General features: G+C 42.9%; 3 protein-coding genes across 3 annotated transcripts; all 3 read left to right on the top strand.

The window, feature by feature from the left end:
• Nucleotides 1-18,257: 18,257 nt before the first annotated feature.
• LIN7C (lin-7 homolog C, crumbs cell polarity complex component) lies at nucleotides 18,258-30,162 on the top strand. Its single transcript, XM_054171803.1, has 5 exons — nucleotides 18,258-18,307; nucleotides 24,608-24,726; nucleotides 25,865-25,936; nucleotides 26,280-26,489; nucleotides 29,398-30,162. The coding sequence occupies exons 1-5, from the start codon at nucleotides 18,271-18,273 to the stop codon at nucleotides 29,551-29,553; spliced, it is 594 nt and encodes a 197-aa protein (XP_054027778.1). The 5' UTR covers nucleotides 18,258-18,270; the 3' UTR covers nucleotides 29,554-30,162.
• Nucleotides 30,163-39,137: 8,975 nt separating this feature from the next.
• LGR4 (leucine rich repeat containing G protein-coupled receptor 4) lies at nucleotides 39,138-121,109 on the top strand. The gene is made up of 19 exons (XM_054171654.1): nucleotides 39,138-39,696; nucleotides 74,843-74,914; nucleotides 90,734-90,805; nucleotides 92,419-92,490; nucleotides 103,755-103,970; nucleotides 104,933-105,004; nucleotides 106,717-106,785; nucleotides 107,364-107,435; nucleotides 107,522-107,593; nucleotides 108,189-108,257; nucleotides 108,692-108,763; nucleotides 109,527-109,592; nucleotides 110,644-110,715; nucleotides 111,580-111,651; nucleotides 111,936-112,061; nucleotides 114,109-114,230; nucleotides 115,074-115,148; nucleotides 118,068-119,679; nucleotides 120,071-121,109. Exons 1-18 carry the CDS (start codon nucleotides 39,512-39,514, stop codon nucleotides 119,342-119,344), a joined length of 2,853 nt encoding a protein of 950 aa, XP_054027629.1. The 5' UTR covers nucleotides 39,138-39,511; the 3' UTR covers nucleotides 119,345-119,679; nucleotides 120,071-121,109.
• A 3,499-nt stretch (nucleotides 121,110-124,608) lies between these two features.
• Nucleotides 124,609-138,193, top strand: CCDC34 (coiled-coil domain containing 34). The gene is made up of 6 exons (XM_054171655.1): nucleotides 124,609-124,850; nucleotides 129,131-129,263; nucleotides 130,434-130,541; nucleotides 135,209-135,367; nucleotides 136,899-137,022; nucleotides 137,904-138,193. The coding sequence occupies exons 1-6, from the start codon at nucleotides 124,660-124,662 to the stop codon at nucleotides 138,101-138,103; spliced, it is 915 nt and encodes a 304-aa protein (XP_054027630.1). The 5' UTR covers nucleotides 124,609-124,659; the 3' UTR covers nucleotides 138,104-138,193.
• The last annotated feature ends 4,811 nt before the right edge of the window (nucleotides 138,194-143,004 follow it).

Here is a 143,004-nt window from a genome sequence, read left to right as displayed (position 1 = left end):
GAGGCTTTTGATGTGTCTGTCCCTAAGTGTCATCAGCTCCCAGCAAGGAGGCACTACAGGGCTTACGTTTAGGATCCTGCAGTGCTTGGTGATACGTCAGTGTTGGAGCAGTATCATTTCAGAGCTGGTGCGCTGCTTGCTTTGCAGCAGGGGAAGTTGTTGGTTTTTCAGCAACTGGGCTGTGAGTGCAGGTAAAAGCCCATTTGGAGCTGCCTTGACCTGGCAGCACCCCACTGGAAAGGCTTACAGTCGTGCTATGGTTGCACCACTGCCACCCAAGCAGTGTCCTACTGTCCCCTCCCAACCCACAGACTGGGAAGCCCCAAAACTTACTGAAAAGCAGCATGTTTGGGGGCTGAAGAAGATCCAAAGCTCAGCTCCTAGGGGAGGAGGTCGATTGGCCACCCAGACCCACTGCAGTAGGCATGAGCTCCCATCCCAGCTGGTTGCACCAGGCAGGTGCTGCATGGTGCCAACCCACACAGGAGCTCTTTCCCCCTCAGAGTCCACACTATCCAATGGCTACTGTAGATCTGCCTTCAGGCAGAGACACTTTTAATACTGTCTCTTTTTAATCCTCCATGATCAAACCCAGACAAGGTGTCCTGAGCCCAGAGAGCGTGCACAGGATGCCTCTGTGAGCTGTGTGGTTGGACAGCTCCACCATCATCCCACACCTGGATGATGGGGTGGTACCTGTATGTGTAAATCTGGTATGGGTGTCCTGTGGACCTTGCCAAGCCTCATCCCAGCCTACCCCAGATGCCATGATCCACGTAGATCCCACCCTACCTGTGAGCCAAATGGTTGTGGGAAAGTTTTGGCATCTGATCCAAAATGCCAGGCACTGACTGCAGGTCAAAGAAAGGATCAGGACTGAAAAAAGTGTGTCCCAGAGGCACTGAGAGCAGCTAGTGGGAGGTTGTATTTCCCATCAAGTGCTGCATAAACTGGTAAATCTCCTGGTCATCAAGGAAGTTTTAACTGTCTGTCCCTCTGAGGGGAAAAAATCAGAATGATCTTTTGGGGAACTTTTTCCTTTCTAGTGGCTACCAAATGTTTCAAAGCCCTTTTGTGGCTTGTTTTCTCCACAGGGAGAGACTCCTACAGATACAGGTCAGTGGTGCTACTCATGTTGATGGAAATGGACTCTGTTGAACAGGTGTATTTAAAAAAAACCCACCAGCCAGCAGAAAAATCTTTCTGCCAAAGCTGTGGTTGCTGTGAGTAGTAACTAAGGAGTTGCAAGAACTTCTATTCAAAATACAACTTTTGAGCTGCAGAGATAAAACTCTGCCTCCTCTCCTCACATGGCAAACACATTGAGCCACCTTTGAGGGCCATCTTGGTCTCCAGGGCAGCAACCCTACTGTCATTCCTTAACGGATTTGTTCTAGTCATAAGGAGTGTACTTGGGAGAAGAATTCGAGCCAGCAACACCATTTGGGTTGGGAAATACAACAGGATTTAACTAAATTAAGTGATTAGGAGAAGTGTTTCTTTCAGCTACTACCACCCTGCTTCTGACCTATAGTTTTCCTTCTTTTGAGATGAGCAATGCAGGATGCCAAGGGCTCTCGTAATTTTGGTAAACGCATTTATGAAGCCTTCCGCACGTCACTGGACGCAAAACTCTGTCCTTTCCCTAAATACCTATTGTGAAATGTCTGCCCATTGATGTGAAGAGATAAATATTTTGGAACATAAATAAAACTCCACATTAAATAGCTAAACAACACCCGTGGCAGGCTGCGTGAGTCACCGGTGCAGATATGTGCTGTATTGATTGCCGATGCAAAGGTCCACTTTGTAGGCTGATTTTATTTATCAGAATACATTCACTGCTCCAAAACTGGAAATACTCCTACCCACAGAGTATTTAAAGGATGTTCAAAATAAAATCCCCCTCTGCAAGTATAAAACTCTGTCAAAGACTTCAGACTCCTCAAGTACACTTCAGGCTTGAAATGATGGGAAATATGGGCTCCAGACTTCTTTTCTTTTTTTTTTTAGTTTCTTGAGCTGGCAAACAAATGCTGTGATATCTCCTGCTGAGGTCCCTGGATCCAGGCCTCACCGGCACAGAGCTGGGCACACACTGCAAAACACATCCTGCACTTAGTGTTTGCATGGCTCCAGCTCAGCTGCGATCCAGCTCTTTCTGCCTTCATTACCTGCAGGTACTCAACCCTAATCCAAAGCTGGGTGTTCTGACTCCAGCCCTTCATGCACATCTGACTCCTGTAAGCCTAGGTAATCAGGGACTGGGAAACATACTAGGATCTGGTATTACTGATCTTAATATCCCTTTAGATAATTACCTAGCACTACTTTGTGATCACACCACCGCCGTGTGATGATCACACCATCATCACCTTGCTTCTGTGTCCATCCTCTTGATTCTCTAACTCTTCACTTGCAGGGGAGCCCAGGGTGAGGACACACTTGTTCCATGGCCAGGGCCACTGTGCAAACCTGGTCTCAGCTATCTCAGGGCAAATGCATTCTCCCTCCATGAGAGACCTGTGGAGAGTCTATCCCCATGGTTGAGGCAGCTGTGAGACAGCTTGCAGGACATTTGTGGGGGTGGTGATTGTGTAGGTCTGTGCTTCACCAAGGGGGTAGGACTTGTTAACAGCTTCCCAGGGAGGAAAAAATGAGACAAAACCATTTCTGGCAGAGGGGACAGGAACAGCCCCAGGAAAGACCAGCTTGGGAATTGGGTGGGAAATCACCTTCCTGGCTTTCCATGGCCTTGGGAAGGCAACTAGACAGAGCAACTGGGAAGAAAAATCAGAGAAACTAAACCCGAGGGAAAAGGCTGGTAGCCGTGTGAGCATGTTTGCAGGAGGGAGAAAAAGAAATGGAAGTGGAGCAGCTGTCTGGGGTGGGGAACCCTCGAAATACTGCATTGAGCTGTGGGCCAGGGGATGCAGCTGAGCACAGCAGGTCGGTGAGAAGCTGGAGGGGCCGCACCGGCCAGACGTAGAGGCCATGAGCTCGAGGTGGGGATTTAGAGGTGAGCAGCCACCGCTCAGGGCTTGTCCATGCTTGCGTGCTCTCGCTGTGTGAAATGGAGCAGCTTTGCTAATGAGCAGATGTTTGCTCCCTGTGGCTGTTACGACATCCTCTAGGGTTCCTGCTGGAGATGTGTAACCAGTCCCTCCCCACCCACGCTCCGGCTTTGAATGAAAGCTGTAGTACACAGTTGTGCAACAGCATTTGCTTCATGCTGCTCCTGACAGTCCAAGGTATGTACAGAACCCGGAGCTTCAAAAACAATCCTGCTACTGCTATAAACGACTTGACATTTCTGATCTTCAGATATTTGTCTATCTGCCTCACCAAGAAACCCAAATTTGGGGTTTGCAATGTGCCAGCCACCAGCCCTGACAGCTTTGCAGTTTGTACCTGGCTCTGGAGCTGCCTAATAAGGTCACCCCAATTTGTACTCAGTTTGAGAACAGGACACATGTGGTACCAGAGCTGTGGTGTCATCCATCTCCTGCAAACGGGTCAGCTGTTCAGCAACACACAAGAGCCAGCTGAGCTGTGGGGATGCTAAGGGTGTAAAAAACCCATCAGGGTAGTGTAGAGTAACAACTGAAACGTTACTCACATATGCCAGGAGCGCTTGTTGCTTTTATGAATGCTATAATGGGAGATAAGAAACTTTTCAGCAGAAACCCCCAGCCATATGCCTGCACCTAATCAATGCAGCAATCAATTAAAACATCGGCAGAGACATTCTACAGAGGATGTTGTTTATGCCCCATACAGGCGTAAAGCAAAGAAATCCCAACCCTGTGGGATTCAGATAGTGCAGACTGTAATTGATGGCTTAATTATAGTCTACCTGAGGCATAAATCTGAACTCTTCCATAATTTTTATGGAAAAACCTTGTTTGGTTCCTCTCCACCTGAGACCTAACATCTCTCCGAGACACCGCAGAAGGTGGAGGAAGAAATAACCCTGCAGTGCTAAAAACATTGTCATGAAAATGGAAAAAAAAACCCCAGTGTTTGTTTGTTTCTCCTAATGGATTCACTGATCTTTGAAAATACATTCCTTCTCTTTCCTAAGCCCATCTTATTTAAATGTGCAGCTCTGTGCTTCTCATCGTTTACTCCATGTTTGGGTGGCGTTTCTGAACCTCCCTAATTGCTGCCGTTATTTTTGTCTGAGCAGGAAGCGGTGAGGAGTAAAACTCTGCTTTGATTTAAGCAAATGTGTTTGCATATCACCTAGGTTACCGTCTGCACGGAAGGGAAAAAGATCACAACCATGGCATTCTCCCTCTATCCTGGCTGAAACATGGCCTGTGGAAAACACTAAGTGCTGAAGAAATGATCAATAAATCACAATGGTCTCCTCTGTTTGAGAAGTTTCTCCTGGAGAATCATAAATTGCAGCTATTCTCCGAACGCCGCTGCGAGGTCTGCGGGTGTTTTACGGTCGGTAAATTCAGCACAGAGTGTTTAAGGGATTCACTTACGACCTCCCAGCAAAGTAATGGCAGAATCACCACGTCCCCTTTCTTTTCCAAATTGGCCCATCATCTTTCATTTGAAAGAAAATGAGGAAAGCCTCGTGTCTCCCTCCCCCGCACTGCAATGAGGAAACACAGCCTTTGCAAGGTAAGCGCCCGGTTTCGGAGGCAGAGGTGCTTGACATCGTGCTCAGGAATAGCTGAAGGCAGTGCAGGCAGCCTGGCCAGGGCAGGCTGGGGGCGAGCCTTCTAGGACCCCTGCTGCGGGGAGTAGGGCATGGGTGGCACTGCCCAAGGAGCTGCCAGCGGCCATCCACCCTCTTTTCTTCTAGTTCAACACTGCCAAGGGCACGTGGAAACTGGGCCTTGTGTTGCACTCTTGTGTCTGGACCCCTCCACCTCTGCCCACAGCTCAGATGGAGCGCAGTGGCCTCAATTTTCTGATGCTCATGGTATGCTGGCAGGATCCACTCCCCCTGTGCTTGCCCCATTTGAAGTCCCCGTGGCCATGGGCAGGTAAGGAGGGAGCCTCGGGGTGCAAGGGGCACCGAGAAGGACCAGCAGGTAACAGCAGAGCCAATGCTGGGGCAGCTCTGCTCTACGGTGCAAATTCTGCACTGTGCAGGACCGTGTGTTGTGGATGACGCAATGCCCAAAGTGCCTATGTTCTGCTGCCTGGAATACTTTTGTAGTCATCTTCCTCCTGATGCTGAATTAAGGTTCAACAAAGATTAGTTTTTATGCAAAGCCCCGGCACCCTGTTTGCAGAACTTGCCTCTGCTGTGATTGCTGTTGACATTCTCTGACAAGCAGCTAAAGTTCAAATGACAAACTGTCTTGGGAATAGGGTGGGGGAGGACCAGGGCTCATTGAGACAGTGATAAACGCTGGTGATGAGGGTGAGGAAGGAAGCCAGCATCTTTTAGCAAGGCTACAGCCTTGCCTGAGAGGCTGAGGTTAAAAACCTACTGGATGCACGAAGACGACTGGCAGTTAAATTAATCCAAACTCATCAGAGCTGGATCTCTTCAGCAGACTCCACCAGCGCTGCTGAATGTCACTAAAGCCTGGATGTGTAATAACACCTGGGGATGGGCATCCCCAGCTTGGGGCAGGGAGCCCTGCTCGAGTAAAGGGGGGGCTGACTGAACTATTTTCCCCATTCTGTGTATAGTTGCATGCTTTCCCACACTGCTGTGCTGTCTGTGATGTGTGTCATTATCGATGCCCAAAGTGGAGAGCTGAAGCTCTGTTATGATGGGGTTTCACCAGCAGATTCTCAGGTACCTCTCTTTTGCTTTAGGAGCTTTGCAACTGACATTCTCTCGGTGGCCATCAGGGCTGAAAACCTTTATTCCCCTGATAAAAGCTGGGTTTTTCATATAATAACATGATTTTGGTAACCAGAGCTTTAAGAAAAAGGTCAGATAATGTGACACTTGCAATAAAAGCTCAAGACTTGACAAAGCCATATTTAGTGCAGCTCCCAGCTGAATGGGGAATTGCCATTATGCATTTGGTTTAAAGTACACTTACATTTATTCCAGGAAAGCTCTAATGCAACCTTCTCCTATTAGCTAAATAAAAGATTAAGTTAATGCTGCCACTGATTCTAAAATTTACTGAAACTATCAGAGGAGGGGGGGAAAAAAAAGGCAAAGACTTGTGTAGATGTGTCGCTATAGAAACATGCAATGTTGGTAAACCTTTCCTCAGTGTCACTCATTAATATTCACAGTAGGTTTCACTAATTAGAGGCTGAAGCAGTATTTCTACATCTTATGTTTTTTTACCTTTTGGATTATTTCACAGAGTTTTTTTGTTTGTTCGTTTGTGTTGTTTTATTAATCAGCACGCAGTGGTCTCTCTCCTTGTAAGAAGAGGCAGGAGAAAGAGTTTCAGGGCACACACTGCCCAGAGGCAGTGAAGAAGATGAAAGTTTGGATGTTGGCAAGTAGGTGCTCTTGGTCTTAATCCTGCCAGAGGGGTGACATCAGGACAGGAGTCTCATGGAAATTAAACAGCATGCAGGGAACTTCTGTGTTAGACTGGTTGAGAAATAATATGGATTTATTTATTTAAGCTAAACTGTGTCTTTTGCCCCAAAAGAATTTGCAAGGGTGCCTTTGACTCTTCCTTTAATGAAAAGGATTCGACCACATGTTCCTCCTTTCCCCCTTTCTCTTTCCCCTTCCCTTTCCTCTTTTCCTTTTCTTCTTTTTTTCTTTCTTTTATTATCTTTTATCTTTGTTGGGTTTTTTCTTGGTTTTGATTTAGAGAAAAGCAGAGATATGTGCCAACATTAGTCCAAAATACACTGTGTAAGTAACATTCAGTATTGTAAATGGGACCACGAAACAGTTTGTGGTCATATTTCTATGTTTATATTCACAAAGATTCTTTCAGAAATAATGCTTAATTCCATTTCCCCTTATTTCACTAACTGAGCAACAAGATTTTATTGATTCTCATATACCCAAGCTTGCTTTTTACCAGTATTGGTGATGTATAATGTGATTTTGCACACTCATATACCAAAATGTCTTTAAATGATTGAATCTGGTCCTGCGTCAGCCTTTCGCCATGGGCTTCACTGGCTAGGTGTAGCACAGGATCTGGTTTGTAGCCCTGCTCCTTGCATTTCAATTGTTAATTAATTACTTTCATGCAACTTTTGATGGCTAATGAGTGTTTTCCTGTATTCTGAAAATACACAAAGAAACATTGCTGTAAGGAGTTGGTGTTTCGGGGAAGGAGTGATTACTGGCTCCAGCAAGCATCTAGAGTAGAGTAGCATCTACTGGAAATTAAATGAAATGACAGCTCAGAAATGAAATGTACAGTAAAACCTTGGCAGTGCAGAGGAGGTGGCTGCTTCCACTCCTCAGGCACAAACCTTCTTCAGCCCACAGGACAATGCAGTTAGGAGACCTGAATAAATCCACATAATCAGGCTCTTTGGCATATTCCTCAGTTAGGTTTCATCAAGGCTCTTAAATAGAGAAGAAGCCATCCCAGAGGACAAGTCAGCATCTGGTCCCAGCTGCATACCTGTTCTGTTCTATTCTGTCCTGTCTTGTCCTGTCCTTGTCCTGTCCTGTCCTCTCCACAGGTTCACAGGGACCAGTGTCCCAAAAGTATCCATGGAAGGAGAAGGGATGCTGGGCACAGCTCCTCTACTTCTGCCAGAAGATCCTTAGGTTGTACTACATCTGGGAGCTGTTCCCACAGCCACCAGCATCCTCCTCTCCTGGAGCAAGGCTTTGACCAAAGATCATCTGTGGGAAAAGAGGAGCGGATCTGCCAGTGCTGAAAGTGAAATTGCTCAAGATTTTGGCCTGGGATTGCTTGTGCGGGGCTTACACCCTGGAGGTAAACGTACAGCCAGCCTCTCTGTTAGCATCACTTTGCACAGGTAGTTCAAAACATGCATCTAGAATGAAAGAGGGAAGGTACTTTCACTAAGTGGGCTGGCATTGATTTTCATATGTTCATAGGTATTAGAGAGGAAAAAGACCTATTAAATCATCTAGTCAGTATAGTCAGTGCAGAACTATTCCCTGCTGGACATTTACTGGTGGTTTGTCAACTCTAGTTCAGGAAATTGAGTTGTAGTGTTCAATATAATGGATTCTAAATTTCCATTTAATATCAGTTTTCTTTGGTTTGTGCTTTTACATTAATGCATTGATGTGCTTTATATTGATTGACTTTTCTTAGTGTAATGAGAACAAAATGCCACTTATCATTCAAGTCATTTAACTCAAACTAGCAAGCTATCAAGCTAGCTCCTCCCAGGGGAAAACCATAATGGTTATATCAGAGCCATGTCAATACAGAAGTGTTGGTAAGATAGATAATTCTACAAATGTTTTAATTTATTTCAAAACAATGCTGGAGTATTAGACAACTGAATGCAATGAATTAAAGCCTCAGCACTAATCTTGTCAGTCCTGCTTGTCCCCCAGCTCCCAGGCAGTTTCATACATCTTACATGCTCAGATGTCTTTGCAAAAATTGAGGACATTCTCCAAAATCAGGTGAAATAAAGCAAACAGAGCATTAACCTTTGAGCCAAACCCCAGTGTGGTTATGACCACTATGCTGTGGAGATCTGCTTGAGCAGAACAGAAAGATGGAAGAGGAGACCCATTTCTTTCCCTCCCCTCAATGAATAAAACCTGGTGCTGCTAGCAGTGGATTATTCATAGATTTCAAAGCAGCAGCAGACCTAGCGTGAGAATAGGTGACAGAAGTAGGTTTTGATCCTTATAAATAGGCTGCTGAAAAGACTCTGTGATTACTGTCACATATATCATTACTTAATACAAAAAATATCACAGTCCTCTAGTACCAGGTTCTTATAAACATCTTCTGAGTTTTAATACCCCAACTGTTTTGCAAATGCTGCCAAACTGTTAGCTGTTGGAAGAGAGCTCCAGGTTTAAACATCTGTGGGGCACAGATGCAATGCAGGGTGAAGTGTAATCTAAAACTGCTGTGAAGCAATTAAAATCTTACCATTCTTAAAATCTTACCATTCTTAGCAACACATCGCTGGAATTATTTATAGCCTTAGTTTTGGATATTGAGTAACAGCCTACCCTGCATGTTGGGTAAGAAAAGACCAGGCTGAAGATGTACTTCTGTGATATGTTCCTTGCACCAGATTTTCATGAGCTTTTAATAAGTTTGAGGTAAAGAAATAAGGCAGATGATACAACATTCTCTCTGCAGAACGATGCAGTTGTTTTTAATTACAAATTCATGGGAAGGTTTGAGGAGGAAACAACATCCAGATCCTTTCTTCTCTTTCTTGTGTTGTCTGCTGTCATATTTACTGTATTACAGTGGGCAGGATCTTGCCTAGAGCATGTAATGACTCTCAGGAGTTCAGTTTTTTTACCCAGTACTTCTCTGAGGTGTTCCAACCCAGTCTGAAAAATATAAAAGCCTTATGACCACTTCCAACTGTCAACAGATATGTTCTCATTCCCTGCCAAAAAAACTAATTACAAATAAACTATTTCAAGAGAATCTGAAGTGCGCTTAGACTAAGCAGACTGCTGTCAGCAATTCTCTGCAGAAGGTTAAGAATCAAAAATTTTCCCATGACTTCAGGCTGTTTGCCTGGAAAGGTGTCAAAGACTGAGCGGAGGAGAAGGTGGTTGGGAGCAGGGGTAAGTCACACTCCTCATCTCCAGGACTAATTATACTATTTACATGTGGCTGCTCTCCAAGGAAAACAAATCTGTCCATACTTTCCCCATTCATTTTACTTCACTCCAGAAGCTGCTTTTGATTCATCCTGCATAATCTTATAAACAGAGAAAAGGAACACCAGCCCAACAGACCATCTCTAGCAGTGGCATGATCAGGCTATGGAGAAATAAAAACAAACCAATAAATACCATCATTCCTCCAATGCTTTCCTTGAAAATGTCTTCTTGCAGATGAGAGAACTTCTTGAGCTGATACTGTCTGAGGCTGCTCTTGGCCACAATCTAATCCTAATCCTTAACCCAAAAGACTCTAACCCTGACCCTCAACCTAAAACATTTCCACTAACCCTAATTCCTAATCCCCAATCCTAACATAACTCTAATCTTAAACCTAACCCCAGTCCTAACATAACCCTAGCACTCATCCAAATTCTAGCCCCTAACTGACATCCTCACCCCTAACTCCTAACTGTAACCCTAACCCAAACCCTAACCCTTAACCCTAATCCAAACGCTAACCCTTAACTTGAACAATAACCCTAATGTCACTAACCCTAAACCTAGGTCCTATCCCTAACCCTTACCCTAACCCAACTCTTCCAGCCTGTCTTTGTAGAAGCGGAGAGGTGCTCTAGCCCTCTTATCATCAAAATGATTATGGATAAATGCATCTCAGCGGGGTCTGGTTACTCAAATGGGGAAGGCAGGAGGAAAATACTGGGAAAGCTTAGTTTAGAAGAGAACCACAAATGCAGCTGTTTGTTTCAACAAATCCTGGGGGTTAAGTTTTTTTTATTTCATGTATTTTTGTTAGCCAAAGAGATATGTCTTTTATTCTGTAAAAATTAACATCACTCTGATTTCCCTCAACGTTCAAACTTGAGAATGGGTTTGTTACTGCTGAATTTCAGGTCAGGTATTTAAACACAATCTTTAGTACACTTTCAGCTACATATTCTATTTTTTTTTAATATTCCCTTGACAATACTCAGATATTCAGGCATGAACAGAGGATGGCCTCAGATGTCCTCATCAGGAAACATTAAAAATTAACTTGTGCTTACAGAACTTCCTGTGAAGCTGTTGCACGAATCCAAAATTACAGCAGACAGAATCACTTCAGAGTTTATTTCATTACATAAATATGCATCACCAGATCCTGACTTTTCACTCCTGTGGAGAGAAATAGAGTTTTTGCTGATATTTCTTACCTGTGTTTTTAGAATATCATAATTTTATAGATGGTAGAAAGAAAAGAGAGTCCTTTGCTGATGTAGAAGACAGGTAGCAAAGAGCCTTGGGTGGAGGGGAAGCCCACATAGTCTCAGAACTCTGAGCAAGTGTCAGCCTTGCTAACTGTCAGGCTTATGTGTAAAAAAGCACCAAGAAGGCTTCTGAAAATAAGTTAGAGACTATTTTAGTACAGATTTCTTCACCTCACACAGCCAGGCTCTGGGCTAAGTAAGAAATTGCACCTGGCTGAGCTTGGTGTGAAATGGCATGTGGAGAGAAAACAGCCATGAAATGTCCCTGTGCACACAGCAAGGTTTACTGAGGCATATGAGGGACTTTTGACAGTTGCTTGACATTTAAATGCAGCTGGGTTATGAAAACCTGCTCTGAAAACAAAACACAGCCTCCTGATATTAGCAGCATTTCCAGGTCCTTAAAATGTTCTGAATCGAGATAAGGACCCCTCACTTTGCAGCTCTGGGGTTTTGAGGAACACCCATGTGTGAGTTCACATCACACCTCTCCTGAACTCATGAGCAGCTCCACTCTAGGTGTACCACTCCCAGCTTTTGAAGACTTGGGAAAGCATGCCCTTAAAGAAACTTTGGAAACCAAAACAAGCACCTGGTCACCACCTCCCCTGATTAAGTGGCTAATGGGTGGCAGAAGGGAAGAGGGTTCTTCTTGCTGAGCCTTCTCAGCAAGCTCAGCATACTACTCCTTCCTAACCTGTTCAGAAGTCACTTTGTCCAGCCCATGGCAATAAAAACCTGACACATTCTCAGAATGGCTTTGTTGTTTGGCACAATTTAACCCATCAGCTTTTTGCCAGTAGCCCATACATAACTGAACTCCTTCCTCTGCTCCTGCCTATGTGGTTTGGGTTTGTACCTTGGCATGCAGCTGGTCTATTTTAATTCACTGACTTACCAATTTACTTGTTTTCTGAACTGTTTTTCTTTTAAAAATATTTTGGTAGATGTGCATCTTTGGTCTAGCCAGAAATGGTAGATCAACATTTGTCTGTAAAGAATAAAAGAGTTAAGTGCATTGCTGACCAAATCTGGAGTAGACTCCTTAGAAATATGTTAGCCATGAAGTCTCTAGGCTCAAGAATGAAATTCTAGTCAAAACAAGAGGTATGGGAAAGAGGGGAAATGGTGGAGCAGTTCCAGAACAGGCTGTACTACTTTATTCAGCTGTAAAGGGGTAGATTCAAATCCTAATTTGGAACTAGAACTAGGAGGGTACTACAAAAATTGGTTTGACTTCTGTAACTAATGATATGCTTACTTTCTTTGAATGGAGCTATTTAATTTTGCATACATATGTCAATATACATTGAGCCAAAGACTGCAAATTACTCAGTTATTATCACTCAAAACAAAGTGAAGAAAGAAATTTGTGAATCTTGTAGTTGGTTTCAATCTGCACTGCAATCAAAGCAATCATTTAAAGGGGTAGGGGCTGAAAGAGACTAAATCTTGTCTCTCTTGATGTGAATCAACAAAGATAAAATCGCCTTTGCTCCTTGCCCAGACAACAGCTGATGTGTGTTGGGCAGATGCCACTGGATAATGACTCTCTGGAATGTGCATAGACAAGATCATCTCTAACCATGACAGTGGTTTCACCACCTGGACACACACCTAAAAAAACTGTATAAAGACCTGAGCAATACTGGCTCAGAAGAAGGGAAAGACCTGGGCAATGCCACTCTGAAGAAAAACAAAGAAAATACCAGGAGAGAAAAGGTCAGAGACATCACCATGTAGCCTGGAAGAAGCAGATCAGGAGAAACCCTCTCTCCGTGTCCTAAGTTCTACCTGCTGCAACTCATGGAGCTGAAGAGGCTGCTCAGAGAAGCATTTGGACTTGGACTTGGACTTTGGGATCTGTCCCTCCCCTTCTCCAGTGGAGAACAGCACAGCCAACAGACCCAAACTGTCTTGGGGGTGTGGGGGGTAGTAATATAATTCCTTTCCTCTTCTCCCTCCCTCTTCTCCCTCTTCTCCCTCTTCTCCCTCTTCTCCCTCCCTCTTCTCCCTCTCCTCCCTATTCTCCCTCCCTCTGTTTTTTTCTCTCTCTCTCCTTCTGATCCATCCACTTTATTCTGTTAATCAATAGCCTTGCTATTGATATTTTGGCCTCGTTTGTGCCGCTAATTTCATAACACAGGAACATTCAAAAGAACTGAGTCTCTTACCCTCTCTGGACTCAGACAGGGGCAAATTACAAAAAGGCAAAAAGCCTTAGGGAATACACTAGCCCTGTGACTAGTGAGCTGATCTCAGATGTGGCACATGCTGGTCTGACTACCTGCTTTGTACCTTATCTCCTTGGGAGCTTCCTAACCACAAACTTCCTAGATATTCTGGAGTCTCTTTCATCACAAATTTTAAGCATTTAAGCTTATCATTAAATTTTTCAAGCATTTCAGCTTCATCTCGATGCAAATTAATTAAGAGGCAAGCCTTTCTGTTTGTTTGCTTGCTTGCTTGCTCTTATTTAAATTAAGTATAATTTTTTTCATAACCAAGCCTGCTCCTTTGCATTCACTTCTAAAGGCAGCAGACTCTTGCTGTAGTGCCAGAGACAGGGCTTGGTTTTTCTGGTTTTTCCTCTTCTAGAAAGTCCTTCACACAAATCTTTTAATCCTTCTCTTGATGTTTGAACTGCCTTATGTAACCTTTAACAAAAGTATGGCTATAGAAATCTGCATAACTGCCCAGACTTGTGGGTGGCAGCTTGGACTGGGACTTGTGGCACATTTTGTAAGTGAGGTGGAGTAGCTCAGACTCTGGGCTCTGAGCAGGAAGGATTTGCCCCAGATGTTTTGGAAACAAGAGGACACAAAAGGAGCTAAAGTCCATCACTAGGTATTTCAGAGCTGAGGACAGTCTCAAGCTGCACCAGGGGAGGTTCAGACTGGATATTAGGAAGAAATTCTTCAGAGAGAGAGTGATTGGCCATTGGAGTGGGCTGCCTGGGGACGTGGTGGAGTCACCATCATTGGAGGTGTTTAGGAAGAGACTGGATGGGGTGCTTGGTGCCATGCTTGGTTGCATGGTTTAGTTGATTAGGAGGTGTTGGATGATAGGTTGGATGTGATGATCTTGAAGGTCTCTTCCAACCTGGTCTATTCTATTCTATGCTATGCTATGCTATTCCATTTCAAAATGCTGGACTCTTCCTTTGTGTTAATCAACCAGTGTGTGAGAGATGAATGAAAATGAATCTTCTGTAACACATAACAAAGCAAAAAAAAAAAATCTCTTCTGTCATACAAAGACAGAAAAAAAATTGCTAGTGTGTACATGACCAAGTTCTTGAATAGGTATAAAAGCCTGAAGAGGGACACCCACAATCAATCAGTGTGTGTGGCAGACCACAAAACCCTCTCTAGACTAAGCCAATGAATCAAAGTATTGCTGAAATTGCAAATACTAATGCAACTGTCAGAGATCTTAAAGTGATTACATTCAGTGGTATTAAAGCAATAAACCTTCACCAACATGCCAGTCCTGAGGCAAAGGGATGTCTTAATAACCTAAAAAATTGAATTTGTACTCTCTTCTCTGCCTGAAATCATCAATAAAAGTCTTATCACGTTTAATTTGAACTTTTGGGTTTTCCAGGCAGACATTGTTCTTTGTGGACAGCACAGATTCCTCTGCAATTTTTATAAGCATGTTTTGTGTCCTGATACCCATTACTAGCTAATTTAGTTGTCTCCACACTGGTGTCCTGTGTTACAGGATTGCCATTTCCCCCTTAAAGGTACCTGGACACATTGATACCTCCTACAGCAACTAGCTGGGTAAGTATTTAAGTGTAATTCCTTTAAGTTTGGAATTAACATTTGCCTAATAATGTTAAAAGCACACATGGTCATTCTTGAGCACCTGCATGTGAAAACCCATGCAAAATAAAACACCATGAGGATGGAAGTTGCACTATTTGGGCATTAAAATAATGCAGTAATTAGCACATTTGCACTTCCAGAGATGTTTTGGGGGATGATGAAAATTAGAAAACCAACACAAGGAGGAGAGAGACAGCCTGGTGTGGTGGCTCTGGAAGTAGAACAGTTTCTGGTGACAGAAGAGCCTGGGTCTGTCTCCTGTTGCCTTCCTTGGATTTTCCTCTTGGACTTTGCTCTTGGATGGCATTATCAAAGAGGTAAGATTCCAATTTTTTAGAGGGAGACCAAATTTATTCCTTACTTTTTATTATTTAGGTACTCATTAATTTATCATGACTTATGCAAATGATGTGCTAATGATACATTTCATATTTACTGTGTTCATAGTGAGGTGGAGGTCATTGCTGTCTACAACTCCCTGAAAGGAGGTTGGAATGAGGTGGGAGTTGGTCTCTTCTCCCCAGTATCAGGTGACAGAACAAGAGGAATAGCCTGAAATTATGCCAGGGGGGGTTTAGTTTGGCTATTAGGAAAATATTCTTTCCTGCAAGAGTGGTCAGGCATTGGAACAGGCTGCCCAGGGAGGTGGTGGAATCACCATCCCTGGAAGCATTCAAGAACTATGTGGCCATGGCACTTTGGCACATGGTTTAACATCCATGGTGGTGTTGGCTTGAGGGTTGGACTCAATGATCTCAGAGGTCTTTTCCAACCAAAACAATTCTATGATTCTACTAAATCACATTTCAATGGTTTCTACAGCATATAAAGACCTTGTGACTCCTTGTAATCCCTCTTTTTAACTAAATTCATGTCAGCTGGATGTGAAGGAAAATACTACCTAGCTCCAAGACCCCTATGGACTGGTCCAGCTAACACAAGAACACCTCTACAAATACATAGGTCCATGCGTACGGAGAAGTAGCTTTCCAATCAAACTGAGACAGAAATCCACACACTGATAGAACTGGATGGAGGCAAAGCTACCAACAATCCATGTGAATTTTCTTATTCTTCTGTGGTTTTTTGTTTTGCTTTGGTTGGGTTTGGGTTTATTTTTTTTTTTTTTTGCATTTAGTACATCCAGTAACAAAGTATTTAAGCTAAACAAAATGAAGCTATTCTTGTAAAACAAAAAAAACATCCCATGTGAGACAGGTTTGTGAGAAAGACTTCTTGCACAGGTGTAAACAGTGTCTCTCATGAGAAGCTTGAGCCTGCACATTGCACCACTGAGCAGAAGCCTGAAGGAAAATGAGCAACCTTTCCTGAACCACATTTCTTCCTGCATTTTGCCTAGCTAATCGTGGAGTATATCCTGTCACATTTGCATTCCCTCCACCTGTGGCTAATGCTGAGAATTAAAGGGCTCCATGTGTGGCTGCCTGGTGAGACACTATGATAAAAATATTAAGACCTTGCTAATTAATTTATAAAGGAAGCTCATCCTCTTACTCAGTTATGGATTAACTTCTTACACACTAAGCCCTCTCACCTAAACCAAACCATGCTCTCCTTTTAAGTCAGCTTACACTAGAGATTGATTTCCATTTTCTCTTGGACCAGTGATGCAATTATCTCCCAATGAAGACATAGGCTATATCACTTGATTATTGATAATCCTTCAACAGTAACTCTGGAGTGTCACTGCTGACAAAAAACCTGCAGGCTGTGCCTGCTCCCTGAAGTCCTGCTGACATATACTGCAGCACACAGTGCCAATATATCACATGGCATTAAAGAGCAGCTGGCTAATTCATCAATGAAGATGTAAGTAAAGTAACTCTGGTAAAAATGTCACGAGCTTGACTGATGCAGACAGATGGGTCTAAATTAATGATTTCATTAGAGTTAGCAAAATACATCGATTGAAGTTTCATGCTTAGATCTTTTATGCTTCTCAGCCACTACTGTGCAAATCACTTGCCTAATCATTCAGGAGGAGCACCTCCCACTAATTGGGAACTGCTTCTGGGACCTGTTTTTCCTCCAAATGCTTCCCAGGATAAGAATTTCCTGACTAGGATGCCACAAGCAATTTGTTGTGTTGACAGTGAATCTGTCAGTATCCACCTATGGTTTGAACTTTTCTTGGGTGTGTTGTTTTTCCTTCTGCAGGTATAAATCAGCACTATGGACACTGACTTTTATGGGCAGTGCTCTGAAGTAGCCAGTGGGAGAACTACATAAAATTAGTTGTCAGATTTTTCTTATTCACATAACGTCATTGTCCAGATCGGTAGCATACAGGAAAGCTAAAGCAGCTGCTTTAACTCCTGAGTCTTTAGTCTTTACTGAAGTCAAAATAATGCTGCTTTGAAGGTAGGTTTACCATGTCTTTTGCAAATATCTTAAGATGTATGAAATATTGCTGAACACTCATTTTCCTCCCTAGGCTCATCTGTCCACAGTCAGAGCAGGACAGTTAAAATTTCAACCACTTGTGTAAGAGAAGGGTGGTTCCTGCACCACTGTGATAGAAACATCTGGATTTCATTCCAGCTGCTAGAACACTTTTTTTTTTTCTCGCTAGAAATCAGTCTGTGAGGATTTAATTTTGTTCACCTGCAAAATTCCATTCCTATGACCTTTTCGTTTCAACGCACATGAACCATCCTTCAAACTGAGAGGAACTGGCATGAAGATGAATCACAGAAAGGAGAGAGTACATCACTGTCACATTAGCTGACACTTTTGAGACCTGTTGAAACTATTATCTTTCAAAGCATGAAGTACAAATCAAAGCTGAACTTGGGAGAGGTAGAATAAATTAAGAATACAGAATAAATTAATAATATAGGAATAACATGTTCTGCAGTAGTTTATTTTCCGGGAAAAAAAAAAAAAAACAAACAAACAGAAAAGCCTGAGAGCATGGTTCTGATTTCATACAGAAGGTGAATGCAATACATCAGCCTCACGCATAGACTGATGCCAAGCATGAAACGCAAAGCACATTCTTCGCATTTCACGAGGGCAGCCTTTACTGATGTGTTTCGTCTGCAGGGGCAGTCAGGGCACGGAGAAGGCTACTCACACCCCGGGTTTAGCGTGTAATGAGTCCTCAGTAGTGTTATGGGGTGGGGGAAGAAGAAAAATAATCGAGAGAACGTGCTCTGGTGAACGTGCCGTGATATTGGCGGGCGCCTGGAAGCTCAGGAGGGGGTCTGAGCGGTGGGCGGGCAGCCCCCAGCCTCGGTATGGCCCCGCTGCTGCCCTGCGCAGCTCACACTCCTCTGCACACCCGAGGTGAGCACTGCAACAGCAGCAGCCCCTCAACACGGCACCTGGACGGCGATCCGCGCCGCCATGCCGCCCTCTGCCGGTGCCAGCCCCGCCCTCCCTCGCGGCCCTTCCGCCAGCGCTGCGTCACTTCCTGTGCGGGCGCAGCGAGGAGAAGATGGCGGCGCTGGGCGAGCCGGTACGGCTGGAGCGAGGTGAGTGTGACTGCGGCCGAGGCACGGGCGCTCCCACTTAGCTGTCTGCCGCGGGCGAGCTGCGGCAGCGGAGCCGCTACGTCAGACCGGCCCTGGGGGACGTTGCTGGGGGCCTGGCTGGAGCCCCTGTGGCAGCCTGCCCAGTTTCTCTGCCCCGGCCTGAGGCGTCAGGGAGCGGCCCCCCGCCGTGCTGCGGCCTCGGGGCAGGCCGGAGCTGGCAGCGATGGCGGCGCTGCTTTCGCCGGCCCACCGAACGGCTCTTCTTCCCGAGAGACGTTGAAGAGCAGCCGTTCGGTAGCTGCTTTGGAAACGTTCGCTTCTGGCTCTTTTAGTGTGTTGGTGGCACTTGGCTCTTGGGATTTTCTCCATGCAGCCCCTGAGGATTTTTCTCGAGTTTCAGTCTGTGGCTGGGTTTCCATAGATGCACTGGCCCCAGTCCTCTGAAAGTGTGTCCTTAGCCTTGACTAGTGTCAACGCTTCTGCTAGCTCTTGACTCAGCCTCTTAACTCCTTGTTTCTCTCGTAGGAAAACTTCCTTTTGAACACAGCTGAATCCTTAGCATTAAGTTCACTGTTAGGCAGAGTCTTAGCAACAATAATTTACCTGTTTTTAATAGAAGACACGTGCAGGGGATTTTTTGACACTTGTTCATGGTTTTGGTCAACTCCATTACCCTCTTATTTGTGTTTTCATCCTGATTTTCCAATTTACCAATTTAAATAGGTAAAGAATATTGAGAATGAGTAATCCAGATTTTGAAAAGGAAAGCAATTAAGTGGAGAGTAGGTGATTGGATGAACTGACTGTTTCCTCCCTGTTATTCCCCTTGGGACCACCAGCTTTGCTCACAGTGTTAGGTGTTGTTTATCCCCACTTTGTTGTGTTTGGTGCTACTGCGTGTTACCTACCAGAGAATTCAGTTCTATTTGCCTAACCCTCTTCTCATTCCACAAGTGAACCACTTGTGGTGTGTGAGAGGAGGACTGTAAATAGCAACTTATGTAAGGACTTCGCTTCCCACTCCTCGGCGAATCTCCCCTCCCTGCTCCAAAGCTTGTTAATTAGGGCAGCTGCTTTGGCACTGGATTAGTTGCTCTTGGTAGGTCTGTGGAGTTAAACCTCGGGCAGCATCCTTCTCCACCTCATTACCCTGCTGCTGTCCTCTATCCGTGAAAACAAACAAATCTGCAGAGTTACTCAGAGATCCGTGGAACAAAGGAACTATTTAATCTTCTGGTGCATTGGTCTTTTTAAGACAAGAGAGTGCAGTATAAAGCAAGAGCTTTGTTTTCAGGCATAAATAAACTCTTAATTATATGGGATTGACTGCAGATAACCTGATAATGAATCATCATGAGCTTGAAAGTAAACATCACTAATATTGTCATATAGCATAAAAAAAGAGAGAGTAGTGTCAAAAAAGAGCTAACCTCATCCATCCCTCTGACATCAGCAGTGGACAAGGGAACATTTAGGAAGAGCCAGCAGGTCAATTCATAGCTCTGGGACTGGTGTCATCGACAGGGGTTTGGCTGATTAGAGGGATAGAGCACCTCTCCTATGAGGACAGACTGAGAGAGTTGGGGCTATTCAGTCTGGAGAAGAGAAGCCTCTGAAGAGACCTTATTGTGGTCTTTCAGTATCTGAAGGGGGCCTATGAGAAAGCTGGGGAGGGACTTTTTAGGTTGTCAGGAAATGATAGCACTAGGGGGAATGGAACAAAACTAGAAATGGGTAGATTCAGATTGGATGTTAGGAACAAGTTCTTCCCCATGAGGGTGGTGAGACACTGGCACAGGTTGCCCAGGGAGGTGGTGGAAGCCTCATCCCTGGAGGTTTTTAAAGCCAGGCTGGATGTGGCACTGAGCAACCTGATCTAGTGTGAGGCGTCCTTGCTCATGGCAGGGGGGTTGGAACTAGATGATCCTTGAGGTCCCATCCAAGCCTAACAATTCTGTGATTCTAACTTCAAATGGATACCATAGGCTTATAATCAGGGCAATTAAAAATTCTCCCCCATCTGTTCTGTCCTTCAAGTTGCATTGCAGACACCGCCACCCAAATTCAGTGACGGGCAGGGATGAAACAACATTTAACATCTCCAAGTTACCCATATGGTTTGGTGGTGATGTGTGATGACTCTGCATACACCTTGGGAATCCAGGCTAGTTGAACACAAGCAGTGGAGGTGGTTAATCAGGAGTATCTCTGAGGATGTTGCATTTTTCCTCTTTCTGTGATTTGTTCACAGATGTTGGAGTGGTGGCATATTGCTGGCTTACTTTTCCCCACATTCTTTTAGTTTAAATGTGTGTTGTTTTTTTCAGGACTTCAATCTAGTATCCTATGATAACAGAATGATTTGTGAAGAACAGGCAGCTGATGTAAAATGGATTAAAAGGTTAAAAGAAGATCCATATTTTCCTTGTGTGGATTCCATTGTAAAATGAACTTCATGGTGTTTTTTTTAATCAAATACCTCTCAAGTTATTTCTACATTGTTCCTTGTTCAAATTCATCACTGAAACAATCTTGTAGGGTTAATTTCATTCTCTGGTGCTGAGCAGTTGCATGAACTGTAGTGTTAATATTGTGAGGAAGACAGCTTTCAGGTTATGATATCCTGAGCAGTAGTTCAGGGGGAAGCAAAATGCATCAGCAGAGCAGTCAACAATCTTTTCTTGAAAATGAATGGTGTTTTGCTAGCCAAACATTAATCAAACACTGCTCCTTTCTAGAGCAGCGCTGCTGGGAGAGATTGAATCGTCAGCTTTTGACTGTTAATGCTTAATGGAGTTCTGTGGGGCAAAGCTGTGCTCATTCTGCTTTCAAACTGGTATAATGGGGTCCTGTCAACAAGGTAAACCAAAACAACTGTTGGGGAGAAAGTGGCCTGGCAGTGAATCCATTGCATGTATCTGCTTGAGCAAGAGGTGCAGTGTGGTAAAAGCAGGTCTGTAGAGTGCTGAGGACCCAACTTTCATGCTGTGTTTGTCTGCTTTGGGTTTTTACTTTACAGAAACAGTTTGATCCTGTGATCTGAAAGCCCTGTCTTACAAAAGGGCATCATCTGCTTTAGTTTCATCTAGAAAGAATCCAGCTCTCTATACCAGTCACTTTTTCACAAGCTGATTTTGTGCTTCCAAGTCTATGCTTTATGAAAGACACAGCTGGTTCCCAAGCTAGCCAGTTTTACCTGGGGGTATGAAATGCTTTGTAGCTTAACATTCTGTCTGTTAGGAGAGATCCAGGTAGGAAATGTATTTGGCTTATCAATGAAACACAGAGGTAAAAAAAGAGGAGAAATTAGCAAATGGAGTTCTGGAGTCTTATTTCCGCAGCTTCTTTGGATCAGTGGATTGCTGTCACCCTTTAAAATGTCTTGCAGTATCCTGATCAAACAACAAGTTCCCGCACCTCACAGCTTAATGTGGTACATGGACCACAGGCTGGAGAACAGCTGCGTGGAACTGTGTGCTTTGTGTATGTGAAACAGTGATTTGTCTGCAAACATCTGCAAATATTTCAATGACAGCTGCATTGCAATTTACATACAGACTAGGTTGTTTCATGAATATATGGAGCATTGCAGGATTGGAAGTGCTGCTATTACTATTTGTTGATGACTTCTTCAAGCTGTTCGGTGTGAGACTTTCTGAAATGAAGATAATTTGTACTGCCGTGGCTGAGCACAAGCATTGCTAAGAATGTTGGTGATTTTACATCATAGAAAGATCAAAAGATAAATAATCACAATATAGAATCTTCAATTTCACCAACTATTATGAGTGTTAAATGAAACACATTTTGTGTGTGTGTTGGGGAATTAAAAGCTTTAGAAGCACTCTGTAATTGTAGAACAGCAAATACGCACGTGAATGGAGTTCTCTCTCCCCCTGGGATTAGTAGTAGCTAAAATTAGGGTTTGAGATGTCTTTTCTGTCGGTAACTGACACTTGGAAAGCTTGGAAATGCTTGCCAAAACCCTCCAAGTTCTCGTGACACACAGAAATCTTAACTGTCGTCTGAAATAATTTGTGGCTTTGGTTGTGGTGACAATACTTAGTGGAGGGCTGTGAAGATGGTGAGGTGACTGGAGCATCTCTCTCAGGAGGAAAGGCTGAGAGACCTGGAGATTTTTGTAAGTTTTCTTAAGGTTATCAGAGAGGACTGAAAGGAGATTTTATAAGTTTCTTCAGGTTATCAGTATTTAAAGAGCAGGCGTCACAAAGATGAAGCCAGACTCTTCAGTGGTGCCCAGTGACAGGCCAAGGAGCAACAGGCACAAACTAGAAGTTCTGAACGTGAGGAAAGACTTCTTCACTCTGAGAGTGACAGAACACTGAACCAGGCTGCCCAGAGAGGTTGTGACGTCTCCTTTAGAGACTTCAGAAGCCCACCTGGAGATGGTATTGTGCAACACACTCTAGGTGAACCTGATCTAGCAGGGGGGTTGGACTAGATGATCTCCAGAGGTACCTTCCAACCCTTACTATTCTGTGATTCTTCCATGAAAGATTTGTTTCCGGTCTGCGAGGTTAAGTTGTCCCTTGCTTAATTGACTGCACCACTTGATCTCAGCTCAGTAGTTGGTCTGACTGCTAGCTGACAAAGTGGACAGAACATCACTGTGGGTTGTCTCTTGCCAGCACACAACTCAGAACATACACCCCACTGTCTTTTCATCCTGTGACATTAATTCTTTCCTCTTACACTTGACCTTTAGGTGAAGTCCATGGCTATTGCGTGCTGTCTGTGCTGACACAATGCCAGTGAGCAGACATGCATTCACATGACAAATGAGTGCCTAAAGGTTCATTACAGAAGGAAGGAAGGAACACATTTGGGACATAGCAGTGTTCCAGACTTCATCTTTTTCTAAAAGACTCTGTGCCTTAGTTACATAGTAAATTAATCACTGCTACTTTGCTTTTGTGACAATCCTTTCTATCAGCTTTTCAGAGAGACTGTTCTGCTTGTGTTCAAGGACTTGTGTGATTCAGAACTGTCACTAGTGTAACGCTTTGGAAGAACAAGTGAGGGATATGAATGTACTCTACTCTTTGTAGAGCCACCAGGAACATGTCACACAGCATTTGATGCCTGTCTTGAGTTGTACCGGTCTGGAATCAAATCCTTCACAGGGAGTTCAGTTTCTCCAAGCAGCATCTGCGTGTATGAGAATATGGACAATTCTCAGGAGTATATTTCCAGGAACTAGAAAAAGTTGGTTTGGGATTGGAGATTTGAACTTCAGAGATGGAGTGGGTCCAGAGGAGGGCCATGAAAATGATCAGGGAACTGGAGCACCTCCGCTACAAGGACAGGCTGACAGAGCTGGGGTTGTTCAGCCTGGAGAAGAGAAGGCTCCAGGGAGACCTAGTAGCAGCTTTCCAGTACCTGATGGGGGCTACAAGAAGGCTGCAGAGGGTCTGTTTACAAAGGCCTGCAGTGATAGGACCAGGGACAGTGGTTTGAAATGAGAGAAGATGTTTAGATTGGATGTTAGCAACAAGTTCTTTACCATGAGGGTGGTGGAACACTGGAAGTGGTTGCCCAGAGGGAGGTAGTTGAGGCCCCATCCTGAAGATACTCAAGGTCAGGCTTGACAAGGCTCTGAGCAACCTGATCTGGTTGAGGATCTCACTGCAGGAATGTTGGACTAGATGCCCTTTGAAGGTCTTTTCCAACCCAAACTATTCTGTGGTTCTATGAGATAATCTCTTTCAGCTGACACTATCAGGAGTTTGGTTGTTTTTCTGAGCACTTTGGTGAAAAGAAATTAGGCCAGATAGTTTTGAGCCCTGATGTATGGAAAGTATTGAGTGTACTCTGGATGAACTAATTTATTGAATAGAAAAGGGATGTTAGCTGGCATATTTGACAATCTAGCTAATTTTAACACACTGTTATCCATGCAGCAGATTATCAGCATTTCATGTGTGTAAATTTGTAATTGTCTATAGGGCAATGAAATATTTCAGTTGGATTTAAATGTCAATTTACCTTTGTAATATGCATGTTGCAGTGCTATCTTTAAGTATTTTACAAGGTGGAGTTGCTGTGGTTGGCTTAGAAATCTGAAAGTACAGTGTTTTATTGTAACATTTTGTGAAAACAGAGTTTATGGGAGCAATGAAACTAATACCTAGTTTTAAGGTCTGTACAAGCACACACAGACACACGCAGACTGCTCCATTAATTTAAGAAGGAAAAAAAACCACCCCAACCAACCACAAACCAAACAAACCTTGAATTTCCTCAGGCATTCTTCATTAATAGTGCTTTATTTTTCTGTAGACATCTGCAGAGCAATTGAGTTGCTGGAAAAATTACAGAGAAGTGGTGAAGTGCCACCACAAAAGCTACAGGCATTGCAAAGAGTCCTTCAAAGTGAATTCTGTAATGCTGTAAGGGAGGTAAGTTAACTTGACGTAAGCAATTACCTTGAGGTAAAAAACTGTGGTTTACTTTTTCCTTTCCATGCTTAGTGCAGTAATCTGATTTTGTTCTAAAAGCTGAATTTGTTTCACAGTGTTTAATAGAGCAGTCCAAAAGAAAGTAATTTGGGATGGCATGGGTGTATTAAATACCAGTTCAGGAGTAAATGGATCCTTAGTGGTTATTTTGAGGGTCTTTCTTTGGCAGGCTGTTATCCTCTTGGAATGTAAGAATGGACAAAGTACCAATTGCTTCTTTTTTTTTTTGCCTTGACTTGGAGCCCTGCTCTTTTGGAAAAGTTTGGGTGATTGAATATACCCTGCTACCGCTGATGATAACACCTGGAATGACGTAACTGTTTGTAGACACAGGTGCCATCTTAATGTTTTCAACCTACCCAGGTTTAGCATAATCTTTTGTTTTCCTTTTTACACCCAATAGTGAATTATTTAGATTTTTCTACTTTTCTGCTTGAAATCTGCAGCTAATTTTTAAAGGCATAGCCTAAAACTGCCACACCAGGACAGTGTATTATGCTTAGCAAGGCCAAGTGATTGGCAGATAGACATGAGGATGTGAGTTAGCTCTCAGTGAAGCACCTCATTAGTACTCTTTCTGCCTCTGTGTATTCAATCCCATTTCTTTCATGAGTTATTCACTTAATTGCATCAGTTGCAGAAAGATTTAGGGGTTTGCAGAGAGGGATGTGTTGTCAGGAGAGCTATGAAGAGCTGTCCTTACATAATGTGCATGCATCCTTATTGAAGGGTTCCAGCTTGAATCAAACAAGAGAAGTCATCCATGTCTCCAAGCAGGTGTGCTAGACTATCCATAAGCATTTTTCAATTTGTGGTGAGGTCTTCATGCTGTGGAAGAAGGGAAGATACAGCTTGGGACCTAGATATGCATGGATTAACTGAGCAATAAAGATGCTCAGAGTTACTTCTTCATAGTGTGGGAGGCTGTCATATGACACCTTGTAGGGAATCAGGGAGTAACATTTTCCTAGACCTGTGTGCTTTTTATTTTACACATTTTAGAGTTGAACCTGATACTTTATTATCTAAGCAGAAGAATACTTGTTTCCCCCATGCTTAATCTGTTTTGTCTCTGAAGGTGTATGAGCACGTTTACGAAACTGTGGATATCAGCAGTAGCCCAGAAGTTAGAGCTAATGCAACAGCAAAGGTAAGAAACTAACTGGTGTAAAATAGAGTAGCTTGTTTCTTTAAAAGCAGAAGATGATTATTTAAAAATGCAGAAGGGTATTACCTAGATGTCTGAGAAAATGGCCAAGCTTAACAGCTTATTAAAAGCTGTTACAAAAGATTTGTTTTTACATTTCTTCCGTTGTAATTTCATTCGTGGAGTGCTACATTTTTCATGCTACTGTTGGTATCTGGAGAATGAATCTCATGCCTCTTAATATTTAAGTACTTTCAGATAAAAATACTTTTTCAGCCTGCTCACTGTGTCTAGCTGTGGAGCCTATATTTAATTTCTTATAAATGGAAAATCTTGTTTCTTACAGGCTACTGTAGCTGCATTTGCAGCTAGCGAAGGGCATTCCCACCCCAGAGTGGTTGAACTACCCAAAACAGAAGAAGGCCTTGGATTTAACATTATGGGAGGCAAAGAACAAAATTCTCCAATCTACATCTCTCGGATTATCCCTGGTGGCATAGCTGATAGACACGGAGGCCTGAAGCGTGGAGACCAGCTGCTTTCTGTGAATGGAGTGGTAGGAACTGGATTTCACTTTGTGTAGTAGTAACCACTTGCTTCCACTTGGGGGCGCACAGAGAATGCAAGCTCCGGCACAAGCTCCGGCTCATCTCAATCTTGGCAAAAGAGTTTCTTTTTGTCCTTGCCAAGAACAAATTGTTTAGGTTTCTATAGAGTTGTGTGCATCGAGAGGTGTAGGATTATGCACTGCTTGTCTGCCTCAACTGGGAAATGAATATTTAGATCAGTATTACAGATTCTGAGCATTTCTGTAAATTCAGTCAAGAGTTTTGTTTTGTGAAGTAGTAACTGCTGTTATGGTTTCCTTTTTCCATCCAAGCTCCATGGTGCAGATTTTAATTAATATAGCTTTCTGCACCTTTTAAGGTAAGTAGCAAGTTATGCTGTGTTATGTTAGACTGACCAGTTTTTACTTATACCAGTCAAAATGCTACTGCATAATGAAGGCTGTAATAAGACAGAACTAGAAGGTAATGTTATCTTCAGTTGTGTGGTTGTAGTGGCTTTCTTCTGTCCACTTAAGGGTACTTAGCTTCAAAACCAGAAGCTTTTTTGCATATTTTAAGGAGTAAATGCCTGAAGTGCTGTTGTGGATATTTATTTTTAATAAGTGTCCTTTTCTGAACAGTTCCAGTACAAAAAGCAAAACACAGGATGACTGGAAAGAGGAGGCTATGGACAGACTTAAGGCAGCTGCTACTCAAATGCATGTTACCTCCCAAACCCTTGCTTTTATTTACAAAGAAGCTGTGTGCTAGCTTTAAAATGAATGTTTTCATCATTAGTCTTAAAATTGGCTTGCAGATGTAAGGCTCAAACTACTTCTGTGCTGCTTAACCCACATCTGGAGTTTTTGACACGTGAAAGGAACAGAGGCTTGCTGGCTGTTTCTACTCTGGGAGGTCTCTGTTAGCACAGATCTCTGACATAACTCCTGACTAGTACCTGGGAGTCCAACTCTCATTTTCAGGAACATAAGAGAAATCATGCCACTAGTGATGCAGCTGTCCTTGACCTAGCCTTCCTGTTACTGTGAAGCTTTGAGGGATGGATGTAGAACTGTCTTCAGATGACACCTCACCTACTTCCCCCAAAACTGAATGTGGTCACTGGACAGTAGAGGTGTCAGTGACCACATGTGTGCTTGCACATGTACACACAGATACAGCCATTGTAAGAACAGTGACTGAGTGCATAAAATACTGGTGAGAGTACTAATGTGGCCTCAAAACCAATCATCTGATGCTTCCAGATGGAATACTGTTATCTTAACTCATACTACAGACATTTCCCTCGTAATTTCTAATTTAATAATTGAAAAGTAGATTGCCACTGCCAGGATTGCAGTGAATGTGCCTTCAACCAAACTTTATTGTTTTTCAGTTGGGAGGTTTTGAGTATAGTCCACAATTTGAAGTGCTTTGATACGATTAAACACAGAACTTTGCAAACCTCCTATTACCAGGTTGAAACAGAACAGCCTGCACATCCACTTGAACAAAAATGAAAGCATTCAAATGTATGTGTTGTCTAAGTCTGATAGAAGAGCAATAACTTGGGCTTTTTTAACTGTTGTCTTTCTTTCTGTAAGTAACTTTATAGTAACGGGGAAACCCTCCAATCAACAGGTGCATCACCTGCCTTCTAGCTTCTAATAGCACCAGTGGGAGGTAGGCTTGGGGTAGTGCCATCGTTGTGTTTCATAAGTTTGGGAGAAATAAGTTTTGCTGATACAATGTATGCTGTCCAGGAATGTCTTGTTTGGATGCAGTTGTTGAACTGTTGCTTAAAATTTGTAATGAGATGAATCTGCAACAACCCTAATAAATTCCGAGAGTTACAATCATAGAATCAGTCAGGGTTGGAAGGGTTCCAACCCCCTGCCATGGGCAGGGACGCCTCACACTAGATCAGGCTGCCCAAAGCCTCATCTGGCCTGGTTTTAAACACCTCCAGGGATGGGGCCTCAACCACCTCCCTGGACAACCCATTCCAGGTTTTCACCACTCTCATGGTGAAGAACTTCTTCCTCAAGTCCAGTCTGAATCTCCCCACCTCCAGCTTCATTCCATTCCCCCTAGTCTGCCTGATACCCTGAGAAGTCCCTCCCCAGCCTTATTGTAGGCCCCCTTCAGATACTGGAAGGCCACAATAAGGTCACCTTGGAGCCTTCTTTTCTCCAGACTGAACAGCCCCAACTCCTTCAGTCTGTCCTCACAGCAGAGGTGCTCCAGCCCTCTGATCATCCTTGTGGCCCTGAGAGTTGTTTTAGGGAAGTATTTTTATTCTGTTCTTACTGAGCTGGGTTAAGCTGTTTTTAGTCAGTGTAGAGGAAATTTACTCCAATACCTTGCATTTACTGAGAGGTGTGTGGAGCACAGAGATCTGCAGCACACTGCACGTTGGCTGCTCTCTTGCAGGCACCCAGTGGGCGCAGTCCTGCCTTGTAACACAGCTACCATCTAGAATGCAGCTACTTTGCAGGTGTCAGTGGCAAATTGAAGGTGACTACTGAATTTAAAATGCATGCCAAAAGAAGAAAAATAGTCTGGGACCTTAGATGAGTGTCCTTCTGAAGCTGCTGATTTTTAAGTGTAATTTCATGTGTGTCTAATGTTATCCTTATTCCACTTAGTGGATGTAAACGCAGAACTGAATTGTTCAGCAGAAACCTAACCCAGAGTTTTGCACTACTCTTCTGTGGCTGCTAATTAGTATATTTATCATCACTTCTTATTGATTTGCTGAAGAATGAATCCTGAACTTGAGTGACATTGTCCTTGGGCAGTCTTCAAACTAGGAGATTTGATTACGTAGAAGTTGTACAAAATGGAAAGAAAAAACCCAACCCTGTTTGCAATGTGAGCTCACTAATCCCAGACTTCCTGGTTTATGCTTTGCAGAGTGTCGAAGGTGAACACCATGAAAAAGCAGTAGAACTGCTGAAGGCAGCTCAAGGCAAGGTTAAATTAGTGGTGAGGTACACACCGAAGGTCCTGGAAGAGATGGAGTCAAGATTTGAGAAAATGAGATCGGCAAAACGCAGGCAGCAAAACTAAGGTCGTACGCGAGAACCGCAAGAGAAACTGTCTGCCCCGCACCTTTGTGACTTAGTTGATCCAATGGCTGGACTGCTGAAGACCTTTTCAGAGAATCATGGGGTGACTGAGGTTGGAGGCACTCCTGGAGATCATCCAGTCCAACCCCCCTGCCCAGAGGAGGGTTAGCTAGTGCAGGTTGCTCAGGACTGCAACAGGCTGATTTGGAGATGCCAGAAGATCTCTGAGCAACCTGTTCTAGTGTTTTGATCTCCTTCACACTACAAAGGGCCATTCTTATACTTAAATGGAGCTTCCTGTATTTCCACTTGTGCCCACTGACTCTTGTCCGGTCACTGGATGCTACTGGGAAGAGTCTGGCTCTTGTTTTACTCTTCCCTGTCAGGCATTTACACATGTTGGTAAGATCACCCCTGAGCTTTCTCTTCAGGCTAGACAATCCCAGTTCTCTCAGCTTCTCCTTATCTGTCAGGTGCTTCACTTAATCACCTTTGTGACCCTTCACTGGACATGCTGTTCTATGCCCATGTCCGTACTGAACTGGGGACCCTTAAACTGTACCCAGCACATGAGTTGTGTCTCACTGGGGCTGATCAGAGGGTAAGAATCATGCCCTTCAACTTACTGGTTCTTCCTGATGCAGACCAGGAGGCTGCACGTGGAGGAGGGCACATGGTGTCTCATGGTCAGTATGGTATCATTCTCTGCAAGGCTTTGTTTCAGCTGGTCAGCCTCCCAGCCTATATTGGTGCATGGGGTGATTCCTCCCCAGGTGTAGGACTTTGCACTTCTCGGTTTTGAACTTCAGGAGATTCTTGTTTACCATTCTGCAGCCTGCTGAGGTCCCTCTGAAGGGCTTGCTGTGAGTGTGCTCTGTCCCATCACCCATGTTGTTGATGAAAACAATGAATTAATTAAACCAGATGGGCCTTGGTACAGACCCCTGGTGAGAGTTCGGCAGGGCTTTGTGCCACTGATCACAACCACCCTTGCCACTTCAAGCCTGTTTTAGAATGTTTTGAGTCTCCACCTGTTTCACAGTTTAACAGGAATGTGTACTTCTAACACGGCCTCAGATACCCTGGCAAAGCATCTGTGTTGCTATTTCTAGTGATTGTTTTTTAATCAGTCTCTTTTGTGTCAGACCTTTAAGCAGGACAATGAATTTACAGATCCTTTGCAAAGATAAAGGCATACCTGTACAACTGGGGTCCCTTTTTCCCCCTGCTCTCTTTTGGCATTACTTAACATGAAATCTGCAGGATTTTTGCTGAATGATTTTGGGGAAAAAATGGGGGGGAAAAAAAATCTTATGTAGCAGTTTTTTGGCACTTTTCTTCTTGTATATCAACTACAAAACCTAACCATAATCTACTGCCTAGCTGATAATGAGACCACCTTTTGTAGTGTTTTGGTGAGTACTTTATTTTTACACTTCTGCTAAACTGTAATTGGTTACTCTGGAAATGGTATTACCTCACCTGTAAATAATTTGCAGTTGGTGTTCTCCTAGAATGATTTTGTAACAGCCAAGGTTTAACAAATTTGCAACAATCATTCCTGTAACTTGTATTATTTTGTACTAATTTTAAAGCAGTGAAAGGGAGCAAGGGGGGAGGTAATGGTGTATGCAGCTCTGGATTGACTCCCTAGATGTATTTTTGTATTCAGAAACAGAAGATAGATTACTGCAGTGCAGAAGAATTCCAGATGCTTCCTTGACTTTCTGCTGTTTAAAAGAAATCTTCATCTTAGTTGCCATACATCTCTTGTGTTTATAGTATGTTCTAGTGTAGTCTTATCTACGCACTGACTGCATTGGTCTTGGAATAGTTAGGACCTAAATTACTCTTACATTTCTAAGAGTAAAGTGTTCTGAGGCTTATATGCCAGGTTAACCTGACATGTAAGCTTGTTTGGGGTTTTATTACTGACTGCTTCTGACCTGGAGAATTTTTATTTGTACTACAGAAGTGCATCATCAGTGCTATAAAACTTTGTGTGGAATGGTGCTGTGGTGGTAATGAGGAAGTCTCCAGCTAGAAGTGATTAATGTTTTATCTCAGTGGTGGTGGGTGGTGGGCACGGCTTTTTGGTACCATTCTGAAGAAAACTTTTGGACAGAGGTCCACTTCTTGGGATCTACCAGGTTTGAGGCTGTACTTGTGTACTTTAGGTTTTGGGATGGTTGGCTGGTTGGTTTTAATTTTTTCTTTTTGTATTTTAACCATCACTTTTTGGTATGTATCTAGAATTAACTCGATTGTCTGCTGGGTGTCTTGTTCACTTGGATGGCAGCTATGAATGCATCCTAATTGACTGTTAGTAATTTGATCCTTGGAAGCTTAAACTGAAAAGTGCAGTTCTTACTATGTTGCTAATCTCTAGTCTTCATAGGGAGCAGTGTGATCCACTGTGAAATAATTCAGTATGTGAAAGAAAGGAAAAGGCTAACGAGCTAAAAATGACAGCATGAAGTTTGTGCTTTGTCAGTTGATCTGTTGGAGAAGAAAAACTGTGATTGCTATGGGCAAGGGAGAAATGTGATTGCTTTCTGCATGTTTATAAGCATGGTAAGCCTGCAAAGAGACATTTGGATTTTAAAGATACTGGTAGCTGGAAAATGCAGTATGAATATTTATCAGTTAGATGACATTGAGCACTGAATTACATGGTTGATTATCAGTCACAGGCCTCTGTCAGAAGGCCTCATGTTGCTGGTACAGCCATGTTATTGAATTGTATATTTTTTATGGAACAACTAATGTTTAAAGTATTGAGACCAAAATCACTTAGTTAGACCAATTGTGGATGTGTTTTTTTAATTTAATTGTAAAATAGTAGAGATTTGGTTTAGAGATATCTATAAATATATATATATATATTAAAGAAAGGTATGGATACAAGATAGAAATGTGCATTTTAAACCTTGCATCCTTTGTGTTATTGAACAGAGAGGTGTGTTTTGTTACTCTACAGAAATATTCTAGTGCAGCTAGAGATGCTAAATGCAGTTAACATTTGCATCCTGAATTGTAGCTTTTGGATACGGTTTTGTCCATCACAAAATGTGGGAAGGTATATCTGAGTGTATACATTTTGTGTAGAGAATTTAATAAAGTCTCTAAATTGCAACAACAAAAATCAATACAGACAACTCATTAACAGTCATCTTTAATAGTATGAGAACCCTACAAGAGTAAGGAAAGTATGGGTTAAAGTAGGCCAAGGAACTTGATCTCTGTTACTACTGAGCAGTGCCTGTACCATGTTAATATGCAGTCCCTACACACTTGGCGTACTTGGGGTATGCAGACAGAGGTGTCATTTCTGCAGATATCTTCTGTATCTATTGCTGCTGTGAGGGATCTTTGGGGTTTATCAACATAAAAATAAAAGTTAAATTTCACCTGCCTTGTTTGTGTGGTTTTCTTCTGGCTTTCTATTTTTCTACTAGCTTTTAATTGCTCGAAGCGAGTATCTCAAGAAATGAGATGTTGAATTTCTGTATTCCCTTGTTTAAAGACCTTGTAAGGTGGTCAGCTCAGGAAAAAAGTTCCTGGAGTTATGAACTGAGGCAAAGGCAGTGCTTCAGTTCTGAATGTAAAAATGTATGTATTACTTTAATGAATGTAGGCTAGACTATGAATTGAAAATGTATGCAGAAATAGTTATGTGACTATTTTTGATGTAGAGGATTGATAACACATGACCTGAAAATAGAAACACTTTCTCAATTTTGTTTTAAAGTCAAACAGAATTTCCATGATCTGGCTTACACAATGGCTGGCTGTTCTGCTAAATGTGGTTCAGATTTATAAAGAGAAACTGTGAATTTCAACATATGGCTTGTAACATGGAACCAAAGACTGAAGTTAATGTAATTTTGTAACTTAAAAAGCTCTAGTTTATCTACTTCATGTTTCTCATTGCCATTACAGGCTTTACTGGTACTGCCTGAAAAAGCTGCTGAAATACCCCAAATACCCCACCACTACCACCAAAAAAAATAGTCCTCCCAAAAAGTGCAAGGCTCTGAGCTGTGTACTTCTGAAGGTAAGCAAAACCACCTGTACCTGGTCCTTATCTAATCACAGCTCTACAGTAGCATTGTCTGAATAAAATCTAATCTCTGCTGGAGACTGGGTGGCTGACAGCAGGGAAATAAGTCATCCAGCCTTTCACCAACTCAAGTGACTGTAAGGAAAAGGCAAAAGTTAGTGATTTATTGTATTGCCAGCAGTGCAGTAGCGCCTAGAAGTCCTGGGTTTGAATTGGAACACCATTGTGTTTCGCAGTGTACAAACAGCACAAATAGTTTGGCTCCAGAGAGCCTTAATTGACTGCTAAGAAACTGTAGGTTTTGTGGCTGGTGTTATAACTGTTTCTGTGAAGTAGGAGAAATTTTCCTCTGAGGAGTAAAAAAAGGATCCTGTCCCAAGCTGACAGCTTGAAATGCAAATACCTGATGGAGTGTATGTATAGAAACTTATTTATTTACAGGCTCTTGACTGTAATCTTTCTGAAGCCAAGGGCCTGCAGTAGTCATGCTTTTTTTTTCAGTCCTGTCCATGATAAATGTGGAGTCCCTAAGAAATCTTAATTTGTGTTACTATACTGTGAAAGTATTAAATGTGTATAAGGTGTCTGAGCTGCTGGTGGTGTTAGATGTGGGTCCTACTCCAATTTAATCAGGTAATACCACCAGCTATAGATAAATGTGAAGACATAATTCAAATGAAGCAGAGTGATTCTGTTAGACAAGCAGAGTACAGCTAGGTAAGTAAAAAAATGGATCATGATGAGAAATGATTGCAGTCATGAAGTCTTTGGAGTTTTCATCATCTGTGCAGCATTGCCAAATAGCTTTGTTGCCTTGTCCGAGGTATCCCTCAAAGTTTTAATGTAAATTTCCATGCCTTGCCTGGACATTAATGTTGTCTGATTGGGTTACTCTTGGTATGGTGGCTATTGGAGCACTGCAGAACTTTTAGTAATGTCAATTGTTCATTAATGAATGACGTAGCAGGTCCAGAGGAGGGCCACCAAACTAATCAGGGGGTTGGAACACCTCTGCTACAAGGACAGGCTGAGGGAGCTGGTGTTGTTCAGCCTGGAGAAGAGAAGGCTCCAGGGAAGACCTAGTAGCAGCTTTCCAGTACCTGAAGGGGGCTACAAGAAGGCTGCAGAGGGACTGTTTGCAAAGGCCTGCAGTGATAGGACCAGGAGCAGTACTTTGAAATTAGAGAAGATTTAGATTGGAAGTCAGCAACATGTTCTTTCCCATGAGGGTGGTGGAACACTGGAGCAATTACCTGGGGAGATGGTTGGGGTCCCATCCCTGGAGAACTCAAAAGTGGGGCTTAACAGGGCTCTGGGCAACCTGATTTGAGGATGCCCCTGCTTACTGCAGATGACCTTTGGAGGACCCTTCCAACCCACCCCATTCAATGATTCTATGATTATGTTAAGTGTTCTGTTGCACTTTATAAAATCCCATATATTTCTCCATGTGCGTTTCCTTTACCAGAGCATTTGAGTTATTCTGTGGTGATGACAGGTAATGTACTTAATTGAGTTTTTACTGATAAAGAACTTAAACAAAAGGATTTTATTCATGCTAACGTGGGAGCTTTAATAGTATTTTGCTAAACAGCTTAGGATCTTGAGCATGTTATGGGAATAATTCATCATCAAAGTTAAGTTTACTCCTTTGCATTATTTGGGCTTCACTCTAATTCTTCAAAATAAGGTTTAAGTAGGATTTAAAACTACATAATCCTTAAGCTGGTCCTCTGCAAAGGCAGATTTCACCCTTTAAAGCACTGCTTTGTTTAGGTTTTTTTAATTCCTGGTATAACATCTTGCCTTACATTTTATGCTGATCAGCACTTCAGTGCTTAGAAAATAAGCAAAAAATAGGCTGTGTGGCTCAAAAAAAACCATACAATTTTTGGTGTTCCCCATGGAGAATCTTGGGGAAAGGGGGAATCAGTTGGGCAGGGGCTGGGTAAGTGCTCACCCCCCACTAGATGCTGCTGGAGAGCTGCTGCCAGGGCTGTCTGCCCTGATTACCCCTGCCCTCTCTGCCTGCCTTTTTCTGCTTTCTCACATAAAGTGCTCCTCTGGACAATGCAATATGCCAAAATGATTAAAATGCATATCTGTGGATATGAACATTGCCTTTTCAGCAACTGAATTGGTGAGTAGGCTTAACTTGGAGCTCTGGGGCTTTGTTCTTGCAGGTTGTTTCTGTGTTTAGCTCCTAGTAAGAGTAGCTCAGTCTTTACTGAATTACATGTACTTCTCTGTAACCACTTTGCTGCACGTGTTTGCTTCTCAAATATAAATCTGGTCAGAATCTGATTTCCCTTTGGCTGTCATTTGATTTGTTTTAATGTTAGAAGCATTTTGTGCTAGAAGATTTGGTGATAATCTTGACCTTGTGCTCGTAATGAGTATTTTATAGATGAAGATAGAAGTAAATACAGAAGAAACCAAACCTTTAAAACTACAACCACCACCTGATTTTTCAGCTCAAATCAGCCCCATTTCTTTAAAATGGGTGAGGGTTAATTAGCTCAGTCTGACTCAGAAACATGTTGAATTACTGCAAAGTGCATACCAAGTGAAGCAATGCTCAAATCTAAACAGTATTGGGGAGGAGACAAGTGGTTGTACAGAGAGGAGAGGTGTGCAGAGTCTGCCCCACAGGGGCTTGACATTTCAGTTCGATTTCAACTGAGTAAAGCTTTCAGCCTGTGTTCTGGGAAAGAGACTACTTCAGCTTTTAAGAGAACTTGCTGTGTCAGTGCATATATTCCAGACTTTGTTCTTTTTCTACTCTCAGTAGCTTTGTGTTACATTCTCCAGCATATATAATTAATTTCTTAGGAAATAATTTGTTTCCAGTTCCAAGCAGTTTGGGGCTAAAATAGCAGCTGCAGCTTTTGCTGATGATTCTTTGGTACAGTAGGCTTAGGATAAATCCTTCAGATCCATCTCTAGCCTATTGGAAGATGGATAGTTGAGATAGCTCCACTAAGGAAAAAGTACCTGAAGTGATGTTTGGGAAAAGAAATCAGAAGATTGAAACCAAACAAGGATTGAGAGGGGAAGCTAAAATGTTGCAGTGTTTCAAACGATGAATAAAAGTGATGGTTTTCTGCTTTTACTAGAAATCTTTTGTCCCTTTTTCCAGAAGTTCTGCAGATCACCATTGCTGCAGGACAAAGTATGCTTCGTGCTGCTATTCATCTTCCAAATGCCATGCAGGCACCCAGGGCTATTCCTGCTCCCATTATCTTTGGTTAGTGAAGTGAGACTATTTGCAGAGTCAGTATCAGCACTTTGCTATTTTTCTTTGCCAGTTTGGGAAAATAAAGTATTATTTTATTATCCAGATAGCTTTGGGTGTGGTTTGTAGAAGTATGTCTAGAAAATAATGACTTTTAGTATCTTTCCCCCTGCTATTCTGGTTGCTACCCCTTTGTCGCTGTCCCCAAGTGCAGGCACAGTGACATGAATGTGCTTTGCCTTTGGCCCTGACAGGTGTTAAACCAACATGGGTTTGACTTGACACATTTTCCTTGCCAAATCAACCAGGGAGAAGGACAAGAAGTAATCATACATGTCTATGTATGTATGGAAAGCTTTAGCATATGCCAGGAAACTCAGCTTTGGTGAGAACTTGGTACTGCTTGCAGAGTACAAGGACAAGCACATGGTGAGTTATTAAAATGACCTTATTTTTACAGCAATAAATGATGATGTTCATACAAAATCCACGTATTTGGTACAGGATTCCCAGTATGGAAGTGAATAATATTTCTAGTAAGCTAAAATATTTTTAGTAGGTATTTTAGTAAGTGAAATAACAGAATTAACAGTTGCAAAACCAATGAGAAATGTAAGAGGTGGAGGTGGTGGCTGGAAGATCTGTATTTCTATGATCCTCAGTGTGTACTCTACCTTCCCAAATGCAGATGACTTTAAACTTTTATGTCTCTACTATTTATATGCCTGATTTTTAAATTTCACCAAATGCCCTCTTTTTAAGTTGATACTTTTCCTCCTTTCCACCACCTTGGTCAGCACAAGGAAAGTGTGCTTAGCCCAGGGCTCAGCCCGGTGTGGAAAGTGTCCTCTGCAATGGGCCTCTCAGCTCCTGATGCCTCTGTGAGTGCATAGGAGTGCCAGCGTTGGTGTGACTGCTGCCTCTTCACTTGTGTCTGCTGGGACAAGCGTGCCTCATCCCAGATGTGTTTGACTCCGTATTCTGTGCAGGTGTTTCAGATTTTTTGAACACAATTGCCGCAACTTGAAGTGAACCATTGCACGGTTGCTCTTGCTCTGGGCAAAGGGCTCAGGTCACAATTGAAAATACGTTCCTGGCTGGGGGGAAGCTGGTGGAGCTCAGTATGTGCACAGCAGTGTGCTTCATCCCCTTTCCCTGCTGTAGTGGAGGCAGTTTGGTCAATCACTTGCTTGTTTCTGTGCTCCTCCATCATCTATCAACGAAATAAACAGACTGCTCCCTACCTCCCACCAAGAAGTGTAAGAGCTGAGGAGAGCTGTGATCTTCAGCAGGCTCTCTGCGTATTTGTGCTGTTAAGGTTGGGCTGTGCAGGCACCTGCCTGATTGTGATGCAGGACGGGGCTAGCGGCTATGCTGGTGGCGGAGTCAGGCGGCCAACTCCTTAGGCAGGTTCAGAGCACCCAAACGATATGTCAAGTGGATGGGGTGGGGGCTTGCCATGGGGCAGGCACCGGTCCCTTCATAGCGCTTATTCAGCCAGGTCTCTTGGCTCAGAACCTGCTATGGGGTCTGGACCACAGGAAGGCAGTGAGAGGTCCTGACTGGTGGAGTTTTGTGTACCAGGCAAACGGTTATTTCCAAGCAAAACGCTGTGGAGAAGAATTTGTGATGCAGTCTCTCCTGCTTTGGCAAAAGAAGTGTGAAAGGTCAGTAACGAAGGGAGCCGGCGTAATGCCTTCGCCCCGGACAAGCATGGCTCGTCGGACTCTGCTTGCACAGGATCCCGCACGGGGCACAGGACATGGCCCCTGCTTTTGTCACCTCTCGCTGCCGTAGCTCATCCCGGGGCTTGGAGGCTGCGGACTGAGAAGCGAGCACAGGTCCCGCAGCGGTCAAGGTCGGACTGAAATGGCGCCCTGGGATGGCGAGAAGGTGCTACCCTCGTTCACGGGACCAGCCGCGGCTCGTCTGGTCATGCAGACACGATTCCGTAGCCAGGAACAACACAGCGGGCACCAAGAAAAGCTGTGCGGGGGCCTTGGGAGGTCTCGGACGGTCCCGACCCTACTTGCGCAGCGTCCCTGGGGGCGCCAGCGGCCGCCGCCGACGGTCAGCTCCGCCGCCCCGCGCCATTGGCTACGGTCGAGTTCTACTTTGCATATTCACGAGCCCCGCGCCCGCTCTGCACCAATCGGGCCACGGGGGCGGCCACGTCATTAGCATATGCACTTCGGAGCTGGGCGAAGAGCAGCCGCCGCCGCGGCTCGCAGCGACCGAGGGCCGGGAAGGGCAGGCGGGCGCCGAGGGCAGCCCCGCCGCAGGCAGCCGCAGGGGCGTTCGGCTGCCGGCGCGCTCCCCGGGGACCGCCACCCGCCAGCAGCGGCGTGGGCGAGCCGGTGATGGCCGCCCCCGCGCGGTACCTGCTGGGCTGAGATGAGCGACGGCGACGGGCGCTGCGGGCGGTCGATGGGGCAGGCAGGCGGCGGAGAGCTGGCTTCCCGGGCGCGCCGCTGAGGCAGCCCCAGGGCCGCACCGCGCCGGCCGGAGCCGCCGCCTTATTTTTTTGTTGCTGTTCCTATTTTTTCATCTGTTTTTCCGCTAGCCGGTGGAGGGGGAGTTCGGTGCGCGGAGAGCACCAGTGGAGAGCGGCAGGCCAAGCTGAGCCGGGGGACGCTGGCCGGCGGTCGGCCGGGTCCGGCGATGCGGTGCCTCGCTCTCCTCGGCCTCATTGCCTGGGGCCTGGGGAGCTGGGCCGGGCCCAGCGGCGGAGCGTCCCCCCCGCCTTGCCCGGCCTCCTGCAGCTGCGACGGCGACCGCGGCGTGGACTGCTCCGGGAGGGGGCTGGCCGCTGTGCCCCCGGGACTCAGCGCCTTCACGCACGCCCTGTGAGTCGGGGCGGGGGCCGGGGCGGGCAGGTAGCTGCGGTGGGGCTGGATGCTTTGTCCCCTTTTAATTTATGAACGACCCCAATAATGGCGTGTGTATGTATTTGTTGTAGTCGTTGCCGCGGGTGCAATGAGCCGCCCCAAGGGCCGCTGCGCTCCCCGCCGGCCCGAACCGCGGTGGGCGGCCTGTGGGGAACGGCGGGGTTCGCCGGGCCGCACGCAGGGCCTGCCCCCACTGTCTCGCTAGCGCAGGTGAGGGTGGCGGTGGCCTGAGGCAGCACCTTGCTCCGTCCGCCGCTCCGCTCATAGGAGCCCCGCGGGGTTCTGTCCCGGCCCGATGTGCCGGGCGCCCCTGGGCTCCGGCAGGCGGAGGTGAGGCGGCCGGGCAGAGTCCTCCGGAACAACGAAAGGATTGGCCTCGGGTATTTAAAAGGCCTGGGAAGGTTGATGGGGTGAGACGCGGGGAGCTGCTTGCGTTCTGTAGCACTGAGTGGGGAGATACCGGTGGGGTTCGGTGAGGTCCGGGCCGGCCCTGCTGCCGTCCTGAGGCGGGGGGGGAGCCGCTGCTTGCACATGTGTGTGCCTCTGCGCGTCAGTTCTCTTCAGAAACCACTTCCCAGGCTAGCCGATCTTCTCCCAAAAGTCAAGGCGTTCTCAGTGCACAGCATGCATAAATCCAGTTAAAGAAAGATGCCTTCACTTTTACAAAGTCTCTCGTATGGGATGCATAGCTGAACCTTGAAATAAACCCGATTGTAAACAAGTCTCCGGAGCTTTGTTGAGTTTTGCTTGTGAATGAAGAAAATAGAGACTGTAAAACACTTTCAGCAGTATCCTCTGATCATGTTGTAAAGGAGGCACAAACTGGTGGGTCTTGCGTTGAGTTCTGGTAACTTTAATAATGCAGTTTTAATTGAGGAGCGAACCTTTGGTTTTGTAGAGACATGACCTAAGAAGGATTTGCAGCTTTCGGTATGGTAGTGTTGCTAATCCACAAACCTGTTAAGTTTCACAATAAAACCTGTTAGTTTCACCCCGCTTCTCAGCAAAGATTTCACAGGCTGGAGCAAGGGCTTGCCTGGCCAGTGGTCAGGTCTGCAGTTACTAAAGCTTCGCTGCATTTAGAACGAGAATACAGAGCATGCTACAGCAAATCATGTTTTGTGGTTCCAGATGAGCACTGAACTGCTGCATTGTCAAAATCCATCAGTGGTGCCTTCGAAAATGGCACTTTTTTGTTTTTGCCTTCACTTACTTAATATTCAAAGGGAGTCTGGTTCTTAGTTACTGGAGGTTTTGTTTACAGAGCAGGTCTCCAGTTTCTCCTACATGTTTGGATTAGTTTTTAAATTGTTCAAGCTGGGTGGAGAAGGATTACTGGGCCTTTTGCTTGTGTAGTACTTAACGAATGACACAAGTTGCAGGTCTTTGGTTGTTACCTGTGCTTAGATGTTTTGTTCCTTTTTCTGCTCATTCAGTGTTAGTGGGAGCTAGCTTCATGGTGTTTTTTCTGTGGCAGAAACGGTGTTTTGTGAACATTTCAGGTAGGGAGTCAGGAGCTGCGCTCATGAAGCCTTGGACTTGCTGGTGAATGTCTTCTCTTTCCTCCAAGATAAAATAGGGAAGTCACCCAATGTCATAGAATACTTGAACCCATCTGGTAAAAGCTGTGTTTCAGCACAAGGTTTTATGGTCACTGTGTTGTCTGGCAGCCTTGTAAAATGGGTAGGTACATCCCTGTGACTGCAACATGGCATTCATTGTCTAATGGGTACAAGTTGTCATAGCCAACACCCATTAGAGATAAGGTTGCCAAAGAGTTTCAGTTCGTAAGTTCCTCTTTACTGTTCAGGTAAATTTCCAGAAACTGAGGTAATGCTTAGGACAAAAGTGAGGGAAGACCTTGCATGTACTTCAGTGTGTTTTGGGATGAGGTTTTGTCACCGTTGGTGTTGCATTCTTTAAAGTTGAGAAGACACTTTTCAACTGTCTTATTTTGTGGCAGTGAAGGCTACTCATGATCCATATTTGTGTTCAGTTCCTGTTTCCTTATTTACAGAAGGAAAAGCACTGCTGACTTATTGGCACCTCTGCACTTGAATAGTTTCTGTTGTAGTGAGGCCAGTGGAGTTTTAGAGTATGTAGAAAACATTTTTGTAAGCAATAGGATGCTAATTTCTGACCTGAGAAGCTGAGTTGGGTTGTGTGGAGGGGGAAAAAAAGGGAAAATAAAATTACCCCTCAGCTGACACGTTTGTGCCGTGGCAAAGCATCTTAGCTGCATGAAGAGAAGAAAGGTTTTCTATGCTTCGTGTCAGGCAGTATAAGGATACCAGGAAATCCCCTTAGCATTACTATGGGGCTTTTTTTGATTATAGCCATAGCAGCAGAGAGTCCATAGCATGGAGGTGGCTGAAAGAGTGTTGCAAGTGATGTTCTGTGACACTAAAACAAAGTTGTGCCCATTTTTGGCTTTGGCTCAGAGGTTGTGTAAGAAAGAAAGAAGAAAAGTTGCTCACGATTAACCTGAGCTGGCAGTGGATGAGTTTCAAGGCAATTGAGAACTGTGGGAGGGGCTTGGTATTTAATTCTTACTATGTCTGTTTTCCTGCATTCTTAATTTCTTTGCATCAATTTGCATTAACTTCTTGGGCTGCCACGAATGGCCAGGCAGTGAGCCTCAAAAGCATATCCTTTCTGTGGAGCCTCAAAGCATATCTGTTCAGATTCTCCTTCTATTTCTCTCGTTCTTCAGCTCTTTGCTGATCCATTGCTCATTCCTTGCTTAGTGTCATGCTTAGAAAGCTGCTCCAAGCACAACAGATATATTTTTTTTGGTGTGGAACATGCATTGAACAGGCACTCCACTGCATTCATACCTGGCCGAATGCCTTAGAATCATAACACTGGGGTGCAGAGGGAGAAGGAGGTGGGGGGGTTTATGGTCACCAAAGTATGATGGAGTCATGTGAGGTTAGTTGCATCAGACCAAGCAGCTTGGAAGGATGGAGTATCTGCTCATGATTTGAGTCATCAGTGTGCTTTGAGAGATGGAATTTGAATGAAGAAAGTTGAGTATGCCATCCCAACCACAGTTGTCTTGGTGGAGAGACTTTTGGAAGGCAGATGGTGCTTGGAAAAAAGAGGTGGAAGCATTAGATTCAGGCCCTTTGAGGGGTTGGGATGGAAGGCAGGAGGAGTCAGGAGGACACGACCAGGGATGATTGCTCGATACTTTTACTGTAGGCAGCCATTTGTTCTGTATAATTTAGGTAGGTGTTTATGTAACTCTTAATTACCAGCTGCCTGTTTGTCTGTTTATGAAGGTCGTGATTTTGCTTTGTTGCAAAATAACTGTTGTCTAGCAAGTTGAGATGCCTATGCAAGAATGTGAAAATGTTGTTTGTTTGGGTTTTTTAATTGGGAGCAGTGCGCTCCTGATCTTTGCTGTGATATGTTGCATGCCTTGTGCAAGCAAACATCCATGGTACTGGAATAAAGTTACTGCACTTGTGTTTCTCAGGAGTGCCAGTTTGTGAACTCAAATTCCAGATTTAGGGGGTTTAACACTTGTGTAAGTCTTGATCAGAAGGCAAAGAGCAGATAATTCTACATAATGACTTGGGAAATAGCTTACATGGGCCTTACTCTTTCAGGGGCTTGCCTGACAACCCTGAGGAATGTAGTCTCTCTTCAGCGCCTACTATTATATTTTTGGCTCTTGAAATACAGAAGCAGTGCAGATAATTACTCTTCTAGTGCTTCTTGAATGCTCAGAGAATTATTACTTTTGTCCAGTTGTGAAAGGATGGCCTGCAAGACCAAGCTGCCCTAGAGGACAGACCTTGGTTGTCATGGTCTTTTTTTTTCGTTACTCAACCTAATACTGGCTCTCTGTGTGCTGTGTTATGCCTCTAGCTTCATAAGATGTGGTGGTTGAGAAGGATCTTTTCCTAACTTGTTCTATACCACAGGTTGTTTCAGCAATTGCAGAGTGTTGATTATCTTTGTTTCAGTGCATGGATTATCTGGAAGCGTCTGCATTGGACTTTGAGTTACATGTCCTGCTCTGTTTGTGTATAAATGGCAGAACAATGTGGTTTTGTTTGGATTCAGCAGAGCCTCCATGGTTTTTTGTGTCTTTTCACCTGGCATTTGTATTTTTTGTGGAATGATGGTGTGAGATGTGTAGGTGTGAGATGTCTTCTTAATGTCCAGTAAGAGCACACAGATGCTTAGCATCCCACAAGGGTCAGATAAGCACAGTAAGGACCTGCCTGAGGTTTTGTGAATGCCATCTAGCAGAGTTATTATGATGAAAAGTAAAGCTGTCCAGATGTGACCTTGAGTCTGGAAAATGTAGCATAATTGCAGTCCTCCTGAGATAGACAAGTCTTATCTAATTAGAGGTTTGAAGGTTTTACAGTTACACTGTTCAGTTTTTCACTTGCCCATGCTACATGCTGGTGGTATGATGGCATGTGATAAAAGGCTTATTCTGGCTTGTGAAAATCATGCTTTCCACACTGCTTTTGGAAAGATATGCTCATGTCATTTTAATATGAGTACTTGTGTCAGTGGGCAGAAATGTCGTTAGATTTGTAGAGGCTTGTGAAATCCCACAGGCAGGATGGGGGACTTGAGTTTGATGCAGCATCCAGCATCTGGACCAGAGCCCAAGTGGCTCTCAGTGGCAGCCTCTCCAACAGATTTCGCCTGAGGACTGGAGTCTTTATGGTCCATTTTAAGCGCTTAGGTAGCGTACAGAAAAGTGGAGTAGTTGTTGTTTCAAAGTTTGTTAAATATTTATTTTTACCCTTTTAATGTTCTCTATTTAATGTTTTCCTCTGTTGCTTTTATTCCTCCCCCCCAAAGACTCCAGTGCCCTGCCATAGCACGTAATTTGTCAGGTATTTGGCATTTGTTTTGTACGTTGAGCTCATTTGTATCAGCAATATGTCATTTCTTGTTTGATGCTTACTGGCAGAGGCTTGTAAGTGTGACTTCAGGGAATAAATACTAAGATAAGTCTGCATCATGGAAACAAGTTGGACTTTAGTGTAAGCAAGTTTATGCTGGTAAGTAATTACCTTTTCAGTTCTGGAGAGGAATTTGCTAGTAACTATCTGCTTGAGAAGGGAAATATGGAAGCTGTAATATAAGGACTGCAAACCAAAACAAACCCCAAAGAAACCTCCTCCACAAGGATCTTTATTTGTTTTGTAGTCTGCATCTAAGCCAGCAATTTTTGCAGAACATAAGCTCTTATTTACCCAGAGAAAATTACTGGCCTAGATTTCAGAAGGGCTGAGCACCCATATCTCATTTTAGAGGGCACGAGAACTGCAGGGTTCTGGGAGTGTCTCTGAATGTCAGAGGCCCTCCTCTCCCTTCTCTCCTCTCAGCCACCCTCATGCTTCTTCCTAAAGATGGTCCTCTTGTTGGGAGTGAGCAAGAGCTGATGTTGTTTTGTGTTTGTATTCAGGAGGATTTGCCAACATCTCAGGTTTGCCTGCTCCTTATATTGCAAACAAGCAAGGGAGTGAAATGGATGGGGTTGGTTAGCTTCAGCATGGCCACATGGGACTTCATGGCCAGCAGTTATTCTATTAAGGGATGAATGTGTTTTTTGGCAGTAGCGTTGTGCTGCCAAGTTGTGGTTTTGGGGTTCTTTACGGAAGAAGCAGAAAGTCAAAAATATCTTGAGGAAGAATGAAAGAGATCTCTATGGTCCTAGAAATAGGAGACAAAGGTGGGAGAGGTTATATAAAAGAAGGTAAGAGGAGAAGGGGCCAGACCTATTTGGAGAAACCTGTAAATTGAGGCCACAGAGATTTAAATGTTACAAGACCTTTGCTTACAGAGGTATCTACAGCATTTTGTGGCCATGCTCCCCACCTGATAGACTTGCCATCTGCTTCTCTGGTGACCTAGCATTATGCTGCAGGGAAACACTCTTCTGTATTTTTTCATACCTGCCTTTCAGGCACCGCTGCAGTTTTCTGATAAGGAGCCCTCAAACTTTGGTCTGAAAAGAGATTTCTGGTCATGTGATGTTGGTTCTTAATGCTCTGCCACCACCAGCTTGCTCTGCACAAGCCTTCTGGAAATGTGAAGGCAGCTGTTGGTATTTCCTTACCGACAGACAGGCAACTTACCAGTTCAGCTGATGTAGAATTGCACGTCGCAATGGGTGTCACAGGAGCTTGCACAGAGGAGAGGAAGATCTTGCTGTTATTATATAAACACATTTAAAAGCCTTTGTTTCCAAATCAGGCCCAATTTTGTGTTGCAAATAAGGCTGGTGTGTCAAAACTGGAAAAAATCTAGCCCTAGATACATCATGAGTGCCTGGAAAGCATAAGGAAATCATGCAGAAGTGGCATGTGATCTACCTGGCAAAACAGTTTGACCTTTCTGCCTTTTTTTTTCCCCCCCGAGTGCTGAGTTACTGCAGCTGTCAGTGAGTTTCACTGAAGTTGCAAGTTTCCAATATTTTCAAATCATATGTCATTTCTTTAAAAACACACAGCTGAAAGAGCAGAATGCTTTTTATTTTACTGTTGAATGATTTAACCGTTGCAGGATTGTGATGAGGTCAGAACTTTCCACTGCCCAGAGACCTATTGCTGGCATTGAAAGATTAGGGGAAATCTATATTTCAGCTGCAGCCTGAATTTGAAAGCACGTTCTGCACAGAGCCAGTCAGCTTCCATTAGTACTAATGCCTATCTTTTGCAAAGCAACACAGGATTGTAGCAATCTAGCAACCAGTACCAGAACAAGAGGGCACAGTCTCAGGCTGCATCAGGGGAGGTTTAGGCTGGAGGTTAGGAGGAAGTTTTACACAGAGAGAGTGATTGCCCACTGGAATGGGCTGCCTGAGGAGGTGGTGGGGTCGCCGTCGCTGGGGGTGTTCAGGGTGAGGCTTGACAGGATGCTTGGTTCCATGGTTTAGTTGATTGGGTAGTGTTGGATGATAGGTTGGACATGATGATCTCGAAGGTCTCTTCCAACCTGGTCTATTCTATTCTATTCTATTCTATTCTCAACAATTACATTTACAGTAGGTGTCTGAAAATGATTGATTTGAAGATAAATCAGCTAACTGATTTGTTGCTGTAAGAGGAAATAGAGACTGGATGAGGCACTTGGTGCCATGGTTTAGTTGATTAGATGGTGTTGGATTGTAGGTTGGACTCGATCTCAAAGGTCTTTTCCAACCTGGTCTACTCTACTCTACTCTACCTATTAAACATGTGAGATCTGTTGCTGAAATCTGATGCTTAATGTGCATCACTGTTGTTTTTTGTTGTTGATGTTGTTCAGATCTAATATTGATAAATACACGGGTAATGAAAAAAAATCAGTGGTTTGTAGCATCATTAACTTGGAGCAGTTGGTGGCTTTTGACAACTCAGCCTCATGATTTTGGCACAGTGGAGGTACAAAGTAAGTAATTCTTGAGTCTGAATTTTTTTTTTCTAAATCTGAAGCTAATAAAATAATTAAGTTGATTATTTTCTTTAGGGGTTGGAAAACTATTCCAAAGCTTAAGAACATTCAGTTAAAAAAAAATACATAAATTAGTAACTAATTACGGTATGCTTGGCAGTTAAAACCCAGAAGGAGCCTCAAACCATCCGCATGGGCTGGGAAAAGGGGTAGAAGTTCCACAGAAGGTGCTGTCTTTGGGTCAGAAAAAAAGACTATTCCCCCCCCACCCCCCCCCCCCCCCCCTTTTTTATTTCCTTTCCATGAGAGCAAGTGCTAATTGTCTGTCTTGAGGAAAATCAGGTGAAGGTGTTACGAGCACTCTGGAGAGCACCCTGAGAAGTCAGACCCTCAGAGTAAACGGCTGTATTTGGAGCTCCCATGCAGCGTTTGCTTTCTAAAATACAAAGACTTTAGGAAAAACCCCACGGTGTACCTCCTCCTTTTCTCTCTCCAACCAATCCTGAAAGAGTGCTGGGTCTTACAAGGACTTTTTTTCCATCCTAAAATCGGTGAGCAAATGTGTTTGGACTTTTAAATGGTGCACAATTAGCAATGAATCATAAATGGATGTGCAATTTCAGAGGTATGCAGGGGAGGCCTAAACCTGTTTAATTTAGCTTAATAGGGGCTGCAAACGCAGTTGTGTATTTTATGACCTTGTTCAGTGAAAATGTGTTTTTGTTTGGGAGCTTGCCCATTACCTTCTTGACATCTGCACAGTCGCAGATGAATAGCCTGACCCACTGCTCCAGCGGGGAGAGCGGTGTGGCTGTGCTTTCAATAGGCATGTCGCTGACAAAGGCAACATATGGAATATTTCATTCCCCTCTTGGCAGGCGGTGTCCGGGGCTGTAAGGGCAGAGGGCTGGGGGCCTCAGGCGTCATGAGCTAGCCACACGGTTTGCTGTGAGCCATCAGAATGCTCTCGCCAAAGGCCTCGTGCATTGCCTAACGCTGTATTCTGCCGTGGGACCAGAGCCCCAGCTGTAGAGTGAGGCCATTTAACCGTGCAGTGAAGTTCACTGTGGTGGTGTTTCATTCTTCCCCGCATGTGATACTGAGCAATGCTTTTACTCAACCATTTGGGCACTGTGGTGGTTGGTATTTGGTGTGCAGTATGTGCAGAAGATGTGAATACAGATGAGTGTCCCACTGGAATGTACCTTGATGCCTGTCTCCCCCTGTGCCCATTCTCTTTTCAGAGCACAAAATGGGACCAACTGTTCCCTGTCATCCTAACAGGATACCCACAGTGTGTTAGCTTGTGAAGTGAGAGTTTATCTGCACTCAGAGCTTTGGGGTTATAGCAGGAAAGCAGGGGTGGTCTGCTCCTATTGCAGCACCACCTTGGGGGAGATGATAATGTGAGTCAGGGGAGGACATTTGGGGAAGCTTGTTGCTCCATGTTGCTTAAAGGGATGTGATGGTGGCTAGCTGTAATCCTTTCATTGTTACTAAAATTTCATGTAAGGGATGTCCTGCCCATCCTTTTTAAATTTTCCTTTTCATGTGTTTTTTTTAAATAACTCTTCAGAGGTTTCCTTGCTGTTTTTCTAAATGGTGACCCCAAACACTTAGTTCTGGATGTAGTTAATTCACCTGGAAAAGCAAAGGGATTCTGAAACCTGTGACTTTGGTGGATGCTCTCCCTTTGGGGCAGAGGACCTTTCTATGTGCTGTTCTTTGCTTGATGGAATTGGTGAATCTGGCCTTCACTCAATTCTTGCATGGTAAAGCTGTGAAGGAGCCATCTCCCCTTTCAGGTGCTGTGGTTTAAAGCCCTGGAAATATTGTGTGTGTTTAATGGGCTAAACCTTGTCCAGACTAGGAAACGTGCTAGCAGCTCAGCAGTTCTCTGAGCTGCTTGAACCTACTGAGCCCTTGAGCCTACTGAAGGGGACCCTGCTCTGTTTGGAAGACTGATGTGTTTAGGCCTAGGCTTATATGTTCTTTAAAGGAATTTTGCAACGCTGCTGCCAGCAGCAATCTAGACTCCTTGCTCATCACTTCCAGTTATAATTGTCACCCAAGTGGCCATCCTCTTGAGGTACTAAATGCTCCCCTGATATGTTTCCTTAGGATGTCTCCTTGGGGAATTCATGACCTTCATGGAGTTAGGGAGGGAGAGCTGAGCTGGAAACAGAAAAGGAAGTGGTCTTGTATAAGGGGTCCTGTTCTGCGAATGTAGCTAGTGGTGGTTTGGACCTGTCAGGTTTCTGCCTTTGGTACTTTTTTACTGCTGTTGGTTTTAACACTTGGGTTTAAGGAAAGAAAAAAAAATAGTATGTGCTAATATTGACCAAACTGTTAATATTTTACAGAACTAGTGTGAGTCTTGCTAGGTGTAGAAAATCCATATATTTTCCAAGGGCACATCTGCCTCTATATTAAATGTTTAGTGGAGGCATCAAATCTCTTCAATATCCAGGTCAATGAATCATTTATTTAGATTTGACTTGCTCTTACCTGACATCTTGTTTTCAGACATTTCAGGTGGTTTGTTTACATCTTGGGGCTTTTTAACCTGCTTCCTGTGAAGACAAGTTTCTAGTTTCCAGACCAAAAATGTACAGTGTCTTGATGTTCAGGAGTTGTAAGCAGGGTTTTGATTTGTTTTGAGGATAATAAAAGGGGTTGTTTATTGCTTTAGCAGAAGGCTCTGCAATTGTGCAGCAAGACCAGTTTTTCCTCCTTAAAAATACTTTATTTTTTAATTCCAACTAAGTAACTGTGCTAGTAAAATCTATTGCATGTTCTAAAGAGAAGCCTGTTGTTTGGACAATAATGATTAGAAATCCTGCTTATGAGTAGGACTGCTGGCACTGTCTTTGTGTCTTTGCTCACATAACATGATTTTGTCCCCTGAAAACTGACCATCAGGTGGTAGAAATTCTCTGACATACATCAGCTTGATGCATATTTCCAACTAACCTGGCTGTTTATCTCACCAAATACAGTTCTCAGTTCCTTCAGGCAAAATGCTTCAGCTGTTCTCAGTTGATTCAGTGCCATCAGGAACAGAGAATATAGTGGAATGATAACAGAAAAAAAATATTCCTCCTTAATGCCATTCTTTTTTTTGGGTGAATTTGGCTCACCCAATTTGTGTCTGCCTTGATTTATTTTACTCTGCAAGGGTCAGATGGATATTGTAGGGCACTTTGCTGTTTTGCCTGCCAGTTTGTCCTTAGGCATCTTCAATGAGACTAGATAGCTTCTGTGTCATCTCTGTCCTGTGAGTGCCTGGCAGGAGACACAGCTTGGTGCTTGCCCCTCATCCACAGTTTGTTTGGAGCTGCTGTATAAGGTGTCCAGAGAAGGGCAATGAGGCTGGGGAGAGGCCTCGAACACAGGCCCTACGAGGAGAGGCTGAGGGAGCTGGGATTGCTTAGCCTAGAGAAGAGGAAGCTCAGGGGAGACCTGAAGGGTGGTTGTAGCCAGGTGGGGGTTGGTCTCTTCTCCCAGGCAACCAGCACCAGAACAAGAGGACACAGTCTCAAACTGTGCCAGGGGAAGTTTAGGCTCAGGTGAGGAGAAAGTTCTTCACTGAGAGAGTCATTAACCATTGGAATGTGCTGCCCAGGGAGGTGGAGGAGTCAGCATCCCTGGAGGTGTTCAAGAGGGGACTGGTGGCACTTGGTGCCATGGTTTAGTCATGAGGTCTGTGGTGACAAGTTGGACTTGATGATCTTTGAGGTCTCTTCCAACCTTGGTGATTCTGTGACTCTGTGTTTGGGAGGGCTGGGGGAATTTCTACAGCTTGATCCTGCTTGCTGCCTTAATGTCTCTGCCAGGCTAATAATTTTTTGCCCATATAAGCTTTGTTGCCAAAATAAATAGAAACAAATGCTTGCAACTGTAAGGCATGTAAGGAGCAAATAATCACCAAGCTGAGAATTCTGCCATACCTTGGCAATATGAAATCCTCCACTGTGAACTTTGCTTGTGCCACTGGAGGCCGTGTAGCTGTAAATGTCCCGCGATATGAAAGGGCAATGTTTAGTTCATATGCTTTGTTTCCTGGTGACTCTGGGATGTGTACTTAACACCTGGGACTTGGACATCATGCCTGCACTGCTGAATAGCTTGACCAGAACACACATCTGCTATCCATAGGTTCCCTTTGCCCTTCTGGTTTGGGGCTGTTTTACAGAATACTGTGCAAATGGGAAACATTTGTGGTTGTCTCTGTTCTTCTTTGGCTGATAAAACCATGTTAGGCTCACTGGAGTTCTCTCCATTTGTTGAGAGTACAGCTGGACTTTGATCTTTTTTTCTTTTTTTTTCCTCTGCAATCTTAGAGTAGTAAATATTAGTCATGGCAAAAATGGATGTAGAGTTGCCTACATGGAGCTGGGTCTGTTGAATGGCTAACCAAGCAACAGGTGCTATTCTGAACTTCAGCTGGCTTTTTAAAATAAGACCTTGGCCTTTTTCTTTCCCTGCCCTGTTTGTTTATTGCCATGTTCAGGACTGACAGTGCTAGTGAAGAGTTATCCCTATTTAAAGTACTTCTCATCAACAGGTACTGGTGGAATGTGGGAGTTCAGCTGATAGCTCCTATGTGCCCAGTCCCTGCTTGATGTTTCACACCTTGGAGGTGCTTGGGAAGCTGAGGACTCTATACAGTATCTCTGATAAATGTACATTTTCCATATAACCCCAGTTCTTTCAGAAGGCAGCACATCAGTGCTGTTAGAGAAAAAAAGGGTGTCTGTAGTGCCTAGAGTCACTCACCCCATGTGCTGGTAAGTTTGCATTGTTGGTGCCTTTCTTAAACTACTGTGCCAAATTGAAAAGTAGCTTCTGATTTTAAGAGAACAGGTGAGTTGTGGTGTGAATCAACAGGGAAGATGCAGGGGTATTTTTATGTATGACCATTTCCAGTATTGCAACAGTCCTTTGCATCTCTGATTTAAAGAAAGAAAAGGCATTGAGTAGCAGCACCTGCTTCAGGATTTGAGCCCTGCCTGTACTTTTGCATTGCAGTGCAAGCATTAATCTCTGATAGTGGTGAGGTTCCCTGCTCAGGCACCATTCTGTTTAGCCTTGTGATTGATGGAAATCTGCTGGTATGTAGAGATACCCAGCTTTGAAATCTGTGGGCGTTGAAATTGTTCAGGAGCTAGTTATAAAGTTTTAATGTTTGGTAAAGAAAGCAGGAGAATTGTTACAGCACAACAGTATTTCTTTTGAGGCTGAGAGCATATCTCTTAGCAATTCAGATCTGCAACATTATTGGGAAAGCCTTAAGGTCTTGCTACACTGCATGTTTTGCTTCGCTCCTGTTGGAGCTCAAACACAAGCGTGGCTTTAAATGAGATTGCTGCTTAACCTGTCATAAAGTAGTCAGGTTTTGGTTTAGGTCTCCCCCAAGTGCATCCAGTGTTAGAAATATGGAGTATTGCTTCATATTTGTTTTACATTTTAAAAGCAGTTAGCATGTAGTGCATTTTCAGAGAATATACACAGAAGCTTTGGCCAAGAGTGTAAGAAAGTAAAACCACAAACAGTCCCTCTTTTGCTGCCATCTTCTCAGCACTGACCTCGTGTCTTTTTCCCCAGATGTGCAACTCAGAAGCTCAGGAGGAGATTCTGTTACAGCTTTTCAGGGTTGTGCAAATGACTTTCATTAAGTTTTTACACAATAGCCCAAGGCTTTTGAGGAAGGGCTAGACCAGACACTCCTCACACTCCTTCCCATACGTTGCATTCATTTTGACAAGGCAGTTTCCAAAGTCCAGTGGCAATGGATGCACAAGAGGCATCTGAAACACTGAAAATCTTGCTGACATTTTAAGCATTTCTCAACTGTTAAAAAGATACTATCTGCAGAGAGATTAATAGGCAGTAAGTAAACTATGTTGGATCCAGGCTTGCAGAATGCAGTTGAACTGCTTTATGTTTCAGCACACTCTTTTAATTACTGGGCTCCAGAGTGTTTTCTCTGCCATGGGGGGTTACTTGTACACGTGGGCATTTATCTCAAGAACCATGAATGATGTTTGGGCATACTACCATCATGTTGCCCAAACAATCCCACTCTAGATTACCCCCTTCCTTAATTTCCTTTCAAGAAGATTGTAGATAGGTCTTGGTATCGCTTACACTTGATTACTTCGGTGTTCACTTTCCCTGAGTGATTTAACATGCACAAGCTTAATTACTCTTTTCTGGCCTAGGGAGAGATTTCCTTCCAATAATTACCTTCACTGCCCTTTACCCTTCTGCACATTAGTTTGTTTGGAGAAACCTAGTTGCCCAGTAAGCAACTCCAAACAAGGCAGTGCCTGGAGCTGTGTTGGAAATATAATTTATACCTTCTATGTAGCATGTTAAGCTTCAGTTGCTGAAACTCAGCTGCGAGATGTACTGAATTAGCAAGCTCTGAACACTTCTTCCTTAAAGATAGTTCAAGTTCAGCAGAAAAGCACCAGTTTACACTGCACTTTGATACTGTAATAAGGCAATACAGGTAAAAAGTAAAAGACATTTTCAATTGGCAGAAAAATGCAACCAATATTTTTTTCAACTAACAGCTGTTGTTTAGTCATCCACTATTTAAATGTCAAAAGAGAATGACTCTTATTTAATGAGTGTGATGCAATGCTGCCAGACTGATTCCTTCTGTGATAGCAAAGAATACATATTTCATCTTGTGGAAACTTCTCAGGATTATATCCTCCTGTTTGCTCCTCATGCTGTCCTTTGTAATATATAGTATGGAGGAAAGAAAAGATCAGTTGTAAAGACCAAAAGGAGTTAAGTGCACAAATTATTTGTTAGTGTCCTTTTTACTTTAAGTTGATGGTGGAGGAGGTATGATGAATCATTTCTTGGAAAGGATGGTCCAGAATTAGTTCTAAAAGATTTGTCTTCTGTGATATGTTAATTTGTTATGCCATACAAATGCAGTCTTCCAATGGGAGTTACCTGTGATGGGAAAACATGAGAGAAAGGGGGCTTATTTCTTGATACTTACTGTTAAGTAATCCATATTGTAAAGCTCTAAAGCATTATGTTCTTTCCCATAAGCTTAGTGGAACACTGGAACAGGTTGCTCAGTGAGGTGGTTGAGGCCCCATCCCTGAAGATACTCAAGATGAGGCTGGATAGGGCTCTGGACAACCTGATCTAGTTAGGATGCCTCAGCTTACTGCAGAGAGGGTCGAACTAGATGACCTTTGGAGGTCCCTTCCAAACCAGACCATTCTGTGATTCTATGAAAAAGATGGGGATGCTTCTTTCTCTACCATGTTTACTGTAAACAGTCCTTACATTCTTGTAACTCTGTTGTGGTAAATATAATGAAAAGTAGGAAAAAAGTGCTCTTATTAAGATGGGATAATTATCCCAACTCAGCTATTAATTGCACAGCAAGTAAATATATTTATAAAAAACCCCTGTTTGCATGTATGTGGAGAAAATAAACTGCTCTGCACATGACAGATCTGTGTCTGTTTTTAAATTACACTGCCTTCATTATATCCTAATGTTTGTTTAAACACAAAGAAAAAGAGATCATATTTTGAGTGTTTTCTCACCTTTTATTTTAAGATAGTCTGTTGGAGCTCTAATCTCTGGTCCATTGCAGGATTGCTTGTACCTCAACTAAAAGCTAAACTCAATTACTGCATCTGCTTTATGCTCTTCAGATTTGGTAGTGAAGATAAGATGTGTTGGTATTTATTGTGGGATCTGACAGCGTAATTGCAGAGCACTGCTTCATTTCTGGTAGCTTAACTATTGATCTTAAACAACTGCATTAATGAAATTGAAAAGAGAATATGGTTTGCTAATTTCAGTAAAACCTTTTCACCCTCTGAGCTTTCAGGGGGTTAACTTTTTAGTCAGAATTGTGCTGATGTTAGGTTGGAAAAACTGATGTGTGGGTGGTAGTAAATGATGAAGTTGGTAGAGGGGAAACCAGAGTGTCAATAGGACTAAGCTGGCTCTATTAGGGCAGGTTTTGAGCCACTGGGCAGGTTTTACTGGCCCCAGTTTACTGAATCAGTAAAACTCATAGTCTTTCAAGGCAGAAGAAACCGGACTTCTCTGAGACAAGGGAGAACAAGAAAAACCAGATCTCTTTATTAATGCAGTTTGGGAGGGGTATTCTTTGTCCACCTTGCATCCATTACAGTTGTTTTCACGGAGTCGTAGGTTCATGCATCCAAAAGGAATTTACATTGCCTGATGGCCTTTAGGTAAGAGCTAGAGTGTATTTCCTTGCCTGTAGGAAAGCTGTAATGAGCTCAGAATGGGTCCGTGTTTGTTGTGTGGATATAGCTAAGGAGGCAAGGGTTCAAAAGCCCAGTTTTCTCCTTGGGGTTCATCTGTAAAATGCATGTCCCTGGAAAGATGCAGGTGATATTTCTTTCTGTCTACAGGCAGGCCAGAAATAGGTGGCTTACTCGACTGCCTTTTGTGGGTCGCTTACTTTTCCATCACATGTGCATTGGATGTGTTTATAGAGAAAAATTGATCCTGTGTACGTGATTAAACTTGACAAGCCTTAATCTCTGTTGCTAAGAGTGTGGGCTGGATAGCTAATGTGGTAGGTCTTTGTTTTTCATGTAAATACTTGTAAGGTTAGGCTTGCGTTTAAGTATGCTGGGTTGTTGGGTTTTTTTTCTTGACAGTTTAGCGATTAAAATCTACTCAGTTTTAAATAGGTGTAGTCATGTAAATCCTGAGAACAGAGTTAATCTGATGAGAACTTACTCTTTTCAAGAAAATCACTAGTAATAGATGCTTCCTTGACTTCTTATTTGTAATAGTAATCAAGGGCCATCAGGGTTGTGGGGGTTTTTTTGTGTGTCCCCTCCCCCGAGAGTGTCTATGAAAGATTTCATTTAGTTGCATGCATTTTCCTTGAAATACGTTGTTACATCCTCATAGCGAGTGGTGCTAGTTGAAGAATGCTGGGTAGGTAGGCAGTGTAGAGGGGAGGATTTTTAAAGGATTGCTTTTTTGCTTGCTCGGATTGGTGTTCGTAATAAACCCGTCTTTGTTCTGTTCTCTCTTTGTGTTGTGTGGGCTTTCTGTCAGTCATAAAAAGGCTATTCCCGTTTTCTTGCAAGGGAGAGAGCATTTTAGAGATTACCAGAGCCTTAGCCTGTGGTTCTTTGACGTGAAAAATGCCCTCTGCTAATGATTTTGGTAGGTTTTGGCTTCACCTTCTATTGCTGGGCTGGTCTCCTGCGAGGAAGCTGCCCATATGCAGCCTTTCACAGGGTAAGAGCATTTACAAGACAATGGGGAGCCGGCAGCACACTGGCGGGATTGGACCATCATGGCTGGGTGATGGCTTTGTTAGGTGCTGGCTGTACCTGATGCTCTTCACCTGCCCTTGTACCCTTCACTGCCTCCTCACTGGGTGCCCCACAAACAGTTTGCTCCTCAGGCCGATTTGAGGTGGGAAAGGACTACATGATGAGGCTGCCCCAGAGCACCTGCAAGCATGATAGTTCAGTGGTGTTTTCTTAAAACCATTTTGTTTCTTATTTGTAGCTGGGGGGAGAAGTCCTTCAGGGGATAAAGAAATACTGCAAGTTTCCGTAGCCTTTCTGTTAAGCAGAGGCTGCCCCTGATGCTGAAAGCAAAGTTCTCCACCAATGTCCTGTTTAATATACAAACACCAGTGTTGCATGAGTTCAGCTGTAAATAATGGAGCACAGATTTACCTCCATGTATACTGAATACAAGCAGATGCTCATTACTCCATGAAGCCACCAAACCCAACTAGCATATCTGTATATTTGCATAGATACACCTTTGCCTTCTCAAGCTCTGATTTTCAGACAATGCCCGTGTGTCATGTGCAGTCTCAACAAATTAGTTCCCTGCCTCACCCGGTCCTTTCTCAGCTGTCTGCTTCAGAATGCCCAGGGATGCTTCATCAACGTGCCTTGTTCTGCTTGCCTTCGTCTCGGGAGCTGCTGGCTCGCCGTGGGTTTGGGCGAGCTGTTGTGGTTCTGCCAGATTTATAACTGCCTGTATTCGTTTATTTATTTATTTACCTTAAGGTAGCAAGGGGCGTACAGCAAAGAGTGGGCACAGTTAGCTTGAACTTGTTTTTTATTGAGGATAATATTTAAAAGCTAAAATGTAACAGTATTTCAGTAGTGAATACGTGGAAATTGTGTGTGCTGCTTAATGTGTTTCAGAAATCCCTGTTACTTTTCTTCCTTAAATACAAGAAAACAGGCGTGTAATGCCTCATTGAAAGAAGCCCGTAGGGGTGCTTTGTGAGGGTCTTAATTAAGGGCTTTGAAAGACTAAACAAAAGGAAAAAGAAAATGCTACAGGGTTATTGTTATTCCAGCCCATTGGCTCAGGGAGCTGACCATCCATTGGTGCCTTCTGTCCGTTTGGGAGCTGAATGACACTTTTGTTCGTGGTTAACAGAGGTGAAAGAAGCCAATTATTGCCTGTCTTTTCCACGGGGCAGCTGCAGACGGATTTCACTGCGGGCAAATATGGACTTTTCTGCCACAAGGATGGTTGTGATGACAGTTATTTTTGTGGGATTGTATGAAAGAAAACAGATTTCCCCTCGCCCCCCCCTTTCCCCCTCCAGTGACTTGTGTAGATGTTTATTGAAAACTACTGTGAATAACGCTGGTGTGGAATGGGAATTTGTAAAGAGCTGGATTCCCCACACTAGCAGTGTACTTGGCTTTTTCTCTGGGTGTGAGAGACTGAAGGGGTTTGGGTTTCTTTTTGCCTCATATTTTTTCTTTTCCTTGCAGTTAATTTTAACTAGAGGGGTTTTCTAATTGGTGTGAAGCAAGCATTAACCCTCTTATGGCTGCCAGCTCAGGTTGCTGCCTGCGTTCTGTGCTGTAGTGATGGAGGGGCAGCTCCTGCAGGTGAGCAAGGCGTCCTGCAATGGCAAAATACCTGCCTGTGTGCCACTGGGCACCTCAGATAGTCTCTGCTTGAAACTTGCCCCCCCCTCCTCCCATGTCTGTGTTGGTTTGTCTAGTACATCATAAAAACCTTTTCCCACAACTCTTGCTTTTGTAATTCAAAATGTATTCCTTTCCTCCCTCCTCCATACCAAATCTTCTTTGAGCCTCTAGGTATAGTGTGAAAAGACAGGGTTGATGATGGACCAGGTTGTCTGGAGGATTCTTCAGTTTGGGGCAAATTTTGAGTGAGGACCTCTGTCTCTGAGTTTTTTATGCTGTAACAACTACTCAATATAATTAACTGTTTGGGAGGCCTGTCAGTGGTTGTGGTAGGTTGCATGTAGCCTCTTTGCGTAGCCCTCTACAATTTGCATTTAGACATAATAATAACATAAAAAATACGGAAAAGGAAGTGTTCCTCATCTTATGTGGCTTTCTGCTGCAGGTGAGGGTCTGCTTTTTGTCCTCCAGCCTCTGGAAATGGAAGTGCTATGAGGACGCTCCTCACAGAATCATAGAGTAGTAGGGGTTGGAAAGGAAGCTCTGGAGATCAATCATCTAGTCCAACCCCCATGCCTGAGCAGGTTCACCCAGAGCACGTTGCACAGGATGACATCCAGGCAGGCTTTGAATGACTCCAGAGATAAAGACTCCACCACCTCTCTGGGCAGCCTGTTCCGGTGCTCCATCACCCCCAAGATAAAGAAGTTCCTCCTCATGTTTCGATGGAACTTCCTATTTTCAAGTTTGTGCCCATCCTCCTGGCACTTACCCCTTAAGCATCAGTAAGATTCTCTCCCTCAGCTTTCTCTTCTCCATGTTCATCTTTCATCTCTTGGTGCATAAAGAGGAGTTTCTGTGCTTTCAGTGGTTTCTTTTCATCCAGACTCAGTATTTTCCTTTAGAGATTTCTTGGGGTTTGGTTTTGTTTTGTTTTTCTTCTGGATGGCTCATTACCTGCAGATGTGACTTTTCCTGCTGCTTTCCGCTAGGTCTGTAGGGGTTTGGAGCACAAGCCCTATGAGGAGAGGCTGAGGGAGCTGGGGTTGCTTAGTCTAGAGAAGAGGAGGCTCAGAGGAGACCTTTTTGCTCTCTACAACTACTTGAAGGGAGGTTGTAGCCAGGTGGGGGTTGGTCTCTTCTCCCAGGCAACCTGTGACAGAGCAAGAGGACACAGTCTCAGGATGCACCAGGGGAGGTTTAGGCTGGATGTTAGGAAGAAGTTCTTCACAGAAAGGGAGATTGGCCATTGGAATGTGCTGCCCGGGAAGGTGGTGGAGTCACCCTCACTGGAGGTGTTTAAGAAGAGTCTGGATGGGGTGCTTGGTGCCATGGTTTAATTGATTAGATGGTGCTGGATGATAGGTTGGCCTCGATCTCAAAGGTCTTTTCCAACCTACTCTACTCTGTTCTACTCTACTCTGTTCTACTCTGTTCTACTCTACTCTGTTCTACTCTACTCTGTTCTACTCTACTCTGTTCTACTCTACTCTGTTCTACTCTACTCTGTTCTACTCTACTCTGTTCTACTCTACTCTGTTCTACTCTACTCTGTTCTATTCTGTATTGCCAACCCACACTGGCTGAAGTTAATCATGCCTGCCCTGAGCTTAGCATTGTGCAGGCAGCCTTGCTTGGGGCTCTAGAAACCAATAGAGGATGCAGCTCTATGTGCACTTGTCATTTGCTGGCCAGTTTCAGTAGTAGGGCCGTCTCTGCCAAGTTCCTGAGAGCATGAGACGCATATGTGCAGAGTGAAGTGTGGGTGAAGTTGCCTTCACAACAGTGGCTGCTTATGCAGACACATCCACGGGGGCAAGGGTGACCATCTCCTGGATGTGGAGGCCTGGCTTGGCTCTTGGAGGGAGCGAGCAAGCAACCCAGCTCTCAGGGAAGCAATCTGATGTTCTAGCAAAGGAAGGTCTCTGCCTCTGTCTGATGGGAGGCAGGTGAGAAGGCTTTGTCTGCAGGTTGCTTGCAGAAGCAGAGCCAGTCTATTTATCTTCTGGGAGAGAGGACTAGTTGGTGGCCAAATTTATGAAGCAGTGAAGTGGTGTCTTGAGTTCCCCTCCCCCCCCAAATTCTGATAACACTAGCTATGTTTTTGTGGTGGTTATTTTTTTTCTCTCTGTGTGTGTGTGTTTGGTTTTTGTTTTGTTGTCTTTTTTACTGCAGGCTTTGAGGGAGAAGTCCCCCCGCTATGTATCTGCACACCACAGGTGCTGTAGATCCTGAACTTTGATGCATGTTGGGTTGCTTGACAGCAAATTCACTTTGGTGGGGAAATAGAAGTCCCACAACTTTAAGTGTCAGGGGAAGAGTTGTGGTTTTTCACAAGGCAAAGCAGACGTGAAGTTTTGCTTCTTGAAGTCAGGGAAGAGTCAGATAATTCCTAATGCTCTTCTTACACAAGAAGAAATAAAATTGATTGTGAGTACTTCCTTCATAGAATCCTAGAGTGGCTTGGGTTGGAAGGGACCTTAGAGATTATCTACTTCAGCCTCCCTGCCATGGGCCGGGATGCCTCTCAACTAGTCTTGGCTGCTCAGGGCCTTGACATCCCTTCTTCAGTCCTGTACTGTTGAAGTAGAATCTGAACCTGTAGCTCTTTTCTAAAGAGTGTCCTGGCAGACATTTGGGGCAGATTTCATTTCAGTTCATGTCTAAGGTTCACTGGAAGGTAAGGTGGGTACTCAACCTGTATCTTCATGCATGTAAGGGACTTGGCCATCCATCTCAAATAAATCAAGAAGAGGAATATAACTGAAACGAGTATGACTCAAAAGCTTGTATGAAGCTGGTGAGGCTGTTTGAATTCTGGTACTTAGCTACATGACTTGCTAGTAGGCAGCAGCTCTTGCTTTACCACTTGTTGAAGGTACTGTTTCCTGGGTGAAACGCAGGGGTCATATATTAGCACGCATGAACGCTGCCACGCGGGAGACTTCAGAAGGCTTCAGGCAGACTTTAATCCTTCAAATGTCATAAAGTGGAAATTACTCTCCTGTTAAAGTACTGTGTGATAATTGATGATCAAGAATTTCAAAACCTTGAGTTTCAAGTCTTAGGAAAGCTGTTGTGCTTCGGCAGCTATTTTGAGATGCCTTGAAAATCGCTGCTTAAAAGCACGCTTGGTTCTATAAAGGCCGTTCCAGGTGCTGCCATGAAATCTATTTTGACACTAGAAAGCTGCACTGTGCTTTTAGTTTTCCCACAGCACACAGATAATTATAGTGCTCTATTGCAGTGAAAGATGATTTTTTTCTGTTTTTTTTTGTCTCCCTAAGAAACAATTTTTAGTTGTGTCTGAGTTACATGTTATGTTGTAAGTGAAAGAAGTTCTTAAATGCTGAAGCTGTTGAGGCTTGGACAAATTGAGATGTTTACATTTTATCTTCTGTCTTCATCCTATCAGTGACAGTGTTCATACACCAAGTTTTTTCCCCCCTTTTTCTTGATTTTATTTTAGCCTTCTAAAACTGTAGGATTTATCCAGACTTTTGAGTCTCAGGATGCTTTCTAAACATTGGGTAGGTCAGACTAGGAGACCAAAATAAACCAGAAGAAAATGAATAAAATTGAGAGGACTAAAGTTGGCATTTTTATGAAATGGAATTTGTAACTGCTCTTGCTCTCTTTTTTTTTTCCTTTTTTTTTTTTTTTCTACCCCCAACAGAGCAAAAACATAAAGTGAAAATGTAATGTGAAATTTGTGAGTGTGTACGTGTAATGACAGCACTGCTTTGAGAATGGAATTAACCAGGTTGGAAAAGACCTTGGAGATCATCACGTCCAACCTATCACCCAACACCACCTAATCAACTAAACCATGGCACCAAGGGCCTCATCCAGTCTCCTCTTAAACACCTCCAGTGATGATGACTCCGCCACCTCCCTGGGCAGCACATTCCAATGGCCAATCTCTCTGGGAAGAACTTCTTCCTAACCTCCAGCCTAAACCTCCCCTGGTACAGCTTGAGACTGTGTCCTCTTGTTCTGGTGCTGGTTGCCTGGGAGAAGAGACCAACCCCCACCTGGCTACAACCTCCCTCAGGTAGTCATAGACAGCAATAAGGTCTCCTTTGAGCCTCCTCTTCTCCAGGCTAAGCAACCCCAGCTCCCTCAGCCTCTCCTCATAGGGCTTGTGCTCCAAACCCCTCCCCAGCTTTGTTGCCCTTCTCTGGACACCTTCTAGCAACTCAACATCTTTCCTAAACTGAGGGGCCCAGAACTGGACACAGGGCTCAAGGTGTGGCCTAACCAGTGCTGAGTACAGGGGCAGAATGACCTCCCTGCTCCTGCTAGCCACACTGTGCCTCATGCAGGCCAGGATGCCATTGGCCCTCTTGGCCACCTGGGCACACTGCAGGCTCATGTTCAGCCTACTATCAACCAGTACCTCCAAGTCTCTTTCTGCCTGGCTGCTCTCCAGCCACTGTGACCCCAGCCTGTAGCACTGCATGTGGTTGCTGTGGCCAATGTGTAGAACCCGGCACTTCAACGTGTTAAATCTCATGCCGTTGGACTCTGCCCATCTGTCTAGCCTGTCAGGGTCCCTCTGTATCAGTGTAAACAAATTGAAGTGCTGGGCTCTGTAGCATTCTCCTCCCCCTTCCCCACAGAGAACCAAAAAGCACTGTTCTCCTTTGAACTGAGGTTTGGGAAGGGGAAGCAATCTGTGCAAACCCACAAAATAAGACTTTACTGGGGCAAGGAACTGAACCTCAGCAGGTCTGTGTCTGCAGCTGTAATGGGGAGCTTTTGGTGTGGAATGTTTGTTGTAGTAAATACTGTGTTGCTAGGTGGAGAGAGATGTGGTGTCCTTGGAGTCCAAAGGGTGAGCCTGGCTCCCTGCACTCCTGTTGAGGCAGTTTAAGTTTTATGGAATTGCCCTTGAAGCTGTTAAATGGAACAAAACGTGCCTCGTGGGTGCTCGTGGTTACGTGGCAGGGACCTGAGCCTGGAGCCAGGGGACACCCAGATCTTATTAAACTGGTTAGATGGCATAGTTTGGTGATGTTCCTGGTGTTTCATCAATGGTTGTTCTCAGAAGTTTTTGATAAGGAAAAAATGCTTGAGAACTTCCTTAACAGCAATGAGCAAAACTTTGGCTTGCTGGTGTGTGAAGTGTCTGTGGCAGGTGCAGCAGTGTGTGCTCTGAATTAAAACTGAGACATGCATCTACCTGGGGCTGATTGGACTCATTAAAGAAAAATCAAAGTTAGAGTCATTTAAAAATGACATAGTTACCATAGTGGTTGATGGTTCATGATGACTTCACTACATAAGGACAGCTGTTGCAACTGGCAGTGTGCCCCTATTTCAACTTGGTTACAAACATAGTGTTGAATTGGATTTACTTAACATGATAAATACCCTTCTGTAAAACTCCTTTAGTGACTCTGGTAGATTCAGTTGCAGACATAGCTATATGTTGCAGTTTCTTTTAGTGTGCCGTTCCCACTGTCTTCTTCAATACCTTTCCTCTTTCCTACTACCATATCATAGACTCATTAAGACTGGAAAAGACCTTTAATATTAAACCCAGCTGTAACCCAACTACCCTAACCCCTAAACTGTATCCTGAAGCACCAGGTCTACAGCTTCTTGAACACTTCCAGGGATGGTGACTCCACCACCTCCCTGGGCAACCTGTTCCAGTGCCTCACCACTCAATAAAGTTTTTCCTAATGTCCAATCTAAACCTGCCACAGCTTAAACCTCTCATCCTGTCACTGGTTACTTGGGAAAAGAGACTAACAGCAGCCTCCCTGCAACCTCCTTGCACTGAGGTCCTGCAGCATATTCAGAGAAGAGCAATGACAAGAAGTGACTGAGGGAACTGGGTTTGTTTAGTCTGGAGAAAAGAACACTAAGGGGAGACCTCATTGCTCTCTACAACTCGCTGAAAGGAGGTTGCAGGGAGGCTGCTGTTAATCTTTTGTTAATAATTTATTAATAATTTAATTTAGTACTTATTACTTTTAAAACTTCCCAGTCAGGGAGTAGCTGCAATGTAAACTATGCTGAGAGCTTCCCTATCAGGCATTTGGATGATAGCAGGACACGCTACATGTTGCAGATCAGGCACATGGATGATTCCAGTGCCCACCTGGCTTTGTCCATGGACTTCTTTATGGTCTTCAACAGGTTGGTTATTCATATTTTGTGGTGGATACTGACAGATAGAGCAGGAGGGACTGTTAACAAAGGCCTGTATTGATAGGACAAGGGGCAATAGTTTGAAATTAAAGAGGAGATTTAGATTGGGTCTTTGGAACAAGTTGGTGGGGGAACACCAGAACAAGTTGCCCAGGGAGGTAGTTGAAGCCCCATCCCTGAAGATATTCAAGATGAGGCTCTACAAGTCTCTGAGCAACCTGGAGGATCTAGACAACCTTCTGAGGTCCCTTCCAACTCAAATCATTCTGTGATTCTATGAGTACCTTGGCAGAGGCTTTTCCTCAGACTGCTTGACTAACGTGCCAGTCACTCACAGCCCAATGCACTTGTGTTTTGCACTCAGTTCCCTGGTGCTCCTGTATTCCAGAGAGTAAATAATTGTAAGCCTATGAATAATGTATCATTTCTCTCTCTGCAATAAATAATCTTTAGCTATGAATGGAAATACTCTTGCACTAAAAGGCATTTTGTTTCCTCCTCCAACTTAGAAAAAAACCCTTTCTTTTACCCCAAATCTATGTGGCTCTTAAAAATTAACCTAAGAGCACGTTAACTTGGGCTGTATTCCTATGCTGGGACACAAACTCTTTCATAATAATGCAGTGGAATTTTTTTCTGGGTTAATTCCCCACCATGTGTCAACATAGGCCATTAACCGTATGTGTGATTGCTTAATGGCTGGCCTGCAGTGACTCAAATACCATTTCAAAACAGGTCTCTGCATACAAGTATTGTTCTCTCTAAGATCTTGATGATGGCTTGATTGGCACATGAATAGGGTACATTAGAGCTAGTTACTATGTCTGAAAGAAAGCTAAGACATCACGTTGGAAAAAAAAAAACAACCAACACAACAAAACAACAAAAAACCCAAACCCCAACAGGTTGATGTGACATGGGAAGGAGGAGGCAGGAGAAATAGCTTGCAGATACGGTGGGGGAAAGAGAGGGTTGTGATTTCTCTTGCAGGAACCGACCTGTCTGAAATGTTTCAGCCTTTCTTTGGCTGTCAGTGGAAATGTTGTAGGTCCTGCTTCACAAAATGCTGAAAGCTTGCTGGGATAAAACAGGATTTGTAGACTTTTTTCCCCTTTTTTTAAAACTGAAAAAGGACTCCCATCTTACACTTTTGAGTGTTACAATCCTTCCTAGTAGCCAGGGTTGGTAGATAACCTGCTTTTTCATGGAAGCAATCATAAATCAGACTAAGTGCTTCACCAGGTTCCTCAGGGAGGTTGTGGATTCTACCTCCCTGGAGGTGTTAAGGCCAGGTTGGATGAGACCTGGAGATCTAGTGGAAGGTGTCCCTGCCCATGGCAGGGGGGCTGGAGCTAGGTGATCCTCAAGGTCCTTTCTAACCCAAACAGTTCTATGAATCTAAGTGAATGGTCACACAAACATTCCAGTTACTTTAAGCAATAGAAAAGTGGATGGAAATGTTTCATATGAACTGATTGCTTAGCTGAGTGTAATTTCTTTCCACCTTTACCAAATGGAGTGAACCTACATATCTAGCAAATGAGCAACTGTCAGAAGTCTCCTGTGCTGTTTCCTTGCTTAAAAAAAATAAGGAAAATAAAGGTAATTAATTAGTTTTGGAAATAGCCATGGTGGGTAATAACTGGGCATTGCACATGGCAGCAGCACTGTGCAACTGGAGGGGGCTCCAAGCTCCACTGGTGACTTTGGGCTTCTTTGTGCCTATTTTCCCTCCTGAGCTGTTTGTCTTGTCCATGTAAGCTGCAAACTCTTCCAGATGAGGAGTGTCTTCAACCGTGTATTTGTACAGCACCAGTCATATTGACATGTTGAACCAGGGCCCTTAGCTTCTTGCAATTCAAATAAGAGGTGATAAGATGTGGTGCTCATTAGAGAGATAGCATGGGTACTTAGGAAACGGCAAGTGTACTTGCAGGATGGGAATGCAACCTATGTTTTACTTAGCCAGTCACAGCAGATGCTGACTAAGGCTTTAAGTATCTGGATATTTCCTTTCTTACAAGAATGTTTCCTAGAAGAAGTGGAAAAGGAAACACTCTCATAAATGAAAAAATGGCATGGCTGGTAGGCTTGCAGTGATTGCAAAATAGGCTGTGAATACAGACCAGATTGATGTGCTTTTTAAGTGTTGGAGGTCTCTCATCATGTCAGAGACGGTAGGACCATACTTGAGCTTGATGGAGAGAGTAGAATCACAAGAAGGAAAGTCTTCATCGATGCAAAAATGGGTTCCAAAGCTTCCATTTTTCCCCCCCATTATTAACAACTTTGTCAATGTTTAAAGGAACAGTAGATGAAGATTGGGAGCAGAAAAATGCACTGGGGTATGGCCATAAGGATTGGAGGGTGTGGGATAGTTAATATCACAGAGCCCCGGCCAGTGGCATTCTCAGAGGTGCCCTTAAGCTGGGCTCTTCCTTCTGGGAGATGGGCACTGGTAGTTGTGCAGACCTTGTCAGAAATTGGGAGAAGGTAAATTTCAAATCCATTACTTCCTTGTGCTGTTAACCATACACATTAGCTAACAGTGTAGGCCCAGGTAGCCAAACCTTGCAGTGATAGATGTAGGGAGCGCATAAAAAATAAGAAATTAATTACTCAGCATGTTACTTGAACATTCAAAAAAAACAACCCTCAAACACCATTGCAAGCTCAAACACTTCCCAAGTGTAGGTTTCTCTGTAAACACCATCTTTCCTATGCTTGCTGTCGGTTTGCCTCCCATTCATGATTTCCAGCTGTTGGGTTGGCATGTCTGCATGTAACACGCTTCCTGCGCTTCTTGGCTTCACAGTGCCAGCAGTTACTATCCCAAGCAGTCACTGTGAGTTGGTGCTTCTGGAAGAGAATTGCTCACCTCCTTTCAGGAAGATAGGATAAAATAATAACCAATTCCCCCAAGTTTTTTCTAATTGAAGGACTTTAATTGGAATTTCCTTTCTGTTTCTCTGTTCTTTTTATGCTTTCGTTGCATACTGAATATGAGCAAGATGTGGGACAGTATTAATGCAAACTCATTTACTCTGTCCCTTCAGTGGCTTTGTGTTCATCCTGGAGGAACTGGCTAAATGGGAAAGTAGATCTCAACCAGGGCTGTAATTCAGCTCCTGATCTTCCCTGATACTGGCTGCTCAGGTGAAAATTTGATTTGAAATTACATGGCTTTCATCATGTGAGCCAGCTCCCTGTACTCAAAGCGTTTCTTCAAGACCATAACACAAAGTAGATTGGTCAAACCTTGACCTTTTTTTTTTCCCCTCTCCCCCTGACTCACCCTCCACTCCAGCTCCTCTGCCTCTTCCTGCTGCCACACCACCAGGCAGTTACTCTGGTTAATGCAGATGTGACCTGGACCAAATGTGAAGCAGTGACCATCACTTTACAGCTACATCTACTTCTTTCTGTACCCTGTTTTTGGGATACTTGAGAAACAGTTGTTGGTCTGGAACATAAGAAAAAAAATTGTTTCTTTGATCTTCACTGATGTTCATCAGGACATTATCCATGTATCAACGGTCCCAATGCTAATGGGTGGCTAATTGTTGCTGAGTTTTTGCCAGTGTGGTGCTGATTTGTGTTTGCAATAACCTGACTGATCCAAAGTGGTTTCTAAAAGCATTTACAGCTCCAGCTTTTCCTAGTACTACCAAAATGGATCAGAGTTACTACCCATGGAATTTTACATAAGATTAAGACCTTTTACCTAATGGTTTTGTAGAAGTAGGTAGGAGGGCTTTATTCAAATATAGATAGCTCTGCCTAAATCATTTTGTAAGTGTTATAATAACTTGGTGGCAAAGGGCCCAGACCTTGGAAAAGACTGAATGGAGCCTACAGTATTACATGTTATTATCTATCAGCAAACAGGTTAAGCTTGCTCAGAGGGAGTATTTTATAGGATTTTGAAGGTGCCTTGTTGAAACATGATCTTCTTGCCTTCAACAAACACTCCTCTCCCTGTCTCCATCCTTCTCTCTCTCCCTCCCTCCCCTTTCCTCTTCCCCCTCTCTCTCCCCCTTCCCATATAAATTTAATAAAAGATAGAAGTTAGCTAACTTCTTTCTGGTCTTCCATCTGTTAATGGAGTGCAGGGAAGCACAGGGGAACATTTTGCTTCTATTTTCTAAACATCCAATCTCACAGAATAAGAGGATGGTTTAGGTTGGAATGGACTTTAGAGATCATCTACTCCAGTGTAATTGACACAGATCTGATTTTCCTTTTCTTTAGCTGGATTTATTTTATTTGTTCCATCTTAAGATCTTTATAACAAAGTGGGATATTTTAGGTCATTAGCATGCAGGGCACAAATGTGGGAAGGGTACGTGCCCCAAGTTCAGTGCAGATCCAAGTGCTGAGAGCTAAGGCAACAATGCAGGCTAGAAAGTGTAGCCTCAGCATCTCCTGTGAGTTTTAGGAGACATGCCAGCACCCCAGAGCTGGGTAGTAAGGAAGGTTGCTTTGCCTAAAATGTGCACACCTTTCGGCTTGGAAGATGCAGTGGAGATCATTTGGGCTGTTACAGCTAAATGTCCCTCAGTCCTGGGAGGGCAAGATTGTTTTCCTTTTCCAAGCTGTTGTGTGTGGGTCATTAGCTTTCATTCTCTGCCTATATCTTGGGCTAATTTATTTATAATTTTCCCTATCCCTTCTGAGGCCTCTACAGGAAGTCTGTTTCCCATTTTGTGGTCCTGCTTTGTTGTTGCAGCTTTCATTCTCACAGAGGAAAGGGGCAATAATTCTTGCATTTCTGTCATCCCTAGTCAGCTGTCCTTTGCTAACCAGAGTCCCACTCTGGCAATCATTAAGAAAGACAATTGCAATTAATCTGACAAGGATCAGGCTACTCTGTGGCAGAGGCAATACTTTAAAATGAGAGAGGAAGCTCTCCATGCCCAGTGGGAGATGCTCTGACATCCTGAGCATTCTAATTCTCCAGTGCTGTGTGGTGTAACTGAAGCCACTTTTTAAGGATAAGCAAGAATTGATTTGTTTTTATTTATTGGTTTATTTAAAAAGATGTGAGAGAATTAGTAAGGTGCTATTCCTGAGAAGGAATGGAATGGAATGGAATAGAATTAACCAGGTTGAAAGAGACCTTTGAGATCGAGTCCAACCTATCATCCAACACCATCTAATCAACTGAACCATGGCACCAAGCACCCCATCCAGTCTCTTCCTAGACACCTCCAGTGATGGTGACTCCACCACCTCCCTGGGCAGCACATTCCAATGGCCAATCTCTCTTTGTATGAAGAACCTCTTCCTAACATGCAGCCTAAATGTTTCTGCTCATCCTAAAGTTTGGGGAAGTTTGACTTTGATTAATAGTAACATATCCTTAAAAACCAAACAAATAAATAAAAAATCAACTCCAAACTTTTCATCAGGAACTGGAATTCTTGCACAGGAGGAGTATAATAAAGTGCAAGTGACATATATTGGCCTAGTTTGGTTTCTGGAGCTTCCATGGGGTGGTTTAAGAATAGTTTAAATCTCCTGCTTTATGAAGAGAGAAAATTAGACTAGAATAGACCAGACCAGGTTGGAAGAGACCTTCAAGATTATTGTGTCCAACCCATCATCCAACACCACCCCATCAACTAAACCATGGCACCAAGCACCCTATCAAGTCTCCTCCTGAACACCTCCAATGATGGTGACTCCACCACCTCCTCGGGCAGCCCATTCCAATGGGCAATCACTCTGTCTGTGTAAAACTTCCTCCTAAACTCCAGCCTAAACCTCCCCTGGTGCAGCTTGAGACTGTGTCCTCTTGTTCTGGTGCTGGTTGCCTGGGAGAAGAGACCAACTGCTGCCTGTCTACAGCCACCCTTCAGGTAGTTGTAGAGAGCAATAAGGTCACCCCTGAGTCTCCTCTTCCCCAGGCTAAACAACCCCAGCTCCCTCAGTCTCTCCTCATAGGGCTGTGTTCCAAGCCCTTCCCCAACTTTGTTGCCCTTCTCTGGACACGCTCCAGCAAGTCAACCTCCTTCCTAAACTGAGGGGGTCAGAAGTGGACACAGTACTCGAGGTGCAGCCTAACCAGTGCAGTGTACAGGGACAGAATGACCTCCCTGCTCCTGCTAGCCACACTGTTCCTGATGCAGGCCAGGATGCCATTGGCCCTCCTCGCTGCCTGGGCACACTGCAGGCTCATGTTCAGCCTACCATCGACCAGCACCCCTAGGTGAAATGTTGTGCTGCATGTTTTTACTGTGTCCAGCAAAGGTGCTGTCCTCTCCCCAAGCTAGTTTATTGAACTGAATGCCTCCTTTCAGCAGAGGGTTTTGTAGCATCCTTGCTGATGCAAGTAGTTTTAAAGGTACTTGTGTTTCTCTGTTGGGTGAAAGCAGAGGAGTTTGCTAAACTATGCTGGGAATGAAGATTAGAATAACTGTCAGAATAACCTGAAGGGATCTACCTGAAGAAGTCTGAAGACAACAAATGACTGTTGGAGTACTCTGGCTTCATTTAAAATCTCTATCCTGTAAAAATGAGTCTCTGCAGTACCTGGCACGGTGTAATAACATTTTCAGCAGGTTTCTTCAAGCTTCTTTGGTTTGTTTGTTGGGGGTTTTGTTTTGGTTTTGTTGGTTGGTTAGTTGGTTTTGTTTTCTGTAGTACCGTTGTGGAAGAGGACAAAACTGTTGACCCAGTGTGAGAGCTTTATTTGTTGTGGAGAACTGCAGGCAGGGCAGCACTAGCTCTGTAGGAGGGAGCAGGGTGGTTGTTTACATTCTGGTGTTACATCTCTCCTACCTGAAATGGCGAAACTGGTTGTAACTGTGATTCATGCTAGCCCTGAGAGGCAGCCTCCTTTTGCTAATGAGGTTACCACCTTGGGCTGCTCGTCATTTTGGTTTCGATGCCAGCTCCTTGCCTGATCGTGCCCTGACCTGCCTGGGTTAAAGCTGGCTAGCAAGCGAAGATTTAGCCTGGCTGCTTAGTGCAGATAAGCCTGGTTAATGGCTAACTGCTGAAAGGTGCAGCTCTGCCCCTGCCTTCTTCCTTTTCTTGGTGAATCTACAGTGTAAAACCACAGCATAGCTGGCCCTCAGTTTTTCCCCTTTGAGAGCTGTTGTGTCCATTTTGTGGTTTCTGGAGAGAGCATATTAAAACTGTGGATGCTAACACTTGGAGCTACAGGCAAAACCCATTCTCTGCTAATTTCAGATGCTGAAATTAACAAAGCTGGAATTTCAAAAGCCAAAATTATGTCAGTTTTGGATGTCAGCCCTGCTGTATGTCTACACAGTTTCCATTATTTTTACTACCCCCATTTAATATGGTTTTTGTAATAACAGGGCTTTACATCACCTGGATAATCATTTGAGAGAGTTATGGGTTTCTCACACAGGTTATTATTGCTGAGGATTCATGTAGGGTCTCCACTCCTTTCTTACTCTTCTGCCTTATTTGTAAATGCTTCCCAGTTGATACTGGACAGGGATATGTAGCCCTCTAGAAAGGGGAGGGCTGGCCTGAATGTGTGAAACACTTGCATTCATGACAATTTGAAAAATGTGTATGGGGTGTAGGGAGAATAAAGGTTGCAGTCTCCTGTGGAGCAGACAGCTGACAGTTCATGTATCTGATACTCTTATTTATTTTCCTGCACAAGAAGAAAAATGTCCCCCACGGCAACTGCAGCATCTCATGGTACCCAGGCTGCTGCCGAGACACAAAGCACCTCTTCAAGCACGTGGGCTGTAGAGTTCAGGCATAAATCATCCTCAGTTCAGCTCCTTCTGGAGCTCAATCAAGGAGTCTGTTGTGCTGTAGTGGATTTTCTTGGTCTTCTTTTCACAACTGGACTTGATTTGTATGTGCTGAACTTCATTTTGATCTCCATTGCTCTTGAGTTAAGTTAGCATACTCATAACAGCTGCTGAAGAGTAACTCTCTTGGTTTACACTGGGGTATGAGGAATGAAGTTTTGGCCTGCTATTTAGTAAACATTTAGCTTAAAGAAACAGTTACATCTAGATCAGATGGGAGAGCAGTGTTCCTGTCAGTGATGGCTGGGGGGGGCCTGTGCTGTTTGGTCAGCACAGCAGTCCAGTTGCCAGCTACTTGTTCATCTCAAATTCACTGACATCAGTTGACATTACCAACTGCTATAAGGAAAAAAAATACACCCCCCACCCCAGTGGGGTTTTTAGTGCATTCTGTTGTCAGTATAAATAAAGATACTTTTTTAAATGAGCTGTGTTAGACATTATGGTTTGGCAGCTGAAAGAATACCATGGGCACTCTTGCAGAAAGTGGTTTAATTAGCTGCTGCAACATTTTTGGGAGGTTATAAGGCACTAGCATGGCATTTGTTTTGTCATAGCATGAAAAAAGGCACAAATGTCCCACCACACTATTTCCTCACAAGCAGCATCATCCCCTCTGCATGTTTCTTGCTCCCCTTAGGGGTCTTACTCTGAACTTCCTAAGGCCAACACCTAGTCCTGTCCTGGGTGGGAGCCAAGGAAGATACCCTGAACACGAACCTTTCTAATTTCTCAAGAAGATTGGTTTTGCTGCTACAAAATAGTTCTTCAGGGATTTGTGCCCTTCAGGTGTAGCAGGAAGATTCTACATAGGCCTCTCTGCCTATGTAGAGAGGCCTCTCTGCCTTCTCTGCCTCATCATCAGAAGTGATAATTCCAGTTGAAGCAGATGTTTGAAAAACAGTGGTGGTTGTGGATGGGCTAAGAAATTCTGCCCCAGCAGCAGGCAACGGCTGATACTTCATTTCAAGGTCAACCTTATTAGATGGCAAACAAAATCTGGTGTCCTGTAAGCAGTTATACCAGCCCTTCAGATCTTCATGTAGCAGCTTGAGTGGTACTTGCTGACTGTTGGTGAGATGAAAAGAATGGTTTGGTTTTGTTTGCTTTCTTTTTACCCCAAATATGTGTGAAGGTGGCACATAAATTCTAGAGAATGTGTGGAAGACACCAAGCAGCAGGAAGGACTATACAAATGAGGACTATACAAATGAGCCACACTGAATTGCTCATCAAATTGCATCAATGGGGTGGGGGGGAAAGCAGTAACCAAGTAGAAAGTAAGAACGTGAGTTATGTCATGAACTGTTAGGCAGTTATTGGTTTAATTATCAAACTGAATTATTTCTGTGCTACTTTTACTCACATTGAGTCAGAACCAGCTTCAGGAGTGGATTATCTGTGATGGTTATGTAAGTGTGAACTGAGGCCATGGCACCAGTTTGCCACTTACTGCTCCTTTGGAAAGAAAAAAGCTGAACAGTTCTGCATACCTATCATGTAAGCACTTGCTGCCAACCTGTCTCTGCTCACAGACTGAGAATGAAATCTGCTTGAAACTATTACCTGGAGGACTTCTATAGGGTTTTGTAGGGGGTGGGGGGGAAACTGACTGTGGTAGAGCTAAGACATGTTGCTGCTATTCTCGTCAGTTGTTCCAGAAGCCTGTATTTGCCAGAAGCTCTTTATTAAGTCCCAATGCATGTATTCTTTGGTTTTTAAAGACATTGTGGGATGAAAATTTGCTTGGTGGGTGGTCACAATCTTTTCTTTCTTTAAATAATTTTTGCATATGTTGTGGTTTTCAAGCGGTCTTAATCATCTGTGTTAAAATAGCATGCATGTCTAAGTTGGTAAAATGGAATACTGGGGATAACAGTGCTGTAGAGCCCTTTCCATGCATGTGTGGGGCTACACCCTGTAGTTTCACAGTCATTTTTTTAATATATACTTTTTTTTTGCTTGGAGGTGTCAGAAAAGATTGTTATCAACTTCCCATTATATGTAGGTCTTTGCTGCTGGATTCTCAGATGGTTGTGCTTTGAGAGTGTAGCATGCACATTTCTAGAAACAGGTATCAATAGGTGATGCTAGGTTATTTTCTTTTTCTGTTATCATACCATCTGAATAGAATAGACTAGACTAGAATGGAATAGAATAGAATAAACCAGGTTGGAAAAGAGCTTTGAGATCATCACGTCCAACCTATCATCCAACACCCTCTAATCAACTAAACCATGGCATCAAGCACCCCATCCAGTCTCTTCCTAGACACCTTCAGTGATGGTGACTCCACCATCTCCCTGAGCAGCCCATTCCAATGGCCAAAGTCTCTGTCTGGGAAGAACTTCTTCCTGACATCCAGCCTAAACCTCCCCTGGTGCAGCTTGAGACTGTGTCCTCCTGTTCTGTTGGTAGTTGCCTGGGAGAAGAGACCAACCCCCACCTGGCTACAACCTCCCTTCAGGTAGTTGTAGACAGCAATAAGGTCTCTCCTGAGCCTTCTCTTTTCTAGGCTAAGCAACCCCAGCTCCCTCAGCCTCTCCTCATAGGACTTGTGCTCCAAACCCAGCTTTGTTGCCCTTTTCTGGACACATTCCAGCAAGTCAACATCTTTCCTAAACTGAGGGGCCCAGAACTGGACACAGGACTCAAGGAGTGGCCTAAGCAGATTAGGCTTTCTTTTTCTCCTTTTTTTTTTCCCCTAAAGTGTAAAAATCCCTTCTTGTTTATTAATAAATGTGTTGTTTTTGTTTTTTCCTCCTGCAGAGATATCAGCATGAATAACATCACAAGGCTACCAGAGGATGCATTCAAGAACTTCCCCTACTTGGAAGAGCTGTAAGTGTTGCACACCCATTAAAAGTTTTGCTCCAACATCAGCTGACTATGTGAAATGGCAGGTGGGTGGGGAAACAGTGTTGGGTTGAGCTGTGAACACAGATAGCAATTAGACTTAAAAAAAAAAAAAAGAAAGAAGAAATCATGTACATGTTTGGAAACTGGAACAATAAATGCTATTTACAAGGGACTTTTTTAAGGTAATTATTTTAATCATGGCTAGAGTGATGACACACGCCAATTATAACGTTATCCAGAGATAACAGAGGAGGTATGGAACTGCCATTGTTTCCAAAGGAGCTACAGCATAGCTCTTGCATAAGTTCCATAAAATGTGTGGTGTTTCATTTACTGAGCAGCTTGCTCCCTTTGCCTCTGTAGGTTGCAAATGGTCACAAGGTCATCCTGACCTGCATCAGAAATTCATGTTCTGTACTACAGAGCTTCTTGGTCTTAGTTTCTCTGGCCTTTTTCTTTTTTTTAAGGTTTTACTTAGGTGATACTTGCACTTTATACTTGAATTTTCTTAGAATCATAGAATCAACAAGGTTGGAAAAGACCTCAAACATCATCAAGTCCTATCTGTCACCCAAGACCTCATGACTACTAGACCATGGCACCAAGTGCCACGTCCAATCCCCTCTTGAACACCTAAGGTTGTTAGGGTTCAGCTTAGCCCAATGTTTTGCTGGACTCTGAAGTCGTAACTGAGATACCTTTACAAAGTTGAAGCACCCTTTCACAGCATAGCCCTGGATTAGAATGGGTTTCAGAGTCAATAAATGGGGAGAAGGTTTGACTTTCAGTTACTGCTTTAGTGTTATGTGACAAGAGACTTCTGTGTGCTTCAGTTTCCTTATCACAGAATCACAGAGTGTTAGGGGCTGGAAGAGATCACAAAAGATCAAGTCCAACCCCTCTCCCGGAGCAGGTCACACAGGAATGCATCCAGGCAGGTTTTAAATGTCTCCAGAGAAGGAGACTCCACAACCTCTCTGGGCAGCCTGTTTCAGGGCTTTGTTACTCTCACAGGGAAAAAGTTTTTTACCTTATGTTCCCATGGAACCTCCTCTGCTCCAGCTTGCATCCATTGCCCCTTGGCCTATCATTGGGCATCACTGAGAAGATCCTTGCTCTGTCCTCCTGACACTTCCCTTCCCACATTTACAAATAGAGGGTAATTGTTCAGCCCTTGCCAGAAAGCATTGAGAACCTCCAGTAATAAGCAAGAGATAAGACAAAACCACTGCAATTTGCTTTGCTTCTCTTGCATTTTCCATGTCAGTGTAGCATTTCTGAAACAAACAGCATCTAAAATCCACAGTAAGGATTCTGTTCTTATTTGTGACTTTGTCTAGACTGGAACGGGGAGAGATTGTTTCAATAAATTCACCTTATGGGAAGAAGAGCTCATTTCCCAAGACAGGCAAACCCTTAGGAAGTAAGGAAGCATCCCTCTGACTTTACAGATGAGGAAACTGAAGCAAAGAATGAAAGCCATTTATAGAGGGCATCAGGATAAATTAACCCTGCAGTAAAAGTGCAGATAAAGTCCAAGCCCTTTTTACGCTGTTATCTGCTCTGATTGATATGATCACTGTAGCTCCCTGGAACGAAGATACTGAGAAACTGATAACAGATGCATCATTTGCTCCTGAAGAAAGGTTTGCATTCCTGAAAACTCTGTTTTCCTTGCAACCCAGCTATACTTCTTGGTTTAGTAAGGTCTTCTACCTCTCCTTAAAATTTTGGTCTTCCTTATAACCTGATAATGGAGGAGCTACCATTACTAATACACCTAAATAACTCCATTTTCCCTGGTTCTTAAGTAGGTTTGACTCGGGTCAGTACAATTATGAAGCGCAGTTGAGCTTATTTGTGTCAGATGAGTTGTGTGTGATATCTTGTTTCATGCTTAACAGGGTCTGGTTTATCCCCATGGACTTTTGGTATTGCTTAAATTTGCAATATCATTGAGAATACCTCATGAAGGAAGAGAGGTTTACCAGGATTTCAGGTTGTGCATGTGTGTAATGAGCACCATTTAAGGCAGGCTCTCTCTCATCTGTAGTCCACTTGAAAAATAAATTAAAAAATTGGAAGCCTGGGAAGGCTTGCTTAGCTCAGAATATATATAAGCCAGCATCACCTATGTCAGAGAACCATAGGATGGCTTAGGTTGGAAGGAACCTCAGAGATCATTTATCCCAACCTCCATGCCGTGGGCAGGGACATCTCTCAAGTATACTCAGCTGTTCAAGGCCTCATCCATCCTGGCCTTCAATACATCTAGGGAGGAGGCATCCACAACCTCCCTGGGCAACCTATTCCAGAGTCTCACCATCCTCATACTAAAGAACTTCTTCCTAAGATCCAGTCTAGACCTACTCTCCTCAGCTTCAAACCATTCCTCCTTGTCCTATTGCTATGAAAAGTCCTTCTCCAGCCTTCCTGCAGGATCTCCTCAGGTATTGGAAGGCAGGTCTAAGGTCCCCCTAGAGTCTTCTAGACTGAATAAACCCCAGCTCCCTCAGCCTATCCTCATAGCAGAGGTACTCCAGCCTTTGGATCATCTTTGTGGGCCCCTCTGGACTCGCTCCAACAGCTCTGTGTCCTTCTTATGCTGGGGACACCAGAAGTGTCACCAGTATTCAAGGAGGGATCTCAGCAGAGCAGAGTAAAGGGACAGAATCCCCTCTCTTGCCCTGCTGGCTGCACCCCTCTTGATGCAGCCTAGGACATGGCTGCCTTCTGGGCTGCATGAGCACACTGCTGGCTCATGGTGAGCCTCTCATGGCTCAACACACCCAAATCTCTTTCTTCAGAGCTACTCTCGACCCACTCTGCACCCAGCCTGGATTTGTGCTTGGGATTGTCCCAATCCAGATGGGCAGGACCTTGCGCTTTGACTTGCTGAACCTCATGCAGTTGTCACTGGCCCACTTCTCAAGCCTGTCAAGATCCTTCTATATGCTTTATACAACATGCTGCTATGTGTTTTGTTAGACTATATTTGTAATCCAGCTTTCTTTCCCCAAAATTCTTTGTAGCCATATTTGACACTAAAAGTTGAAAAAAAACCCCAACTCCTCCAAACAGTTCTGTTTTCCCAACTTCAGATGATTGTGGGAGACTTCATTTTCCCCCCCTATAAGTAATTAAGCAATAAAACCTAACTGGTGGGTGTGCATATTGTGTAACTTCCATAAACCCTGCGGTGTGTCAGGAGGTAAAGAGAAAAGGCAGAGCCTTCAGCCATCATCTGTTGTGCTTGTTGCCTGAGAGCCATTTGCTGCACATCCCTCATTGTCCCCCTAAATTCCAGCATTTCAGTTTAAATAAATAAAAGGCTAGCATTAACCTCAGAATTTGATGTGAACATTCAGAACCTTTAAGTCTTGCCTAGCATGCTTACTTGATATTTTAAAGAGATTTCTGGGGGAAAAAAACCAACCCAACCCAACAAAACAAAAACCACACTCCCCAATCCCAACAACTTTACAGTAGTGATGCCACATATTTGAACATTTTCAGGTCAATCATAATTCCTGACTAAAACCCCCACAATTCTCATTTTATGTTCAGGTTGCCTCCTAGAGCTGCAGGGATAGGAGAATCTCCAGAAAGATTAAAAAGGACAGTTCTCTCCAATTCAACAGTTGTCATGATGCAGAAAGACAGGAAAACAGAGCCATAAGTAGACAGTATCTATGTACAGTGCTTCTGAGTTGAAAACCAAGACCTGTGAGTTGTTAGCAGTGGTTCACAGCAGCAGCCTGCTTTGAATTTGAAGCCTGTTTGCAGAGTCTCTGGCTGTGCCCACCAGCAGTGAAATGAGGAAGGTTTTTCTTTGCATTAAAGATGTGATTATGATCATCTGTGCACAAGTCATCTCCAGGTTGCCTTGCTCCAGCTCACATCCCTTCATTCTGCCCATTCCTTTTTCTCTCTGGGACAGGGTATGGAAAGTTTTGAGTCTTTATTTTTGCTGTTTGTGGACATTAAAAAAAACAAATGGTCTTAATTCCTGCTCTACAACCACAATTTTTGCTCTCCACCCTAAAATGATTTCCAAACTTTATTCCTGGCTTTTATTTATAGTTGAACAAATAGAAAATCTGGCTGTTAGGCACTAGCAAAGTTGCTTTTTCAGCACAGAAACCTGGGTGTGGATCTCCATACCAAAGAAAAAGAGACAGACTTAATGCAAAGTGGTGTTGCCATTGGTGCTAGAAATGACTTTTCCATCTAGAATTTTTCCCAACAATTGCCTGTCCAAAGCAAATGAACATCCCACAAACTGATGGGAATGTAGTAAGTACCCATGCCACCTTGGACCCTGGTAGTTCTTAGGATCATAGAATCAGTAAGGTTGGAAAAGACCTCAAAGATCAAGTCCAACCTGTCACCCAAGACCTCCTGACTACTAAACCATGGCACCAAGTGCCATGTCCAATCCCTTCTTGAACACCTCCAGGGATGGTGACTGCACCACCTCTCTGGGCAGCCCATTCCAATGATTAGTCACTGACAGAGTTAATTAATATTGCAAAACAGTATCACAGAATTTAATTGAATGTAAATAGGAGGCAATTAGATGTGTTATGCAGGCAACTGAGTCTTGCACAGTGCAGCTATGAAGAGGTTGGGTTTAGAAAAAGGCAGTAGGAGCTGTATAAAATGGGGGTTGGCATTTCCTTACTGCAGTGAATTATTTGAGACTTTGGAGAGACTTCAGAAGAGCATTTTCTGAATCCTAAAATGAACACTAGTGAATAAAATTGAAGGAAGCACTGTACCAGATTGAGAAAGCTGGCTGCTGGATTACAAGGTGCCTTCTATGTCACCAAATAGGAGGTGACCTGGGTGCTTCCCTCTCTGCATCTCATGCTGGGTTACCCGAGACAGCTGCTGGAGACCAGCAGGTCTGACGCAGATGGGACACTGGTGGCTGTCTGCGGTGGCAGTTGGGGCCAGGGGGAGGAGGCATCTGACATGACGCTAAATGGCAGCATTTAGGGAGCTAACTCCCTTGCAATGTATCACATTTGCAGGTTTAATCTGAGTATTCATACCTTTGAGATAATTATTATTCGTGGGTGCAAGCAAAGGGGTTCCAGCTTGCCTGTGGGCAGAATCTGCCTGTTGGGTTATGTGCTCCACGTGCCCCTGTTCGCAGCCTCATCGTGTGTGTCACTGCATAGCACACTTATCATATGTCTGTAGGATTCCTGCACTATTTATAAATGTTATAAAAATTCTCCATCTCTGTGTAACTGATACCCATCTGGAAGTAATTGCAAATGATTGAAATGGCAATTGCCAGAGTCAGCGAGGAGCAGACCACCAAGGGTTTTGCCACAGCAGTTAATGAAGTGTATTCTCCAGAAAATGTTAATGTAAATATGCTGCAGCCCTGAACATGATATGGAAACTGAAAATCCTTGAGGAACTTGGCCACAGTTTTCTAACCACACCTTTGTGTATTTATAGAAGAGGGAAATATAGTTAGATGATGCAGAGTTTTTAGAAAGCAGAAGCCATTTGCCAGTGTGAATTTGTAACTGGAAGAGGCAGGCTGTGTGTTGTGTTTTGATGTTCTTACAGAAAGTTGCAGTGCTTTCTAGCATTGAAAGTTACCTGAAGCAGTGTGAAGGATTTTAACTGTGTGATTTCCATTCACTGTGTTTGTGAATGGTCTGCTGGCTTAATTAAAGAGGTTTCCTCATCAAGGAAAGCAAATCAAAATGTTTTTTTCTTCTTTGCCAGTTTTTCAGTCTGGCTTCAGAAACTTGAACCACATGAATAAAGCAAAAGTCTCCTTGACTTAATGACCTTCTAACCTTGTTTTGGTTTCCACTCTTAATCCTTTAAAATGTTGTCATCTTACTGGCCCTGCACCAATGGGTAAGGTTTAGGTGCCAAGGTTTTGGCTGGCTAGTAGGCCACGGGAAAGGTGTTAGGGAGGCAGAGGACAGCAAGCTGTGGTGTCTGTAGGTTGCCTGTGGTGGTCCAAAGAAGACCATCAGTTACTGCCCACCTAGTCAGCTTTGGGACAGGGCTCTGACTTCCTGCAGCAATGATTAAGGGGAGATGTTGTCTGCTCTCTGATTGTTGAGGTTCAGAAGAACATATCACACACAGTAATACTGCAAGGAAAATAATCCTTTCTGAAAGCACCAAGAGAGAGCAGTGCTGGATTACCTTCCAGATGTGTGCTGTTGCCAAGATCTGTTGTTAGGGTCTGTTGTGTTTCTGGTTTTTGTTCATGAAACAGTCTCTCTTCTGTGACACTGCCTTCATATATATATATATATATGGGTTTTTATTAGTCAAGGGCAAAACTTTATTAAGGTTTTTATTTAATGGCTGGTGAAAATGGTTAGGGGAATGAAGTGATAAAAATATATTTAGATCAACAAAACTTTTCTTTTTTTCTGAAAGACAGTGGTGATCTGCTTTTTGAGAGATATATAAATAGCAAGAGACAAGCCAAGAAATGATACAGCTGAGAATTTGACTGTTTAATTATATCCATGCTGATTACAGTGCTAGGAGATACTGCTTAAATATCACAAATCCTTCTCTTCCCCCTCAGCCAGAGTCTCTGAACATGGCTTTTAATTGACAAAGGATATTTGAAGAACATAAGGAATAATTAAAATGCATACTGCCAGTGAAAATGAGGTGGCTTTGCCATAAGGTTGTAATCAGGAAGTATCTGCAGGGGAAGTGTCTAAGAGTTATTTTTCCTTTTGACTGCAGCTGAAGATGACCACCTGGCTGAAATGTCACAGCTGCTTGCTTTTGTAATATCTATTTCACTGTGTAATTTAGATGGTCCCCTTCCTTCTGATTTCTGCATCAGCACCAATTGTATTATCCTTGGGGAAGGAGGGGGAGTGTCTCTCTTTTTTCATTACTTTGATTTTATGAATACGGCATGTCTTGGAGTTCGGCCAGGGCCACCAAGGGTGAGCTGTTAGTTTGGGATGCAGTGTCTTTCCTCACCTGGCTATGGTCCATTTGGTGGAAGGAAGTTTTTTGTCCTTCAGTGCTAGGTTTTTTAAAGTAGTGTTTTCGAGGTGGTGTGTGACCACATGGTGCAATTCCTGTCCCTTTCATAAACGTGAGTAGTCCTAGCATTTGTGGTTGGAAGCTGGATCCAAAGGACTTCTCTTGAGTAGAAAAGGTAAGGGTGAATCTGCATGAGAAAAGCTGTCCTGATACCTTAAGTTACCTGACATGTGATAACTGAGGCTGTAAACATCCTTTTATGAAACCAGTTGGTATGATTTGGAATGCTAACACACCCCATCTGTCCATACAACCCCAACAGCAGAAGAAGAGGACACAGTCTCAAGCTGTGCCAGGGGAGGTTTAGGCTGGATGTTAGGAAGAAGTTCTTCATAGAGAGAGTGATTGGCCATTGGAATGGGCTGCCCAGGGAGGTGGTGGAGTCACCATCACTGGAGGTGTTTAGGAAGAGACTGGATGGGGCACTTGGTGCCATGGTTTAGTTGATTAGATGGTGTTGGGTGATAGATTGGACTCGATCTCAAAGGTCTCTTCCAACCTGGTCTGGTCTATTCTATTCTATTCTAGTCTATTCTAAAGCAAAGAGCTCTTTTCAGCTGCTTTCTTATAAAGACAGACATTGTAGACCTTTTCTGTTGGTATTTCAGAAGCAGCCAGCTGACACTGGGTAGGAAGCCTGTGAGTGCTCTTCATCTGCCAGCTCCCATTATTTGAACAGCTGGAGGAGGTAATTTCCTCAGTTGCTCCAGCTTGAATTCCAAGAGGTAAAGTTCTAATGAAGAAAATGCAAGGTGTAGATTTCACATGTGGTAGCAAGTTGAGAGCCTAAGCTCTGACTTGACCAGCTAGCATACATTAGAAATGTTTGCTGCCTTATGTGTGCTGGAGCTTTAGAAAGTGTGTTGGCATGTTGTAACATGCACCTTCAAATTCTAGTCAAGACAAACCTTTAGGCAAAGACTCCCAAGTAGAACTAACCACAGTCAGCTAAGATACTTTTAAACATCATCTTGGTCTGCACTAGATGCTAAGCAGTGTTTAAAAACACGCTGGCCAACCTGTGTTTAATTAATGTTTTCTTATCTGTGTGAGTGCTTAAATCAGTTTGATTCTGGCTGAGTTCCAGTCCTGCTGGTACAAGAATAACATTTCTGTAGCTTAGAAGGTTCTTGCTACGCTTAACAGTTGCATACTTTCCCTAGTTTTGGGGACAGATGCTAGTAGGTTGGGTAAATTCCACTGGATTTAGAAACTCAGGAAGTTGCTTTCCAGTTTCTGTTTCCACATCTTAATTTCAAAAGTTGGCATGGTTGTGTCTAAGGATCCCAAGACTGGTTGTTGTGCTGCAAGTACTTTTAGAGGGAAATAAAACTTTTGCCTTATCTATTGTCTTGGAGTTTCGGTGCTCAGCATTTCTGTGCCGTGCGCATGCACACCGAAGCTGGCTCGGCTCGATGGCCTGGAGGCTGAACTTTGCGGTGTTACGCTTCAAGACCCGTCTTACAAGCCTGAATTTGTTATGCTACCTGAGCTGCTGGGCTGGGGCTGTCTGAACTGTAAACCAGATAAGAAACTTCTGGAGGCTGAGGGGTAACCTGAGAAGTTCTCAGGCTGCATCTCTCCAGGTAGAGTTCCCCAAACTGTACTTGCACAGTGCAGTCCACCAGCTCCTTCAGGTTTTAGGAACTGGAATGTTGGTGTGGAAGCGAGCAGGTAGCCAGTTCCAGGCTTGAGTCTCAAGAAGAGTCACGTGTAGCTCTGCAAAAACCCTGGATAGTCAGAAAAGCAGAGGACCAAATACTGTATGTTGGAGGTAAAGGCATTATCTCCATACTCTGAGTGTGAGCTGAGTGCTCTGTCATTGTAGTGTCATCACATGACATTGTATGTTTCCATAAGAAGACATGGTGGGGAATTAATCATAAAATCATAGTGTGCCTTAGAGATCATCTACTCCAACCTGCTATGGGCAGGGACACCTCACAACCAGACTCAAGCCTTTATCCAACCTGGCCTTGAACAAGGAGGCATCCACAACCTCCTTGGGCAACCTATTCCAGAGTCCCACCATCCTCATACTGAAGAGCTTCTTAAGATCCAGTCTAGACCTACTGTCCCTCAGCTTCAAACCATTACCCTTTGTCCTATTGCTATGAAAAGTCCCTCTTTAGTCTTCCTGTAGGATCCCTTTAGGTATTAGAATTAAGTAATTCTTTTACCTCCTTTTGTCCCCTCCTCTTGGGTGGTTGTATCTTTTGGTATCTTTTTTTTTGGTGGGTATTAAGGTACTCTCGTCTAATTAACATCAGCAAGTCTTATCCTGGCACAGAAGTAGTAAACAGTACTCATACAAACTTATTTTCCTGCCCTCCCTTTATAAAAGTAAAATTCTAGGTGATTCAGAGAAAATATTTGCCTCCCCCCCCAAGTGGAGAAAGTTAACAGCTGACCTAAATTTGAAACAAAGAATTGCACTGAAAATTACTCCCATTTCTTTGAGGTCATTCTCTGTGGAGTTCTCTAAAAAAACCTGTGTCTTGATTTATCCATCATGTATCTGAGATGATTAGAAAACTGGTAGTTAATTGCCAAATATACACAGATTCAATCCATTTTCACATTGTTTAGGTCATGTGTATTTACTTCCATGCACATGTGTTGTAACTTACGGGCTCTACTTCAAGGAGGCCTTGCCCAGTACAGATAGTGTTTGCAAACTGAATGATGGAGCATGTTTTGCATGGGTGGGAATGCTTACTTTCTTTAAAATCCTTCATCATTTATTTTCCCTGTTAACAAGAAAATAATACAATTATAAATATTCTTTGTGTGTCCATAGAAACCAATAGCACAGAGTCATATTTGGTCTTGTGGTGTGTGTTGGTGATTCTTGCTGGCAATCTAACAGTAGAACTTAAGGATAGGCTTTGGACTTCTTTTCATCATTCAGTTTAGACTTCTTTTGAAAAGAAGCTATTGCCTTGAAGTTCAGTATAAGCTTGAGAAAGCTGCAGTGTCTGGAAGGGCAAGGTTGAGGTTGAGAAGTGTCTGCTGGGCTGGATGGAGTGGAGGCATTCAGAGCTGGTTGTAGTTCTGGGCTTGCTTTCTCAGTCCTGTGTGTCTTGGCTTACACAGGGTTTTAGAAATAGCAGTTGAGGTAGTATAGTACTGAAGCTGTTGCAAGAAGAGAAGGGGGCAAACACATTTTCCATTAGCAGCAGCAAAAGAAAGAGTCCATTTAGTTATGCTGAAGTGGGGTGGAAGAACTGGGAGTGATCTATAGGTTATTGATTGGCTTCACAGCTGTGCAGCAGGCTACAGCTGGCATAGTCCCAGAGGGGCTGTTTGCTGGTCAGAGATAAGCAAGGCAAAGTTCAGTCCTATGGCTTCCATTTCACCAGCTCTCCACTTCTGCAGCTACCCTGCATGGGCTGGAGCTCTCTGCACAGGCCTGGGCCCTTGCCAGGCAGGGCATTTCTGCTCTGTGGAAGCAGCATGTCCCTGCTTGGTTCCTCCAAATGGCTCTTTCCCTTATGTAAGGCTTCAAACCTTGGTGAATAAATGGTAGCACACAAGTATTTCTGTTAAGAAAATAGAATTTTCTTCCAAAGTGTGACTGCCTTTCTGGAGAAGAAGTTCTACATGAAGCTTTTTTCTGAAGTATGAGAAAATGTAACCCATAATAGCCAGCAAATGCCCATAAGACTTTTCAGAGGTTACTTCTGTTGGAGGAGAATGTGAAGCAAAATTCAAGTTTTTATGGGAAGCACAAAGAACCCTGAAAAATCTGAACTTAGGGAGAGGCATGTAGGGATGGCAGAATAGTTTGATGTAAGACAGCAAAAAACTGAAGACATTGCAAAAACGCAAGTGGGGAAGCAATGGAATGTTTTCAAATGGCACAAAAGTAGGTAAAAGTTGGGGAGCTAAAAGGAGGTTGTAGCCAGGTGGGAGTTGGTCTCTTCTCCCAAGCAACCAGCAGCAGAACAAGAGGGCACAGTCTCAAACTGCACCAGAGGAGGTTTAGGCTGGATGTTAGGAAGAAGTTCTCCGCAGAAAGAGAGATTGGCTTTTGGTATGGGCTGACCAGGGAGGTGGTGGAGTCACTGTCCCTGGAGGCGTTCAAAAAGGGATTTGACGTGGCACTTGAAGCCATGGTTTAGTAGTCGTGAGGTGTTAGGTGACAGGTTGGACTTGATGATCTTTGAGGTCTTTTCCAACTTACTGATTCTATGATTCTTTTTGAATTTTTAGTGAGGGATTAAGTTTAGAGTTGATAGATGGAAGAAGTAGCCAATGGACTGTTACCAGAGACAAGATGGGCAGGAAAGGTTAGGAAGATCCCAGAATGCAACCAAGAGGAAAGCAAAAAAACCCACAGTAAAACCACTTGGAATGTGTGCACAAAATCTTGAGAAGAATAGACCTAATTCTTCACTCAAGTAACCTGAGGTTCACCACCATCTGGGATTCAAGGCAAGCAGAGAGGTTTCCAAGAAGTTTGTATTGCATCCTGTCAAAACGAGAGTGATGGTTTTAATTGTTACAGACAAAAATGTATCCTTGGGACATCCTCCCTGATTTTGGAGTGACAGCAGTGATTAACTTGGCCTGGTTAACATGCAGGTTGCCAGAGTCATAATTGCAGAAGTTTAATTTCCCAGAAGAGAGTAAACAGTTTTTGCTGTTTTCAGAAGAGTTTAAGTGCAGGAAGCTATGCTTGCTGTGTACTTCAGGAATGAGAAACTATGGAAGATTATTCCCCAGCCAGATTGTATCCCAATTTCTGTAATAATAGCAAGGTATCTTCTACATCTGGAGATCATTTCCTGCGTCACTTAAAATAATGATTAGGGAGTTTTGCACACCTACATATAACAGGATAGGAGAACTATTTTGTCCTCCATATGCCCTACTCTATTACTCTAGTATGCTGAAAATTATTTTGTCTATGAATTTGTCCATTCTTGCAGAAATTTTGTCCTATTGTAACAGTCAATTTTCATCTTAATTTTTTTTTTTAGTGAAAATAGAGAACTACAATGTTCAGTACTAAGCAGTTACAAGGATATTGCCAGTCTAGAAGAATGATTCCCAATGTGGTCACGCATTACAATTGCCATTCTGCTGTGGAAGCCTCCAACCTGCTTGGGTTGATTGAGGGTACCTGCAGTCCTGGGCAGAGTTTCCAAACAAAGTGGACTGGTGACTCAGTCAGCAGGAACACTCTTGGTCGGTGTGATACATGTTTACACCCTGCTTCAGATGATACCTCCTACTGTGTCTGTGTACCCTGAGAAGAAAAAGAGAGCAAATTAAGTTTTGTGTGACCTGGAGCATAGCAGGGAGCTTTACAACGGCCTATTAAATTAAGTCCTGACTGTGCTAGTGGATGAATCTGTTTTACAGTCCTCTGCCTTTTGGAGAAAGAGTTCTAACTAATGGTGATGCACCTTGACTCAGTAACTACAGAGAGAATTTCAAACTAGGTCTCTGAGGCTGTTTTCACTCACAATGAAGGGAAAGATGAGTGTTGAGCTATAGGGGTTGCCTTCAGGTAGCTTTGTAGCAGTGTGGAGTTGTCCCACCATGGGATGATTCTAACCAGGTTGGTGAGTCTTTTGTTGCAAGATGAAGCTTCCTTTCAGTTGTGCTGGAGTTTGGGGCTTAGTAACGCTGTAATTTTTTTCTTAGCTCATTTACCATTCATGGAGAAAGACAGAAGAAGAGTGCTTTGTAAACTGCTGATTATTTTAAATCTTCTATTTGAATGTGGCTGGTTTTGAGACATGCTGAAAGGAGATAATGTGGGAAATGTAAGTGGCGGGGGGCAGGGGTTGGACTCAATGGTCTCCAGAGGTCCCTTCCAACCCCTTACTTCCTGTGATCCTGTGTTTCAGTGACATGTTAATTTATACATTGTACATGTACTGTATTACCTGCTCTTTATTTTTCTTTCCTCTCTTTAAAATGAACCTTGTTATGTAAAGAGAAATCCTCCCACCCTCCTAACTGCTGCATGCCACAGCAGGGGGAAGCGTGTCGAGAGTGATGTGTGATAGGTTGGGCTTTGCCTGCTGGAGAGCTGCAGTTGAAGCCTCCTAAGGAGCAGCCCCGCTCCCCAAGGCTGGGACAGGAATGATAAATGTATGTTTGGCAATCTGATTAGTAAAGCCTTTGCACACTTGGCTAGTTGTATCCTGTTTCCTGGAAGGTTGCCAGATGGAGGAGAATCGGAAATGTAATGAATTGCAAGGGGTTTGTTGTTTGGTTTTGTGTTTTTTTTTTCTTCTGTTGGTTGGTTGCAAAAAGGCTGAATAAACAGGAGTTGCCTTGAGGTAGGAGAAGTCTTGCTATTTGAAGTCACGCAAGCTGTGCTCTGGCTCGGCTGTATTTTGTTTCCAGCGCTCTGTAGGCTGCGTTAGTGACACTCAGTGAGGCTGGGGGAGGCAATTCAACTGGATTTAGCTGAGCTTTTTAAAAACCAAAACATAACCCCCAGCCTCTTCACAGGGAGGGAGAAGTTGCAGCGGATGCCGGAGGAGCCACTCACCAGCTCCATTAATGGGGGACCTTGGCAGCGCCGCAGCCAGAGCTGCCTGACGCACATGTAGCAAGCCAGCAGCAGCAGCGTTTGAAAGCCAAAATCATTTGGTGCTGTAGCCTAAGTTAAATTTTGCTTGATTTAAGGATTTCTATTCTGCTGTTTTAAACACTTTTAAAAAAGAATGTGTTTAGCAGGTCACTTGCTCTCTGGTATAGAGACCCAGCATGTTTCATTGGTATTTCTGTCTGTTTACAGAGAGCTTCTTAGGAAATTGATTAACACAAGTCAAGAAATACTGCAAACCTCCCTCCACCTTGACTTTCACCCCCCCCCACTTAACAGAATTGATTTGGGCAGCTACTGACAAGAAAATTAACTTTAGGGGAACGTTTAGTTCCCATCTGGAATTTTTCATTCATGTTAAAAATTCAAAGTATTTGAAAACTCATATCACAGCTCTGAAATCCTGAGGTTGTTTGCAGGCAGAGGGTTTCAAGACTAAGTATACTTTGATTCTTTTTATTTTCCTGCTAGTTTCAGAGCTGTTTGGTTAGTCACAGGCCACACAGACAAAACTTCCCTCAGCAATCAGGAGATGTTCGGGGTGGTTTTAAGCTAGAAGCAGCTGAGATTTAAGCATGGTAATAATGGTGTCAGAGCTGTAGCTATGGTGATTAGGATGTGAGTGAGAATACAAGGACTTAATACCCAGATTTACCTTAAACAACGTAAGTTTCTAAAATCAGGTAGTATCTGCTGCTGCTGTTACCTTCCTGTTCATGAGAAGCCATCCTCTTCTCCCTTACTTATAAATAAACCCATCTACCTTTGACAGATGGGTTTGATGACCCTAACTTGTATCCTCTCTATCACACAGAATTCTATTGAGTTGTTGGTTGTCTTGCAAATAGATTTATGTAAGCATCAAGTGCTTTGGGTAATGTCTTCTATGTAGTTAGAAATAGAGACTAAGATAAAAGCCTAATAATGTTGCTGTGTTCTGGCAAGCTGATGCTTTAGATGATGGCCTCGTTATTCCCTTCATTTCCCTCTTTGGTTTCCTCTTGGTGTGGCTGGCTTGCTTCACAGTGCCCTGTATCAGCAGAGGTGGGGGTTTGATATTCTGCAACCTTTGTTAAAGCCCATTGCCTATTTTAATGATTCAAACTTACTGTATTGTACATGGGACTTCCACCAGATGAGTTCACTGCACAGCCTTCCCCAACATTGCTTTTGCTCAGCTTGGATGTGAAACCAAATCGGAAAGCAAATTCTTGGGCTGAAATGCTGGCATCTTTTGGCAGTTCTGGGTTACCAGGTGTTCTGTGTTACTGTCTTTTACCCTTCACAAAATATCTCCTATCACAACTATTACCAGAGCAACAAAGGTGGGACCACACAGGGGCTGCTGGTCAGGATAGAGGGGAGGCTGAAGAAAAAGACTGGGGGAAGGGGGAACGGGAAATGAGATATTTGGAAGCAGCTGTTTTGGACCAGTTTCTGCTTTTGTGCTTTGTGTGCTGCAGCATCTCCTGTGTTTATTACTTCTAATATCATGGTGGTTTTCACCATTGCTTGGTGTTAGTGTCTAGCAGTCCATGTTTGAAACTGCTCACATCTTGAGATTGAGGGAGTGCGAATGAGGATCCTATTTCCTTTTTCCCCTCTACCAAAACAGTTTTCTTTCCTGAAAAGTTTGTCCATGTAGCTGAGCAAAAAAGTGAAATATTACTGAGATTGTCTCAGTAATGTCAGCAGGCACCCTGTCAACTGTCAGCACTGTGAACGTCCCCTCTCCTTCTGAGTATTGTCTTCAGATTCAGGATTCTCATAGAAACTTTTCCCTGCCTCTGTTGGCATCTAGTTATTCTTACTTGACTGGATAGTTTCTTTAGAAACTGCTGTGTAGATTAAAACCACATTGGCACCAGAGCATGTGTTTCAGCAGAGCAATGCTGCAAGCTGGAGGATCATGTTAATAGTTGGTAAATTCACTTTCCACGCCTAGTACCGAAAGCAGATTCTTCATCAGTCTGTGGTGTGGGGTTTTTTTTCTAGCTTGTTTGCAAAAGTCTATCCATGAGGCTGCATTCTCACTGTTAAAAATGTGCAATGACTTAAATAAGTGTTGCAAACTTGGAAGATTATGAATATGGCAGTGATTTTCCTTGTTAGGTGGCTGTAGAAATGTACTGTATTTTGTGACTGAAATTATTATTGCAATTTTTTTCCAGGCGGCTGGCTGGCAATGACCTTTCTTTTATCCATCCAAAGGCCTTGTCTGGGTTGAAAGAACTCAAAGTTCTGTAAGTAATCTGGTTTTAGAACTTCATAGCTGTCTTAGTTCACAGTCACCCTGTTCACTAGTAAGCTAGAGGAAATGTCCCAGTCCCTCCTTCCCTCCTCCCCCAAATCATAGGTCTTTTAAAACGTTTTTGTTTGTTGTTTTGTTTGTTTGTTTTCACAAAGTTAAGTGATGATGATAATCAGTGGAGACCTTCACTAAACTCTTAATTACTGCATTTAGTTAGAACACCTCTGAAGTGTACCTTGTAGCAAAGGAATCCTTAAAAGGACATGTAAAGCTTTTTGTTGTCTCCACTCCCTTAGTTTATTCTGCGAGCTGCCCTGACATTACCAGGTAGCACTAAAGCTTGCAAAGATTTTAAATGGTCCTTTTCCAGTGTTAGAAATAATTTGAAGTTTGCTGCTTCTCTAGGCAAAAGTGACTTACTGTTAGGAAAAAAAGTTTTCATTAAAAAACTCCAAACACATCAGAGTTGTATGCCCTGGTTCCCATGTCCTGTTTTACTTCCTGAGATAAGAAGATTCTTTTCAACTGTTTTTGTGTTTTGTTTTCCCATAGGTAAGGATAAAAAGAGTTTTCTGTGGTTGGGGTTTCAAACACCTGTACCCAGAAACTGTAGCATTTATGCTGATGTAAATGTCTCCAATTGCTTGTAGAGTAACAGATAGTCAATTAAACAGATTTATTTATTTTTTTTAAATAGTGGAAGAGGACTCTGAAATTGTAAAAACAAACCCAAGTGTAGACAGCATAAGTGAGGTACAGATAAGAAAAGACTGCCCACCTGCAGTACTATTTCATATCCTGTTGTTGTAAAGTTAACGAAGAGCATCAAGTCTCTTGAAGGTACCTCCACTGGGATACTCAGCCTTGGAGGTGCCTGAAATTCTAGCAGTTTTTGCAAAAATTCAGGACTTGGATGTTAATTGGCAGTTAACTTACTCATCCACTTGCATTTTACCTCAGCATGCACCAAAATCTAGTAAGACTTCCTGATGTGTGAGGCCTCAGTTATGTATGATCGCATCGTGCAACAGTACGTTGTCCCATGAGAGAAGTTCTGCGGGGAGTGTGTGTGTGTGTGTGTGTGTGTGTGTGTGTGTGTGTGTGAAAAACCAAACCCAACTTAAATCAGCTGGGCTCTGATTTCATTCTGTGTCTTTTTAATGTTGTGCCCCAAGGTGGTTTGTTGTGAGCACGCTTTGTCAATGAATTGTTACTGCCTGGTGTGCTGATGCGGCTTTAAGAAAACTCCGAGCTTTGTGTATTTTGTAGCACGTATGGGATGATTTCACAAGAAATAGAATGAAATGTCACTCAGTGTAGCAAATTTGTGCTGGTGTTAAGTTATTCAAAGTCTTCAGGGAGTTCCTGGGGGAATTTCAGCATATTAAGTCTCTGCAAATTGATGCAGTTAATTAATGAGTTGTAAATAAACCCAGAATAGACCGTTTTCTCGTTTCATCGTTGCCTTTGGGTGTCTGGTCTTGAACATTCCTTGTGTTCTTATGTGCACTAGAAATTTGTGAAGTCATAATAGGACCTGTCACTTCTACTGTTGATAAAGATTATTGTCAAATTCTGCTTTACTGACATGGTGGATTTTTACAGAACCCTTCAGAACAATCAGCTGAAGACTGTACCTAATGAGGCCATCAGAGGATTAAGTGGTTTACAGTCCTTGTAAGTTTTCTTACTTTTATTCTTGTGGTGTTCTTCAGGGTTTCACTTTCACTCCCAAAAAAGGACCAAAAAGTGCCATATCCCGAATAATAGTAAAGGCAAACTTAAAAACTCTACAAATCTAAGCTCTGGCCTTGGCATGTGGGCAGCAGGCCCTGGTGTTTGCCTCATTCTACAGAGGTTTGAAATCTAATTGTCTGTGTACATTAGTACCTGGACTTTCTGATACTGCTTTTACAACTGGAGCAAAGTTTCCCAAGGTAAAGTTCATAAGGAATTGTGTCATCTTTGGTGGGGTGACCCAAATCCAAACTCTTTCAAAACCCAAACACAGGTAAGAAGATTGCTATATAAATGCCATGGTGGTGAAGTTAAACATTTATCATCCTTCTTGCATGTCCTAAGGTGTTTAAGCAATTTTAAGATGTTGTGCAAAAAATGAATCATGCCCAAGTCTTTTGTATCTGGAGGAGGAAAAGGGGTTTCTGGGAAGAAGTGTTGCCTGAGACAGGTATAGTATTGGTTTTACTGGAAGGTGTTGAAATCACACAGACAGTTAGGAGCACCTCAGACATTATTGCTAGTTGCTTATAAGATGTTTCATATGTGCTTATACTATCTCATGGCTTATTATGTTTTATAAAGCATCTTAATCAGACCTTAATAGCTAGTTACAACTCTCTAGGTGGTAGATGCTTATCACTGATGAGAGGGGGGAGAGGGGAAGGGCTTAAAAAATTTTCCTCTTTTCTGCTTATCTTCAGAGAGAGAGGGCAGATTATCTATTCCCTTCGTGCCAAAATTAAGGTTTCTGGCCTGAGATCCAGTTTCTATCAGTGTTGCATCAGATGATGGAATAGTTTTGCCAAAAAAAACCCCAACACCAAAACCCAACCACCACCAAAAAAAACCCAACCCACTCACAAAAAAAGTAGTTTGGCAAAATAGCTCTGCAAACTGTTGTGCAACTTTTGCAGAGGTGCTTTCTGCATTCCCTACACCTGGATCTTGGCCACTGCCTTCTCTCAGTTGCTCAGATATTCCCGCCTTTTCCACCTGAAAAGAGCTCAGTAAGCAGCACAGGGCAGAACAAGACTGGCTGCAGATTATCCCACTGGGAAGCGGGAACCTGGACAGTACAGGGATGGGCCACCTCCCAGGGCAGCCCATAGACCTGCCTCTGCTGAGCTTGCTTACCTGTGAACATCTCCTCTGTGTCATGGCAAACGTGGGGGCACACAGCTCAGAGCAGCAGGTTCAAGCTGCACCAGGGGAAGTTTAGGCTGGAGATGAGGAGAAAGTTCTTCACAGAGAGAGTCGTTAGCCATTGGAATGTGCTGCCCAGGGAGGTGGTGGAATCACTGTCCCTGGAGGTGTTCAAGAGGGGACTGGACGTGGCACTTGGTGCCATGGTTTAGTCATGGGGTCTGTGGCGACAGTTTGGACTTGATGATCTTTGAGGTCTCTTCCAACCTTGGTGATTCTGTGGTTCTGATGCCATGTGTTGGCATGGACTCTTCCAGGTTTGTGGATCCAAGAGCAGGACTTCCATATGCAACCATCATGTGAATGTGACCCCCACGTTTCCCTCTTGGTTTAGCTCCGTAGAAGAGAGAACACCTTGTTCTGAGGGCCACAGTCTGCGTTGTGCAAAGACTGTGGAGAGTAAATCCTTCCAATTAAACCATGTAATTTGAAGGATTTTCATTCACATCATGTGAATAACTGTTAAGTAATTATTTAAAAAACCAAAGCACAACTGTTTCCTGGCTTCCAGCAGTTCTGTGATGCCAAAAAAAAAAAGAGAGAGAGAAACTATTTTAATAAATACTTTTGTTGAAATGGCCTCTTCCCCTCCCCCCCCTTCTACTTGTTTACAGTAATATTTCTTCTCCAATTGAAGTTTTAAATATTACATCTCTGGATGATAATTTTCCCTTCATTTTGTCCCTCCCCTTTTTGCAAGTTAAAGTAATGTACAAATTAAGCCTACATTTTAAAAAGGTATTAATATATTTTTAAATATGATTTGAAGGGAGAGGATGTTACAGACATAGAAAAAAAAAAACCCAACCCAGACATTTTACTTGTGGAAAATATCATGGAATGGTATGTGAAAGTGTAGAATGGAACCAGAATAATCACTTGGCATAGCATCATTGTAATTAGAACAGTAACAATTTGAAGTGTGGTGAGGTTTGCCTTTCTGGGAGCTTCATCTCCGTAGGCAAATGGTGAACTGTATCAGTTTTAGGATGAAAAAGGGGGAGATTGGGTTAATAAGTAGCAAGCTACTTCTTTTGCTGGTGAGAATCAAATTGAGATTTCTTTATAGCTGCTGGCAAGAAGGTGGGCAAATCCAGTCTGGAAGGCGTCAGTAATCAGAAGCTCAGAAAGGTTGTAGTTTGCTTATTTGTTTTGTTGCACTGATGTGGATCAGTCTTTGGGATGTCCCCCTCTCTTCCCAAGAAGGGTATCTGTCTACATTGCAAAATCCCCAACATTTGTTAGAATTGGCAGCAGTTTGAGAATAAATGGGGTTTTGAGGCAAGTGTAATGTGAAATATAAAGCAATTTTCCTGTGCTGTGTCTGCTTCACCAGAATGCTTCTGTCTTACTAAATTTCAGCACAGCTTTCAGCTTATTGGATCACTCATCCAATGACAGTGCCATTGTGTACATCCCCTACTAAAGCAAGGAACACCTTCTGCAAAGCAGTGTAGGACTAGTCTGAATTTTGTGCTTGAGCATGGAAACTTCAGTGTCAGCGTGCTCCTTTATTCATTTTAAAAGGCAAAAGTGTTTGGTTGTGTTGTGGGTTTGTTGGGGGGTGTTGTGTGTTTCTGGCTTTTTCCCCAAAGGAATTTTGTCAAAAAAGGATTTCAAGAACCTAAGCTGCTGTGACCTTCCTCTAAAACAAATAACTCTTTGCAGAATATATGTTAGAAAACCTGCTTCTGCCTTTTAAATATGTCACCTCCATCCAAAACCTGCAAGTTTAAACATCACCTAATTGACTCCCTTTTGGCAGTTTCCCAATTTGCTCTGAAGTAGGCTTTAGGGTTTTGTTGGTTTGTTGGGTTTTTTTCCCCCTTAAAGACACAGATTACTTGCTCATAAAACTTTATAGTGTATTGATGATCATTTGGTTTGCAACTCCTGTAGAACTATCCAGTTTCTCTCTTGATGTGCTCCAGTTTCTGGCTGAGTAGGAAGGTGGTTGCCACACAGTATGTATTAACAAGCCCAGTAAACATACCTGGGTGGAAATGAAGAAGATGGTTGCAGGAGCTTCATGATCTACAGTGTTTGTATTATTGTTGGAAAATAGCCAGCCTGGTTCAGAATACTACAGGACAGCTCTTTATTTTCTGTTTATATTGGCTATTTTCCCAGCTCTGGCCTCTGAAAGAGAGTTAGAATAGACTCCTTGTTTATGGAGGTGAAATTCAGCAAAATGAGTGACTCGTACTGACGGAAACTTGCTGTCTAGCACACCAGAGAAGTTTGGCTGGCAGGATGTATTCTCACATCTAGGACTGTGGGACTGCACTGCCGAGACAGAAGGCACAAGTTGCCCAGCTTGTGCCCAGCAGAAAATGTAACAAAGAAGGCGCTTCATAAATGTAATCAGTAGTCTTGATGCATTTCAATTACTGCACATCATCAATGGCGTATTTTCCTTATCACAAGGTAATGAAGTGGTGTACTTTGTACTTCAGATCTGGAAATGGTGGTGGTGATAGTTTATTGGTGATCCAAAGGTCACAGGGAGAGCTGGAGGAAGTAAAGTGGTGTGCTGCTTCAGCAGCCTGTGCAGGGCCTGGCAGGACCATGAAGCTGTTTCAGAGGGTCACTTCCAAGTGCTTGAACATATTTGACTCTGTTTTTTTTTCCTGAGCTTTGACTCACAGTGTGAGGTTTTATAAAATGGTTCAATAAACTACAGTGGCTTCTAGGGTTGCTCTAATTCACCCCAGAAACCCAGCTACATTTGAAGTTTGAGTCATAGCACAGAATATTCTAGTGCTAAGTGTGTGACAAATCTGTTACTCAGAACCTTTCACGTGCTTTGGAAAGGAGAACTGTGTGCCATTTAAACTCGAAGTCCCCTCATTGCTCTCAATTTTAGCAGGCATTTGCCATCAAATCCAAGAGTTATTTTTTAAAAACCTTGTCAATAGCTGTTAACATATCAGAGACAATTTACTGTAATTGCTGAGTTACTGTCCCTGCACATGTGCACACATGCCCACATGCAGACAGTAATAGTGTGTTCTGCAGCAGTAGTTCAAAGCACTGCAGCAACGTTGTTAAGCCAGATTCCCAAACTGTGGGTGTTGGGATCATGCCAGTGTGGTACTCCACTGTGATATCTCCTGCCTCTGTCTCTGTGTGGGTGTTTGCCTGAGCTGCAGGGTGTCTCCATGCATGTGGTCAGCAGTAACTTACTGTGGTGCCCACTATCACTTCTGGCTCCTTCAGCCAAGTCTGCTCATAACCAGTTTTGCAGTCTGCTTTCCTGTCTCAGAAGGCTGGAGCAGGCTTCAGGCAGTATGAGGTAGGAGGCATGAATGTCCTGAACTGGGATGTGGTTATATTTGCTGGGTGAGGGAATCAGCTTGGCCCAGCCAGTGAAGGGTCCTAGTGGACCCCAAGTGAATCCTAAACTGTGGGGTTGAAAGAAATGAGAGCCGGATCTCGCTTTGCAGCATAAAGATGAAAAGAGAGAGGATGGAGACATTTTCAGTCAGTCAGGACACATCTGAAATATTTGCTGCAGCACATTGCCTGCTACAACCTTGCATTTCCAGCTTTTTTGTTCTTCAGGAATGATTCCCTGTAGAGCTCAAGTTACCAATACCCAAATCAAATCCAGAGAAGAGCAATGAGGGGTTTGGAGGGCATGGCATACAAGGAGTGGCTGAGGGAGCTGGGGTGGTTTAGTCTGGAGGAGAGAAGGCTGAGAGATCTTACTGCTCTCTACACCTCCCTGAAAGGACTTTGGAGTGAGGCTGGTGTTGATCTCTTCTGCCAAGTAACTAGTGATAGGATGACAGGAAAGGGATTTAAGTTGTGCCAGAGGAAGTTTAGATTGGACATTAGGAAAAACTTCTTTACAGAGAGAGTGGCAAGGGATTGGAACAGGCTGCCCAGGGATGTGATGGAGTTGCCATCCCTTGAGGTATACAAGAAATGTGTAGATGTGGTGCTGCAGGATATAGTTTGGTGTTCTTGGTAGCTGGGTTATGGTTGGACTCCATGATCTTAAAGGTCTTTTTCAACCTTAGTGGTTTTATGATTCAGCTAGTCAAATTTAATGGGTTGTCTTCAGACTTGGTTGGTTTTGTTTTTATTTTTGAGTTCTCTGTTGTTGAAGGGGACCAGCTCTCAAGTGACTGTGTTAAACTGCAGGATTAAACTATAGTCCCCTGAATGTGAAAGGAAGAAACTCGCACGCGTTTTCTTTCCACCCTGCAAACCCAACACCAACATAAATATGCTGAATATGCTTTTCTCCCTTGCATTTTTTCAAGAACATGTAAGAGCTGTCCTGAGCATGTTTGTGCTGAAAAAAAATCTTTTAAATATGCAGCAGTTTAAATACACTGCTCATGGACTTTACTTGCTGAGTGACAAGAGTCATTTTTTTCTATGCCGTGTTCACCCTTAAGAAGGTGTTCTGGTTTTCTTGAGTGAGGTATGAATATTTCTTGTGAGCTTCAGGAATCTCTGGGATATTTTTAGCCTTTTTTTTTTCTTTTAACTGTCTGGGCTTGCTTAAGGACTGGGTAATGTTAAAAGAAAAAAAAATTGGGGAAATATTTAAAACCAGAATGATCAGAAACTTGGATGGAAGTTACATAGCACGTAGATAAAAATCAGCTGAATCCTCTGTGGGTAACTTGCAACAAGCTTTGTATGGGCTGCGACTGGTACCATCTTAAACGTATAAATGGCAGAACAGGTGTACTGGTACATCAGTTCTGGTGGCTGAAGGAGCTTTGGCATGTATGACTCGTTTCTGAGAGCTGTAGTAAATATGTCTTTGAATAAAACAAGTCCTTGCATTGATGTTCTCAACCCGAGGTGCAGTGAGCAAATGTGCTGAGTGTGTTAAAGTACCTCTGTTGACATGGGGGGTTTATTGCCTTGCATTGTAGCAGAATTTCCTAGGTACCAGGCTTATCAGTACTCAACTTCAAAACCTAAAAAGCTACTCCAGTGTTATTTGAGTGATTTCATTGTGGTTTTTGAAGGAGCACTTTAAAGAGCAAAGTTCTTTAATGATTGCCATTGAGCAGAAGTGATTTCTCACAAGAGTTGGGAGTGATGTTTTTTCCTTTTATTAACATCAACATTAAACTGCTGCTGTTAGTACAAGGCTGTTAAAATTTCCCAGTTGCTGAAGCCTGAAAGGCTGAGCATGGTCACAGATGATACTCCCTTAGATAGGGAAGCTGCGATCCTCTTCCCAGGCACATAGTGTTAATAAAACGTGTGGCAGTACATTCACCATGAGTATTGTTACCAAGATGACATTTGTGAGATGCATCTCACATCCACAACATCCAGGTGGGCTTCATGGTGGGAAGTGTGGCCAAGCTCCTTGGGGAGCATCTACAGGGATGGCTACAGGCATGCTGTTGGTGGTTTTTCCCAGGAGAACGTGAGCTGACCGTAACATGCCTAGAGAGACTATAGGATGAGTACAAAAGGCAGTCTGGTTTTTTCCCCCTCTCACCCTACTGACCTTTGTGCCAGCTCTTCCCCCTACCTTTCACCCTCTTGTTTCTAGATCAGTTGGGATGATAGCTGGCTGCAGATTTCACAGCCTGGCTGTGAGGTGACCCTGCTTGTGTGGTTTGGTGTGGAGCAGGACTGCTCCTGAGACCAGAGGAGAAAAGGGCCTAGCTATCTCCTGGCACATACCAAGGAAACACTGAGAAGTTTGGGTGATTAAGTTGGGGTTTTTTTGGTTAAGCTCCTTGTGCTCCAGAAACTAATTCAATTTTCAATGTTTTCTCCTGCTTTTTTGTCTGTGGTGAAAAGCTTGATGGAAATTTGAAATATGTTGGACTCTGAATGGTATTTTTGTTTTATTCTTATTTAGGTATTACAAAATCATCTGCAGGTGTGATCGACTTTGGAACTTTTATTCATTTGAACTGTCTAGGGCTCACAGTAGTTACACAGTTTCCTTAAAGCTGAGTTGGTTGTTTGAAGACCTTTAAGTTGCTGTGTTCTTCACTTGTTTTAACAATATGTCAAATACTTCAGTAAGAGCTGCTGAATATAGAGGTTTCTATCAGCCTCGTGCTCTTTCTTCCTATGGAGTTGGAGTTAGTGTGAGGAGAGAACCTGACAGGTAATAAAAGTGAGGATGACAGCTCTGCAAGTGAACTCTGAATTTATAGACTAAAATGTAAAGATCTGTCACAAGCCAATGCCTATAGGGAAGCTAGAATTGGAGTAGCTTCTGAAAGATTAAGGAATGTACATGCTGCAAGCTTTAATTTGAAGGTCATCATCTTTAACACTTTAATGGCAAGGGACAGTCTTTATAAAAGTTCTCTCCAAGCACAGATACTACTTGTATTTGCTAGTTATTTGAGCTAGTGAATCACAGAGTCATAGAATGGTCTGGGTTGGAAGGGACCTCCAAAGGTCATCTAGTCCAACCTCCCTGCAGTCAGCTGGGATGTCCTTCACTAGATCAGGGTGCTCAGAGCCTGACCTTGGGTATCTTCAGGCGTGGGGCCTCAACCCCTTCCTTGGGCAACCTGTTGCAGTGTTCCAGCATCCTCATGGTGCAGAACTTGTTGCTAACGTCTGATCTAAATCTTCTCTTCTCTGATTTCAAACCATTGTCCCTCATCCTATCATCCCAGGCCTTTCCTTAAAAAAAGGTGTGGTCCTTACTTGTAATATTTTGTGGAAGCTGTCAAATATATTAGATTTGGTTTTCAGCTGCTTCACAAAATACTTCATTATGTGCATTTCAGACGTGGAGACCAGGAAGTGGCTATGTAAATGAGAGTGAGACACACAAATAATCACAGCATGATGTCCTGTCTTTCTGTTTGATTTTGCCTTTATGATTTGGCATTGCTAATTACTTTCAGCTCTGTTCAGACACCACATTTATTAAGATGATGCCAAAAATTTCAAAGAAGTGACAGAGCCAGGGAAATGTCCTCTTTTCACCTTCCAAACCTCCTTGCTTAATGACAATGGTTGTTGGTGGTCTTCCCCTCCTGCCTTTTACTGCCGTGGGCAGGAGATGAACACAAGAGACTTGGATGGCTGTGGGGTGCCATCATGAGAAGTGTTTAAGACCAGGCTGGATGAGGCTCTGGCCAGCCTGATCTAGTGTGAGGTGTCCCTGCCCATGGCAGGGGGGCTGGAACTAGATGATTCTTGTGGTCCCTTCCAACCCTCGCTGATTCTATGATTCTATGTTAATGTGCAGAATTAGTTGAGTGCTTTATCTGCCTGCACTGGGGAACAGAGATCTTGGCAAAGCTAGCTAGGGATGAAGGCACATCATCTTCTTCATGACCCTCTATGTTCTCCCTGTCTGTTTGACTCCCTTATTGCATTCATCCATCCTTTCTCTGGTCATCTTGTGCTTAAATGGTGGGACAGGAGGAGCAGGGCTTGGGGCTTCATTGTGTGTTCCAGAATCTGCTAGGGTAAGTGGAATTTATCAAGGAGGACAGTGAAAGTACTGGTATGGGTGCAGCGGGACAGAGGCTGCCTCTCCAGTAGGCTGTGTCTCTTAAAGAGCAAATCCAGGGAGGCATGGGGGGAGGAGGCCGGGAGATTAGTTGGAGAAGACTCGGATATGTTTATTCCACTGGAAAATAATTCTTTTGATCTTCAGGGAGGTGTGTGAATTCAGGAGAGAGAAGAAAGACAGGTAATTTCTAGTTGTTTTTTGGTTTGGTTTGTTTTCTGCAGCAGAGCCGCAGGCTTTTTCCCTCTTCCCTCATCCCCCATTTTTTCTTTATTATCATCAGACAGTTTCTCTGAAATGCTGCAGTCTCAGTGCAGCCTGAAAGCGTTCAAACAGTGTAGTGTGCACACCTGTCAGACCATGGGGCAAATGATAAAGGGATGCCAGTATGTGATCCGTAGGAATTAGATCTTTGATGTGTAGCTGTAGAGCTAAAGACACCTCAGCCTTTGACTGCAGACAGTTCTGTAGCTTCCCACTTGCACTGATGGATTTGTTGCTTAATTGGATGTATTTCCTGGCTTCCTGCTACGTGGAAATTCAGCTGCTGGCTCTTTTTCCTAATAATTGGAAATATGGAAACCACATACATCACACTAACTCTTACAGAAATAGATGGAGTGCAGTAGTTTTTGATGAAGCTTGTCTTCTCCCTTTGAATTCAGCACATCCTTCCAGTGTTGGGGTCCAGAAACACTTTCACTTCTGTTTAAGCTGTAGTGACTGTGCCTGGAGACAAATGCAGCACAGTCACTTGGTTTACCCTGCCAATCCTGAGAGGGATGGGATGAATGGCTGGAGGCAATGACTTCTTAAACTCCCTCAGCTAGACTTTCAAGAGCATGTCTGATCATAGCTTTAGGAACACAGTGAATGCTTAATAGAACTCAACCCATTTGTATCCTGTCAAACACTGATGCTAATGGAAGAGAGTATACCTGTTTGTGTCCCCAGACAGCAGGCTATGGACTGTGGCTGGTACACCAGTCATCTCAAAGCAGTTATGCAAGGTGTTCTCTTCCATGTTTGCAGCAAAGTGATTGTGGTTCAGTTGCTGTCGACCTAGAAAAGACAACTTCCAGGTCAGAGGATAGTCAAACATTGCCTGTTGCTCTCAGCCCTACACAGACTCCCATCAATTACAGTCCATTTGTGTTCTTCATCTCGTGGGCTAGCACTGCTGGTCTTTCCTCATGTGAAGGAGAGCACTTTGTTAGTGTTTTGCTTCTTCTTGGTCATCCCTTGCCACTACGCTTTCCTGGGGCTCTTGGCTGTGTAAATCCAAGGTTAAACTTTTGGTATGGTTGTTCTCCCACATTTGTCCCCAGCACATCTGATTATGTGGCACGGTGTGGAGAAACCTGAGCTAGTCCCAGCCTGTGTCTTTTGCATGCCCTGGTTGCCAGTGATGCTATCCAAGGAATTATGCTGCTAGTGTAGGAGATGAAAAAACAAATTTGTTTAGGGCACATTGCATGAGGAAAAAGCACATCTCATGTTGCATGAGAGTTGTTGTCACGGCCAAGCCATCAGACAAGGAGTTGCAGTATCAGGTTTGCCAGTTGTCATGGATCCAGGATTGAGGGTGAGACTTGGACAGTAGCACCTGTGCCTCCAATCATGAGAGCTTCACATCTGGAGCTGGACGTGCATTTTAGCCTCCTAGGTTTCCAGAGGAGATATTTCTATTTATTTATTTAATACTTTGAAACCTGAAGAAGCTGTGAAACCCCATAGTGTAGGTGAACCAGTAACTGGAGCAGAACTAATAGTCACATATGGTTTGATTTTTTTTCATAGAGAGGATGGAATTGCTTTCCATGTGTGTTAATAGCACTAATGTTTGCTGTCAGAGTTCATCTGGGGCGGGGGGGAAGTGTGATGGTAAATCCAGCACTGTGCACTATTTAACAGTGCTGATGTGCTGGTTTGCATTGTAGAGCATTTGGATAAGATCAGGTGCAAGACTGGAAGAAATCCGTCGGGTTTAGTTGGTGATGTAGTGTTGTGTTTGCCAGGATGATTCATAGCTCTGACTTGGTTCAAGAATTGCTCTTAATAATTTTATTCTCTAGAGCAGGTGTGTAGCAGTACTACAAAACCAAGTGTATCACAGCATACAAATGAGTGCATGCTTCTGCAGTCTTGACAGACTAGCAAGCTCCCAATGTAAAGACTACTTCCAGTATTAGCAGCTGGGGAGTTTGTGTGGGGGAGATGTCTGTAGAGTTATCAATTCACTTAAAGTTAGTTATAAGCATATGGATTTGTTAAAATGTTAATTAAAAATGTGTCTGAGAAGCAGGGTTTTATGAGACCTGCTCTTCATTTGCCTTGAAAGGTTCTTCATGCATCCTGCAGTGAACCTTCAAACTTATTATTTTGATAAAGAACATTTAAGCTAAAAGTATATCTAAATTACTCAGGATTAACATATTTGATTGCTGTATAATTGATGTATTATTTTTTCCCCTTATCTGGAATTTGCAAACTTACTGTGGGTGTTCTCCCTGTTTTAATGTAGGCGTTTAGATGCTAACCACATCACTGCCATACCAGAAGACAGTTTCGAGGGTCTGGTGCAGCTGCGGCACCTTTGGTTGGATGACAACAGCCTGACAGAAGTTCCCATCTACCCTCTAAGCAATCTCCCCTCTCTGCAGGCATTAACACTGGCTCTCAACAAAATTACACACATTCCTGACTATGCATTTACCAACCTTTCCAGTCTTGTTGTTCTGTGAGTATTTGTAACCGTGTTTCACAGGTCACTTTAATTCTCTCCTCTGTTCCAGTTTTGATTAACCACTGAACACAGGGTTCTGTTATGTTTTATCTCAGTTGTCTAGCAACAGCCTATACCACCACCAAGATTTGATACCTTCTGTATTGCCTGCTGAAGGTTTGCTGAGGGCTCTTTTCAGAATACAGATGTGTTATGTGTAGTGAGACTAATGCAGGTTTTCTTGACTTCTCATGTCAGTAATAAATATTTAAAATCAGTGGTTGTCAGAGAAAACTTTTGGACAGATTAAAAGGACAAAATCATACAATGGCTTAGGTTGGAAGGGGCCCCCCTGCCATGGGCAGGGATGCTTCACAACTAAACTCGGCTGCTCAAGGCCTCATCCAACCTGGCTTTGAATACCCCCAGGGAGGAGGCATCCACTACCTCCCTGGGCAACCTATTCCAGAGTCTCACTACCTTCATACTGAAGAACTTCTTCCTAAGATGCAGTTGAAACCTACTCTCCTCAGCTTAAAACCATTCCCCCTTGTCCTGTTGCTAGACACTCATAAAAAGTCCCTCTCCAGCCTTCTTGTAGGAGCCCTTCATTTATTGAAGGGGAGCTGTAAGGTGCCCCTGGAGTCTTCTTCTTCTCTTGAATATCACCAAGGATTAATACAAAAAATCAGTTTGATCTATATATTTGAAGCATGTTTTTATCAGACTTCTGGGTAGTGACTAAAGGTTTAAAATAGGTTGTCTTGACTGCAGGCAATCTGTTTTATTCTCTTCCCACATGAGGATGAAATGTTTCTGTCTGCAAGTGAACAACATTCTACTGCATAATCCCCCCCATGCAATGCTTTATCTTCACCATTTCACCATCTTGATTTCATAGAAGTATCTTCTTACATGGGAAATTACCTGAAATCTTTCACTTGTTTTCATGCTTGATTTTTCTTTTTGCTTTTTAGACATCTTCATAATAATAAAATAAAAACTATAGGAAAACACTGTTTTGATGGATTGGACAACCTTGAAACCTTGTGAGTATGATTCTTAAAAGTAATTTATTGTTCAGTGTTTGTCTCATTCCCAGCTTGCTCAAGGTTACCTTTCTGGTCTGGTGAAGATTTTGCACTGTGCAATGCTTGCCACTGATACTTAGGTCCAGCTTGGGTTTCAGAACTTGAAGGCTTAGTTATCAGTGCAGTGCTCCACCAAAACTAATTAACTATGTTGAGAAGCAGGTAAATACTAGCCTGGGTGAAATGTCACACTGGAGGATGTGGCTCTTAATGTTCTAAGCCTTGATCTAGCTGGGGTATCTTTGCATAGCACACCACTGAGTCAGGTGGATATATCAGAAGTGGTTGAATGGCCCTGTGGGTGATAAGGGACAAATATTTGTTTCTCAGATTTGCTGTAGGATTAATACACTGCCAAAACTGTTGTGTGACAATATGAGGTTTCTCAGAGGGCTCCTGTGGGCTGTTTCTTCACTGCTCTTCCCTTGCTCGATGGGCACTACTGCAGCCAAGGAGACTCATGCATCCAGGCAGCTGCTGAACTATCTTCTTCAGGCTGGCTTAAAACAGCCTAATTCCTGGTTCCCAGCCTCTCACCTGAGTGCACTTCAACTACTGGCAAATACTAAGATGATGGAGTGGTTTATCTGAAACAGTCAACCTTGTGCTCCTTCGGACAGAAACATGGGATGGGGTTAGGAAGCATCACCTTCCCCTCACCTGTTGTCCCTGCTGACGATTCGTACTCCCCCCAGAACTGGCTGGGCCGCAGCAGTCAGGTCCTGGCTCTGCAGTCCTCCTCACCTTCCAGAGTGTCTCCTTGGCAAGAAATGGCTTTAGCCACTTGCATTTCCCTCAGTTCTTAATTTTCTGCCTCACTCAGTGAATGCCTAATAAGTAGTATCTCATTTAGTGGTGCCTTTTGTTATGCTTAGGAGAATGCTAAATCAATAAAACAGATGAAGGAGGGCAAGGGCAAGCCAGCAACACCCTCTGTTAACATAAAGAGTTTGGATGAGTCCAGGAATGCTGCTTACTCCAACTATCTTGTCATTCCCTTAGAACCTCAAGTAATAATTAGATGCTATGTAAATATGCACAGCTGATACAAGACTGTCAAAATGGTTTTGCTGCTCATAAGGAGCCCTTTTTGCAGAAAAAAAGGCTGTAGCAGGTCTTGACCTTCCTGCTGGGATAGTGACAGGTTAACTGAGATTTCAGCAGATCCCTGCCAGTGCACAGGCTTGGTGTGTTGAGGTTTCCCTCTGCTTCTGTTCAGTATACATAATTGATTTTGCTCTTACCTAATGGCTTATTTACTGCTTGTTTTATAAAACCTGAAAGTTTTCTCAGTAAGTGAATGAAAAGCAGTCATTTCTATCTGCTTTTTAAAAACTTGAAAATTTAGTTCATTTCCATGTACATTCTGTTGAAGAAAAACAAATCTGTGGGGTGTTTAAAAGTACTGAGCTTTGCTCTAAGAAAATTTAACATGAATAAAACTTAATATGAATAATCCTCTGGACAATACTAAATATCTTGCCTAAGTTATTACCTGGTTATGAAGCATGTAAAGTATCAGAAGAGTACCTCCAAGCTGAAGTGGTTCTGTGACCTAGTTAAAGTTGCTCTGAGAAGTGTTTACCTTAATTGTATTGTCTTAAAAATTATTTTGACAGTTTGTGAGCATTATTAAGAATTCTGTAATTCCCTTGCTTTGTTTCTTGTAGGGATTTAAACTATAATAACATGGTAGAGTTCCCTGAAGCCATAAAAGCACTTCCAAATCTAAAGGAGTTGTGAGTATTACTTATTCTCCCTTTATATCAGTTTTCTTTCTCCTTTCCATAAATAAAGAGAAAAGAAATTCCTGGGTTTATGAAACCTTATCTCATTATGCAGCAACCTAAATCAGATTAAGTTCTGCTAAGTGAAGCTGTAATTAAAGGAAAATATAATCATAGCTAGAGAGGGAACCTACTGAAAATGATTTTGGAGTTATATAAGCAAGCAATTTATTCAGGAGAACCATTAGCATAGATCTTAATCATGAGCTGGGTTTGGCCTCCAGTAGCAGAATGAAGTATTCACTGATCACTCATGCTTTCCTTGTCCCCTCCTTGAGAGAGGAGAAAAAGCTCAGGATGATGTTTTGGACAGAGTAGTTTCTAAGGAAATATTTTCAGTTTGGCTGATGTGCAGCAGACAGAAATCATACTGTCAAAGTTATTCCTACGGTTGGACTTAATCCTGTTTAACTGCAGTCCTAGTTTTGGCAGGTTTGGGAATTGAGTAGGTGTGAGGAGAAGGACTATTGGGTGAATCTGCTGGCAGGATATTTTTAAATGTTGATTTTCTTCTTTGCTGATATCTTTAGGGGATTTCACAGCAACTACATTTCCATAATTCCTGATGGTGCGTTTGCAGGAAACCCCCTTCTAAGAACAATGTAAGTAAATTTCATGCATCTATTTTTAGTGTTTAGCAGACAGTGGCTGTAAGAGCAACCATTGAAACATGTTTTTCATTTCCCAGACATCTGTATGATAATCCTTTGTCTTTTGTGGGGAACTCAGCATTTCAGAATCTGTCAGATCTGCATTCCCTGTAAGTATCCTCTCAGCTACATAGTAAAATAAATGGGTATGAGCAAAAACCTCAAAATACCTACATTTTCTGACAGCCTTACCTTATTCTTTTTGCAGTAAGAGTTCATAAATGTTGTTGTTGTGACTATCCAGTTTCTTAAGAAGCTCTAGTAAATATCTGCTACAACCCCTTTTTTTTAATGTTCGTTACCTTTCATAAGACTCATAACCTCAGGCCAAGTGCTCAGGTTCTTACTTAAACTGCAATATGTCCTAAGAGGTTTTTGAACAGGGATATACATAGTGAGAATGTTTTGCAGGTTAGTGCATGCATGCTCTCAAAAGATACTAGTTCTGAGGGTGATGAGTGAGACTACAAACCCTGAGCTACAAACTACCTCTTGAGTTTATGCCCTTTTCATGCCTGTATTGATATGACTCTCTCTGGCTCGATGAATGCCAGTTGTTTGCTAGTGGAGGAGTAATTTATTAAGCAAATTACTTTGCTTAGTTAGAATGTCTCCCTAGTGAAAATACCTACCTGATGTCACAATTGATTTGCATAATAACTTGCAGCTAATTTTCCTGTTGTTTTGGGTTGGTTTTCTTTTTAGGGTCATTCGGGGTGCCAGCATGGTGCAGTGGTTTCCTAATTTGACAGGGACTGTTAATCTGGAGAGCTTGTAAGTATCTTCTACAGAAATCATTTCCAGTAATTTCTTGGGTTTGCTTCCTTTGAAGTGATTGAAATACGATTGGTTGATCTGGAGAGCAACTGGATGTATGTTCTCTTCCTGTCACGAAGTGCCATTATATAGCTTTCCTTACTGTAATACCTTGGTGCCTTTTGAATTATGTTTTTATAGAAGAAGCTGACAACAGCTTATGAAAATGCTACTGATAGTAACCTCCCTCTTGTGGAACTGAAACCCAGAAATTTTGGCCTCTTCCAAAAACAAACCAAACAAACCCAAACCAAAACCAATTTTGGTGGGTGAATCTAGCAGCCAGATAGCTGAGACACCATCCTTATTGTTGTCTTTCATATGCTTGTTATGCCATGGCTCATCCACAAGGCAACCATTTGTATATGTACTGGTGGTGTTTTTTTTCACAGAACTCTAACAGGGACCAAGATAAGCAGCATTCCTGGGAATTTGTGTCAAGAGCAAAAGGTGCTACGAACTCTGTAAGTATCCACATTGTGCCCCTATTGCCATCCACATCACAATGCAGATGAGAGTTAAATCTAATTTAAAGCAAAAGCATCACTTAAAATTGCTCATCCTAGTAGGTCTAGCAAAGCTGGCAGTCTGATTCTTGTTTCTTAATTCTTCAAGAATAGAATACAACAGAATTAACCAGGTTGGAAAAGACCTTTGAGATCAAGTCCAGCCTATCATCCAACACTATCTAATCAACTAAACCATGGCAACAAGCACCCCATCCAGTCTCTTCCTAAACATCTCCAGGGATGGTGACTCCACCACCTCCCTGGGCAGCACATTCCAATGGCCAATCACTCTTTCTGTTAAGAACTTCTTCCTAACAGCCAGCCTAAACCTCCCCTGGCACAGCTTGAGACTGTGTCCTCTTGTTCTGGTGCTGGTTGCCTGGGAGAAGAGACCAACCCCCACCGGGCTACAACCTCCCTTCAGGTAGTTGTAGAGAGCAATAAGGTCTCCCCTGAGCCTCCTCTTCTCCAGGCTAAGCAACCCCAGCTCCCTCAGCCTCTCCTCATAGGGCTTGTGCTCCAAACCCCTCATTAGCTTTGTTGCCCTTCTCTGGACATGTTCCAGCAATTCAACATCTTTCCTAAACTTCCTCTCAACTAGACTCAGATGCTCAAGGCCTTATCCAGCCAGCCAATCCATTTAATGGTTACTAGTGATTAGATGCTTCAAGCAGAAAAAAGTTAACTAAGCACCTTTCTCCCATTTTCTGTTTTGAAGGGACTTGTCTTATAACAGTATAAAAGAGCTCCCCAGTTTTAAAGGCTGCCACTCCTTGGAAGAAATGTAAGTAGAAATATGTATTCTTTGCCTTTTTCACCTCCTTGGTTTGCAGATTCAAAGTCTCTAGAAATTTGATCATAAATTTGTAAGTGCAAGGACAGAGAGAGATAATTTGACCATCTCATGTGAGGCATGTGCTGGACAGCATTCATCTACTTGTGTTTTCCTCTTTTAGCTATGGTTTAATGGTTTCTGTGGCACAACAAAAGAATGAAGGACGCAGTGATCCTTTGAGAGTAGCATTTCATAGTAGTGCTGCTGTACCCATAAATGGAATGAGCCTCTTATCTCCTGCCTCTTATTTCTTCAACTCTTCTTCAGTTCCCACCCAGCCATCAGCCTGTGCTTGTGTAAAATGTTTTTCCCTCTAGTAGTCTCTAAGACACATTCAAAACCCATCTTTGCTTTCCCTTGCTTCATTGCTTTTAAGCTTCATTTCCAAACCTGCATATGTCTCTCCTCCTGCCTCTTCTGTACTTAAACTTCTTTCCCCTTTAAGCACAGTGGGGCTAATAGACTTCTCACATTCACTTATGCTTTGTTATTACACTCTTGATATCTTTGGGCTCTCATACACATGATTCATTGTTAAGGGAGCTAGTGAACTGGCATCTTAATTTTCCCATTAACTTTTGAGGTGTTTCTCAACATTTTCTTTTCATAAAATGGTATTTTAGAAAAGAAAGTGCACCCAGGGTTAGAATATGCCTAAAGGTTCCCTGCAGAATGAAGTAGATTTGATTTAAATCTCAGTGTGATTCTTCAGAGTTCCCAAAGTTTTACTTTTAGCTTTAGTCCACACTTAATAGTCTCTTCTAAATTAAATTTGTGAACTAGGATTGGACAGAGGTGCCATGAAAGAGCTTCATGGTTGTATTAACATGGCTAATACAAAATACTTACACAGTTTGCCTGCAGGGGTGTCCTGGTGTAAGAGGAAGGTCTTGCTATGGGTAATGTTCAATCTGTGTATTAGCAGGCAGTGAGCTATCCCTTGGTTTAAAGTCAAAGCAGTTGGGCAATGAAGTTCTTTTTCTGTTTCTTCACTTTGCAGCTCCTTACAGCACAATCAAATCCATGAAATCAAAGAGGATACCTTTCAAGGACTGTCTGCCCTTCGTATCCTGTAAGTGCACATAGCTGCATTTTGAGTAAAGCAAGGCAATGTTTTTGATTCCCTTGTAAACTGCTGTTAAATCCTATGATGGCAGAAGGCCAGGTATGCTGGATCCTATGGAGAAGTAAATCATATACAAGAGAGATGACCAGCAGCAAGTTTCAGTCCCATTCTTTCTATTTCCCATTTTGCTTTTCTAACCTGTGAAGAGAAAAGATGCTGTGGGGTAGTCAGTTACTTTGCATGATATTATTGCTACATTATTCTGTTGCAGTGTATTCATTGGAGAGATCCTCTCTGTTTTCTTCAGGAGGAAGAGACCAGTAGACAAAATTATTCCCTCTCCTTATGTCTAAAGCTATATGAAGATTATATAGGAGCACTGAAATGATCAGAAAATCTGCAAACTGTCAGGTGTTTGGGAAGGAATGTCATAAGTCATGGTGGTCTAGCAGGAGCTGGAGATGGATTTTGAAATGCAACAAAGCAGATGGTCTTCTGCTTGCCCTCTTTCCCAACCCCTGGCAACATGCCCTGCCAGAGGTGTGATTGTCACTGAAGGGATCCCCCTGGTGCTTCCAGCCTGGGAATGGATGGTGCCAGCCTCTGCCTTGGAGCACAGGTTGAGCTGCTGGTACTAGGAAGGAAAGAAGGAAGTGCAGGAATGGGAGATGGATTCTCCTTTGGGCATGAGGTGAAGCAGCATATATGGCTGCTTACTCAAGGGATTTGGCTGCTAGTGCAGCTGACTGGGGAGAAAGGGGAAATGGGAGGGTTGTTCAGCTTTTCTGAGAAAGGTATAAAGTATTTCCCACCTTAGCCTGTTTCTCAGTACAGTAGCTGTTAAAATAATCACATTCATTTTCACTGCAGCGACCTCAGTAGAAATCGGATCCATCAGATCCACAAAGAAGCTTTCACCACTGTTGGAGCTATTGTTAACCTGTAAGTAGGTTGTTTTGTGCAGCAATCTCCCCTCTATCATTCAGCTTCTGAGATAGGCATATATTCATTTTAAACTAAAAGTATTTACTATCATGTGTCTCATCTCTGAATCAAGAAGCCTCTCACTTGCTGAATATATGTTAAGTGCCTGCTGCACTGGCAGGCATTTGCCAGAGCACAGCTTCAGTATGAGACTTCTAAAAGCCTTCCTACTTGAAGGAGATGTATGCTATAGGATCTTCAAAATTCCTTCTTGTAACACTGTTGTAACATTCCTATTTCAGAGACCTAAGCTTCAATGAACTCACTTCAGTTCCAACCGAAGGACTGAGTGGACTGAACCAGCTTAAACTTGCAGGCAATTCTGAGTTGAAAGAAGCTTTGGCAGCAAAGAACTTTGCAAAGCTCCGGTACGTTGGTAGATAACACCACAGAGAGCCTCTCCTATTGTGGCAGTAGCAAGTAAGGTGACAATAAATGAATCATAGAATCAATAAGGTTGGAAAAGACCTCAAAGATCATCAAGTCCAATCTGTCACCCAACACCTCATGACTACTAAACCATGGCACCAAATGCTATGTCCAATCCCCTCTTGAACAGCAGCACATTCAATCACATCCAATCTCTTCTTGGGCAGCACATTCCAATGGCTAACAATGCTCTCTGTGAAGAACTTACTCCTCACCTTGAGCTTAAACTTCCCCTGGCACAGTTTGAGACTGTGTCCTCTTGTTCTGGTGCTGGTTGCCTGGGAGAAGAGACCAAACCCCTCCTGGCTGCAACCTCCTTTCAAGTAGTTGTAGACAGCAATAAGGTCTCCCCTGAGCCTCCTCTTCTCCAGGCTAAACAATCCCAGCTCCCTCTGCCTCTCCTCATAGGGCTTGTGCTTGACAAATGATCATGCCCATGGATTCCTTAATGTTGGCGTATATGAAAGGGCATCTGTCTGACTGTTCTGGTATAGAAACCATAAGCAGACAACTTTTTTGGAACCTTTTATGTTTTCCCTCCACCACTTTTCAGGCAGATATCATCTGACTTTGGAGAAGTGGTTTGGGTGGATTCCATTTGTTACTGAGCTGAGCACATCTGTCTTTCAGAGCGTGGAAAATGGGAGCAGACATACAGGTGTCTGATTCCATAACCACCATGCTTTATACATAGGCTGTTTATTCTTGGAGGCAAATGATAAGAGTAGCAGGAATCATTCCTATGGAAAGCTGGTACTGATCAGACAGTGATTAACTGCTTTGCATTTTCAAAGATCTTTTTGCACATAAAGAAGCAGTTAAAAATTGTTTTCTGTACTGTCCAATGATAGAAATGGAGATGAAGATCCTGTTGATTCGTCTGGGGCCAGGAGTCAGTGTCATGCTTAGAATCATGCCTCAGCAGTCCTGTGGAAACAGCACACTGGGCTTTAGGTTTTGATCTGTGTTTGAGAACTAAGGCATTGTGAGATCCCGTAGACTAAAATGTTTACAAGAACAGAATTCAGGAACAATGGTCAATAGTCAGTAGTCTACATTGTAGATAATGTTGCCAATAGTCAGCATTGTAGAATAGAATAGAATAGAATTAACCAGGTTGGAAAAGACCTTTGAGATCATCGAGTCCAACCTATCATTCAACACCATCTAATCAACTAAACCATGGCACCAAGTGCCCCATCCAGTCTCTTCCTAAACACCTCCAGTGAGGGTGACTCCACCACCTCCCTGGGTAGCACATTCCAATGGCCAATCTCTCTTTCTATGAGGAACTTCTTCCTAACATCCAGCCTAAACCTCCCCTGGTGCAGCTTGAGACTGTGTCCTCTTGTTCTGTTGGTTGTTGCCTGGGAGAAGAGACCAACCCCCACCTGGCTACAACCTCCCTTCAGGCAGTTGTAGCCTAGAGTCAGAAAAAAACACACTTCTGACCTGCTATTATCTCATAAAAATAATAATTACATTATTATATGTCAAGAGAGGTGATTCTGCCACTCTTCTTCTCTGGTGAGACCTCACCTGGAGTACTGGATCGAGCTCTGGAGCCTTCAACACAGCAAGGACATGGACCTGATGGAGGTGGCCCAGAGGAGGGGCATGAAAATGATCATGGGGCTGGAGCACCTGTGCTATGAGGACAGGCTGAGGGAGCTGGGGTTGTTCAGCTGGAGAAGAGAAGGCTCCAAGGAGACCTAGTAGTGACCTTCCAGTACTTGAAGGGGGCTACAAGAAGGCTGCAGAAGGACTATTTGCAAAACCCTGCAGCAATAGGATGAGGGGTAATGGTTTGAAATGAGAGAGGAGGAGATTCGGATTGAATGTTAAGAACATGTTATTAGCAGCCATGACAAAAGAAAAAAACAAGGCAGCTTTGGTTTTAGCACTGTGTGCTACTGAAATAATTTTAATAGATCGTAATCTTAAGTTTGGTGAGTAACACTCTTTGTTCTTCTGCCTGTTTTTCAGGTCCCTCTCCGTACCATATGCTTACCAGTGCTGTGCGTTCTGGGGTTGCGATTCGTATTTAAACTCGAATGCTGAAGATTCCCGTCACCAAGATCAAGGAGTCTTGGTGGATCGTGAGAAGGGTAAGTGTTTCACTGTGCTAAACTGACAGCATTCTTTTGGGCCACACTAGGGTTGGTTATTGTCTTTGAATAAGGGAAGGTGGAAAATGTATATCTTTACAGGGATACAAAAGCTGTCTCTGAGAGTGGTTAGCAGTTACTTAGAGATGGGTTCTTCTAAATGTGTGAAAAGGATTTATCTGACAGCACAAGGAAGAAGCTCCTCAGTATGAGGGTGGTGGGACTCGAACAGGTTGTCTAGCGAGGCTGTAGATGCCTCCCAGCTGGGGATGTTCAAGGCCAGGTTGCATGAAGCCTTGAGTCTGGTTGAGAGGTGTCCCTGCCCATGGCAGGCATGTTGGGGTGGATGGTCTCTAATATTCCTTCCAATCTAAGCTATTCTCTGGTGATTCTGTGAGATTTGCTTGTTGGTTTGGGATTTTTAGAAAAAATTATATTTAAAATCCATTTTTTTCTCTAATTCTAAACTGCCAGTGTTGCTGCTGTCATTTTCAACCAGAGCAGAAATTGGTTTATGGTCCTTAGCATTCTGACCTTCCTGTTCAGAAAGGGCTTTTTCCATTGTCATCTTCAAGGCCCAGTGTTGAAAGATGTTGCTGCTTTGTTTTCAAGCCTTGTGAGTAGCTGGGACAGGCAGTAGTAACTCAACCTGCAGCAGTGATTCCTGCACTGAGTGTTTGACCTTGCATGGCAAACCAGAGCAGCTCCCCTTTTTAAGGGCTTGAATGCTGGTGAAGTATTAGGTCTTTGATCTTTCAAAGGACTGCTTCCACTCTAGGCAGCTTCACTGCACTTCACTTCTTTCTACAACTAACCTGTTTTTTCTTTTTTATTTGGATACAGCTGATACAGATGCTCTAAGGAATGAGGAAAACGAGGAGCTGGGACAGACTATAATTCACTGTACACCAGCAACAGGTAAATCTTACAATGTGTTTTAGCCACATTGTGAACTTCAGGCACGGTGTTATGCAAATAGCTGTCTGCACATTACAATGTTTCATTCCTCATAGTCATCCTGAACACAGCAGATTAAATTCTTCAATGCTTGGGTGAAACTTCATTTGATGTCAGTGTTGTTTTGGATGAGCAATCACAAAGTTTTGACTGGGCTTTAGACACATAGGACTGTATCAGAGAACTATGCTAGGAAAAAAATCCCACAAGTTTGTTTCCATAAGCAGAACAATCAGGACTGCAGCAGTTCTGTTTGGAGCCTGCTGTGTTTAATGCACTGCTCCCCAATTCTGTGTTAGCCTTGCCAAAGCAATGTCTGTGGAGCAGACTGTAGGAATGCTCATCTCTCTCAGTGAGAAGTCAGCCTGTGCTTTAAAAGCTGAGCTCACACTGCTGTCATTGCTAGTTTTAATTAAGCTTGATGCTTTTGCAGGAGAGAAGTATGGGAAACTCTCATGTGATCTGTTACCCTGCCCTGCTATACCTGCATTAACTGACAGCAGAGGGCTGTTACAAGTAGCTGGAGCAGGCAGTAACACCTTAATCTGCTACAGATATTTGTGAAGTGAGAGTCTTGCTGGCATACCAGAACTACTCCAATTCAGCCTTGAACAGTCCAGCACTGCTGAAAGTCTTTAATTTTGCAAACAAAGATTTTCATTCTAGGCAGCTTCATTGCTGCCCTTCTGCTTATCTTCATCAAACTCCAAATTTCCACATTCATTTCCACTCAGGTCCTAAAGTGCTTGATACTTCCTTGACTTTTCCACAGGCTTTCCAAAGGCTTCCTGTTATACATCTTGCACCCTCCTGTTTGCATAAACAGGAACACATAAATGGGGGACCAGTATGCTTTCAGTGGGGGTTACTTCTGGATGAGCAGGGGTTTGTCCAAGTCTTGTTTTGCTCTCTTCTCTTAAACTGGTATTTTATATCCATTATGAAAATCTATTCACTCTTCATCTTTTGGCTTAACTCCAGCTTTGGGATGTCACAGAATGTCACAAGGATTTCTTGATCCCAGCCAAAAAAAAATTGTGGTCAGAAAGTCAACTAAATTATTAATGTAACTGTACATGATCTGAGAACTAATTTGACCAATGCTGCTTATTTACTTTCAATCTCCTGTTCACAGAATGTGAATTCAAATGGTGTGTTACATGGGTTAAATTTTTAAAGCCTTTAGCTCTCTCTTTTTGCCCATGCCAGAGATGCTGTAGCTCTAAAAGGAATGAAGAGCTTGTTTTACAAGTTCACAATTTGCTTTGTTTTTCACGAGTCCCTCCCATACTAACAACTTGTTTTCTATGCCATGCTTTCGTCTGGTCATAAGTAGGACACTCCACCCACCATGTAAGTTCTGAATCACTGCTCATCTTGTAGATCCACTTCCCACTTTGTCTAATGGCAGGCATAGATTGCTGAACAGTGGCATTCACATAGTGTAGTGCTGAAAGCTGTGAAACTCATCCTTTGAGCATGAATTTCCCTTGATGGGCTGAGGACATCAGTGAGAGAGGGTAACTGTTAACTCTGAGGATAGGTACACCTCAGGAGAAAGACAGTGAAGTGTGATGGGTTTTGTTTGTCTGAAGATACTTTACTGCACAGCTACTAGGAAACACTGCAAAATGGCTTTGGAAGCACTTATTTCCTAAGTAAGAAGTTGGTTTTAAGTTGGTTCATCTCAGCAGGTATTGTGTCATGTGAATGTTCTGTAAAATTAACTACTCTGGCAAGGATGTGTTACTCAGGAATACTTGCAAAAGAAGAGATTTTTGCTGCTGATTTTACTGGGCTGACATTTAATCACTCTCTGCAGTTGCTGCTCCAGCCCATGATAGGAATGGGTCGTACTTGCCTTTCAGCTGCCTAAAGAGAGGGTATGAGCTGCACAGAGCCAGGAGCTGAGGGCTGAACCCGGTTCAGAAGCTCCAGCCCGGGGTGTCAGCAGACTTTGGCATTTTTCTGCTTTGCCTTCAGCGCCCAGAGTGCCTGACTGCAGGGAGGGATCCCCAGCTATTGTGCTTTGGACAATTAGCGGTGCCTAATGGGGATGTAGGAGAGGTTAAACTCTTCTAATCGTTACTTAAAATCAGTAGGATTTCCCTATGGAATAAATAGCAATTAGAAGGATTAGAAGGGTAAGCACTAGTAGTGACCTTTTTTCCTTGTCTCACCCCGTATTATTTTGCTTGTTGAACGTTTTGTATTATTTAAGCTTTTTATTTTTATGTGGCAAAAGAAGGAGGAGGTAAAAAAATTAATAATCATTTTCCCTGTCTGACTTTCCAAGCCCACAGTGCCTTTCAGTGATGAGGGTGGGGGAGAGGGCTCGTGGTGAATTCCTGTCCCTATTAAAGCTGATTAAATTGAATTCGTCAGCTGTTTTTTACAGATGTTTCCTTGTGACCAGAAGTTACTCCAGAAGGCATTTGTGAATCATTTTTTTTGAGAGAACATGTTAGCTCTAAAAAAATTCTTTGCCCATACAAGTCAGTTGTGAACATTTGCTTTTGTTTTGTTACCAGCTTCTTTTACCAAGTATGAAATCTGAAGAAAATAAAGTATTTAGGTGGCACTCATAAAAGCTATTTTGAGTAGCTGAAAGGTAATTAAGTTTGTTTATCTAGCTTGGTTATACAAAGAATTCTCAAGTGACCATTCATCACAGTAATTATTATTTCAGGCATAATTAATTAGTAAATAGCTTGAGCCAGAATAGTTTACTTTCAACTGACCTATTTAGCAGTTCAGCTGTGTACTCTATTCAGGAATTAATGAGGAGTGCTCTTGTAATACCTTTTGAAAATCTTGCTTATTAAGGCATGATCTTTTCTTTCCTAAACGGGTTGTCTTTCTGTTTTTGTTTTCTTCTAGGTGCTTTTAAGCCTTGTGAATATTTATTGGGCAGCTGGATGATTCGACTTACTGTCTGGTTTATATTTTTGGTTGCTTTGTTCTTCAACCTGCTTGTGATGTTAACAATATTTGCATCCTGTGCTCCATTGCCGTCTTCCAAACTGTTCATAGGCCTGATTTCTGTCTCTAACTTATTTATGGGAGTTTATACTGGTATTTTAACTTTCTTGGATGCTGTCTCATGGGGAAGATTTGCTGAATTTGGCATATGGTGGGAGACTGGCAGTGGTTGCAGAGTTGCTGGGTTTCTTGCAGTCTTTTCATCAGAAAGTGCCATTTTTTTCCTGATGTTGGCAGCTGTTGAAAGGAGCTTCTCTGCCAAGGAGATCATCAAGAAGGGGAAAAGCAATCGCCACAAACAATTTCAGGTGGCAGCAGTGTTTGCTTTCCTGTGTGCTGTGGTAGCAGGATGCTTACCACTGTTTTACAAAGCGGAGTACTCGGCGTCGCCCCTTTGCTTGCCCTTCCCCACTGGAGAAACACCTTCGTTAGGTTTCACCGTAACTCTGGTGCTCCTGAATTCGTTAGCATTTTTGCTAATGGTTGTTATCTACACGAAACTCTATTGCAACCTGGAAAAAGAGGACCTCTCGGAAAACTCACAGTCCAGCATGATTAAGCACGTGGCTTGGCTCATCTTCACCAACTGCATCTTCTTCTGCCCCGTTGCGTTCTTCTCATTTGCACCGCTGATCACCGCGATTTCTATCAGCCCTGAAATCATGAAGTCTGTTACTTTGATCTTTTTCCCGTTACCTGCTTGCCTGAATCCGGTTCTGTACGTATTCTTCAACCCAAAGTTCAAGGAAGACTGGAAGTTGCTGAGGCGCCACATGACCAGGAAGAGCGGAGCAGTAGCGATCGCCATCAATGCTCAAGGGGGCTGCGTGCCGCAGGATTTCTACTATGACTGCAGCATGTACACCCACCTGCAGGGGAACATTGCTGTGTGCGAGTGCTGCGAGTCGCTCCTCTTGTCCAAGCCTGTGCCCTGTAAACATTTAATAAAATCCCACAGCTGCCCTGCACTGGCAGTGGTGCCTTGCCAAAGGCCAGACGGCTACTGGTCGGACTGCGGCACCCAGTCAGCCCACTCCGACTACGCGGACGAGGACGACTCCTTCGTGTCGGACAGCTCAGACCAGGTGCAGGCCTGCGGCCGTGCCTGCTTCTACCAAAGCCGGGGGTTCCCTTTGGTTCGCTATGCCTACAACATACCCAGGATTAAAGACTGAAGGCCTCTGGCCATCAGCTGCTCTAATAAAGAGCTACAATGCTTCGTAGACCCTTGCCTGTTTGGACCTTTGGAGCAGGAAGCACTTTTGTAATCGTCGTGTAGTGTCGTTGGTAAAGAAGGGAAGCGGGCAGTAACTTCTTGAGCCATACAGTTAAAAATAATTCAACAAATAAATCAGTTGCCCTGACTGTAAATAGTCGGTAAACCAAATTTGTTACCCAATATTTTTGCTCTCTCCACGCAACGGTGGTTTCTTTTATACAGTTTTTTTACATGGTAATGGTGTGGTTCCACGTTGTACTCCAGTTGTACTTTGCTTCTGCTGTTGGCAAGGTAAGTTCTGTTGATTTTTCTTTTTCCCACTTTTTTTCTTTCTCTGCCAAAGCACAATATAAAGGACAGCTGTTTGATATCAAAGAAATTATTTTCAAATGTGACTTTTTCTATAATTAAGCAAAAAAACCCACCCTCTCGTGCTAGCTTTGTATAGTGTATTCAGCGTTGAATCTCAGGATGAATTTTTACTGCAGGGCTTAAAAAAAGGGATTAATTCTCCCATACATAACTGTGACAGCAATACAGGAATACCATGTTTGTTTTGTATTTCAGCTTATAAAAGGTTTTGTTACAACAAAGCACTTGTAATCCACAGTATCTGCAGACTATGAAATAAGCCTATTACCAGCTGTCAGGAATAATAGGGTTGAATACATTTTTTTTACAGTGATGATGCATTACTTCAGGTGAACCACAGCGAGATTCTTCAGTATTATGCAGTTGGGTCACACTGCTGGAAGGAATATCAGTGCATCAGCGGGGTTAGCAGTGCTGTCAGTGCTTACAGCTCGTGTCTTTCCAGAAAGACTGCCTAACACTGCAGCCTGTTGAATGTTACAGCACCCCACTAATACCTATGAATAAACCGAGATTTTAGCAAATGGAGGGAAACCAGAAAGCAGTTTTGCAGTAAAGAAAAGCATTTCTGCATAGTCACTGATTTTCATGTCAATCAGTGCAATATCTTTAAACCAGTCAAGTCCTGAGACCCAAATGATTTAAGTACAATCAGTGATCCATTCATCTGTATTTAGTCTGAAATCTGATTGATATAAAGCTATCAATGCATGATTAAGTAATGATGTCTGTTTCTTCAACAATACACTAAATCAAAAGCGAATCCACTGCCATCCCAGTTCCTCTGGAGACATTCTGGTTAAGATTTTAAAGCTAGATTGCTATTTTGAGAATTAAACTGTATATACTGTTCATACAATGAATTTTTATCTTTGTATTGTAAATTATTTGATAGAACACATGATGGGAAATGTGGCTTCAGTTCATTTTGTTAATTAAAGCTACCTCCTAAACAATAGTGGCTGCCAGTAGCAGAATGTTTAAAAAGTGGTTTATATACTTTTTTGCATTGTAAATAGACATGGTTGTATATTGTCACTGTAATAAAAACAGAATCCTTGTATATCAAAATCACGTAGTTTGTACAAAGTATGGGAGGATTATTTACTGTATGCTGTTAATTTTGTAAGCCAAGATATTCACATGTAAAAACAAAAGGAGAAGAAACCCAACCCAGAGTCGTTAATTCTTATATTTACACTCATGAATATTACATCTGCAATTAGCATGGAATGTTACACTGAAAGCAAATAAAGGGTACCTGAATATTGATGGTTATTAAATCTCTGTTTTTCAAAAGTTAAGACTGAGAATTGTGCACATGTAAATTTACTGAGCATAAATAATGTGTCACCTGCTCTCCACTACATTGTGGTGAGAGTTTCGGGCAGGAACTGCCAGGAAAGCAAGAAAGTTTCCAGTTTACAAGTGGATTTATGATCTGACTCTTGGCATGCAAAAGGTTGGTTAAAAACTTGAGAGAAGCATCTGCCCTCTTATAAAGTAATCTCTTTATTAAAGACCTTGAAGTTGAAATGGTTTTCGTGTGCCTTGGAAAACCATACAGATGATGATTTTGGTTTTGGTGCTGTTTCCATGCCGAGGGTTGTGGGGGATTTTTTGCCGTTGTAAGAATCCCAGTCTGGTCTGCGGAACTCCCTCTGTTGGCCAACCAGTCGCAGGTAAGGAGACTACTTCAAACACAAATACCTCTCCAAAAGGGCAATAAATGTTGGGAGGGAAGGCATTCCAGCTCTTGATTTCAAACAATGTTCTTGAGTATGGATTTATTTCTTCTCTTTTACAAATGAGTAAAATTTTCCTGGGTTTATTCAACACTTTACTCAGAAGTTTCAAAGTTGCACAAAGATACTTCACTCCAAGAATTCTTTTGACACCTATTACTATTTTTAAGCCTTCGGTTTTAATTTATAGGGTAATATTTTTAATTAAAAGCACAATGCAGAGCTTGTTTCATATGTACTCTCCATTTAATAATTTTTAATTATGTAGGTGCTTTTGATCTTTCACTGCTAGCATAAGTTTATTTTTAGCAAGAGATGTTTTTAACACTGCCTTTTGCACATGGTGCAGTACGATTTGGCCTATTTACTCTTAGCACTAGTTGAAGATAATTCAGTAAATAAAGAAATTAATTAAATCTGAAGTGGGATAATACATCTCAAATGATTGTTTACTCTTGTATCCTGTAAGAACATGGAGGGCATATGGACACATTATTTATGTTGCATTCCTGGCACTACAGTACTACAAAATACCATCCTTTAGCTTTTACCCAAGAACTATTAGCTAATGGTCACTGTGGCATTTACTATAGGGAAATTACTTAGATTTGAGGGCAGCAAAAGAGCAAGTGTCTCACTGGTTTCCAGTAATAAACCCATGGCCTGTACATGTCTTAAACTGCAGCCCAAAAATGAGTAAGTAAATGTGTTACTGACAGTTTAAAAGAGATAAGGACTTTTTGCAGAAGTGTAGGCTAGCTGAGCAAGCCAAGGCTCTTCAAGAGCTGGAGGGCTGTACTGGCCAACTAACTTAAACCAACTGAGCTGACTGGGAATCCGTGTAGTGATTCAAAAAGATGGGATTTTAATACAAATGTCTTTCATATGTTCTTGCACATTGTCCTAACCAAGGAAGAAATTCTCATCTTCTCAAGGCTGCACTCCTTGAAAGTAGATGGTTCCACATTTGTAATCCACAGAACCTGAACTCAGACCAGCGTGTCATGAAGGAAGACCAGCATGTCATGAAGGAAGACCAGCAGTCCAAGACCTCTTAGATTTCACAGCCTCTAGCTGAGCAGAACTACAAATGCAGGCACAAAAATAGCAGTAGACGAGTATAGGCTGTGCTCATTCAGCTCTGACACTGAGTGTGGAGCCAAGGAGTAGATTTCTTCCTGTGCCTACTGCACCAATTTTCCCCAAAATGGAAAATCTGAAGACTCAGGAAGATGTTTTACATTCAACTGCATTTCATTGAAATATTCTTACTTATTCTCTTTATTATTAATTTTTTTTTCTTCATTTTCCCCCAGGTTGCAAATAAGATACATGTTCTTCAAGCTTAAGTCATGTTGTCCAAGTAATTTTTTTGTGCCTACATTTACTGAGGTTTTTTTCAGTAGGATTATTTCTTACTCTTCTTTCTCTGTGTACTTGAATGCAAGCATGGAACTAGACATCACAACTGAAAGTAATCTTAGCTGATTCTTTTCATTAAATTTGGGTACTGTTAAGCAAGGTGAACTGAGCAGTCCAGCACAGAGCCACAAAGACGCTGAAGGGAGTGGAACATCTTCTGAGGAAAGGCTGAGGGAGCTGACTAGCTTTAGTTTGAAGAAGAGGCTGCGGAGTGACCTCATCCATGTTGGTAAAGATGTGAAGTGTGTCAGCCGGACAGAGCCAGGCTCTGCTCAGTGATGCCCAGTGATAGGACAAGGGGCAAGTGATGCAAGCTGGAGCAGAGGTGGTTCCATGTGAACAGAAGGGAAAACTTTTTTCCCTGTGAGGGTGACAGAGCCCTGGAACAGGCTGCTCAGAGAGGTTGTGGAGTCTTGAAACGCTGAAAATCCACCTGGATGCGTTCCTGTGAGACCTGCTCTGGCAGGGGGCTTGGACTGGATCTTTCAAGGTCCCTTCTGACCCTTAATATTCTGTGGCTCTATGAGTGGTTTCCTTCTGAGGGTTCTTATGTTTTTGGAGACTGACCTGGTCAGACTATAGCTGAATTTCTGAAAGTCAACTATTTCATAAAGAAGAGCTGGCAAATTCAAATGTTTTATAGACTTGAGACAAATCAGAGTAGTTAGTGATTCAGGGCAGTTGACTTATGCCTAGAATTTGATTAATTCTTATGTTTCTTACCTGTAAAATTGCTTCCTTGACATCATTTTCTGTGTAAAATGGGTTTCCAACTACTATGCATGGCAATTAGGGATTACTCCTGAGCAATTTGTCAGGAGCAATGGGATGTTCAGACATGCTGACTGGCATGACTGAACAGACAGAATGTGTAGATCTTTGAATATATCACTTTGTTCGCTCTGAGTTTAACTCCCTGCTGCTAGACAGCTTGAAGCACTTCGTAGCCTATGATGGTATTGGTTCAGTTAGTATTGTTGAGAAATTGGGCTGATTTTTCACAGTAACAGCCATGGGGGGTGTCTATGTATTTATTCACTGCACTCAGCTGTTTGGAGCAAGTTTTGTGCTTCACTGAGCCAGTTTGATCTTTGCCTGTAGGCTTTAGCAGTGTTGGTGCTTAATTCTTGCCAGGACAAATGCTTTTCTAAGAGCCTTTGCTATTACGGCACCAAATTGACAGAATTAAGAAGGTGTTTCCATGCAACGTGTCCTTGTAACGAGCAATTTATCCCTATGTCAGTCTTTCCATGGTCACTGGAGTTGTGTCCCTGAACCTGCAGTTGTTTCAGTCTTTAGTGTTTCACGAAATGACCTTGTTTGGACTCTTATCTTGCCGGTATTAACTGGGGCACGGAGTCTGGGGAGCTGGCTTGGCATGTTGGGCAGCATGGTAAGAAGAGGGAAAACAAATGATTTCACGTTATCCTTTCACTTCCGAGGCGGATGCTTCTGCCCTTCCGAATAACTCCACGCGAGGCCTGAGCCGCAGGGCCGGGGCCAGCGCCCCTCGCTCGGCCCGAGGCGGCGGGCGCGGGCTCAGCGGTAGGCGGGCGCTCGGCGGGTCCTGGTTGCCATGGCGGCGACGGTTGCGGGGCAGCCGCGGGGGCCGCCGGGAGCGCGGGCGGGGCCGCCAGCGCCTGCTGGGTGCCGCGCCGTGGCGGTGGTGGCGGCAGGGAGTGGGTGGCCGTTCACCGTTGCGTGCCCGCTCCCTCAGGTGCCACCCGCCGGCATGAGCAGCGGTGCCGGGAGCCGCGGCAGGAGGAGGGCCGCCCGCCTCAGCTCGTCGACTTCCTCCAGCTCCGAGGATCCCCTCAGCCTTTCCGGCTGCTCCCCGCTCTCCCCCGCGTCCTGCCCCAGCTCCCCGAGTGGCGAGGAGGAGGAGGAGCAGGCGGCGGCCTCCTGGAGCCGGCAAGGCGATAGGTAACCCCTGCGTCTGGGCCCAGAGTCGAGCAGGGAGTTCGGGGCCGCCTCTTGCATTGGCCTCATTCAAATCGAGGCCTTTGCTGGGGACGAAAGATTGTTTCACCTAAATATCGATTTGTTTGCATAGATAAGCGTTTCAGGCACCTCCTTCCCTCGTTAGGCTGCCTTGGGAAGTTGCAGCTCTCTTTTCAATGGGCAGTGGAGTGTTTTCATATGTTGGTAAAATACTTGTAAGCTGTTGACCTGAGCATTGCATCTTTTAAAGTTAAAAAGGTAAAACCGTTCCTGTCATCCTTTTAAGTGTTCTTTGGGACTGGTTAATGGGTATATCCAGAGCCAGTTCTGTGCGTATGCATTGCACAGTTCTTGTTCCTGTGCCTGAATTTAATTCAATTTTAATTATATGCAAAAGTATGTCTTCTTTCCCCTGGGATCTCCAGTGCTTGACAGGAGAATAAATAAACCTTATTCCTGCCTTTAAAATAGAAGAGGGAGGAGCAGGGAGTGCCTGCCTCATTCTGGAATGCGACCTTTGCATTGGAAACAGCAGATCTGTGCAGGAACTGATGGGGCATGTAGCTAGCTAAACTGAGCTAAAGTGCCAGTGGGGTATGGGAGGGACAGCTGAATTTCACTGGGCCGCAGGGTTCTATTATGGTTCTCAGACTTCTTTGGAGAGCTGCAACCATTTCTTACAAGCATTAATTGGAAAAGGTGCTTGAAGTCCAGGGAGAGTACTCAAATGTAGTCAGAAACTTCAGAGAGACAAAAAGATATTAACCAGTTATGGCCCCACCTGTTTCATGTTTTCTGTCACCTCTTCTTTTCTTGTTATCAGTAAGCAATTTTTGTTTACTTACCCTGAACTTCAGGCAGCACTCAGTTCAAACCATGTAGTTTCTTTGCAGCCTGAGATGCCACTTGGAAACAGCGCTCAGTGTTTGGGCCTGTTGCTGCAATATTCCCTGGCAGCAGTGAGATGCAACCAGAGACGACCTCTGTTAGGGCCTGAGCTGGAACAATCTCATTAAATTCTGTGGGCACAATATATACTTAACTCATGCAGACACTGTATCTGAATAATATTGCTGCTGTCTTGTAATAAGCATCTACCTAATGTTCCTGTAGCAGCTTCCGTGTATAGCTGCCAAGTTCTCAAAAGTATAATAAAAAGCACTTCTTACACAGCCACTACCCCTCCACCTCTGCACACGCTTGCTCAAAGAGGCTTTTTGTTGTTGTTGTCCTCTTAAAACTACACAAAAATGAGCCGGAGGCAGACACTGAACGTGGGAAATGCAATATTTGCAAAAGAGAAAGGCTGAAAACAAGGCCTTGTGAAATGGTGTTAGGCATTTCCATACTTTTGTTTTGGATCAGTGTTAGGTTGGACTGAAGCGAGTATATGGTAAGTGATAATCGTGGTGTTTTCATCAGACTTCAGTTCTAATGCCAAATGAGTCTAATTTGGTTTAAGAGACTTAGTTAAAAATAAAGGTGCACTTGAGAGCGTGGTACTTTGAAGAAGGCTGTTTAGTTATTCAGAGGAAGGTCATAGCTGTGAACGTGCCAGCGTTTCAGAAGATGGTACCGTGAAATTTGGGTTGTGTGTGGCTCCAAATGCAGAATCATTGTGCCAGGGCGGGTGTGACTGGGGGCTGGAATGCACAGGGGAAAGGATTGGGTTCCACTCTGTGCTCTGGTGCAATCTGAGGGCTTTACACACAGCACTGCAGGAGGAGAAATGATGTTCTTCATGTGTTTGTCTCTGTTTAAACTTAATTTTCTGTTATTTTTTCCTTGTATGTAATAAGCTTTAAATCATATAGAATCAACAAGGTTGGAAAAGACCTCAGAGATTATCAAGTCCAACTGTCACCCAACACCTCATGACTGCTAAACCATGGCACCAAGTGCCACGTCCAATCCCCTCTTGAACACCTCCAGTGATGGTGACTCCACCACCTTCCTGGGCAGCCCATTCCAAGGGCTAACTCTCTCTGTGAAGAACTTTCTCCTCACCTAGAGCCTAGCCTTCTCTTGGTGCAGCTTGAGACTGTGTCCTCTTGTTCTGGAGCTGATTGCCTGGGAGAAGAGACCAATCTCCTCCTGGCTACAACCTCCCTTCAGGTAGTTGTAGACAGCAATAAGGTCTCCTCTGAAATTTATTACTGTGATTTTTATTTTTTTTTTTTTTTTTAGATCTTAAGAGCTTGAGCTTTGTGATTACAAGAAAACATGTAGTAAATACTGTTTTTCTGAATTCATTCCTTCTAGTGTGTCAGCATTATTCTAGTACAGGATGCCATAACGCAAATCATGCACAGCAGAAAAATGTTTCGAGGAAGTATCCCTGCCCAAAATGTCAAGTCTGGACAAAGCTGGTGTTGCTTTCCTGAATTTGAATGCATAGTACTTTTCTCCTTATCCTTGATAAAGTTTCAGAGGGTTCTGTTTTAACATCCTTAAGTTGTATCTCTTAATATGTACCTGTTTAAAAAGTCTGTTAAATTTTTTGGTCTTTCTTAACAGTGTAGCACAAAAGCCCTGGGGTGCACCAAAGTATGTTGAATAATGCTGGGCTTAGTAGCCTTGGCCTGTGCTGCTTTCTGTCCGTGCCTTGTCAGTGTGCCAGGGTCTCCTGTCAGTTCTGTTGTGCTACATCTCTGTGGCAGCAGAGTATAAAGGGAGTTGGGGGCTGATACTGTGTGGGGAAACAACACTTTTCCAGGTTGCTTTTGACATGAATCAGTTTCCCTGAACATGTCATGGATTGAGCAATGAACAGTCATGTTGGTGGACACGTGTGGGTAGCAAAAATGGAGACGAGTAGGACAAAGCTCCTTAGCACTGACACTGTCCTCAGATGCTTTGTGTCACAGAAATGCATTCAGGAAAGGTTACTGGGGTGTGAAACATTTTGCCACAGAGCATTGCTGTTTGGTGTGAATATGTAATACTTCTATATTGATGAATACTTATTATTGGCTTGTGCTGTATTCCACCAGAGCAAGAGGACATAGTCTGAAGCTGCAGCAGGGGAGGTTTAGGCTGGATGTTAGGAAGAAATTCTACAGAGATAGAGTGATTAACCATTGGAATGAGCTGCCTGGGGAGGTGGTGGAGTCACCAGCATTGGAGGTGCTTAGGAGGAGGCTGGATGGGGTGCTTGGTTGCATGGTTTAGTTGATTAGGTTGTGTTGGATGATAGGTTGGACGCAATGATCTTGAAGGTCTCTTCCAACCTGGTCTGGTCTGGTCTGGTCTATTCTATTCTATTAGCAGATATGCTGAAAAATTTTATTTCAGGAGCCTTAACATAATATGCTTATTTGGATGGACCTTCTGTAGCTTGAATTCAGCAAACAGAATAACCCACTGTAGTGAATTATGCATATAGGTAGGTTTATTCAGAGCCCCTATGTCCCTATTAAATGCTGAAGTGAAGTTGAGTTTCAAGTGTTTTGTTAAGAAAAAAAAAATCCATGTAAGGTGGAAAAATCTTACAAAGGAATATATGGGTGTGTTTTCAGTTTTGGTTGACTTAGAGCCTAATATACTGTCTTATGAGATAGGGCATCTATAGAGTATTATAAAAGATACTTCTGGCCTGGGGCTAGGATTGCTGCATTATTCATGAGTAAAGAAGTTATAAGTGAGTTATGCAAGGTATCCTATTAAAAAGCCTAATAGAACCTTTTATATTATCATCAGGTATTGTATGCATACCATATTTCTTAAGTAAGTTTCCTGTGAAAGCTTTTTAGGGGGAAAAACATTACCTGTTAGAGTGAACGGATTCCTAGTGCAGAGGTTGCTTCATATCTTGAATCCAGTTCTATAGGACTTGAAACAAGAAAAATAACCTTGATTAGTGGGGTTTTTTTGTGCTGAAGGCCACTTAGTCCCTGGAGCTTTTCTGTGACCAAGGACAGGATGGTAATGTTAAATCTCTGAGTTCCCTTGGGTTTCATAGACAAGAAGGAATGTGACACTGATGTTTCTGGTGTTAGCTTTTGTTTAGTTCATACAAAGTAATCTCTTCTGCAGTTTGGAACAGGAAGGGGAAAAAAACCACTTAACAAGCTGGAGTTCAATAAGTAGAACAAAAGGGGGATAGTCAGAGGTGTGCTGTAAATGCCATTCATCCATTATGGAGTCTACTGAGCAAGGAGAAAAATGACATAATTATTTTCCACAGTATACCATAAAGGAAACGTCACTTGAAAGACAGTAGCACAGATAATATTCTTTTCCATTTCTTGTTTTTAATTCAGAAAGGCTGAAGACTCTGAAGTAGCAGCAAGGGACAAAGAGTCACCTTTGAAAGCTAATCTTTCACCGTGGGAAGAATGGTTCATTGGCAAGGAGAAGGAACTACGTGCCCGCTTGCAAGCTAGAGCTGCAGAGGTGAATCCATCCAGTTGGGCTGATGTTAAGTCTAATAACAGATATCAAGCACAGGATTATCTGGTTTCTTCTGGTTGTGGAAACAAAAAGTTTCACCCATTATTTTTAAGCATCTTGGGCCTCCATGGTGCCTGTGCTTGACAGTGCTTACGTGATTCATGCTACATGCACTCTCTTATGCTAAATGTTACGCTTCATTGAAGTGGTGCTATACAATACTTTGCCTGTCCAACTGTCAGGTAATGGTTTTGAGTTTAAAGGATTAAAAGATATTTATATAATTAGTACCTTGATTTTCATCATGGCTACATATGCCTGCATGTAGGTAGTAAAACACGACAGGGCGTGTGCTGGGTGTAAGCATGCCAAGCTGCTTGGTTACATATAAGGCACAGTGTTGTTACCCACTTAGTGTGTAGTTATACAACTGTTTAGTGCTCTTTCCCAGGATAGGCTTCCCTCTCACAGCATTTTTTCCCCTTTTCTGTCTTTCTTCCCCCTCCTTGAAAATGACCAGGTCTTGCATACTGGGGCTAGGGAAGAATTGATAGAGCTGTATCTTATCTTGATTAGTAAGTTTGTAGTTGCAGTTGATAAAATGATACTGTTGTTTAAAATCAAGTTGGAACTATGGCATAGTGGTTAGAACAATCACATCAAAGTTAGATCATTTCATACTTTATTTACTGATTTATTATTTCACCTTGAGCATGTCCTAACTTTTCTCTGATTCACTTTATCTGTGAAGTGAATGCGGTGTAACACAGACCTGTTTTATGTGGGCCACCTCATGTAGTTCATAGAGCACTCACCACTGGAAGGTTCTGGAACAGTCTTTTAGAGGGCAGCATAACACCAAGATAGTTTGTTAAACTTGAGTAATATGACTCTGATACATTAAGTTGAGGAGTAATTTGTTATGTTGAATTGCTTCTAAAGCCTAATTAAGACACACATTTCCAGTTCATCTTCTAAAAAGGACACATTTCCATTGATTGTATTTCATAGTGCTTCTGTGCTGATCTGTACATCTTTTAAAAAGTGATAATGAAAGGCTAATTTCCAAATCCAGTGTTTCCATTGTTTTAACTGCATCACTGTTTCCAGTATTGAGGGCATTGGTGTAGGCAGTCACCACAGATTTAGGCTGTATGCTTGTTCTTTAATTAGGAAATGAACATACAGCTTGAGAAGATGAAGCAAAAGCAAGAATGTGAAAGGAGGAGAAGGATGGCTGAAGAGAAGCACAAAGAATGGGCCCAAAAAAAGAGAGAAGAGGTAAATATTGCTGTGGTTGCAAGTATTCCAGCATGTACCATACTTGAATAAACCTGTGTAAAATATGCTTGAAATGTTTGGACAGCCATGGTTGTAGTTTGCTGAATCAATGACTGTTTTAATTGAAAAGTGCCACTCCAGCCCAGTTAACCATGGTTCAAGGCTGATTTATTATTTGTTTATTTTTCCATAAAGTATAAAGAGATTTGTTTTTTGAGTAGTCAGATAACTGACAATTGGCTTACATCTTGTGCAGTAGCCTTCTGCTAATTAATAGCTCGGGTTCTGGTCTTCTGTATGCCCTGCTCCGTGACATCCTAGGTTCAGTGCCCAAGCATTTTGGGTGAAGTGTACATCTTAGCTGTCTGCAACGTCTTGTAGACCAGGCAGAGCCAGAAGAAGGATTTACTTAAGTACTACTGTGGACAGGCAAATGGTATGGTAAAGTTTAGAGGGATAATTGAGGTGTGAGGCCAGATTCAGGAAATTCTCAGTAGACCACAGTTAGCAATTGAGAATTCCTTCATCCAGAAAGTCATTTCTGAGTGGAATCAAAAATGTTTAAAGCTTTCTTGAGATGGTTGCCTAAGTCCAGGCTCAGAAGCAGACAGAATCCTGACCTCAGTGGGGCACTGTACAGCTCTATGTCACACAAGGCAAGCATGTGTACTGAGTGGCAAAAAATGGGGATATCTGGGGGGATTGGGCTTGTTAGCCTCTGGTGGTTCATAGGCATGTGCATTTGTTGTCTTACAGTCTGTAGCAATATCAGTTGCTTACTGTGCTGTAGTTCTGTTCTGAATAAAATCAGATGAAAGTGAATTGAAAATATCACAGTAACACCAGCTGGACTAGATATCCACACCTCATATGTTTGTCTTCATGATTTCAGAAGTCCTTTAGATTCATCTAGAACCTCTAGAATAAGCTGTGTTTGGATCTAACCCACCTGTTCTTACTCAGTTTTGACTGGGTGGTTGGCAGAAACCCACCCCCAAAACAACCCTGCTCTAAGCATTTATTCTGATACAGTAAGGGTCCTCCCATATTAAAGCACACAGCAAAAAGTAGGTTTATTATTCAGCACAAGCAAGGTCATTTCCCTCTTCTAAAATGCAAATTTAATTACAGGTGTAACTATGCATTGGCTTGAAAGAGTTTGGGCTGCCTGTTAAAATTGTTCACAGTTCAAAACAGGGAAAGGTCTTGTTCTCCCCTGCCCCCACCTCTTCTACCTGTTTGGCTTTTCCAAAGACCTTTGTCTTTGGATTTACTTATTAGCTGCCTCTGTTCTCTTGTCAGTGGGAGTAGGAGATCTTTTTCTATGGTGATTGTATCAGCCCAGGGGGCAGGGGAAAATATATATTCATGTCTCAACTTTGTCAGATTATATTTTGGAAGGATAAGGTCATCCTTAGGCCATGTCCCAAGCTTTTACCAAAAGTAATCTGATTTTCATTTAAATCAGATGATTCATTGGCTAGTCTTTCCTGTAAACCACACTCAAATCAAGAACAAACTGAACTCCAAAGCTAAACTGTCTTAGGATGTTAACATTTGTGCTACCCAGACCTTGCCACTTCAAGTTTTCACAAGACTAGTTATGTATCTGGACAGAGACTGAAGGATAAATGTGGCAGTTCAGTGACTAAGAAGGTGTTTAAAGTTGCCTGAAGGTTTCATGTGAATTTCAGGGCTAGCTGCATGAGCACTGATAGTTGCTATGATTTTCTTGGGGGGTGTGTATATGTATCATGGTTGGAAAAACTCATTTAGTTTCATCCTAGAAGCATCAAAGTATGGACCCTGAGACAAAACTCCAAGTATTCTTCACTGAAACAGGCATTAAGCTCTCACCAATTGCTGATTGAGAGCCTCTGCATAGAGTGCAGAAATGCCTTGCATGGCAGCTGGCAGTACTTTTGGGCGTGTAACCTCTATGATCTCATGCCTCCTTTTGTCATTGCTGAGTACTGTACTGATGGAAGGGGATGCTTGAGCCTACATGAAACCTCTTCCTTCATCTTAAGCATCCAGGAGACACTGATGGAAAAATCCTCATGCTGTGAACGTGAGAGAAATCAGTGTCAGAAACAGGATGCTTATATGTTCATGAAAGAATTCTGCTGGTTTTCTGGGTTGGAAAGGACCTTAAAGGTCATCTAGTTCTAACTAATATTTCTGCCTTCTGTCAGGAAGAAAATGGGATGCTTCTTGACATTTTAAACTCCTTTGATAGTTCTCCATGTATAGTTAAGTCTGTTTTTTCTTCAAAAGTTAGTACTTTTGCCCATGAGCCATTGGTTTGGTACTGACTCAGACACAGGTTGCCTCCTGAGTCACCATCACTGCTTTGTGGGACAGATAGATTTGTTTTGGGTGGGAAATTTTCAAGTACTGACCTCGCTCAGGTTTCATTAGGTTCCAAGGCTTGATAGGATCACAGCCCAGAGCAGTCAACCTGCAGGGCAGATTTGTATCCTTTCTCCTTAATAATGTGTTTGGGTGGGGTGGCAGGAGAACAAGCCTTTCTTGCAATGAGTAATTGGATGGTTTACAATCAATACCTTAATTTATGTAATACCTGTAATCATATTTTAGAGTGTGTGTGAATTTGCTAGTGGTTCAGTGAATAGATCATGTCTGTTTTGAACACAAGATCAAAGAGAATTTAAAAAGCCCAATCTGACAACACCAAGCATAAACAAATTATATCATTTCCCTCCCCCCATATATACATGGAAGGAGAGTGAAGGGAGGATTGAAAAACATCTACATTAATAGGCACATTCCTAGCATTTTTGATGGACTTGTATAAGGGGAAAATAATGAGAACAGGGGGAAGCTGGGCAAGCCAGGGTGACAGGAGCTTGACATGGAACAGGTTATTAAAGCAGCTGGGAATGTGGTGTACACTAACTTTGTGAAGGAAAAGCTGGTCTGTGCGTGAGAGAAAGAGGAAGAGTTTCTGATTTGTCTGCAGAATAATTTCTAGGCAGCTGCAAAGTCTGCAGTTCTGCAGGGAGTCTCCTGGCTTAAGCATGTCTCACTGGAAAGAAAACACAGCAGTTTTTCAGGCTTTCATGGTAGGGAGCATGGCCTATCATTGCTTATATAGGACCTAATTGAACTTTGGGTCAGCCTAGATAGTAACTGAACTCATCTGAAGTATTGTGATTAAAGGTACATAATTGAAGAAGCTTCCCTGCCATTTAATTGCAGTCTTCAGAAAGGTTTTCAGGCTATTTCTGCTTATAATTGTAGGTATGGAAGGGGGGGCATTTTTTCCCTTTTCTCCTATATTTATTTTCATGTTTTTTATGTGATAAGACCCTTAGCTAAAGACTGTAGCTTTGAAAGATCCTTAGGTTTCTTTTCTTTATAACTTGCTTTCATGTGCAATAGAGATAAGCCAGCAAACACCTAAGATTTTGAAAGCTTGAAAAGCCTTTGCTAGTGGTTTTAACTCACTCATTCAGCATATATCTCTCATCTACATTCATGTTTTTTATGTGTCCCAAATGGCCACTGTCTGGAAACAGGAATTGTTGAGAGATGTTGGGGGGGGGGGAATATTTAGTAATGAAGGGACAGAGGAACAGCTCTGGAGATCAATACAAAATCAGGGAATCACAGAATAATTTCTATTGGAAAAGACCTTTAAGGTCATCGAGTCCAACCATTCTCTGACTCTAGATTAAGAGGGAATAAAAGCTTAGGCAATTAGTTATTTGTGTCTCAGGCAGGTGATACTTAGAATCTGCATAATTTGTCAAAAGTGCTTTCCCTTTTTAGCATGGAAGGGTTTTAGCATGGATCGTGTTTCTGTTCTTCACAAAAGCATTTCATAATCCCAACTTCATTTCTTTTTCCCCCCAGAATGAACTTCCATTTTTAATTGGTCTTACGTGTAAATAAGAATTTTGTCAGATGTGCAGGCCTTACAAACAGTGTTGTGACATCATATTAGTAATTCTTCCATTATTTTGTAGTTCTCTGAAGTTTTGCATTCCACAATATGCATCAGAGTGCATTCATATCTACTCATTTTCCCTGCACTGAAGAACAGCTTCAGCTGACATTCACTAGAATGTATTAGAAGTGAAATGATATAGTTGCTAGCTAATTGTTTTGTGAGGTTGTGCATAGTGTGTACACTAATAACTCTTAGTCAGATAAGGATGTTTGACAGGAGGTTACCCGAACAGTGATACTGAAAGCGTCATCTGATGTAGGTGAAGAAACATCCACCTCAGAGATTATGACTCTTGGAAGGGGGCAGTTTGCCTGAGTTCTGTTTGGAACTGTGGTTTGCTGTGGATTCACTGAAAGGTCAAACTCAAACATGCTGCTGTCAAGAGCTGCAACTCCTATTTCTTTCTCAGATATTTTTTGAGAAGTGTCTGGAGTGTCTGCATAAGCAGTCCTAAAAGTAAATTTCTTATCTTAGTTTGTGACAAGTTTATATGTTTGAAACTATTTCATATGAACCCTAGCAATTAATAAGTTGTGTCTTCAAAGAGCTTACAGTATAATGTTGTTTTTTTCCAGGGTTATGATAATTTATTTGTAATTATATAATCGAATGAACTGCATTCCTCAAAAGAATTGCTCACTGAAATACACTGAAAAGTTTCTCTTCTGCTTCTTTGCTCTGTTTCATTTAGGAAAGAAGGGAAAGGGAACGAAAGCTGAGCAAAGAAATGGCAGAAAAAGCCACAAGGGAGCTAGAGAAAATGCAGTTAAAAGAAAAGGCAGAAGTAAAGTATAAAGAGTGGTTAAAGAAGAAGAGAGCTGAAGATGCAGAAAAGAAGAAGAAAGAGAAGGTATTAATCAATGAGTCATTTATTTAGATGGGATTACTTACTGTGTATTAAATATATTAGTTGCTTAGTCTGATTAGAATTTATCAAGTGGCACTGTTACACATGAAAAAAACCCTTCAAAACTTGTAATGTTAGTGCCTTGAAGACATTGAGGTGTGGTCAGCAAAACAAGATGCACATTAATGGATTGCTGTTAACAGTCTTTGCAGACCCGCTGCAATTGAGATAAGAGAAAGAAACTCAACCCACAGAATATGCCTTTGTTACTCAGTCCATTGCAGGCTGACCCAGACAGAGAACAGTCATCACTGTGCAAGTTTTTCTCCCAGCTCCACCATTAGATTTATTCTTATACTTGCACATATTTCTGATCAAAAACATTTTGCTTCATATCTGATGCTAGGAGTTCTAATTTTAATGCTATTTCAAATGAATTGCTCACCTGTTATTTTTATAGGGAGCTTCAGAAGTCCTCTTACTGTAGGCTTTGAGGTCCCCTATTCACTGTAACAAGTACTACCATTGCAAGAATCATCCACAATTCCTCTGAAACATCACATATTGGTAGTGATTATGAAATGTATAACCAGGTGTCTTATCTGTGAAGCTGATTGGTTGGATTTGAATTGATTTTAAATGGTAGGGTAATTTTTCAGTAGAATGTGTAATATTATAGAACTCCTACACTGTTGTTGTAGCTAAGTGTGGAGGAGGATTGAAGAGAGAAGAGTTTATTCTCACTCCAATTACAGCAGTTCTTAAAGTGCAGAACACATTTGTAAGGCTTTCACGAGTGCACTTATTAATTTCCTTTGACTAGCTTTAAAATAGCTTAAGCTACGTGAGATCAGTTTGCAGGCCTTAATGACATTAATTTTGCAGTCTTTCACAATTTCCCATAAAATTAAACCACTCTTAAATATTCTGTGCTGGTGGTGTTCATCTCTTGCTTAAAAAACTGATTCTGTGTTTCTGCTGAGCTTCTAAAATGCCCAGCACAGGGACCTTGAAACCCAAGAAAAGGCAAGTCAGACAGACTTAAACCACATGCATTCTTTATTATGTATGTTCTTAAAAGCCATGTTCACAGTATCAATTAAACTTGGTTTAAATCCAAATGCCATGCCTATACATACAGTTTTTGCTTCTGAAGCCTGCTGCAGGCTTGGAGGCATCCCAGTCAGGGCTGCTACAGGGCTGTATGAGTGTGGGTGAACGAGCAGGGGGGCTGGCTGTCCTAGGTCCAATAGCCTCTTTAGGTTAATGGTAGCACAACAGGCCCTGGTCATTTCCCTACTATGTTCAGAGTATCTTCTACATGTAGTCTCCCAGAGCTTTTTCTCTGGATCAATGTGGAAGTTGATAATTTTATTTTCAACTTTTCTGTTGTCAGAACCATGTGTTTGTACTTGAAAAAAACATTTAAAATGCATTCAGCAGTCTGGGAATCTACAAAAAGATTTGTTCACCAGCTTGTGTATATTGTACAGGGCTTATGTCTATAAGTGTCTTAGATCATTTTTATTTTTAGGAAAAAGAGAAAAAAAGGGAAGCTGAGCTGCAGGAGAAGAAAGCAAAGTCAGAGAAGGTCTTTAAGGAATGGCTTCATAATGCTAGGAATAAACCACGCCCTGTTTTAAATGGGAAGCCTACAGGTTTGTACTTCTGCTTCACATATGCAATGACTTTGGTTTGTGATTCCTTCTCTCTCATCTTTTAGTGTAAAATGGAGCTGGTTTAAGATGTTAATCCAGCATCTAATTTTAGCACATTGGAATGAGCGTCTTGTATGGTATAAGTCAGAGAAGTTTTTAGTCTGAGACCCTTTGTTTTTTATAGCCCTTCACATTACTTGTGAGGAAAGTTATTTTGTTTGAGATAAAGTGGCATATCAAATTATAACTGATTTTGATCTGATTTTCTTTGTCAGGCATAGGGATCACTAAAGGCAATTACTGATTCCTGTGAAGTGAATCAGTGCTGATACCATGCTTGTAAAGTTCATGTTACAGAAGGTGTGTGCCACCTTGTCACACTTGAATCCCCCTTGGAAAAGAGGTGGAGTTTTGAGACACAAAAGAGGCTGACAGAAGGAGGAGCTGTGGAAAATGATCTGTGTTCTGAGCTAAGGTTTCCTTTCCATTTTGCTCTGCACCTGCATCACAGCTTCTTCTTCTGTAATCACAGATTCACAGATTGCATTGGGTTGGAAGGGATCCTCAAAGATCATCATGTCCAACCCTCCTGCAGTGAGCAGGAACACCTCCAGCTAGATCAGGAATCCTTTTTGTTTTAAAGGGAAGTGTTAGAGAATGCTGTTGATTGGTGTTTTGTGAGCCCCACTTTGGGTTTGGCTTTTTTGAGGTGGAAGATCTGTTACTTTGAACTCTGTAAATGATGTGATGTGCCTGTGCTCTCTTCCTCCAACGTCCCTGCTGTTCTTGGTTAGGCCAGACCATTATTATAACTGTTTGCATTGTAAAGCTTGTGGGTTAAATATTCTTGTTTAGTTATGTGTGTTTTCTAAATGTTTTAGGGTGTGGTGATAGGAGTTGGTATCCAGCTCCAACATATTATAACCCCATTCCTTGGAAGCCTGTACTTGTGCCTCCTCCAAAGGAAGACAGCGTTCTTGCCATGAAGAAGAGTAAGAGACCTGTGCCTCGTCAGTCACATCCTTCTTTGCCTGTAGTGATTTGTAAGCCCAAGAACAACCCTTGCAGGAAGCAGCTATAATACAGAAAATAAAACTGTTCTTAGAAACCTGAGTGAACTGGGCCATAAACATCAAGTTATGTGTAGTTTTTGTGCTGGTTTATTTTTATTCTTTCTCTCAGCAGGTTTTGTGTTTAGAGCTCACTCAGCAATCAGCATTTCAGGGGTTTTTTTATATGTTGCATTTTAGTAATAAAGAAATTTAGCCAATTGTGATGGGACTGTACCTCAATACCAATAAAACTCACAGAATTATTTCTTGCTTTCCTCTGTGTTGTTGAAGGAGTTCTCCTGGGTATGTGATTGTTCTTCTGGGCAACAGTATTCTGGAGTGTTGTCCTGAGGCATAAGGCTGACTTTTAATGTCCTATTTAATTATTAGTTTATTGTCCTATTTATTCTAATACATAAACAAAACAAAGACACCTAATGCAGCTCTCATAAAAGATGAGATAAACTTGTAGCATGGCCACTACCATGGAACCATAGAACTGTTGAGGTTGGAAGACACCTTTGAAATCACCCAGTCCAGCCACTCGCTTAGAGCTCACAATCCCACCACTGCTGTTAAGCTACTGCCACTCAACTACCTCCCTCAGCACCACATCCATGAGACTTCTAAACACCTCCAGGGAGGGTGATTCCAACACCTCCCTGGGCAGTCTGTTCCAATGCCTTATAACCCTTTCTGTGAAGAAATTTTTCTAATACCCAACCTGAACCTCCTTTAGCACAACTTGGGGGCATTTTCTTGTCTGTCTCTTGTTGCATGTGAGAAAAGACCAACCCCCGCCTCATTCCAACCTCCATTTAGGTAGTTGTAGAGGGTCATAAGGTCTCCACTCAACCTCCTCTTCTGAAGGCTACATACCCCAGTTCCCTCAGGTGTTCCTCATGCAGCTTGTGTTCAAGGCCCTTCAGTTTAGCTGCCCTTCTAATGACTTAACAGAATGTTCTCTTAATTCTGTTCATTGGTTATTTCCGTATTGTAATGCAGCTAAAGCTTCTGATTCACTGCAGGTTTGTTTTAAAGGCAGAGAATAATTTTAATGGTTCATGCAATATTCTCTTTTGTGTGTTTATTTTATATTAACTTTACTGTGCACACTTAGGAGCAGTCTGGACTCCACGGGGTGTCAGCTGTGTTTCTGGTAAGTAGGAGAACATGGGCTTCACGGAAGCCTGTCCATGATACTCAGGATGTAGAGCACTCTGCTCAGATGTTTTACTTTATTTTTGTAAGTACCTCCATGCTGGATTGGTATGAAACTAGTGGATTAATGGATTAGTTGTTAATCTTGCCATGTGGAGACATCTTAGGAGAGTCAGAAGTTGGACTGTTGTGTGGAAGCTCATTAGTGTTTAGATGAAGGGAAGCATTTTCCAGTAATGTAAATGAGTAATTTTGGTTTAGTTTTCAGAGGTCTCCGGAGACACTGATTCAGTGAAGACTCGTATATGCAGACCTATATACTATCATGTTAGTATTTTCTCTCACAGTTTTTCTGAAACAGCCTGTGGCCACCAGCAAGGTGGTGGTTTAGCATTTGCTTGCTTGTAGTAGCATCAAATGGCCTATCACGAGATAGGCATTGACAGCATTTATGTGAACAGAGTATAAAAGAATCTGTGGCTTGGTTCTGCTGCAACACATCAGTGACAAAATTTCTGTTGGCTTGAACAGTGACAAATAGCAGTTTAGTAGGAGGTGCTGTGCTAACCCAAATAGGATTGTCCTTCAGGAATGCATGTCTGCACTCGGGCTGAGGGGCTGAATACATCTTAACTGTGTTGATCTTTGAGGTCTCATCCTACCAGATGTATTCTGTGATTCTGTATTTGGTTCAAGGATGGGAATGCAGCAGTAAATGTTGGAGTCAGATGCCTCAACCAGAATAATTGAACTGGAATTCTGGTTTAGAGATCTTAGAAAATACTAATAAATACCTAAAGCCATTGTTCTGGTTTCCTATCAAGCAAAGGTGGTGTTGTTTATCCTCCACCAAATGTTCTGTGGAAGGGTTTATTCTGTCTCCAGAGTCAGGACAAGGTTTCATTTGGAGACAGAGAGCTTTAAGCAGACTTACTACTCCTCAGCAGCATTAAGATGAGGCCCTTGCTGTGGCTTATCTATAGCATTGCAAATGCAGTTCTGTCTTAACTAAATTACAAGTCAGGTTAAGGCAAGATAGCTCTCGAGTGCACATACTGGCTCCAATTCAAGCAGCATAATAGTTTTGCTCAGCAAAGAGAAATACTGTTTGGATTTTTTCCAACAAGATATCAATTGCACAAAATGGCCTGGGCCACATAGCAGAGTTTAAGATTGTATGCTACAGAAAACTAATTTCATGGTGTTGTGGCAAATAATTAATTTATACCATTCTTTCTCAGATGTTAGTAAGATACAATCTTAACACTTTGTAGCTTAAACAGCATTCTGCAGTCCTTTATTAAGTTCTCTCCTGGATTTCTCTGCTCATGAATTTCACAGTAGATCAAGTTGCTGTATCTCAAATTACTCCCTCGAAACAATCCAAGATCTTGCATCTTTACGTCTGTGCTGCAAAAGGGATACAAAACTCAATTTCAGCTTATATTTGTTCCTTTGTTTTTGCAGGACTTCTGGTTGCAAGAATTCACAGACCACTTCAAAATCCTGGCTGCTTCTGAGATTCACAAACTCTGCTCTGCTTCATCTGTCATAACCAGGGTGTCATGTCTGACCTCACAGGGTCACATCTCACACCTCCCATGAGCTTTTACTAGCTTTGCAAATTACTATGTAGGTGCTCTGTAAAGTAGCATGGCCTTTCAGTAACTGACAGTGCATTTTCACACATAGAATAGAACAGAATTAACCAGGTTGGAAGAGACCTTTGAGATGAGTCCAACCTATCATCCAACACTATCTATAATCAACTAAACCATGGTGCCAAGCACCCCATCCAGTCTCCTCCTAAACGCCTCCAGTGATGGTGACTCCACCACCTCCCTGGGCAGCGCATTCCAATGGCAAATCACTCTCTCTATGAAGGATTTCTTCCTAATATCCAGCTTAAACCTCCCCTGGCACAGCTTGAGACTGTGTCCTCTTGTTCTGGTGCTGGTTGCCTGCGAGAAGAGACCACCCCCCTCCTGGCTACAACCTCCCTTCAGGTAGTTGTAGAGAGCAATAAGGTCTCCTCTGAGCCTCCTCTTCTCCAGGCTAAGTAGCAACCCCAGCTCCCTCAGCCTCTTCTCACAGGGGAGAGGGGCCCAGAACTAGATACAGTACTCGAGGTGTGGCTAACCAGTTCTGAGTACAGGGGCAAAATGACCTCCTGCTTCTGCTGGCCACACTCTTCCTGATACATGTTTCAGGGTTGAAAGTCTGCCAGCAGCAAAGTGGGTCAAAAGAAGTTATAGAGGAGTATAGGATGAGTAAAGGGGCAGCAGTATTGTAGGTAGCCTTGCATTCTTAAGGATGTCTGGTTAATGTAACATAATGCTACTTCACTGTTGGAAGTGTTGGTTCTGATTCTGGTTTGGAGCCAGAGTGTCACCTGAACCCACTAATTGCATCAGATCCTAATGATGTGCTTGCCAGTGTAATTGTTAATTGTCAAATTAATTTCTTAGTTTATCATTTGTAAAACCACCTTGAAAAGCAGCCAGTAGTCCTGTTAGAATTTTCACTGGGAGATTTTAGGGAGTAAATACGGAAGTTTCCACACTTGCTGTGGGGAGAAGGTGAGTGATCCAGACTGCTGTCCCTTGGGCAACGTCATGAGCTGTGTATAAACTCAGTAATGAAAAGGAAATCTGAGCACCCTGCTCTTGTAAAGTGTACAAACACTTGATTAACTTGAGATGTGTTAGGGAGGTGATTGATAAAGCAGGGCTAAAGCCTTGGGCCATGCTTTCCTGGATTTAAGGCCTAGGACCTAAAGCCTATTCAGTTAGCATGGCCTCCGTTTCATGCCCAGTGTTATGTCCATGTTTTCACACATGTAACTCATTTTGTAATGACCTATTAGACAATTAGCTATACTTAGGCAAGTGTACAGTTTTACAAAATGTGAAGACTTCTCCTTAATATGTGGAGTTAAATGTTTGCTTTCTCAACCAGAGATTGCAAAGATTTAATAAACAGGCAAAGTTTGAACTTACAGGGTAGATGATTTGAAAGCTGAAACATTGAAAGCTCAATATCAAAATCTATTGATCTATACAGCAGCCAGATGTAAGGGTGGATTCACTTATGTTAGTGGTAACTGATTGCTACAAAAGGACTCGGGTTTCTTTTACTGAAGAGGGATTTGGTCGTGGCCCTTGGTGCCATGGTTTAGTAGTCATGAGGTGTTGGGTGACAGGTTGGACTTGATGATCTCTGAGGTCTTTTCCAACCTTATTGATTCTATGAGTTACAATATTACAAGAAAATGTAAGAACTGAAATGATTTCAGTATTACCCTTTGCTGAGAGAGTGGAGAGGCATTGGAACAGGCTGCCTGCCCAGGGAGGTGGTGGAGTTTCTGACCTTGAAGGTGTTCGAGAAGCTGTAGACGAGGTGCTTCAGGATGTAGTTCAGTGGTCATGGTAGTTGGGTTACAGTTGGACTTGACCTTCAAGGTCTTTTCCAACCTTAGTGATTCTATGTGAAATATCCCAGCTAAATATCCCACAGGTGCTATTTGTGTATAGATTCTGTGGCAAATGGGTCTGTGGCTGCCACAGGGAATTCTTCTAAACAATGCAAGGTTGTGTGTTTTGGGATTAAGGCAACAAGCTGTTAATAAGTAACCCAGCAATGCCAAAATCTTGACAGATGCTAGAATGTTTGCTCTGTAACTTGAGTCTCACCAAAACCAAGCCACCCCTGCAAATTTTATTACACAGTGCCACCATATATGGCTGTACAGGTATGAAATCCATAATGC

The sequence above is a fragment of the Dryobates pubescens genome, chromosome 22, assembly GCF_014839835.1.
Source record: "Dryobates pubescens isolate bDryPub1 chromosome 22, bDryPub1.pri, whole genome shotgun sequence".
NCBI lineage: Eukaryota > Metazoa > Chordata > Aves > Piciformes > Picidae > Dryobates > Dryobates pubescens.
This window is presented reverse-complemented; position numbering and strand designations above follow the sequence as displayed.

Coding starts and splice junctions, on each gene's coding strand:
- LIN7C (XM_054171803.1), top strand. CDS start 18,271: ATGGCGGCGCTGGGCGAGCCGGTACGGCTGGAGCGAG. Junction 24,727..25,864: donor TCTGTAATGCTGTAAGGGAG/GTAAGTTAACTT, acceptor TTGTCTCTGAAG/GTGTATGAGCACGTTTACGA. Junction 26,490..29,397: donor TGCTTTCTGTGAATGGAGTG/GTAGGAACTGGA, acceptor TATGCTTTGCAG/AGTGTCGAAGGTGAACACCA.
- LGR4 (XM_054171654.1), top strand. CDS start 39,512: ATGCGGTGCCTCGCTCTCCTCGGCCTCATTGCCTGGGGCCTGGGGAGC. Junction 103,971..104,932: donor CTTTCCAGTCTTGTTGTTCT/GTGAGTATTTGT, acceptor TTTGCTTTTTAG/ACATCTTCATAATAATAAAA. Junction 105,005..106,716: donor TTGGACAACCTTGAAACCTT/GTGAGTATGATT, acceptor TGTTTCTTGTAG/GGATTTAAACTATAATAACA.
- CCDC34 (XM_054171655.1), top strand. CDS start 124,660: ATGAGCAGCGGTGCCGGGAGCCGCGGCAGGAGGAGGGCCGCCCGCCTC. Junction 129,264..130,433: donor TGCAAGCTAGAGCTGCAGAG/GTGAATCCATCC, acceptor TTCTTTAATTAG/GAAATGAACATACAGCTTGA. Junction 130,542..135,208: donor CCCAAAAAAAGAGAGAAGAG/GTAAATATTGCT, acceptor TGTTTCATTTAG/GAAAGAAGGGAAAGGGAACG.